Consider the following 128,880-nt stretch of genomic DNA (forward strand, 5'->3'; position numbering starts at 1 on the left):
CCTGCATAACAGGAAACATCTATTTCTATGGAAACAACTATTTCTATGGAAACATCTATATGTATGGAAACATCTATTTCTAATTCCACATACTTTTTGAACACACGAAAGGCACCCGTCAACATGGTTGAGATAGGTCTGTCTAGCAATAGAGACAGGCCTATCATGTGTTCTTCTCACAGGATCAAACATAGGTCTGCGTCACAAATTACACCCTATTCCCAATCAAGTGTACTACTTTCGACCAGGACCTATTGGCTACCATTTAGGACAATGGGCCTCGGTCAAAAGTAGTCTACTATATAGGGAATAGGGTAGAATGTATGTCTTGTCCATAGGCTATGGCTACAGTAGATAATGAGTTATTGATCTGTCACTTCTGATGTAGAACTGTCTGCTCTTCTGTTAGTCTGGATAACCTGGCTAAATGACTACCGCCTCGTAGCACTCACGACGGTGGCCATGAAGGAACAACTATGAGCTATTGATCTGTCGCTCGTGATGTAGAACAGTCTGCTATTCTGTTCACTGTCCTGTTCTGTTGGTCTGGATAACCTGGCTAAAGCCTGGCTCACATCAACAGCATCATGCCGGAAACCCTAGACCCACTCCAATTTGCATACCGCTCCAACAGATCCACAGATGACACAATCTCAACGGCACTCCACACGGCCCTTTCACACCGGGACAAAAGGAACACATATGTGACAATGCTGTTCATCAGCATTCAACACAATAGCGCCCACGAAGCTCATCACTAAGCTAAGGACCCTGGGACTAAACACCTCCATCTGCAACTGGATCCTGGACTTCCTGACGGGATGCCTCCAGGTGGTGAGGGTAGGTAACAACACATCTGCCACGCTGATCCTCAACACGGAGGCCCCTCAGGGGTGGGTGCTCAGTCCCCTCCTGTACTCCCTGTTCACCCACAACTGCGTGGCCAAGCAAGACTCCAACACCATCATTAAGTTTGCTGATGACACAAAAGCCTGATCACCGACAGCAATGAAACAGCCTGTAGGAAAGGAGGTCAGAGCCCTGGCAGTGTGGTGCCATGACAACAACCTCACGGCCTGGTATGGCAACTGTTTGGCATCTGGCCGTAAGGCACTACAGAGGGTTGTGCGCACAGCCCTGTACATCACTGGGGCCAAGCTCCTTGCCATCCAGAACCTCTATACCAGGTGGTGTCAGAGGAAGGCCAAAACAATTCCAGTCATAGACTGTTCTCTCTGCTACCACATGGCAAGCGGTACCGAAGCACCAAGTCTGGGTCCAAAAGGTTCCTTAACAGCTTCTACCCCCAATACATAAGACTGCTGAATAGCTTCTACCTCCAAGCCATCGGACTGCTGAACAGCTTCTACCCCCAAGCCATAAGACTGCTGAACAGCTTCTACCCCCAAGCCATAAGACTGCTGAACAGCTTCTACCCCCAAGCCATTAGACTGCTGAACAGTTTCTACCCCCAAGCTATAAGACTGCTGAACAGCTTCTACCCCCAAGCCATAAGACTGCTGAACAGCTTCTACCCCCAAGACATTAGACTGCTGAACAGCTTTTACCCCCAAGCCATAAGACTGCTGAACAGCTTCTACCCCCAAGCCATTAGACTGCTGAACAGCTTCTACCCCCAAGCTATAAGACTGCTGAACAGCTTCTACCCCCAAGCTATAAGACTGCTGAACAGCTTCTACCCCCAAGCTATAAGACTGCTGAACAGCTAATCAAATGGCTACCTGGGCTGTTTGTATTGACAGACCCCTCCCCCCCTTTGTTTTTACACTGCTGCTATTCACTGTTTATTATCTATGCATGGTCACTTTACCCCTACCTACATGTACCAATGACCTCGACTAACCTCTACCCCACACAATGACTCAGTTTTATTTGATTTCACCACTATTTAACCAGGTAGGCTAGTTGAGAACACCTTTATGTAAGCAGGTAGGCTAGTTGAGAACACCTTTATTTAACCAGGTAGGCTAGTTGAGAACACCTTTATTTAACCCAGGTAGGCTAGTTGAGAACACCTTTATTTAACCCAGGTAGGCTAGTTGAGAACAAGTTCTCATTTGCAACTGCGACCTGGCCAAGATAAAGCATAGCAGTGTGAACAGACAACACAGAGTTACACATGGAGTAAACAATTAACAAGTCAATAACACAGGAGAAATAAAGAGAGTCTATATACATTGTGTGCAAAAGGCATGAAGAGGTAGGCGAATAATTACAATTTAGCAGATTAACACTGGAGTGATAAATGATCAGATGGTCATGTGCAGGTAGAGATATTGGTGTGCAAAAGATCAGAAAAGTAAATAAATAAAAACAGTATGGGGATGAGGTAGGTCAAAAGGCTATTTACCGATGGACTATGTACAGTACCGGTACCCCCTGTATATAGCCTCATTATTGTTATTTTATTGTGTTCGTTTAAATATATATATATTTACTTTAGTTTATTTAGTAAATATATTTAAGCATTTCATTTTCATTTAATTTGATACTGGTACAGTTCAACTGAATGACCTCTAGAGTTGTTTAATGATCTAAGCCGCTATACTGTTTAACTGAATGACCTCTAGAGGAGTTTAATGATCTAAGCTGCTATACTGTTTAACTGAATGACCTCTAGATGAATGACCTCTAGAGGAGTTTAATGATCTAAGCTGCTCTACTGTATAAATATATTATGTACAGACTTCATAGAGCATTCATAAAGGCTTCATAGAGCATTCATAAAGGCTTCATAGAGCATTCATAAAGGCTTCATAGAGCATTCATAAAGGCTTCATAGAGCATTCATAAAGCCACTGTGCATCTGTATCTGCAATGCTTGCTCTTTGGGGGTTTAGGCTGGGTATCTGTAAAGGACTGTGTGACAACTGCTGATGGAAAAAGTGCTTTAAAAAATACATTTGATTAATTGATTGAGCACCACATAGATTTGTAAGCAAAATCATACTACGTAAAGGGTGATAATATCCTACTACTACTACATAAAGAGTAATAGAATCATACTACTACTACATACAGAGTAATAGAATCATACTACTACTACATACAGAGTAATAGAATCATACTACTACTACATAAAGAGTAATAGAATCATACTACTACTACATAAAGAGTAATAGAATCATACTACTACTACATAAAGAGTAATAGAATCATACTACTACTACATAAAGAGTAATAGAATCATACTACTACTACATAAAGAGTAATAGAATCATACTACTACTACATAAAGAGTAATAGAATCATACTACTACTACATAAAGAGTGATAGAATCATACTACTACTACATAAAGAGTAATAGAATCATACTACTACTACATAAAGAGTAATAGAATCATACTACTACTACATAAAGAGTAATAGAATCATACTACTACTACATAAAGAGTAATAGAATCATACTACTACTACATAAAGAGTGATACAATTATACTACTACTACATAAAGAGTAATATAATCATACTACTACTACATAAAGAGTGATACAATTATACTACTACTACATAAAGAGTGATACAATTATACTACTACTACGTAGAGTGATACAATTATACTACTACTACATAAAGAGTGATACAAATGTACTACTACTACATAAAGAGTAATATAATCATACTACTACTACATAACGAGTAATATAATCATACTACTACTACATAAAGAGTAATATAATCATACTACTACTACATAAAGAGTAATAGAATCATACTACTACTACATAAAGAGTAATATAATCATACTACTACTACATAAAGAGTAATATAATCATACTACTACTACATAGAGTGATACAAATGTACTACTACTATGTAAATGGTGATACAATTATACTACTACTACATAAAGAGTAATATAATCATACTACTACTACATAGAGTGATACAAATGTACTACTACTATGTAAATGGTGATACAATTATACTACTACTACATAAAGAGTGATAAAATTATACTACAAGTACATAAGAGTGATAAAAGCTTAAATCAGTTGTGCCGAATTAATGTTTGGTTACAGTAGGCCAATTACATATCACATTGCATGAGCCAGACATAATCAGGCCATCATTCTCCCTCACGCTACCATCGCTTTAGCCGTCCATATCGGATATGACAACATGCCTATGTGTCACAGGTGAATTCAGTCATGCAAACCAAACGCTCTCCGGACATAACATTGATCTCTGAGTGAACCACACTCTGGCTCCATGGAGGATTGCTCCACAGAAACACTACTTACTGTAGACTCAGTGGATGTGGATATGACAACAACAGGGGAATTCAGTCATGCAAACCAAACACTCTCCGGACATAACATTGATCTCTGAGTGAACCACACTCTGGCTCCATGGAGGATTGCTCCACAGAAACACTACTTACTGTAGACTCAGTGGCTTTGGGGATGACAACAACAGGTGAATTCAGTCATGCAAACCAAACACTCTCCGGACATAACATTGATCTCTGAGTGAACCACACTCTGGCTCCATGGAGGATTGCTCCACAGAAACACTACTTACTGTAGACTCAGTGGCTTTGGGGATGACAACAACAGGTGAATTCAGTCATGCAAACCAAACGCTCTCCGGACATAACATTGATCTCTGAGTGAACCACACTCTGGCTCCATGGAGGATTGCTCCACAGAAACACTACTTACTGTAGACTCAGTGGCTTTGGGGATGACAACAACAGGTGAATTCAGTCATGCAAACCAAACGCTCTCCGGACATAACATTGATCTCTGAGTGAACCACACTCTGGCTCCATGGAGGATTGCTCCACAGAAACACTACTTACTGTAGACTCAGTGGCTTTGGGGATGACAACAACAGGTGAATTCAGTCATGCAAACCAATCAAGCTGTTCCCAAAATGCTCCCCTCCCTTTCCCTAACTCTGACCCTTGCCCTCTGATGTCAGATCTGTAGGGTCTGGGGTGTTTCTATGGAACCACACATGCAGAGATCATCCGTTCACCTACTCTGCATCTCACAAAGACACGGCGGTTAGAACCAAATATCTCAAATTTGGACTCATCAGACCAAAGGAAACATTTCCACCGGTCCAATGTCCATTGTTCATGTTTCTTGGTCCAAGCAAGTCTCTTCTTTTTATTGGTGTTCTTTAGTAATGGTTTCTTTGCAGCAATTCGACCATGAAGGTCTGATTCACACAGTCTCCTCTGAACAGTTGATGTTGAAATGTGTCTGTTACTTGATCTCTGTGAAGCATTTATTTGGTCTGCAATTTGAGGTGCAGTTAACTCTAATGAACTGATCCTCTGCAGCAGAGGTAACCTTGGCTCTTCCTTTCCTGTGGCGGTCCTCATGAGAGACAGTTAACTCTAATGAACTGATCCTCTGCAGCAGAGGTAACCTTGGCTCTTCCTTTCCTGTGGCGGTCCTCATGAGAGACAGTTAACTCTAATGAACTGATCCTCTGCAGCAGAGGTAACCTTGGCTCTTCCTTTCCTGTGGCGGTCCTCATGAGAGACAGTTAACTTTAACGGTCCTCAGAACCAGTTTCATCATAGCGCTTAACGAAACTCGAAATGTTCTTGAAATGTTACGGATTGACTGACCTTCATGCCTTAAAGTAACGATGGACTGACCTTCATGCCTTAAAGTAACGATGGACTGACCTTCATGTCTTAAAGTAACGATGGACTGACCTTCATGCCTTAAAGTAACGATGGACTGACCTTCATGTCTTAAAGTAACGATGGACTGACCTTCATGTCTTAAAGTAACGATGGACTGACCTTCATGTCTTAAAGTAACGATGGACTGACCTTCATACCTTAAAGTAACGATGGACTGACCTTCATGCCTTAAAGTAACGATGGACTGACCTTCATGTCTTAAAGTAACGATGGACTGACCTTCATGTCTTAAAGTAACGATGGACTGACCTTCATGTCTTAAAGTAACGATGGACTGACCTTCATACCTTAAAGTAACGATGGACTGACCTTCATACCTTAAAGTAACGATGGACTGACCTTCATGTCTTAAAGTAACGATGGACTGACCTTCATGTCTTAAAGTAACGATGGACTGACCTTCATGCCTTAAAGTAACGATGGACTGACCTTCATGCCTTAAAGTAACGATGGACTGACCTTCATACCTTAAAGTAACGATGGACTGACCTTCATGTCTTAAAGTAACGATGGACTGACCTTCATGTCTTAAAGTAACGATGGACTGACCTTCATGCCTTAAAGTAACGATGGACTGACCTTCATGCCTTAAAGTAACGATGGACTGACCTTCATGTCTTAAAGTAACGATGGACTGACCTTCATGCCTTAAAGTAACGATGGACTGACCTTCATGTCTTAAAGTAACGGTGGACTGACCTTCATGTCTTAAAGTAACGATGGACTGACCTTCATGTCTTAAAGTAACGATGGACTGACCTTCATGTCTTAAAGTAACGATGGACTGACCTTCATGTCTTAAAGTAACGATGGACTGACCTTCATGTCTTAAAGTAACGATGGACTGACCTTCATGCCTTAAAGTAACGATGGACTGACCTTCATGCCTTAAAGTAACGATGGACTGACCTTCATGCCTTAAACAACGATGGACTGACCTTCATGCCTTAAAGTAACAATGGACTGACCTTCATGTCTTAAAGTAACAATGGACTGACCTTCATGTCTTAAAGTAACAATGGACTGACCTTCATGCCTTAAAGTAACGATGGACTGACCTTCATGCCTTAAAGTAACGATGGACTGACCTTCATGCCTTAAACAACGATGGACTGACCTTCATGCCTTAAAGTAACAATGGACTGACCTTCATGTCTTAAAGTAACAATGGACTGACCTTCATGCCTTAAAGTAACGATGGACTGACCTTCATGCCTTAAAGTAACAATGGACTGACCTTCATGTCTTAAAGTAACGATGGACTGACCTTCATGCCTTAAAGTAACGATGGACTGACCTTCATACCTTAAAGTAAAGATGGACTGACCTTCATGTCTTAAAGTAACGATGGACTGACCTTCATGCCTTAAAGTAATGATGGACTGACCTTCATACCTTAAAGTAAAGATGGACTGACCTTCATGTCTTAAAGTAACGATGGACTGACCTTCATGCCTTAAAGTAATGATGGACTGACCTTCATGCCTTAAAGTAACGATGGACTGACCTTCATGTCTTAAAGTAACGATGGACTGACCTTCATGCCTTAAAGTAATGATGGACTGTCATTTCTCTTTGCTTATTTGAGCTGTTCTTGCCATAATATGGACTTGGTCTGTTACTAAATAGGGCCATCTTCTGTATACCACAGAAGGGGGTGGCAGCGTAGCCTAGTGGTTAGAGTGTAGGGGCGGCAGGTAGCCTAGTGGTTAGAGTGTAGGGGTGGCAGGTAGCCTAGTGGTTAGAGTGTAGGGGCGGCAGGTAGCCTAGTGGTTAGAGTGTAGGGGTGGCAGCGAAGCCTAGTGGTTAGAGTGTAGGGGTGGCAGGTAGCCTAGTGGTTAGAGTGTAGGGGTGGCAGCGTAGCCTAGTGGTTAGAGTGTAGGGGTGGCAGGTAGCCTAGTGGTTAGAGTGTAGTGGTGGCAGGTAGCCTAGTGGTTATAGTGTAGGGGCGGCAGGTAGCCTAGTGGTTAGAGTGTAGGGGCGGCAGGTAGCCTAGTGGTTAGAGTGTAGGGGCGGCAGGTAGCCTAGTGGTTAGAGTGTAGGGGTGGCAGCATAGCCTAGTGGTTAGAGTGTAGGGGCGGCAGGTAGCCTAGTGGTTAGAGTGTAGGGGCGGCAGGTAGCCTAGTGGTTAGAGTGTAGGGGCGGCAGGTAGCCTAGTGGTTAGAGTGTAGGGGCGGCAGGTAGCCTAGTGGTTAGAGTGTAGGGGTGGCAGCGAAGCCTAGTGGTTAGAGTGTAGGGGCGGCAGGTAGCCTAGTGGTTAGAGTGTAGGGGTGGCAGCGTAGCCTAGTGGTTAGAGTGTAGGGGTGGCAGGTAGCCTAGTGGTTAGAGTGTAGGGGCGGCAGGTAGCCTAGTGGTTAGAGTGTAGGGGTGGCATGTAGCCTAGTGGTTAGAGTGTAGGGGCGGCAGGTAGCCTAGTGGTTAGAGTGTAGGGGTGGCATGTAGCCTAGTGGTTAGAGCGTTGGACTAGTAACCGAAAGGTTGCAAGATCGAATCCCCAAGCTGATAAGGTACAAATCTGTCGATCTTCCCCTGAACAAGGTAGGCCGTCATTGAAAATAAGAATTTGTTCTTAACTGACTTGCCTAGTTAAATATAGGTAAAATAAAATAAAAACACCTACCTTGTCACAACACAAATGATTGGCTCAAATGCATTAAGAAGGAAAGAAATTCCACAAATTAACAAGGCACACCTGTTAATTGAAATGTATACCTGAAGTTGGTTGAGAGAATGCCAAGAATGTGAAAAGCTGTCTTCAAGGCAAATGGTGGCTACGTTGAAGAATCTCAAATAGAAAATATATTTTGATTTGTTTAAGACTTTTTTTAGTTACTACATGATTCCCTGCTTGAGCAGGGGGACCTTGCGTGCGCTGCAGGATTTTAATCCATGACGGTGTAGTGTGTTACTAATGGTTTTCTTTGAGACTCTGGTACCAGCTCTCTTCAGGTCATTGACCAGGTCCTGCTGTGTAGTTCTGGGCTGATCCCTCACCTTCCTCATGATCATTGATGCCTCACGAGGTGAGATCTTGCATGGAGCCCCAGACCGATTGACCATCATCTTGAACTTCTTCCATTTCCTAATAATTGCGCCAACAGTTGTTGCCTTCTCACCAAGCTGCTTGCCTATTGTCCTGTAGCCCATCCCAGCCTTGTGCAGGTCTACAATTTTATCCCTAATGTCCTTACACAGCTTTCTGGTCTTGGCCATTGTGGAGAGGTTGGAGTCTGTTTGATTGAGTGTGTGGACAGGTGTCTTTTATACAGGTAACAAGTTCAAACAGGTGCAGTTAATACAGGTAATGAGTGGAGAAAAGGAGGGCTTCTTTAAGAAAAACTAACAGGTCTGTGAGAGCCGGAATTCTTACTGGTTGGTAGGTGATCAAATACTTATGTCATGCAATAAAATGCATATTAATTACTTAAAAATCATACAATGTGATGTTCTGGATTTTTGTTTTAGATTCCGTCTCTCACAGTTGAAGTGTAGCTATGATAAAAATTACAGACCTCTACATGCTTTGTAAGTAGGAAAACCTGCAAAATTGGCAGTGTCTCCCCACTGTATATCTACTGTAGACTCAGTGGCAGTATATATATATATAAATACATATGTGTGTGTATACTGTCTTAGAACAAATGAAGAAACATTCTGATTCAGAACAGTGTGTGTTGACTAATCTGAGTTAATTGGCTGAGTCATTATCCACCCACTGTCACATTGACAGGAAGAGAAACGTTTTCTACTGTTTTCTACTCACTGGGACCTCATGACGTAGCTTTTCATTTAAACTGAGACTCAGCGATATGACAAGTTCTCTTGTGTCTCCTGCAGCAACGTGACAGCTGATGCTGACTTATGCAGCAGCCTTTCTGTACATACGCCACGTGTTCCCAGCGGCACCCTATTCCCTATATAGTGCACTACTTTTGACTAGAGACCTATGGGCCCTGGGCAAAATAAGTGACCACTCTTTTCACACTACTTTTCACACACTCTTCTGAAGGCTCCTTAGTGCTGAGTCTACCTTTACATTGGACAGTAAGGTGAAGTAAAAAAGGGATTAGTTCATTTGTGCTGCAGTGTGTGTGTGTGTTTTTGGGTGTATGTGTGTGTGTGTATGTGTGTGTTTGCGTGTGTGTTTTTGTGTGTATGTGTGTGTGTGTGTGTTTGTGTGTTTGTGTGTGTGTGTGTGTTTGTGTGTGTGTTTGTGTGTTTGTGTGTTTGTGTGTTGTGTGTGTGTGTGTGTGTGTGTGTGTGTGTGTGTGTGTGTGTGTGTGTGTGTGTGTGTGTGTGTGTGTGTGTGTGTGTGTGTGTGTGTGTGTGTGTGTGTGTGTGTGTGTGTGTGTGTGTGTGTGTGTGTGTGTTTTTGTGTGTGTGTGTGTGTGTGTGTGTGACAGCACTGTTCCTATTTTAGCTGGCTCCTGACCTGAGGGCATTTTCCACCTAATATGAAATAAGCTGAGAGGACGATCAATGAGGACAGAGGAAGAGAAAGAGGGAGAGAAAGGGGGGTGTACAGTATCTATCCATATCCATGGAGCCAAGGGGGGAGAGATGTACAGTATCTATCCATATCCATGGAGCCAGGGGGTGAAAGAGAGAGAGAGAGAGAGAGAGAGAGAGAGAGAGAGAGAGAGAGAGAGAGAGAGAGAGAGAGAGAGAGAGAGAGAGAGAGAGAGAGACAGAGAGAGAGAGAAACAGAGAGGGAGAGAGAGATATGAGAGAGAGAGAGAGAGAGAGAGAGATATGAGAGAGAGAGAGAGAGAGAGAGAGAGAGAGAGAGAGAGAGAGAGAGAGAGAGAGAGAGAGAGAGAGAGAGAGAGAGAGAGAGAGAGAGAGAGAGAGAGAGAGAGAGAGAGAAAGAAACAGAGAGAGGGAGAGAGAGATATGAGAGAGAGAGAGAGATATGAGAGAGAGAGAGAGAGAGAGAGAGAGAGACAGAGAGAGAAACAGAGAGAGAGACAGAGAGAGAAACAGAGAGAGGGAGAGAGAGACAGAGAGAGAAACAGAGAGAGAGACAGAGAGAGAAACAGAGAGAGGGAGAGAGAGATATGAGAGAGATGAGAGAGAGAGAGAGAGAGAGAGAGAGAGAGAGAGAGAGAGAGAGAGAGAGAGAGAGAGAGAGAGAGAGGTACTGTGCAGTACAGTATCAGTGGGTTCTGCAGCCAGAGATCCAGTAGTCATCGCGGAAGGCTGGACACCAGAGCTCTGCTAGACTGGATTTGTGCAGCAGTGTAGGAGTTTAGCTGTGAAGGAGTTTAGCTGTGAAGGAGTTTAGCTGTGAAGGAGTTTAGCCGTGAAGGAGTTTAGCCGTGAAGGAGTTTAGCTGTGAAGGAGTTTAGCTGTGAAGGAGTTTAGCCGTGAAGGAGTTTAGCCGTGAAGGAGTTTAGCTGTGAAGGAGTTTTGCTGTGAAGGAGTTTAGCTGTGAAGGAGTTTAGCTGTGAAGGAGTTTTGCTGTGAAGGAGTGCTGGAGGGAGTGCATCTCTGCAGAGCTACAACCTGGCCTGTGGAAGAGCTGTCCTGGAGTGTTTCTCTGTCTGCACCATTAACAGCCTGGGAGAGATGGACAGTCACAACCACAGCCACCGGAGGCAGGAGGGTGAGTGTGAAACAGAATACTGTACATATCCTTTTGACTGTCATATAGCAGGCAGTTAATCCAAGGGTGACTTTTCAGTGGAATGTAGAGTATGTATGAACCCTTTTTACAGTGTCCTGTCCAGGGGGTGTCCAGGGGGTGTCCAGGGGTGTCCGGGGGTGTCCGGGGGTGTCCAGGGGTGTCCAGGGGTGTCCAGGGGTGTCCGGGGGTGTCCAGGGGGTGTCCAGGGGGTGTCCAGGGAGTGTCCAGGGTGTCCAGGGAGTGTCCAGCAGGTGTCCAGGGGGTGTCCAGCAGGTGTCCAGGGGGTGTCCAGGGAGTGTCCAGGGAGTGTCCAGGGTGTGTCCAGCAGGTGTCCAGGGGTGTCCAGGGGGGGGGTGTCCAGTGTCCAGGGAGTGTCCAGGGGGTGTCCAGCAGGTGTCCAGGGGTGTCCAGGGAGTGTCCAGGGGGTGTCCAGGGAGTGTCCAGGGTGTGTCCAGGGGTGTCCAGGGAGTGTCCAGGGAGTGTCCAGGGAGTGTCCAGAGTGTCCAGGGGGTGTCCAGGGAGTGTCCAGGGAGTGTCCAGGGAGTGTCCAGGGTGTCCAGGGGGTGTCCAGGGTGTCCAGGGGGTGTCCAGGGTGTCCAGGGAGTGTCCAGGGGGTGTCCAGGAGTCCCAGGGGGTGTCCAGGGGTCCCAGGGGGTGTCCAGGGGTCCCAGGGGTGTCCAGGGGTCCCAGGGGGTGTCCAGGGGTGTCCAGGGGGTGTCCAGGGGGTGTCCGGGGGGTGTCCAGGGGGTGTCCAGGGGGTGTCCAGGGGGTGTCCAGGGAGTGTCCAGGGTGTCCAGCAGGTGTCCAGGGGGTGTCCAGGGAGTGTCCAGGGAGTGTCCAGGGGGTGTCCAGGGGGTGTCCAGGGGTCCATCAAGCTGCCTCACGCTACAGAAACAGGGGAAACAGCCCTGTAGGCTGTTCTGTCTGGGACAGGGCCTCCTTACTCGACTGTAATGCTGCTGTGAGCCATAAGTGTGTTCAATGTCAGGGTATAAACGTGTATTAAAAGGTCCATGTTTGACCTAAACACGAACCTATACTTTTGTGTTGTTGGAAACCTATATGAATTGGTTTCTATGTTGATCTCTGGCTATGTCCCAAATGAAACAATATTCCCTATGCAGATGTAAAGGAGAGTGAATTATCACCTTAAGTGATAAATACACTATTTTGGGCATCTTTGTCTTTTGTAACTTTTTATTTATTTGTACTTATTCATTATAAGGTTGAATTATTGTACAGTATTGCGTTGATTCATGATCGTTCTTGTTTGTTGTTCCAGCAGCATCCCACTGATGTGTGGTCTGACTAGTCTGTTTAGCTGTTAAACAGGGTTGGGGTCAATTAGAATGGTCTGTTTAGCTGTTAAACAGGGCTGTGGTCAATTAGAATGGTCTGTTTAGCTGTTAAACAGGGCTGTGGTCAATTATAATGGTCTGTTTAGCTGTTAAACAGGGCTGTGGTCAATTAGAATGGTCTGTTTAGCTGTCAAACAGGGTTGGAGTCAATTAGAATGGTCTGTTTAGCTGTTAAACAGGGCTGTGGTCAATTAGAATGGTCTGTTTAGCTGTTAAACAGGGTTGGGGTCAATTAGAATGGTCTGTTTAGCTGTTAAACAGGGTTGGAGTCAATTAGAATGGTCTGTTTAGCTGTTAAACAGGGTTGGGGTCAATTAGAATGGTCTGTTTAGCTGTTAAACAGGGTTGGGGTCAATTAGAATGGTCTGTTTAGCTGTTAAACAGGGTTGTGGTCAATTAGAATGGTCTGTTTAGCTGTTAAACAGGGTTGGGGTCAATTAGAATGGTCTGTTTAACTGTTAAACAGGGTTGTGGTCAATTTGAATGGTCTGTTTAGCTGTTAAACAGGGTTGGGGTCAATTTGAATGGTCTGTTTAGCTGTTAAACAGGGTTGGGGTCAATTAGAATGGTCTGTTTAGCTGTTAAACAGGGTTGGAGTCAATTAGAATGGTCTGTTTAGCTGTTAAACAGGGTTGGGGTCAATTAGAATGGTCTGTTTAGCTGTTAAACAGGGTTGGGGTCAATTAGAATGGTCTGTTTAGCTGTTAAACAGGGTTGGGGTCAATTAGAATGGTCTGTTTAGCTGTTAAACAGGGTTGGGGTCAATTAGAATGGTCTGTTTAGCTGTTAAACAGGGTTGGGGTCAATTAGAATGGTCTGTTTAGCTGTTAAACAGGGTTGGGGTCAATTAGAATGGTCTGTTTAGCTGTTAAACAGGGTTGGGGTCAATTAGAATGGTCTGTTTAGCTGTTAAACAGGGTTGGAGTCAATTAGAATGGTATGTTTAGCTGTTAAACAGGGTTGGGGTCAATTAGAATGGTCTGTTTAGCTGTTAAACAGGGTTGGGGTCCATTAGAATGGTCTGTTTAGCTGTTAAACAGGGTTGGGGTCAATTAGAATGGTCTGTTTAGCTGTTAAACAGGGTTGGGGTCAATTAGAATGGTCTGTTTAGCTGTTAAACAGGGTTGGGGTCAATTAGAATGGTCTGTTTAGCTGTTAAACAGGGTTGGAGTCAATTAGAATGGTCTGTTTAGCTGTTAAACAGGGTTGGGGTCAATTAGAATGGTATGTTTAACTGTTGAATAGAATGAATGCAATTCAGGAGGTGATTTGAATTTAAAATAAATACATTTGAACTTTTTTAAATAAATAGCTTCTACTTGTTAGTTTATTGAAAATAGATGCCCTGTCTTTATTAGTGAATTGTAATTTCACTATGCAACCTGAATTCACTGCCTTCAAGTCGAATTGACCACAACCCTGTTTAACAGCTAAACAGACCATTCTAATTGACTCCAACCCTGTTTGACAGCTAAACAGACCATTCTAATTGACCACAGCCCTGTTTAACAGCTAAACAGACCATTCTAATTGACCACAGCCCTGTTTAACAGCTAAACAGACCATTCTAATTGACCCCAACCCTGTTTAACAGCTAAACAGACCATTATAATTGACCACAACCCTGTTTAACAGCTAAACAGACCATTCTAATTAACCCCAACCCTGTTTAACAGCTAAACAGACCATTCTAATTGACTCCAACCCTGTTTAACAGCTAAACAGACCATTCTAATTGACCCCAACCCTGTTTAACAGCTAAACAGACCATTCTAATTGACTCCAACCCTGTTTAACAGCTAAACAGACCATTCTAATTGACTCCAACCCTGTTTAACAGCTAAACAGACCATTCAAATTGACCACAAACCCTGTTGTTAAGAATCTAGTGGTCTTTTATCCAATGAAAAGTGAAAACATATTTTTAAATTTTTTTGTTTCTCAACAAAGAGACGTCAACATAGATGTGATAGTGATACTAGTTGATGAAAGGTAAAGGAATGTTTTGTTGGTCTTTGTTGTCCCGGCAACATGTGCTAATACGTGCTCTGACTTACCTTTCCATAGCTGTTGATGATCAAATGGTCTTTGTTGTCCCGGCAACATGAAAACATCATGATCTTCACCTGAAGATCACCATCAAACGTTAACCATCGAATGGTCTTAGCATGATGAAAACATCATGATCTTCTCCGGACACTGATACGTGGTTAGACTGATCTTTAACTGACCTTTAAGTTAACCTTTCCATAACTGTTAACCATCAAATGGTCTTTGTTGTCCCGGAAGCTCAGTCCACTGACATGGAGTTGAGGATCCTGGTGGTGGGGTCCAGTGGACCGTCTCAGTTCTCCCTGACCAACTCTATCCTGGGGAGGGAGGAGTTCTCCAAGGAAGTCACCAGCATCGTCCAGAGCAGGAAGAACCTGGGGGACCTGGCCGGGTCGCGTGTTGCTGTGGTCAACGGACCCAACCTCTACGGGAAGCACCTGTCCCGCACCAAGATGAAGACGGAGATGAAGAGGTGGCCGTAATGTTGTTCTGTGTCTGTGCTCTTCTGTGTCATGTATTCTGTAGTGTTAACGTCTGTACCCATAAGAACAGGTGACTTTAACGTTAACGTGAGTGAGTCTTGCTCACAGTCGACAGAAAGTGCAGAAATGCTAGATGTAATATGTTAATACCACAGGCCATTGAGCAGACACTTTTATCCAAAGCCACTTTACAGTCATGCATGCAGACATCTCACATACGGGTGGTCCTGGGAATCTTACAATTCTGGCGTTGCAAGAGCCATGCTCTACCAACTGAGTTACAGATACAACACTATACAACACTATACGATACAATACAACACAATACAACACTATACAACACAACAACACAATACAACACTATACAACACTATACAATACAACACAATACAACAATACAACACTATACAACACAACACAATACAACACAATACAACACTATACAATACAACACAATACAACAACACATACAACACTATACATACAACACTATACACAATACAACACTATACAACACAATACAACACTATACAACACTATACAACACAATACAACACTAAACAATACAACACTATACAACACTATACGATACAACACAATACAACACTATACAATACAACACAATACAATACAACACACAATACAACACTATACAACACTATACAATACAATACAACACATACAACACACTATACAACACTATACAACACTATACAACACTATACAACACTATACAATACAACACAATACAACACTATACGATACAACACTATACAACACTATACAATACAACACAACACAATACAACACTATACAACACTATACAACACTACAACACTATACAATACAACACAATACAACACTATATACAACACATACAATACAACACAATACAACACAATACAACACTATACGATACAACACAATACAACACAATAATACAACACACAATACAACACTATACAACACAATACAACACTATACAATACAACACTATACAACACACAACACAATACAACACAATACAACACAATACAACACTATACAACACTATACAACACTATACAACACAATACAACACTATACGATACAACACAATACAACACTATACAACACTATACAACACTATATAATACAACAACACTATACAACACTATACAACACAACACAATACAACACTATATGATACAACACAATACAACACTATACAACACTATACAACACAATACAACACTATACATACAACACAATACAACACTATACAATACAACACAATACAACACAATACAACACAATACAACACAATACAACACTATACGATACAACACAATACAACACAATACAACACTATACGATACAACACAATACAACACTATACAACACAATACAACACAATACAACACAATACAACACTATACAACACTATACAACACTATACAACACTATACAACACAATACAACACTATACAACACAATACAACACTATACAACACTATACAACACTATACAACACAATACAATACAACACAATACAACACTATACAACACAACACAATACAACACTATACAACACTATACAACACTATACAACACTATACAACACTATACGATACAACACTATACAACACTATACGATACAACACAATACAACACTATACGATACAACACAATACAACACTATACAACACTATACAACACTATACAACACAATACAACACTATACGATACAACACAATACAACACAATACAACACTATACGATACAACACAATACAACACAATACAACACTATACAACACTATACAACACTATACAACACAATACAACACTATACAACACTATACAACACAATACAACACAATACAACACAATACAACACTATACGATACAACACAATACAACACAATACAACACTATACAACACTATACAACACTATACAACACTATACAACACTATACAACACAATACAACACTATACAACACAATACAACACAATACAACACAATACAACACTATACAACACTATACAATACAACACTATACAACACAATACAACACTATACAACACTATACAACACAATACAACACTATACAACACAACAACACAATACAACACTATACGATACAACACAATACAACACTATACAACATACAACACAATACAACACTATACAATACAACACTATACAACACTATACAACACTATACAATACAACACAATACAACACTATACAACACTATACAACACACATACAAACACTATACAACACACAACACTATACAACATACAACACTATACAACACTATACACACTATACAACACAATACAACACTATACAACAACACAACAACACTATACAACACTATACAACACTATACAACACTATACACAACACAATACAACACTATACAACACACTATACAACACAACACAATACAACAATACAACACTATACAACACTATACAATACAACACTATACAACACTATACAATACAACACTATACAACACTATACAACACAATACAACACTATACAATACAACACAATACAACACTATACAATACAACACTATACAACACTACAACACTATACAACTACAAACACTATACAACACTATACAATACAACACAATACAACACTATACGATACAACACAATACAACACTATACGATACAACACTATACAACACTATACAATACAACACTATACAACACTATACAACACTATAAACACAATACAACACTATACAACACTATACGATACAACACTACAACACTACAACACAATACAACACTATACAATACAACACTATACAACACTATACAATACAACACTATACAATACAACACTATACAATACAACACAATACAACACTATACAATACAACACTATACAACACAATACAACACTATACAACACTATACATACAACACAATACAACACTATACAACACACAATACAACACTACAACACTATACAACACTATACAACACAACAACACAATACAACACTATACATACAACACAATACAACACTATACAACACTATACAACAACATACAACAACACAACACAATACAACACTATACAACACTATACAATACAACACAATACAACACTATACAACACTATACAACACTATACAATACAACACTATACAACACTATACAACACTATATACAACACTATACAACACTATACAACACTATACAACACTATACAACACAATACAACACTATACAACACTATACAACACTATACAACACAATACAACACTATACGACACTATACAACACTATACAACACAATACAACACAACACTATACACAACACTATACAACACAATACAACATACAACACTATACAACACTATACAACAACACAATACAACACAATACAACACTATACAACACTATACGACACTATACAACACGATACAACACTATACAACACTATACGATACAACACAATACAACACTATATGATACAACACTATACAACACTATACATACAACACTATACAACACTATACAACACTATACAACACAATACAACACTATACAACACAATACAATACAACACAACACGATACAACACTATACGATACAACACTATACGATACAACACTATACAACACAATACAACACAATACAACACTATACAACACTATACGACACTATACAACACTATACAACACTATACAACACTATACAACACAATACAATACAACACAATACAACACTATACGATACAACACAATACAACACAACAACACTATACGATACAACACTATACAACACTATATATACAACACTATACAACACACATACAACACATATATACAACACAATACAACACTACAACACAATACAACACTATACAATACAACACTATACAACACATACAACACTACAACACAATACAACACTATATACAACACTATACAACACTATACACACACAATACAACACTATACATATACAACACAATACAACACTATACAACAACACTATACAACACTATACAACACTATACAAACACACAACACAATACAACACTATACAACAACACATACAACACTATACATACAACACAATACAACACTATACAATACAACACTATACAACACTATACGATACAACACAATACAACACTATACGATACAACACAATACAACACAATACAACACTATACAATACAACACAATACAACACTATACAACACTATACAACACTATACAACACTATACAACACTATACAACACTATACAACACAATACAACACTATACAATACAACACAATACAACACAATACAACACTATACAACACTATACAACACTATATACAACACTATACAACACTATACAAACACTAATACAACACTATACAATACAACACAATACAACACTATACGATACAACACAATACAACACTATACAACACTATACAACACAATACAACACTATACAACACTATACGATACAACACTATACAACACTATACAACACAATACAACACTATACAATACAACACAATACAACACTATACGATACAACACAATACAACACAATACAATACAACACAATACAACACTATACAACACTATACAACAACACAATACAACACTACAACACTATACAACACTATACAACACAATACAACACTATACAACACTATACAACACAATACAACACTATACAACACAACAACACTATACAACACTATATACAACACTATACAACACAACACTATACAACACTATACGATACAACACAATACAACACTATATGATACAACACAATACAACACTAATACAACACTATACAACACTATACAACAACACACAACACTAACAACACTATACAACACAACAACACTATACAACACAATACAACACTATACAATACAACACTATACAACACTATACAATACAACACTATACAACACTATACAACACTATACAACACTATACAACACTATACAATACAACACAATACAACACTATACAATACAACACTATACAACACAATACAACACTATACAATACAACACTATACAACACTATACAATACAACACAATACAACACTATACAATACAACACTATACAACACTATACAACAACACAACACTATACAACACTATACAACACTATACAACACAATACAACACTATACGATACAACACAACACTATACAACACTATACAATACAACACTATACAACACAATACAACACTATACAACACTATACGATACAACACTATACAACACAATACAACACTATACAATACAACACTATACAACACTATACAACACTATACAACACTATACAACAACACTATACAACACAATACAACACTATACGATACAACACGATACAACACAATACAACACTATACGATACAACACAATACAACACAATACAACACAATACAACACTATACAATACAACACAATACAACACTATACAATACAACACTATACAACACTATACAACACAATACAACACTATACAACACTACAACACTACAACACAACAACACAATATACAACACACATACAACACTATACAACACTATACAATACAACACAATACAACACTATACAATACAACACAATACAATACAACACAATACAACACTATACAACACTATACAATACAACACTATACAACACTATACGATACAACACAACACTATACAACACAATACAATACAACACTATACAACACTATACGATACAACACTATACAACACTATACACACTATACAACACTATACAACACTATACAACACTATACAACACTATACAACACAATACAACACTATACGATACAACACAATACAACACTATACAACACTATACAACACATACGATACAACACAATACAACACTATACGATACAACACAATACAACACTATACAACACAATACAACACTATACAACACTATACAATACAACACAATACAACACTATACGATACAACACAATACAACACTACAAACACTATACAACACTATACAACACTATACAACACTATACAACACTATACAACACTATACGACACACATAACACTATAAACACTATACAACACTATACAACACTATACAACACTATACAACACTATACAACACAATACAACACTATACGATACAACACAATACAACACAACACAACACTATACAACACTATACGACACTATACAACACTATACAACACTATACAACACAATACAACACTATACAACACTATACAACACTATACAACACAAACAACACTATACGACACTATACAACACTATACAACACTATACAACACAATACAACACTATACAACACAATACAACACTATACAACACAATACAACACGATACAACACAATACAATACAACACTATACAACACAATACAACACTATACAACACAATACAACACTATACAACACAACACAATACAACACTATACAACACTATACAACACTATACAACACTATACAACACTATACAACAATACAATACAACACTATACAACACTATACAACACTATACAACACTATACGATACAACACTATACAACACTATACATACAACACTATACAACACTATAACAACACTATACAACACTATACAATACAACACAATACAACACAACACAATACAACACTATACAACACTATACAATACAACACTATACAACACTATACAACACTATACAACACTATACGATACAACACAATACAACACTATACAACACTATACTATACAACACTATACAACACTATACGATACAACACTATACAACACTATACGATACAACACTATACAACACTATACAACACTATACAACACTATACAACACTATACAACACAATACAACACAATATACAACACTATACAACACAATACAACACTATACATACAACACAATACAACACAATACAACTATACAACACTATACAATACAACACTATACAACACAATACAACACTATACAACACAATAACACTATACAACACAATACAACACTATACATACAACACAATACAACACAATACAACACTACAACACAATACAACACTATACAACACTATACAACACTATACAACACAATACAACACTATACATACAACACAATACAACACATATACAACACTATACAACACTATACAACAACACAATACAACACAATACAACACAACACAATACAACACTATACAACACATACAACACAATACAACACTATACAACACAACACAACAACACAATACAACACAATACAACACGATACAACACAATACAACACAATACAACACTATACAACACTATACAATACAACACAATACAACACTACAATACAACACAATACAACACTATACAATACAACACAATACAACACTATACAACACTATACAACACTATACAACACTATACAATACAACACAATACAACACTATACAATACAACACAATACAACACTATACAACACAACACAATACAACACACAACACAATACAATACAACACAACACAATACAACACAACACAATACAACACAACACAATACAACACAATACAACACTATACGATACAACACAATACAACACTATACAACACAACACAATACAACACAACACAATACAACACAATACAACACAACACAATACAACACGATACAACACAATACAATACAATACAACACAATACATTTACATTACATTTACATTTAATACAACAACACTCTTATCCAGATACTTACAAACAACACTTGATACATTACAACACTTATGACAACACAGTACAACACTATATACACAATAACAATAGTGCAACTAAACACTATAACAACATTACTTATCCTATCAACTAACAAACACTATGGGGTTTCAATACAACACTATACGATACAACACAATACAACAGTTTTGACAACACTGAGCAACACTGTACTTCCTCAGTGGTACAAGCAGGCCACAATACAACACTATACAGAGCCTGGAACACTATGCAACGTTCCCCTCACAGCTACAACACTACAACACCATGGTCTTACAACACTATACATACAACACTATACAACACTATACAATACAACACTATACAACACTATACGATACAACACAATACAACACTATACAATACAACACAATACAACACTATATACACGATACAACACTATACAACACTATACAACACTATACAACACTATACGATACAACACTATACAACACTATACAACACTATACAACACTATACAACACTATACAATACAACACTATACAACACTATACAATACAACACTATACAACACTATACGATACAACACAATACAACACAATATGATACAACACAATACAACACTATACAACACAACACAATACAACACAATACAACACTATACAATACAACACTATACACTATACAACACTATACAACACACTATACAACACTATACAACACTATATACAACACAATACAACACTACAACACAATACAACACAATACAACACTACAACAACAACACAATACAACACTATACAACACTACAACACTATACAACACTAATACAACACTATACAACACAATACAACACAATACAACACAATACAACACTATACAATACAACACTATACAACACTATACGATACAACACAATACAACACTATATGATACAACACAATACAACACTATACAATACAACACAATACAACACTATACAACACTATACAACACTATACAACACAATACAACACTATACGATACAACACAATACAACACAATACAACACTATACATACAACAACACTATACAACACAATACAACACAACACATACAACACTATACAACACTATACAATACAACACAATACAACACTATACAATACAACACAATACAACACTATATGATACAACACAATACAACACTATACGATACAACACAATACAACACTATATGTACAATACAACACAATACAACACTATATGATACAACACAATACAACACATACAACACTATACAACAACACAATACAACACTATACGATACAACACAATACAACACTATACGATACAACACAATACAACACTATACAACACTACAACACTATATGATACAACACAATACAACACTATACGATACAACACAATACAACACTATATGATACAACACAATACAACACTATACAACACTATACAATACAACACTATATGATACAACACAATACAACACTATATGATACAACACAATACAACACTATATGATACAACACAATACAACACTATACAACACTGATACAACACAATACAACACTATACATACAACACAATACAACACTATACAATACAACACAATACAACACAATACAACACAATACAACACAATACAACACTATACAACACTATACAACACTATACGATACAACACAATACAACACTATACAATACAACACTATACAACACTATACAACACAATACAACACAATACAACACTATACAACACTATACAACACTATACAACACAATACAACACTATACAACACAATACAACACAATACAACACATACAACACTATACAATACAACACTATACAACACTATACAACAACACAATACAACACTATACGATACAACACAATACAACACTATACAATACAACACAATACAACACTATACAATACAACACAATACAACACTATACAACACTATACAACACTATACAACACTACAACACAATACAACACAACACAATACAACACTATACAACACAATACAACACAATACAACACTATACAACACAATACAACACAATACGATACAACACAATACAACACTATATGATACAACACAATACAACACTATATGATACAACACAATACAACACTATACAATACAACACAATACAACACTATACAACACTATACAACACAATACAACACTATACAATACAACACAATACAACACTATACGATACAACACAATACAACACAATACAACACTATATGATACAACACAATACAACACAATACAACACTATACAACACTATATGATACAACACAATACAACACAATACAACACTATACGATACAACACTATACAACACTATACAACACAATACAACACTATATGATACAACACAATACAACACTATACGATACAACACAATACAACACTATACAACACTATACAACACTATACAACACTATACAACACAATACAACACTATACAACACTATACAACACTATACAATACAACACATACAACACTATACAACACTATACGATACAACACTATACAACACTAACAACACTATACAACACAATACAACACAATACAACACTATACAATACAACACAATACAACACTATACAACACAATACAACAACACTATACAACACAATACAACACTATATGATACAACACAATACAACACTATACAATACAACACAATACAACACTATACGATACAACACAATACAACACTATACATACAACACATACAACACTATATGATACAACACAATACAACACTATACAATACAACACTATACAACACTATACAACACTATACAACACTATACAACACTATACAACACTATACAACACTATACAACACAATACAACACTATACAACACTATACAACACTATACAACACAACACAATACAACACTATATGATACAACACAATACAACACTATACAATACAACACAATACAACACTATATGATACAACACAATACAACACTATACAATACAACACAATACAACACAATACAACACTATACAACACAATACAACACAATGGGTTCTGTAGCTCAGTTGGTAGAGCATGGCGCAACACTTACAATAACACAATACAACACTATAGTGGGTTCGATCCCTATACACAACACAATACAACACATGACTGTACATAAAAGCGTCTGCTAAATGGCATATATTATTACTATATATTACAATACAACACTATACGATACAACACAATACAACACTATATGATACAACACTATACAACACAATACAACACTATACGATACAACACTATACAACACAATACAACACTATACAACACTATACGATACAACACAATACAACACTATACGATACAACACAATACAACACTATACAATACAACACAATACAACACTATACAACACTATACAACACTATATGATACAACACAATACAACACTATACATACAACACTATATGATACAACACAATACAACACTATATACAACACTATACAACACTATACAACACTATACGATACAACACAATACAACACTATACAACACAATACAACACTATACGATACAACACAATACAACACTATATGATACAACACAATACAACACTATACAATACAACACAATACAACACTATACAATACAACACAATACAACACTATACAATACAACACTATACAACACACATACAACACAATACAACACTATACAATACAACACAATACAACACTATACAACACTATATGATACAACACAATACAACACTATATGATACAACACAATACAACACAATACAACACATACAACACTATACAACACAATACAACACTATACGATACAACACAATACAACACTATATGATACAACACAATACAACACTATACAACTAATACAACACTATACAACACTATACAACACTACAACACTATACAACACAATACAACACTATACGATACAACACTATACAACACAATACAACACAATGATACTATACAACACAATACAACACTATACAATACAACACTATACGATACAACACAACACAATACAACACAACACTATACAATACAACACAATACAACACTATACGATACAACACAATACAACACAATACAACACAATACAACACTATACGATACAACACAACACAATACAACACAACACTATACAATACAACACAATACAACACTATACGATACAACACAATACAACACTATATGATACAACACTATACAACACTATACAATACAACACAATACAACACAATACAACACTATACAACACAATACAACACAATACAACACTATACAACACTATACAACACTATACAACACTATACAACACTATACAACACAATACAACACTATACGATACAACACAATACAACACAATACAACACTATACAACATACAACACAATACAACACTATACGATACAACACAATACAACACTATACAACACAATACAACACTATACGATACAACACAATACAACACAATACAACACTATACAACACTATACAACACTATACAACACTATACAACAACACTATACAACACTATACAACACTATACAACACAATACAACACAATACAACACTATACAACACAATACAACACTATACGATACAACACTATACAACACAATACAACACTATACAACACAATACAACACAATACAACACTATACAACACTATACAACACAATACAACACAATACAACATTATACTATACAACACTATACAACACTATACGATACAACACTATACAACACAATACAACACTATACAACACAATACAACACTATACGATACAACACTATACAAGGTATAGGGTCCAGAAGTCCATCATAAATAGTGACATATTAGACAAAAATACAACAAAATACAATACAACACAACACAATACAACACAACACAGTACCTTTTCAGTAAGGTGTTTTGCAGCCTTTTCATGTGATACGACACTGTAAATAACATGTGATTTTATTTAGGTGCAAGTGTCTGTCAGCCCCTGGCCCTCACGCTCTGCTCATGGCCTTTGACCTGGAGCAGATCTGCCCCAACGACGTCAAGACGCCCAAGCTGATGGTGAAGCGTTTCGGTGAAGATGCACTTTCCCACACCATAGTCCTCCTGGCCTACGAGGGGGACGTAGACATTCTGGCCCTGGAGAACCGGGTCAGCACCGACTGGCACCTCCGGGAGCTCATCGAGCAGTGTGGCGGGCGCTACCACGTCTTCAACAAGAACTGGAGGGACCGTTCTCGAGACAAGGAGCTCCTCCAGAAGATTGAACGGATGCTGGCGACCCTGGGCGGGCAGCACTACACCAGCCGCTCTTACGGGCAGGCGGAGGAGAGCGTGAGGAAGGAAGAGAGGAAGCTGCTGAAGAAGAGGGCGGCGGAGACGGAGGAGGCGTGGAGGGAGCTGGAGCAGCAGTACCGCGGGGAGGCGCTGCGCTGGCAGATGGAAGCCTACAACAACAGCGTGGGAGCAGAGATCAGGGCTAAAGCCGAGATGGACAACGGATGGTTGAGGACGTCGCTTGCCGTAGGGGCGGGGTTGGGGCTTGCCGCGGGGGCCGCCATGGGGATGGCGATGGGGGCGGTGGCGGGGGCGATGGGGATGACGATAGGAGGGGCTTTCGGAGGGTTGATGGGCGGGTCGGCGGGTGGGACGGCCCAGGTAGCGATAGAACACCTGGAGGACAGAGTGGGACCCCACGCTACTAACTTCAACACTGTTTTCATCAACCGCTTCTTCAGACCACCACGTTCATGACATGGAGGAAGTGTTAACCTGGACAAATACACAGGTAGTAGTTACTGGAACCTGGACATAGGTAGTAGTTACTGGAACCTGGACAAATACATAGGTAGCAGTTACTGGAACCAGGACAAATACATAGGTAGTAGTTACTGGAACCTGGACAAATACATAGGTAGTAGTTACTGGAACCAGGACAAATACATAGGTAGTAGTTACTGGAACCTGGACAAATACATAGGTAGTAGTTACTGGAACCAGGACAAATACATAGGTAGTAGTTACTGGAACCTGGACAAATACATAGGTAGTAGTTACTGGAACCAGGACAAATACATAGGTAGTAGTTACTGGAACCAGGACATAGGTAGTAGTTACTGGAACCTGGACAAATACATAGGTAGTAGTTACTGGAACCTGGACAAATACATAGGTAGCAGTTACTGGAACCTGGACAAATACATAGGTAGTAGTTACTGGAACCTGGACAAATACATAGGTAGTAGTTACTGGAACCAGGACAAATACATAGGTAGTAGTTACTGGAACCTGGACAAATACATAGGTAGTAGTTACTGGAACCTGGACAAATACATAGGTAGTAGTTACTGGAACCTGGACAAATACATAGGTAGTAGTTACTGGAACCTGGACAAATACATAGGTAGTAGTTACTGGAACCTGGACAAATACATAGGTAGTAGTTACTGGAACCAGGACAAATACATAGGTAGTAGTTACTGGAACCTGGACAAATACATAGGTAGTAGTTACTGGAACCAGGACAAATACATAGGTAGTAGTTACTGGAACCTGGACAAATACATAGGTAGTAGTTACTGGAACCAGGACAAATACATAGGTAGTAGTTACTGGAACCTGGACAAATACATAGGTAGTAGTTACTGGAACCTGGACAAATACATAGGTAGTAGTTACTGGAACCAGGACATAGGTAGTAGTTACTGGAACCTGGACATATACATAGGTAGTAGTTACTGGAACCTGGACAAATACATAGGTAGCAGTTACTGGAACCTGGACAAATACATAGGTAGTAGTTACTGGAACCTGGACAAATACATAGGTAGTAGTTACTGGAACCAGGACAAATACATAGGTAGTAGTTACTGGAACCTGGACAAATACATAGGTAGTAGTTACTGGAACCTGGACAAATACATAGGTAGTAGTTACTGGAACCTTTACAAATGCATAGGTAGTAGTTACTGGAACCTGGACAAATACATAGGTAGTAGTTACTGGAACCTGGACATAGGTAGTAGTTACTGGAACCATGACAAATACATAGGTAGTAGTTACTGGAACCAGGACAAATACATAGGTAGTAGTTACTGGAACATGGACAAATACATAGGTAGTAGTTACTGGAACCTGGACACATACATAGGTAGTAGTTACTGGAACCAGGACACATACATAGGTAGTAGTTACTGGAACCAGGACATAGGTAGGAGTTACTGGAACCAGGACATAGGTAGTAGTTACTGGAACCAGGACAAATACATAGGTAGTAGTTACTGGAACCAGGACAAATACATAGGTAGTAGTTAATGGAACCTGGACAAATACATAGGTAGTAGTTACTGGAACCTGGACAAATACATAGGTAGTAGTTACTGGAACCTGGACAAATACATAGGTAGTAGTTACTGGAACCAGGACATAGGTAGTAGTTACTGGAACCTGGACAAATACATAGGTAGTAGTTACTGGAACCAGGACAAATACATAGGTAGTAGTTACTGGAACCAGGACAAATGTAGTAGTTACTGGAACTGGTAGTGATTGTGTGATAGATTGTCTCTCTATCTGACTCAACTCTAAACCACTGCTACAAATATGCTGCATTTCGTGACGGAAACTCGGGAACCTAGGAGTGAACATTAACCTAAGTTTAACAGCCTGGTTAATTCTGATACTTTCCAAGTGGGAAACTCAGGTGTCATCTCTCTACGAGTTTTCAAGTACTAGTTACCTAGCAACAGTATGTGTGTGTGCCTGTATAGAGAATATCCTCTTACCTCTTATCGCAAGTCGAGGTAGTATTTTAGGATTATACTGAGTAGATATAGGTTCACTTGAAATAGTTATACTTTACCATGAGGCTATTTATTCAGTAGACTGCTATATGGGCATATTCAGGCTATTTATTCAGTAGACTGCTATATGGACATATTCAGGCTATTTATTCAGTAGACTGCTATATGGGCATATTCAGGCTATTTATTCAGTAGACTGCTATATGGACATATTCAGGCTATTTATTCAGTAGACTGCTATATGGACATATTCAGGCTATTTATTCAGTAGACTGCTATATGGACATATTCAGGCTATTTATTCAGTAGACTGCTATATGGACATATTCAGGCTATTTATTCAGTAGACTGCTATATGGGCATATTCAGGCTATTTATTCAGTAGACTGCTATATGGACATATTCAGGCTATTTATTCAGTAGACTGCTATATGGACAGGTTGAGGCTATTTATTCAGTAGACTGCTATATGGACAGGTTGGGGCTATTTATTCAGTAGACTGCTATATGGGCATATTCAGGCTATTTATTCAGTAGACTGCTATATGGACAGGTTGAGGCTATTTATTCAGTAGACTGCTATATGGACAGGTTGAGGCTATTTATTCAGTAGACTGCTATATGGACATATTCAGGCTATTTATTCAGTAGACTGCTATATGGGCATATTCAGGCTATTTATTCAGTAGACTGCTATATGGACATATTCAGGCTATTTATTCAGTAGACTGCTATATGGACAGGTTGGGGCTATTTATTCAGTAGACTGCTATATGGGCATATTCAGGCTATTTATTCAGTAGACTGCTATATGGGCATATTCAGGCTATTTATTCAGTAGACTGCTATATGGACATATTCAGGCTATTTATTCAGTAGACTGCTATATGGACATATTCAGGCTATTTATTCAGTAGACTGCTATATGGACATATTCAGGCTATTTATTCAGTAGACTGCTATATGGACATATTCAGGCTATTTATTCAGTAGACTGCTATATGGACAGGTTGAGGCTATTTATTCAGTAGACTGCTATATGGACATATTCAGGCTATTTATTCAGTAGACTGCTATATGGACATATTCAGGCTATTTATTCAGTAGACTGCTATATGGACAGGTTGGGGCTATTTATTCAGTAGACTGCTATATGGGCATATTCAGGCTATTTATTCAGTAGACTGCTATATGGACATATTGAGGCTATTTATTCAGTAGACTGCTATATGGACATATTCAGGTTATTTATTCAGTAGACTGCTATATGGACATATTCAGGCTATTTATTCAGTAGACTGCTATATGGACAGGTTGAGGCTATTTATTCAGTAGACTGCTATATGGGCATATTCAGGCTATTTATTCAGTAGACTGCTATATGGGCATATTCAGGCTATTTATTCAGTAGACTGCTATATGGACATATTCAGGCTATTTATTCAGTAGACTGCTATACTGCCTTCATATTCACACCCCTTGATTTTTCACATTTTGTTGTGGACAAGGTTGAAATGGATTTATTCAGTAACTGCTATTGGGCATATTCAGGCAAAATTATTCTGTAATGTTAAAGTGGAAGAAAAAATCTATTTATTGTAAAGAAATGATGGAAAATGAAACATATTATATCTTATTTAGTGTTCAACTGCTATCATTACATATTCAGGCTCATTTATTCAGTTAGAGCTGCTATACTGCCTTCAGAAAGTGTTCACACCCCTTGACTTTTTCCACATTTTGTTGTGAAACAGCTGTGAGTATTTCTGGGTGAAACAAGTTAATTGTAACTTAAGATCTACACAAAATACTCTGTAATGTTAAAGTGGAAGAAAAAGTCTAACAATTGTAAAGTCTTGATGGAAAATGAAACACTAAGAGCTATATTTCTTATTTAAGTGTTCAACCTCCTGAGTCATTACATGTTAGAATCACCTTTGGGGGATTACAGCTGTGAGTATTTCTGGGTGAGTCTCTAAGAGCTGTGAGTCTTTCTGGGTGAGTCTCTAAGAGCTGTGAGTATTTCTGGGTGAGTCTCTAAGAGCTGTGAGTATTTCTGGGTGAGTCTCTAAGAACTGTGAGTCTTTCTGGGTGAGTCTCTAAGAGCTGTGAGTATTTCTGGGTGAGTCTCTAAGAGCTGTGAGTATTTCTGGGTGAGTCTCTAAGAGCTGTGAGTCTTTCTGGGTCTCTAAGAGCTTTGCACACCTGGATTGTACAATATTTGCACATTATTCTTCCTAAAATTCCTCAAGCCCCTTCAAGTTGGTTGTTGATCATTGCTAGACAGTCATTTTCTAGTCTTGTCATAGATTTTCAAGAAGATTTAAGTCAAAACTATAACTAGGCCATTCAGGGACATTCTATGTAATTTTGGTAAACAACTCCAGTGATTTCTTGGCCTTGTTTTTAAGACTATTGTCCTGCTGAAAGGTTTTTCTCTCTGTGTCTGTTGGAAAGCAAACTGAACAAGGTTTTCCTCTAAAATTGTACCTGTGCTTAGCTCTATTCCATTTATTTTTATCCTAAAAAAACTCCCTAGTCCTTGCTGATGACAAGCATACTCTTAACATGATGCAGCCACCACCATGCTTGAAAATATGAAGAGTGGTACTCAGTGTGGTGTTGGATTTGCCCCAAACATAACACTTTGTATTCAGGACATAAAGTACATTTCTTTGCAACGTTTTTTGCATTTTTACCTTAGTGCCTTATTGCAAACAGGAAGCATGTTTTGGAATATTTTTATTCTGTACAGACGTCCTTATTTCTACTCTGTCATTCAGGTTAATATGGTGGAGTAACGACAATGTTGTTTGTTTGTTTATTTATTTATTATACTTTAATATTACAGATAGAACCTACAATCTCTCAATGTAATTGTTTGCATCACTTCCAATCCCCCTTATTTAAATAATGCTCACATCGGCGGTACCTGTGGTTAAATAATTACACATATATTCCTCATTTCCTCTTTCCCACAGCGGCCAACCCACCATTCATTCTGATGTTAACTCCAACCCACCATTCATTCTGATGTTAACTCCAACCCACCATTCATTCTGATGTTAACTCCAACCCACCATTCATTCTGATGTTAACTCCAACCCACCATTCATTCTGATGTTAACTCCAACCCTCCATTCATTCTGATGTTTCCCAACCCACCATTTATTCTGATTTAACTTTAGCAACCCACCATTCATTCTGATGTTAACTCCTGAACCTTCCTATTCATTTCTGATGTTAGGGCAGCATATACCCACCATTCATTCTTATTCTGTATTTTACTGTATAAAATGGCTTCAATTGAAATTCATTCTGATGTTAATTCCAAAATGTCAGTTCATTCTGACGTTAAAACTCCAACCCAATTCATTCTTCGTTTGGTGAAAGAGATTCAACCCAGCATTCATTACTGATGTTAATGAAAAAATCCGATGTCCACAGATTAAAAACCATCTTTCCCAAATAACAGCCTTTATCTATTTCACAAAGACAATTACATCCCCCACATTTTACTGTGACGCACTCAGGCTCCTGAACCTTCCCAATTGTAAACATTTCAGCTGACTCCAATGGAATCGCCTCAGGCAGCCAAGCATTCTTATTGACACATTTTACTAATAAACACTCCCAATTAAACAAAACCCCATTGATGTGTCCATTTCATTTAAACCCATGTCAGTTCATGGCCTACCCAAACATATAACAAAAACACAAGATACAATGACCAAGGCGTTCTTCATTTGGTGAAAGAATAGTGATACATGAAATAACGTTAATTACTCATGTGTAATGATATTTGTCTGTTGAATATCATTACACATGACAGTAAACACCACGCTCCACAGTGAAAAACCCCGGCTCTGAATCGGTTCCCCATCAGAGACAACGAGAATCACCTGACTCTGATTGAGAACCGCCTCAGGCACAAGCCTTTAGACACACCCCTAATCAACCACAATTGCCTAAAAAAAAAATCAATACTGTTCAATACAATAAACCCATGTCACACCCTGGCCTGAACAAATAATTAAAGAAAACACAAAATACTGAGACCAAGGCGTGACACCAATGTACTTGAATTTCTTATGGTATTGCTGTCAAAGGCACATGGACTTGAGGGAGACCTCATCAAATCACATTTCACTGGTCACATACACCTGTCTAGCAGATGTTATTTCACATACACAGTTTCTAAGATGTTATTTCACATACACGTTTTCAATCAGATGTTAATAGTTGGTCACATACACCTGTCTAGGATCTTATTCAGGTCACATGGACTTGACGTGTCATCAAATCACATTTCACTGGTCACATACACGTGTCTAGCAGATGTTATTGGTCACATACACGTGTCTAGCAGATGTTATTGGTCACATACACGTGTCTAGCAGATGTTATTGGTCACATACACGTGTCTAGCAGATGTTATTGGTCACATACACGTGTCTACCAGATGTTATTGGTCACATACACATGTTTAACAGATGTTATTGGTCACATACACCTGTTTAGCAGATGTTATTGGTCACATACACGTGTCTAGCAGATGTTATTGGTCACATACACGTGTCTAGCAGATGTTATTGGTCACATACACGTGTTTAGCAGATGTTATTGTGGGTGGAGAAAAATGATTGTAATGACAATTTAAAGTTTGTATCTTTTAGAGACTGTATCCATAATATAGTGAAGTCATCAGAGTTGGGTTTTAGAGAAACTGGAGACATTATCCAGGTCCTCAATGAGGCCCTTCAAGGTTGAAGAGGAATCAAGAGAAATCTTCAATCACCGACATACATTGATACTTTTGCCTCTTAATTTTTGCCCCTTAATGTTGTCATTAGACCTTAATGTTATAATTAGACCTTGATGTTATCATTAGACCTTAGTGTTATCATTAGACCTTGATGTTATCATTAGACCTTGATGTTATCATTAGACCTTGATGTTATCATTAGACCTTAATGTTATCATTAGACCTTGATGTTATCATTAGACCTTGATGTTATCATTAGACCTTAATGTTATCATTAGACCTTAATGTTATCATTAGACCTTGATGTTATCATTAGACCTTGATGTTATCATTAGACCTTAATGTTATCATTAGACCTTGATGTTATCATTAGACCTTAATGTTATCATTAGACCTTGATGTTATCATTAGACCTTAATGTTATCATTAGACCTTAATGTTATCATTAGACCTTAATGTTATCATTAGACCTTGATGTTATCATTAGACAGTTCTACTACAATGTTGTTGATCCATCCTTAGTTTTCTCCTGTCACAGCCATTAAACTCTGTAACTGTTTTAAAGTCACCATTGCCCTCATGGTGAAATCCTTGATGTTTCCTTCCTTCCGAACTGAGTTAGGAAGGGCGCCTGTATCTTTGTAATGACTGGGTGTTATGATACACCATCCAAAGTGTAATTAATAACTTCACCGTGTCAAAGGGATATTCAATGTCTGTTTTTATTTATTTATCCATCTACCAATAGGTTCCCTTCTTTGATGAGTCTTTGGAAAATGTCCCTGGTGTTTGTGGTTGAATCTCTGAAATTCACTGCTCAACTTAAGGACCTTACAGATAATTGTATGTGTTGTACAGAGGTTGAGGTAGTCATACAAAACTCATGTTAACCACTATTACGGCACACAGTGACTTATACAACCCATTATGTGAATTGTTAAGCAATATTTACTCCTGAACTTATTTAGGTTTGCCATAACAAAGGGTTTGAATAATTATTGACTCAAGACATTTCAGATTTTCAATTTTGTTTTAATTTGTGAAAATGTGAAAAACATAATTCCACTCTGACATTATGGGGGATATTGTGTCTGGGCCAGTGACACAACATGTACATTTCATCCATTCTAAATTCAGACTGTAAACAACAACACCTACATTTCATCCATTCTAAATTCAGACTGTAACACAACAACACCTACAGTTCATCCATTCTAAATTCAGACTGTAACACAACAACACCTACATTCCATCCATTCTAAATTCAGACTGTAACACAACAACACCTACATTCCATCCATTCTAAATTTGACTGTTATTGACACAACAACACCTACATTTTCATCCATTCTAAATTCAGACTGTGACACAACAACACCTACATTATCCATTCTAAATTCAGACTGTAACACAACAACACCTACATTCCATCCATTCTAAATTCAGACTGTAACACAACAACACCTACATTTCATCCATTCTAAATTCAGACTGTAACACAACAACACCTACATTCCATCCATTCTAAATTCAGACTGTAACACAACAACACCTACATTCCATCCATTCTAAATTCAGACTGTAACACAACAACACCTACATTTCATCCATTTTAAATTCAGACTGTGACACAACAACACCTACATTTCATCCATTCTAAATTCAGACTGTAACACAACAACACCTACATTCCATCCATTCTAAATTCAGACTGTAACACAACAACACCTACATTTCATCCATTCTAAATTCAGACTGTAACACAACAACACCTACATTCCATCCATTCTAAATTCAGACTGTGACACAACAATACCTACATTTCATCCATTCTAAATTCAGACTGTAACACAACAACACCTACATTTCCATCCATTTTAAATTCAGACTGTAACACAACAATACCTACATTCCATCCATTCTAAATTCAGACTGTAACACAACAACACCTACATTCCATCCATTCTAAATTCAGACTGTAACACAACAACACCTACATTCCATCCATTCTAAATTCAGACTGTAACACAACAACACCTACATTTCATCCATTCTAAATTCAGACTGTAACACAACAACACCTACATTCCATCCATTCTAAATTCAGACTGTAACACAACAACACCTACATTCCATCCATTCTAAATTCAGACTGTGACACAACAACACCTACATTTCATCCATTCTAAATTCAGACTGTGACACAACAATACCTACATTCCATCCATTCTAAATTCAGACTGTAACACAACAATACCTACATTCCATCCATTCTAAATTCAGACTGTAACACAACAACACCTACATTTCATCCATTCTAAATTCAGACTGTAACACAACAACACCTACATTCCATCCATTCTAAATTCAGACTGTAACACAACAACACCTACATTTCATCCATTCTAAATTCAGACTGTAACACAACAACACCTACATTCCATCCATTCTAAATTCAGACTGTGACACAACAATACCTACATTTCATCCATTCTAAATTCAGACTGTAACACAACAATACCTACATTCCATCCATTCTAAATTCAGACTGTGACACAACAATACCTACATTCCATCCATTCTAAATTCAGACTGTAACACAACAACACCTACATTCCATCCATTCTAAATTCAGACTGTGACACAACAACACCTACATTCCATCCATTCTAAATTCAGACTGTGACACAACAACACCTACATTTCATCCATTCTAAATTCAGACTGTAACACAACAACACCTACATTCCATCCATTCTAAATTCAGACTGTAACACAACAACACCTACATTTCATCCATTCTAAATTCAGACTGTGACACAACAATACCTACATTCCATCCATTCTAAATTCAGACTGTAACACAACAATACCTACATTTCATCCATTCTAAATTCAGACTGTGACACAACAACACCTAAACATTTCATCCATTTTAAATACTTTCTGAAGACACTGTATAACATAATTGGCATTTCTAATTCAGACTGTAATGTCACAACCAGTAGATTCATCCATTCTAAATCAGAGGTAGCTACACAACAACCAGTAGATACCAATTCAAGTCGTGTAAACACTTTCATAAGTCTGTCATAAGGATAAGTAGCTACAACAATGTCATACCAGTAGATGTCACGCCAAGTCCTAGGTAGCTACAACAATGTCATACCAGTAGATGTCACGCCAAGTCGTATGTAGCTACAACAATGTCATACCAGTAGATGTCACGCCAAGTCGTAGGTAGCTACAACAATGTCATACCAGTAGATGTCACGCCAAGTCGTAGGTAGCTACAACAATGTCATACCAGTAGATGTCACGCCAAGTCGTAGGTAGCTACAACAATGTCATACCAGTAGATGTCACGCCAAGTCGTAGGTAGCTACAACAATGTCATACCAGTAGATATCATGCCAAGTCGTAGGTAGCTACAACAATGTCATACCAGTAGATATCACGCCAAGTCGTAGGTAGCTACAACAATGTCATACCAGTAGATATCACGCCAAGTCGTAGGTAGCTACAACAACGTCCTACCAGTAGATGTCACTCCAAGTCGTAGGTAGCTACAACAATGTCCTACCAGTAGATGTCACGCCAAGTTGTAGGTAGCTACAACAACGTCATACCAGTAGATGTCACGCCAAGTCGTAGGTAGCTACAACAACGTCATACCAGTAGATGTCACGCCAAGTCGTAGGTAGCTACAACAATGCCCTACCAGTAGATGTCACACGAAGTTGTAGGTAGCTACAACAATGTCATACCAAACATGCATACAATCCATCGAAAATGTACATATTTAGGAGTGTTTTTGAAAGATGTGAAACTGTAAGATCTCTATGGGGTTTCTGTTATGGATCTCCATTCAGTTCCTTATAAAATGTACATATTTAGGAGTGTTTTTGTAAGATGTGAAACTGTAACATCCCTATGGGGTTTCTGTTAAGGATCTCAATTCCTAATAAATGGCCTGACCATTTGCTGTACTATATTTATTGTGTTGAAGCACAGACCTGATCTTCCACATACTAAACATTACAGTCTCACAGACCGGTCAGCCAGGAGAGACAGACTCCAACGTTGAGAGACAGAAATCTCAAATCAAATTTATTTATATAGCGTTCAGCTGATATCTCAAAGTGCTGTAGACAGTCTCCCCAAACAGCAAACAATGCAGGTGTAAAAGCGATGAGCTCTGCAACATTCCAGAGAGTCAGAGACACAGGAGCGAGGCGTTCGAGAGGAAACTAGAAGTGGCCGCAGTCAATTTTCTCTGGCAAACTTCATTCTGGGGACAGATGTGTTCAGCGATGAGCTCTGCAACATTCCAGAGAGTCAGAGACACAGGAGCGAGGCGTTCGAGAGGAAACTAGCTGTGGTCAACACTCCAAACCTCTCTGAGTACCAGGCATCCCAGAAAGAGCTGAGAAGAGTGTTCAAGTTGTCTGTGCGTATGTCCTCTCCTGGTCCCTACGTCGTTCTCTTTTGCATTCGACCTGAACAACATCTCATCAAGTGCAGCAAGCATCCTGGAACTCGTCACAAGGCATTTTGGGGACAGCATCTTGAACCACATGATGGTCGTGGTGTGTCATGAAGAGGAGAAGGAGGATTCAGCTCTTGAGGAGAAAGTCAAGACTAACAGAGACTTCAGGGAGCTCATTGAGAAGTGTGGCCAAAGGCATCACCTCTTCAATGAGAGGAAGGACCGGAGAGATGAGAAGGTTTCCAGACAGCTCCTTGGCAAGATGGACGACATGGTGAGGGACAACGGATGCAGATTCTACTCCAATCACCAATACCAGGAAGCTGTGGAGAGAATCCAGAAAGAGGAGCGTTTCGTGATGAAAGGGAGAAAGAAAGAGATGCTGACAAAGAGGAAGGAGCTGGAGAGCAGTTACACAGGTGAAGGTCTTGAGAAGGAGCTGGAGAGCAGTTACACAGGTGAAGGTCTTGAGAAGGAGCTGGAGAGCAGTTACACAGGTGAAGGTCTTGAGAAGGAGATGGAGAGCAGTTACACAGGTGAAGGTCTTGAGAAGGAGCTGGAGAGCAGTTACACAGGTGAAGGTCTTGAGAAGGAGCTGGAGAGCAGTTACACAGGTGAAGGTCTTGAGAAGGAGCTGGAGAGCAGTTACACAGGTGAAGGTCTTGAGAAGGAGCTGGGGAGTAGTTACACAGGTGAAGGTCTTGAGAAGGAGCTGGAGAGCAGTTACACAGGTGAAGGTCTTGAGAAGGAGCTGGAGAGCAGTTACACAGGTGAAGGTCTTGAGAAGGAGCTGGAGAGCAGTTACACAGGTGAAGGTCTTGAGAAGGAGCTGGGGAGTAGTTACACAGGTGAAGGTCTTGAGAAGGAGCTGGAGAGCAGTTACACAGGTGAAGGTCTTGAGAAGGAGCTGGAGAGCAGTTACACAGGTGAAGGTCTTGAGAAGGAGCTGGAGAGCAGTTACACAGGTGAAGATCTTGAGAAGGAGCTGGGGAGTAGTTACACAGGTGAAGGTCTTGAGAAGGAGCTGGAGAGTAGTTACACAGGTGAAGGTCTTGAGAAGGAGCTGGAGAGCAGTTACACAGGTGAAGGTCTTGAGAAGGAGCTGAGGAGCAGTTACACAGGTGAAGGTCTTGAGAAGGAGCTGGAGAGCAGTTACACAGGTGAAGGTCTTGAGAAGGAGCTGGAGAGCAGGTACACAGGTGAAGGTCTTGAGAAGGAGCTGGACAGCAGTTACACAGGTGAAGGTCTTGAGAAGGAGCTGGAGAGCAGGTACACAGGTGAAGGTCTTGAGAAGGAGCTGGAGAGCAGTTACACAGGTGAAGGTCTTGAGAAGGAGCTGGAGAGCAGTTACACAGGTGAAGGTCTTGAGAAGGAGCTGGAGAGCAGTTACACAGGTGAAGGTCTTGAGAAGGGGCTGGAGAGCAGTTACACAGGTGAAGGTCTTGAGAAGGAGCTGGAGAGCAGTTACACAGGTGAAGGTCTTGAGAAGGAGCTGGGGAGCAGGTACACAGGTGAAGGTCTTGAGAAGGAGCTGGAGAGCAGGTACACAGGTGAAGGTCTTGAAAAGGAGCTGCTGCAGTTTGAGACAAGGATAAGAGTAGAGAACCGAGAGAAGGCTGAGAGGAAGATCTCAGAGGTACTGGGATTTACTCTCACAGCAGTTGACTATGCTGCTGCAGTAGGTAAAGGGGCAGCTCTAGGGGCTTTATGTGGAGCGGTCGTGGGGTTTGAGGGTATGGCGGTGGGAGCCGCTTTAGGTGCCGTTCGGGGGGGGGGGGGCATAGGAGGTGCTGCTGGTGCGGCATAGGGTTACCTCACAAACACTGCTGCACAAATGAATAGACGTTGAGACATTGCTGCTTACATCGATGATGCCTGCCCAGTTGAACAGATTGTGTCATTTTGATGCCTGCCCAGTTTATCAGATTGTGTCATTTTGATGCTGTTCCTGCCCAGTTTATCAGATTGTGTCATTTTGATGCTGTTCCTGCCCAGTTTATCAGATTGTGTCATTTTGATGCTGTTCCTGCCCAGTTTATCAGATTGTGTCATTTTGATGCCTGCCCAGTTTATCAATTGTGTCATTTTAATGCTGTTCCTAGTTGAACAAATATAAATGTCATTTAAATCCATTTAAAGTTGAACAGATAAATATGTCATTTTGATGCTGTTCCTGCCCAGTTTAACAGATTGTGTCATTTTGATGCTAAATCCTACATTTATCAATTGTGTCATTTTGAATTGTTCCTGCCCATTTAAATATAAATATCATTTTAATGCTGTTCCTGCCCAGTTGAACACCAGGAAGATTTGTACATATAAAATCACTTCAGTAAATACATTTTATAAATATAAATATAAATATACATTCTAAATCCATTTAAATAGGAAATAAATATAAATATTCATTCTAAATCCATTTAAATTGGAAATAAATAAAATATACATTCTAAAACCATTTAAATAGGAAATAAATATAAATATACATTCTAAATCCATTTAAATAGGAAATAAATATAAATATTCATTCTAAATCCATTTAAATAGGAAATAAATATAAATATTCATTCTAAAACCATTTAAATAGGAAATAAATATAAATATTCATTCTAAATCCATTTAAATAGGAAATAAATATAAATATCATTCTAAATCCATTTAAATAGGAAATAAATATAAATATACATTCTAAAACCATTTAAATAGGAAATAAATATACATTCTAAATCCATTTAAATAGGAAATAAATATAAATATTCATTCTAAAACCATTTAAATAGGAAAAATAAAATATACATTCTAAATCCATTTAAATAGGAAATAAATATACATTCTAAATCCATTTAAATAGGAAATAAATATAAATATACATTCTAAATCCATATAAATAGGAAATAAATATAAATATACATTCTAAATCCATTTAAATAGGAAATAAATATAAACATGCATTCTAAATCCATTTATGAAAGTTACATCGTTTTTTTTATTTTTTATAATAATGCTGTTGTACATGTCTCTATTTTGCCTAATAAATTCCTTCTTTTAAAAAATAAAATAAATCCCTGTTTTGCTTCCCTGTGGTATTTTTATTGTGCTAAAGCACATATCTGATCTTCCATTGTATACTTTACTGAAACAGTCTGACAGACAGTTCAATCAGGAGAGACCAGTCTGTCTCCCTGTCGGTTCTCTGCTCTTTCAGCTTCAACTCTTCCATCTCAAAGACAATCCACTTCATCTTTCCACCAGCCGTCCCTCCAGCACTCCTTCATGGCTAAACTCCTACACAGCTTAACTCCTACATGGCTAAACTCCTTCACAGCTAAACTCCTACACAGCTAAACTCCTACACGGCTAAACTCCTACACAGCTAAACTCCTACACGACTAAACTCCTTCACAGCTAAACTCCTACTCACAGCTAAACTCCTTCACGGCTAAACTCCTACTCACAGCTAAACTCCTTCACGGCTAAACTCCTTCACGGCTAAACTCCTACACGGCTAAACTACACGGCTAAACTCCTACACGGCTAAACTCCTTCACAGCTGCACAAATCCACTCTAGCAGGGCTCTGGTGTCCAGCCTTCCACGATGACTACTGGATCTCTGGCTGCAGAACCCACTGATACTGTACTGCACAGTACCTCTCTCTCATCTCTCTGTCTCCTCTGTCTCTGTGTGTGGCAGTTGAGGCTGGGGACGAGGCTAGCCACCACATAGTCTCATCCACAGGCTCAACTGATACAGTACAGAGAGACAGTGCAGGCTAGTGGACGAGACTAGCTACTACAGGGCTAGCTCTGGTCCAGGGTGTTAGTGAACCTTCAGGAAGGCTCAGCGTTAGCAAGCCACACGAACACACCCTGGACCAGAGCTACTGCAGAGCCCAGTGCTGCTGTTTGACAGCTCTAACACCCTGGACCAGAGCTACTGCAGGGCCCAGTGCTGCTGTTTGACAGCTCTAACACCCTGGACCAGAGCTACTGCAGAGCCCGGTGCTGCTGTTTGTCAGCTCTAACACCCTGGACCAGAGCTACTGCAGGGCCTGGTGCTGCTGTTTGACAGCTCTAACACCCTGGACCAGAGCTACTGCAGGGCCCGGTGCTGCTGTTTGACAGCTCTAACACCCTGGACCAGAGCTACTGCAGGGCCTGGTGCTGCTGTTTGACAGCTCTAACACCCTGGACCAGAGCTACTGCAGGGCCTGGTGCTGCTGTTTGTCTGCTCTAACACCCTGGACCAGAGCTACTGCAGAGCCTGGTGCTGCTGTTTGACTGCTCTAACACCCTGGACCAGAGCTACTGCAGGGCCTGGTGCTGCTGTTTGACAGCTCTAACACCCTGGACCAGAGCTACTGGACCAGGGGGCCTGGTGCTGCTGTTTGACAGCTCTAACACCCTGGACCAGAGCTACTGCAGGGCCTGGTGCTGCTGTTTGACAGCTCTAACACCCTGGACCAGAGCTACTGCAGGGCCCAGTGCTGCTGTTTGACAGCTCTAACACCCTGGACCAGAGCTACTGCAGGGCCCAGTGCTGCTGTTTGACAGCTCTAACACCCTGGACCAGAGCTACTGCAGGGCCTGGTGCTGCTGTTTGACAGCTCTAACACCCTGTTTACTTCACTTTTACTTATTTTAAATGAATATAGGAAATACAGAAATACGTCCTCTGGCCTACAGTCCGTGGCTCCACCAATCAAATGCTTTTACGTTTGTGGGGAGTGGTGAAGTGCACACTTCAGGAGGAAGGAGATATAATTGGGACGTAGCCAATGTCTAAGGTTACAGGCTCCTCCCAAAGCAAACACCTGATTGACTGACAACAGCTGAACACACCTGGATTAAACCCCACCCACAAGCACCTTTCTAGGAACTCACACCTGTCACCTGGTCTCTGAATACAGGAAGAGACTCAGACTGACTAGCGACCGAAGCTCTGAGCACCTGGAAAGGAATAAGTGGGACAGGTAGGTTTAACTTGTTAACATCGTACTGAACACAGGTTGGGAACAATAAAGCTTATTCTAATCAATCCTCCTGGTCAGGACGTCGGCTCTCTGTTCAGAACAGTATGCGAAACATCTTTTATATCATGGTTACGACTGAACAGGTCAGGACGTCACTCTTCTCAGTTCAGGAAGCCACAACTTTATAGGTACCACACTGTTTGTTTTTAACTGGTAAAAGAGAGAAAATACAACCGCGCTTTGAGGTAAAACAAACAGTTGTGATTGTAGTGAGAATAACAGCTGGAAGAGGTCATGCAGGTGTTGAGTGTTGTGTTGATTCCTTCATTACGGAACAGAATACTTGGTGTTACCTGTTCTACTGCATACCAGGGAATGTTACGCTCTCTGTCTCTCAAACACACACACACACACAGACAGACAGACACAGACAGACAGACAGACAGACAGACAGACAGACAGACAGACAGACAGACAGACAGACAGACAGACAGACAGACAGACAGACAGACAGACAGACAGACAGACAGACAGACAGACAGACAGACAGACAGACAGACAGACAGACAGACAGACAGACAGACAGACACTTTTCTTTGAATGACACACATGATCACATAACTGACTTGGCTATGAGACACACACAGAAACATTAGGCGAGCTCAGGTGAATCTGTGACCTGAAAGAGTTCCAGTCGTGAAATATCCAAAGACAAGCCTTCACTGCTTGACAAAGAAACATTCTTCCTTTGAGAATCTCCACATCCTGTCTTATGTCCAATCAGATTGGATTAGCTGGAATGTGACTTTGCTCGCTGCGGTGATGTCAAGGACATGAGGTCATAGCTTTTATGTTGGGAGTCTGTTGGCTGCACCATGTCTCAATGGCTTTCTCTCAATACTGCAAATGGCACCCTATTTCCTTGATAGTGCACTACTTTTGACCCAGGGCCCCATAGGGAATAGGGTGCCATTTAGGATGCAGACTATATTTTCTTTCAAATATTTTTGATTGAACACACACAAGAATGGTGTTTCGGTATAAAAGACAAGTGTACAATTCTTATCTAAAAATAAATGAGCAGACAGGAACAACAAGACCCAGAGTTCTGGGTACAAAACACGACATACACAACAAGGACAGGTAGAAAGAAAGAGGGTAGATGTCACCTCCCCCTTTACCCTCCCAAACTTATTCCCCCACTTACTCCCCCTTTATCCCCCCTCTATTCCTCCCTATTCCCCCCCCCCAACTGCTCGGGTGGCTGGGCCAGCACATGCTGCCCAAAGGTAGATTAAAATATTACAATTGAGAGTGAGTTAATAAGTACAAATTCACAGCGCCGACTCGTCCAAGTAGGAGAGGAAAGGCTGCCAGATTTGATCAAATGTTGATAATTTATTGTTCAGAATATATCTAATTCTTTCTAAGTGTACAGTGTTTGCTAATTCACTGAGCCATAATTTGGTAGAGGGCGCTTCCCTCCTTTTCCAAAACAACAAGATACATGTTTTTGCAGAAATTAGACTAAGAGATGAGTTGTTTTTGTGGGTTGTGTTAATCCGTTTAGGGAATCAGACACTCCCAGGATTATCAGAAGCGGGTCTGGGTCTATTGAAGTCTCCAGAACTTCAGAGAGGATCCTAGATGCACACTATATTTAAGACAAAATACTGTATGTTCCCTCTAGTCAGTGTCAACATCTTAACTTCAGTAGCCCTCCACTGTCCTTGGGTTGTTGTTGTTCTTGTTCTTGTTCTTGTTATTGTTATTGTTATTGTTCTTGTTCTTGTTCTTGTTCTTGTTCTTGTTCTTGTTATTGTTATTGTTCTTGTTATTGTTCTTGTTCTTGTTCTTGTTCTTGTTCTTGTTATTGTTCTTGTTCTTGTTCTTGTTCTTGTTCTTGTTCTTGTTATTGTTGTTATTGTTATTGTTGTTGTTGTTGTTGTTATTGTTATTGTTATTGTTATTGTTGTTGTTATTGTTATTGTTATTGTTATTGTTATTGTTATTTCACCTTGGAAAGTCGGATTGTATTATATTCCTTGCTGAGAGAAAACAGTGCCTTAGGAAAGTATTTTTTGTTACAGCCTTATTCTAAAATGAATTAAATAAATAAAAATCCTCAGCAATCTACACAATACCCCATAGTGACAAAGCAAAAACAGTTTTTTCGATTTTTTTTTTTTTTTTTTGGGGGGGGGCAAATGTATAAAAATCTATGAACAGAAATACCTCATTTACACAGACCCTTTTGCTGTCAGACTCAAAATTGAGCTCAGGTGCATCCTGTTTCCATTGACCATCCTTGAGACGTTTCTACCACTTGATTGGAGTCCACCTGTGGTAAATTCAATTGATTGGACATGATTAGGAAAGGCACACACCTCTCTATATAAGGTCCCACAGTTGGCAGTGTATGTCAGAGCAAAAACCAAGCCATGAGGTCGAAGGAATTGTCCGTAGAGCCCCGAGACAGGATTGTGTTGAGGCACAGATCTGGGGAAGGGTACCAAAACATGTCTGCAGGTCACCAAGAACACAGTGGCCTCCATCATTCTTAGATGGAAGAAGTTTGGAACCACCAAGACTTCCTTGAGCTGGCCATCAGGCCAAACTGAGCAATCAAGGGAGAAGGGCCTTGGTCAGGGAGGTGACCAAGAATCCAATGGTCACTCTAACAGAGCTCCAGAGTTCCTCTGTGGAGAAGGGAGAACCTTCCAGAAGGACAACCATCTCTGCAGCACTCCTTAAATCAGGCCTTTTTGGCCAGATGGAAGCCACTCCTCAGTAAAAGACACATGACAGCCCGCTTGGAGTTTGCCAAAAGGCACCTAAAGACTCACAGACCATGAGAAACAAGATTCTCTGGTCTGATGAAACCAAGATTGATCTCTTTGGCCTGCATGCCAAACGTCACGTCTGGAGGAAACCTGGCACCATCCCTACGGTGAAGCATGGTGGTGGCAGAATCCTGTTGTTGGGATGTTTTTCATCATCAGGGACTGGGAGACTAGTCAGCATCGAGGCAAAGATGAACAGAGCAAAGTACAGAGAGATCCTTGATGAAAACCTGCTAAGGGGCTCTCAGATCCTCAGACTGGGGTGACAGTTCACCTTCCAACAGGACAACGACCCAAAGCACACAGCCAAGGGAATGCATGAATGGCTTCGTGACAAATGTCTGCATGTCTTTGAGTGGCCCAGCCAGAGCCCGGACTTGAACCCGATTGAATATCTCCGGAGAGACCTGAAAATAGCTGTGCAGCAACGCTGCCCATCCGACCTGACAGAGTTTGGGAGGATCTGCAGAGCAGAATGGGAGAAACTCTCCAAAAAGCAGGTGTGCCAAACGTGTAGTGTCATTACTAAGACTCAATGCTGTAATCGCTGGGGTCTGAATACCAATATTTCCGTTTTAAAAATTTTAATAAATTTGCAAAAATGTCTAAACCTGTTTTTGCTTTGCTTTTCATTATGGGGTATTGTGATGTCATTATGGGGTATTGTGATGTCATTATGGGGTATTGTGATGTCATTATGGGGTATTGTGATGTCATTATGGGGTAATGTGATGTCATGATGGGGTATTGTGATGTCATTATGGGGTATTGTGTGTGTAGATTGAGGGAGGGGGGGGGACAATTTAATCAATTTTAGAATAAGGCTGTAACATAACAGAATGTGGAAAAAGTCAAGGGGTCTGAATACTTTCCGAAGGCACTGTAACCCAACTGACTAGTTGATTCAGTTGAACCTTGAAGCGAGTGAATACTGTGGCTTTTGATGCACGCTGTCCTTCCATTGGGAAAAAATGAATGGGGGAAACCTTCAACAACTGTACCAGTGACAAGTGACAACAACTGTATTACGTGACAAGAACATGAAGGTGTTCAGGGAGACCTGACATTACATTTCATCTCTATATTGATATGTAATGGGGTGCATCTTTGGTTTTTAGAAGTGAGGGGACGACAATGATAAAACTGGGGGGGGCATGATATATATTTTCCAAACAGTCTACGCGACCGCTCGGAGACATCCGCATGGTCCTAAAGCACACTGTTGCCTCATTTTTGCATCACATTACAATAGTAATGGGGGGAGATAAAAATGCAATTTCACAATGTGTGGTCAGGGGGGGGCATGCCCCCAGTGAAAGTTGCTTCCCTGTTAATGAGAGACGGTACACTACAGGTTTCTGTTACTGCAAAGTGTTTCATGCTCAATCTCGTGATACAGTGCCTTGCGAAAGTATTCGGCCCCCTTGAACTTTGCGACCTTTTGCCACATTTCAGGCTTCAAACATAAAGATAAAGAATCAACAACAAGTGGGACACAATCATGAAGTGGAACGACATTTATTGGATATTTCAAACTTTTTTAACAAATCAAAAACTGAAATATTGGGCGTGCAAAATTATTCAGCCCCTTTACTTTCAGTGCAGCAAACTCTCTCCAGAAGTTGAGTGAGGATCTCTGAATGATCCAATGTTGACCTAAATGACTAATGATGATAAATACAATCCACCTGTGTGTAATCAAGTCTCAGTATAAATGCACCTGCACTGTGATAGTTTCAGAGGTCTGTTAAAAGCGCAGAGAGCATCATGAAGAACAAGGAACACACCAGGCAGGTCCGGGATACTGTTGTGAAGAAGTTTAAAGCCGGATTTGGATACAAAAAGATTTCCCAAGCTTTAAACATCCCAAGGAGCACTGTGCAAGCGATAATATTGAAATGGAAGGAGTATCAGACCACTGCAAATCTACCAAGACCTGGCCGTCCCACTAAACTTTCAGCTCATACAAGGAGAAGACTGATCAGAGATGCAGCCAAGAGGCCCATGATCACTCTGGATGAACTGCATAGATCTACAGCTGAGATGGGAGACTCTGTCCATAGGACAACAATCAGTCGTATATTGCACAAATCTGGCCTTTATGGAAGAGTGGCAAGAAGAAAGCCATTTCTTAAAGATATCCATAAAAAGTGTCGATTAAAGTTTGCCACAAGCCACCTGGGAGACACACCAAACATGTGGAAGAAGGTGCTCTGGTCAGATTAAACCAAAATTGAACTTTTTGGCAACAATGCAAAACGTTATGTTTGGCATAAAAGCAACACAGCGCATCACCCTGAACACACCATCCCCACTGTCAAACATGGTGGTGGCAGCATCATGGTTTGGGCCTGCTTTTCTTCAGCAGGGACAGGGAAGATGGTTAAAATTGATGGGAAGATGGATGGAGCCAAATACAGGACCATTCTGGAAGAAAACCTGATGGAGTCTGCAAAAGACCTGAGACTGGGACGGAGATTTGTCTTCCAACAAGACAATGATCCAAAACATACAGCAAAATCTACAATGGAATGGTTCAAAAATAAACATATCCAGGTGTTAGAATGGCCAAGTCAAAGTCCAGACCTGAATCCAATCGAGAATCTGTGGAAAGAACTGAAAACTGCTGTTCACAAATGCTCTCCATCCAACCTTACTGACCTCGAGCTGATTTGCAAGGAGGAATGGGAAAAAATGTCAGTCTCTCGATGTGCAAAACTGATAGAGACATACCCCAAGCGACTTACAGCTGTAATCGCAGCAAAAGGTGACGCTACAAAGTATTAACTTAAGGGAGCTGAATAATTTTGTACGCCCAATTTTTCAGTTTTTGATTTGTTCAAAAAGTTTGAAATATCCAATAAATGTCATTCCACTTCATGATTGTGTCCCACTTGTTGTTGATTCTTCACAAAAAAATACAGTTTTATATCTTTATATTTGAAGCCTGAAATGTGGCAAAAGGTCGCAAAGTTCAAGGGGGCCGAATACTTTCGCAAGGCACTGTATATTGAACTTGGACCTTTTAGAAAAAGGGGAATTGGAAAGGGTGGAGAGATGGATTAGAGGGAAAAGAAGGGCATGGAAAGGATGAATTGATTGATTTCTATGGTGTTCTTCCAGGGCATGGCATCTACCATCTCTACCATCAGCCTCGTCTCCGAGAGGCACTTCCTGTGCCCGCTGTGTAAGGACATCTTCAGCAGTCCCGTGACTACTCCGTGTGGCCACAGTTTCTGTCAGGACTGCCTGTGTGGGTACGTCCCCTCTTTATCTTACGATTATAAAATATTGAGGTCGGGGTGTCTATCGTTTGTTGAACTTTATTGAAAGCATTGCAGAGGATCCATACATTGTTGTTCACTAGCTCTGAAGCTCAAATAGTGCATGAGTAAAACATGGACTGGAGTACTGAGCGTATCATCAGCATAATAAAAACATGGACTGGGCTCATTACAGGTACTGGACCCGGCACCGTTCAGACTACTGTCCCCTCTGCAAGAGGTTGTTCCATTCCAGGCCAGACCTTAGTGTCAACCGCATCCTGGCTGACGTCTGTGACAACTACAGGAAGACACGGCCTGAGAGCCCTGAGGAGAGCCACGACACGGTACTCTACTGACCTTAGTGCAACATATTGTGACATTAAGAGGTTCAAGAGGCTACGGTGTACGTGTAATATAGATACCTTGGTGTCATGATACCTTGGTGTAATCCTCTTGGTGTCATGATACCTTGGTGTAATCATCTTGGTGTTATGATACCTTGGTGGCATCCTCTTGGTGTCATGATACCTTGGTGTCATCCTCTTGGTGTCATGATACCTTGGTGTAATCCTCTTGGTGTCATGATACCTTGGTGTAATCCTCTTGGTGTCATGATACCTTGGTGTAATCCTCTTGGTGTCATGATACCTTGGTGTAAACCTCTTGGTGTCATGATACCTTGGTGTAATCCTCTTGGCGTCATGATACCTTGGTGTAATCCTCTTGGTGTCATGATACCTTGGTGTAATCCTCTTGGTGTCATGATACCTTGGTGTAATGATAACTTGGCGTAATACCTTGGTGTAATCCTCTTGGTGTCATGATACCTTGGTGTAATCCTCTTGGTGTCATGATACCTTGGTGTAATCCTCTTGGTGTCATGATACCTTGGTGTAATCCTCTTGGTGTAATCACCTTGGTGTCATGATACCTTGGTGTAATCCTCTTGGTGTCATGATAACTTGGTGTAATCCTCTTGGTGTCATGATACCTTGGTGTAATCCTCTTGGTGTCATGATAACTTGGTGTAATCCTCTTGGTGTTATGATACCTTGGTGTCATGATACCTTGGTGTAATGCTCTTGGTGTCATGATACCTTGGTGTAATCCTCTTGGTGTCATGATAACTTGGTGTAATCCTCTTGGTGTAATCCTCTTGGTGTCATGATACCTTGGTGTAATCCTCTTGGTGTCATGATAACTTGGTCTAATCCTCTTGGTGTAATCCTCTTGGTGTTATGATACCTTGGTGTCATCCTCTTGGTGTTATGATACCTTGGTGTCATGATACCTTGGTGTAATGCTCTTGGCGTCCTGTAATCCTCTTGGTGTTATGATACCTTGGTGTAATCCTCTTGGTGTCATGATAACTTGGTGTAATCCTCTTGGTGTTATGATACCTTGGTGTAATCCTCTTCTGCAGCTGCAGGTTGTAGACATTGACCAGATGATCCAGGAGCGATTGAAGAAAGTCGACAGACTCAGACACTCCCTGCAGCTCCTCAAAGTGAGTCCCGATCCCAAATGGGCCCCTAGCTCCCACACCAGGGCTCTCCAAGCCTGTTCCTGGAGAGCTACCTAACTCCAACTCCAGTTTTAACTAACCTGGTTCAGTTTATCAACCAGCTAATTATTAGAATCAGGTTCACTAGATCAGGGTTGTAGTGAAAACCTACAGGATGGTATCTCTCCAGGTACAGGGTTAGAGAGGTCCTACAGGATGGTATCTCTCCAGGTACAGGGTTAGAGGTCCTACAGGGTGGTATCTCTCCAGGTACAGGGTTAGAGAGGTCGTATAGGATGGTATCTCTCCAGATACAGGGTTAGAGAGACCCTACAGGATGGTAGATCTCCAGGTACAGGGTTAGAGAGGCCCTACAGGATGGTATCTCTCCAGGCACAGGGTTAGAGAGGTCCTACAGGATGGTATCTCTCCAGGTACAGGGTTAGAGAGGTCCTACAGGATGGTATCTCTCCAGGTACAGGGTTAGAGAGATCCTACAGGATGGTATCTCTCCAGGTACAGGGTTAGAGATGTCCTATAGGATGGTATCTCTCCAGGTACAGGGTTAGAGAGGCCCTACAGGATGGTATCTCTCCAGGTACAGGGTTAGAGAGGTCCTACAGGATGGTATCTCTCCAGGTACAGGGTTAGAGAGGTCCTACGGGATGGTATCTCTCCAGGTACAGGGTTAGAGAGGCCCTACAGGATGGTATCTCTCCAGGCACAGGGTTAGAGAGGTCCTACAGGATGGTATCTCTCCAGGCACAGGGTTAGAGAGGTCCTACAGGATGGTATCTCTCCAGGTACAGGGTTAGAGAGACCCTACAGGATGGTATCTCTCCAGGCACAGGGTTAGAGAGGTCCTACAGGATGGTATCTCTCCAGGTACAGGGTTAGAGAGGCCCTACAGGATGGTAGATCTCCAGGTACAGGGTTAGAGAGGCCCTACAGGATGTTATCTCTCCAGGTACAGGGTTAGAGAGGTCCTACAAGATGGTATCTCTCCAGGTACAGGGTTAGAGAGGCCCTACAGGATGGTAGATCTCCAGGTACAGGGTTAGAGAGGTCCTACAGGATGGTATCTCTCCAGGTACAGGGTTAGAGAGGTCCTACAAGATGGTATCTCTCCAGGTACAGGGTTAGAGAGGTCCTACAGGATGGTATCTCTCCAGGTACAGGGTTAGAGAGGTCCTACATGATGGTAGATCTCCAGGTACAGGGTTAGAGAGGTCCTACAGGATGTTATCTCTCCAGGTACAGGGTTAGAGAGGTCCTACAGGATGGTATCTCTCCAGGTACAGGGTTAGAGAGGCCCTACAGGATGGTAGATCTCCAGGTACAGGGTTAGAGAGGTCCTACACCCTACGCCCTAATGTAGATCTAGATGAGTTAGACAAATCCACCACCCTTACCACATACATGTCTTTTGTCCAATCACACCTTATCATCTTAAAGTGATGTGAGATACAGACATGTATTTTATCCAATCAGAACTGATGTCTGAGATATTGACAGTCTCTTGTCCAATTAGAACTCGTCTGAGATACAGACATGTCTTTTGTCCAATTAGAACTCGTCTGAGATACAGACATGTCTTTTGTCCAATCAGAACTCGTGTGTGAGGGAGGTGCGTGAGAGCCAGAAGGTGTTCTCTGCCCTTGTCAGTTCCATGGAGAAGAGCCACAAGGCCGTGGTGGCAGCCATTGAGGAGAGACAGGGGGAGCAGGAGGTCTGTAATGTACACTAATACTCTGATTTATTTATGAACGTATAAACTTAGAATAACAATAATAACGGATTGGATTTATTGAGCTCCTTTCTCGTGAATGAGTTACACAAAGGGCTTTGCATAGTAAGGGGAAAACTCACCTCATCCACCACCTATTGACAGAATACAATGTGATTGTCAATATACCAAATGTAACAATGTTTGTGTTTCTTTAGAGGATTGTTGAGAAGCTGGTGAAGGAGCTGGAACAGGAGATTCTACAGCTGAGGAATGGAGACACTGACCTGGGGCCTTGTCATTCTCAGCAGAGCCATGATGAGCTCTGTGGTGGTCAGAAGAGTGTTGCAGTGGTAAGCATGGCGTAGGGTGAAGTCGCCCCTAGACGCTATTTTTGGGCCAGTTTAGCATTTTCTCCACTAATGGTTAAGGTTCAGATTGAGGGAAAGGTAGCTGATCCTAGATCTGTACCTAGGGGAAACTTCACCCCAGAGCGGTAATCATATACTGAAGCAATGAGGCCCGGGGGGGGTGGCATATAATCAATATACCAGAGCCAAGGGCTGTTCTTATGCACGACGCAACGCAGAGTACGGACTGGATACACACCTTAAAACTGGTTACCAACGTCATTAGAACAGTAAAAATACATGTTCTTTCATACCCGTGGTATACCACGACATTCAGCCAATCAGCATTCAGGACTCGAACCACCCAGTTTATAATGTCTGATATACCTCGGATTTCAGCCAATCAGAATCGCAGGACCCAAACCACACGGTTTATAATGTAGATTAGGACACAGCAGGTCTACATGTTGATCTTTGCTTCATCATGTCTTCATTTCCATTAACAGAAACAGAGTTTCTTAATTATCATGACCACAGAAGAAAAGGCTTGAACCCTTAAATTAGTCCCCCAACCACTTATATTTCATAATAATAATATAATATATGCCATTTAACAGACGCTTTTATCCAAAGCGACTTACAGTCATGTGTGCATACATTCTACGTATGGGTGATCCCGGGGATCGAACCCACTACCCTGGCGTTACAAGCGCCATGCTCTACCAACTGAGCTACAGAAGGACCACATCTTAAAGTATAACCGTGTTTGTTTGTTTGTCCTCTATGAACGTCGCAGAGCACCACTTCCACCACGGGCTACTCTGAGAGGAGGGATTGGTCCAAGGTTTCCATGGAGATGGACCCCTGTATGGGCGTGACCAGGAGAGCAGTGTCAGACCTGATGGACATGCTTAAAGGAGAGCTCTGTAGACTCTCTAAAGCTGGTTAGTATTTACACTACAGATACGATCATATCATACTGGATCCATCTCTTACAGTTCTACATCCACCCTCAACACTTTAGTAGACCACATGTTTTGTGTTGATTAGACATCTGTCAGCATCTGATAAATGATTACTGTATTATTCTACTGCATATCTTTAGGGTGAGTGAAATGTCAGATCTGTTACTCTGGGAAGGATTCTTATGGAACTGTTATCTTTAGGGTGAGTGAAATGTCAGATCTGTTACTCTGGGAAGGATTCTTATGGAACTGTTATCTTTAGGGTGAGTGAAATGTCACATCTGTTACTCTGGGAAGGATTCTTATGGAGCTGTTATCTTTAGGGTGAGTGAAATGTCAGATCTGTTTGTCTGGGAAGGATTCTTATGGAACTGTTATCTTTAGGGTGAGTGAAATGTCACATCTGTTAGTCTGGGAAGGATTCTTATGGAGCTGTTATCTTTAGGGTGAGTGAAATGTCAGTTCTGTTTGTCTGGGAAGGATTCTTATGGAACTGTTATCTTTAGGGTGAGTGAAATGTCAGATATGTTTGTCTGGGAAGGTTTCTTATGGAACTGTTATCTTTAGGGTGAGTGAAATGTCACATCTGTTAGTCTGGGAAGGATTCTTATGGAGCTGTTATCTTTAGGGTGAGTGAAATGTCAGTTCTGTTTGTCTGGGAAGGATTCTTATGGAACTGTTATCTTTAGGGTGAGTGAAATGTCAGATATGTTTGTCTGGGAAGGTTTCTTATGGAACTGTTATCTTTAGGGTGAGTGAAATGTCACATCTGTTTGTCTGGGAAGGATTCTTATGGAGCTGTTATCTTTAGGGTGAGTGAAATGTCAGTTCTGTTTGTCTGGGAAGGATTCTTATGGAACTGTTATCTTTAGGGTGAGTGAAATGTCAGATCTGTTACTCTGGGAAGGATTCTTATGGAACTGTTATCTTTTGCAGAGCTGAAGAAAATACAGAAATACACAGGTATGTCTCCACCTGCCCAAAGAGTTAGATACGCCATAATATCTATTTTTTGTTGTTCTTAAAGGACCAGTGCAGTCAAAATTCAGTTTTTCTGTGTTTTATATCATATTGTACAACAGCTGATGAAACTAACACTGTAAAAGTGTGGGAAAGTGTTATTTCCTGATAGTATTTTCAACCAAAAACTATCTTAATCAGCAGGTGTGGGTGGGCGGAAGTTTAGGCTTTCCATTGTGACATCACAATGTGGTAAATTGGTTAATAGACGAATAACAAAGAGAGTTCCAAACCTTTCTGCCAATAAAGGCTAGTCTTCAGTTTTCCCCTCCCCCCTCAGACCACTCCCAGACAGTCCTAGCCAAAATCTTGCTTGAGAAATACTTTTCAAATTTTTGCCCATTTTAATGGAAATCTATGAGAGTAAGGTACTTAATTATTACTCAGAAAACAATTTGATATTGAATTAGGAATGGCGGTGTTGGGCCTTCCAAGTACTTATTTTACCAAGGTGAGTTTTCTGTTGCCATGGCACTTATATGTTTCTCTGTCCTTCCTCTACCCTAGTAGACATCTCCCTGAGTCCCAAGACGGCCCACGCCTTCCTCTCGGTCTCAGACGACCGGAAACAGGTGCGACACACAGACAAACGCCAGGAGGTCCCAGACAACCCCAAGAGGTTTGACCGCGTGGCCAACGTCCTGGGAAGAGAGTCCTTCAGCAGCGGCAGGTACTGTAATGTCCCTCTTTATACTGTTTGCCTATATAATAGAATTCTATATTTATATATCTATATTATCATAAAGATCTATGATCATATATCTATGGTTCTTAGAACAGATGTCAGACCGTCTGATATAGTTTGTTTGTTGAACTTTACTGAAACTATTCACTCATGGCTCTTTACCTTAACTAGTGCTGTAGTAAAACATGGACTGGATTTCAATACTAAGTTCATCAGTTATAATGATGAAAACCTGGACTGGATTTCAATACAAAGTTCATCAGTTATAATGATGAAAACCTGGACTGGATTTCAATACAAAGTTCATCAGTTAGAATGATGAAAATATGGACTGGACTAGAATACAAGGTTCATCAGTTATAATGATGAAAACCTGGACTGGACTTTAATACAAAGTTGATCAGTTATAATGATGAAAACATGGACTGGACTTTAATACTAAGTTCATCAGTTATAATGATGAAAACATTGATTCCATTCGAATACTACTGGACTAATGTTGACTCCAATGCAAAGTTCATCAGTTGTAATGATGAAAACATTGATTCCATTCGAGGTACTACTGGACTAATGTTGACTCCATTCCAGGTACTACTGGACTAATGTTGACTCCATTCTAGGTACTAATGTTGACTCCATTCCAGGTACTACTGGACTAATGTTGACTCCATTCCAGGTACTACTGGACTAATGTTGACTCCATTCCAGGTACTACTGGACTAATGTTGACTCCATTCCAGGTACTACTGGACTAATGTTGACTCCATTCCAGGTACTACTAGACTAATGTTGACTCCATTCCAGGTACTACTGGACTAATGTTGACTCCATTCCAGGTACTACTGGACTAATGTTGACTCCATTCCAGGTACTACTGGACTAATGTTGACTCCATTCTAGGTACTAATGTTGACTCCATTCCAGGTACTACTGGACTAATGTTGACTCCATTCCAGGTACTACTGGACTAATGTTGACTCCATTCCAGGTACTACTGGACTAATGTTGACTCCATTCCAGGTACTACTGGACTAATGTTGACTCCATTCCAGGTACTACTGGACTAATGTTGACTCCATTCCAGGTACTACTGGACTAATGTTGACTCCATTCCAGGTACTACTGGACTAATGTTGACTCCATTCCAGGTACAGGTACTATTCCAGGTGGACTAATGTTGACTCCATTCTCCAGGTACTAACTAATGTTGACTCCATTCTAATGTTGACTATTCTGGACTAATGTTGACTCCATTCCAGGTACTACTAGACTAATGTTGACTCCATTCCAGGTACTACTGGACTAATGTTGACTCCATTCTAGGTACTAATGTTGACTCCATTCCAGGTACTAATGTTGACTCCATTCCAGGTACTACTGGACTAAAGTTGACTCCATTCTAGGTACTAATGTTGACTCCATTCTAGGTACTAATGTTGACTCCATTCCAGGTACTAATGTTGACTCCATTCCAGGTACTACTGGACTAATGTTGACTCCATTCTAGGTACTAATGTTGACTCCATTCTAGGTACTACTGGACTAATGTTGACTCCATTCTAGGTACTACTGGACTAATGTTGACTCCATTCCAGGTACTAATGTTGACTCCATTCCAGGTACTACTGGACTAATGTTGACTCCATTCCAGGTACTAATGTTGACTCCATTCCAGGTACTACTGGACTAATGTTGACTCCATTCCAGGTACTAATGTTGACTCCATTCCAGGTACTACTGGACTAAAGTTGACTCCATTCTAGGTACTAATGTTGACTCCATTCTAGGTACTACTGGACTAATGTTGACTCCATTCCAGGTACTAATGTTGACTCCATTCCAGGTACTACTGGACTAATGTTGACTCCATTCCAGGTACTACTGGACTAATGTTGACTCCATTCCAGGTAGTACTGGATTAAAGTTGACTCCATTCTAGGTACTAATGTTGACTCCATTCCAGGTACTACTGGACTAATGTTGACTCCATTCCAGGTACTAATGTTGACTCCATTTCAGGTACTACTGGACTAATGTTGACTCCATTCCAGGTACTAATGTTGACTCCATTCCAGGTACTACTGGACTAATGTTGACTCCATTCCAGGTAATTCTGGACTAATGTTGACTCCATTCCAGGTACTACTGGACTAATGTTGACTCCATTCTAGGTACTACTGGACTAATGTTGACTCCATTCTAGGTACTAATGTTGACTCTATTCTAGGTACTAATGTTGACTCCATTCCAGGTACTACTAGACTAATGTTGACTCCATTCCAGGTAATTCTGGACTAATGTTGACTCCATTACAGGTACTACTGGACTAATGTTGACTCCATTCCAGGTACTAATGTTGACTCTATTCTAGGTACTAATGTTGACTCCATTCCAGGTACTAATGTTGACTCCATTCCAGGTACTAATGTTGACTCTATTCTAGGTACTAATGTTGACTCCATTCCAGGTACTACTGGACTAATGTTGACTCCATTCCAGGTAGTGCTGGACTAATGTTGACTCCATTCCAGGTACTAATGTTGACTCCATTCCAGGTACTAACTATTGTTGACTCCATTCCAGGTACTACTGGGAGGTGGAGGTGGGAGAGAAGATAGAGTGGAACCTGGGCGTGGCCAGACAGTCCATCAACAGAAAGGGGAAGTTTACAGTCAGCCCAGCCAATGGCTTCTGGACACTGAGCCTAAAGAGCGGGGGTCAATACGTAGCTAACACCTCCCCCACTGTCACCCCCGTGGGCCTGGAGCAGAAGCCCAGGAAGGTGGGGGTGTTTCTGGACTACGTGGAGGGCCGAGTGTCCTTCTACTGCGCGGAGACTGGGGTTCACATCCATACGTTTACAGATGGCTTCACTGATAGACTACATCCACTCTTTAGTCCTGGGAGGCAACATGGGGGCAGGAATATCGCTCCTCTGACTATTAGTACTAGCTTCTGTAGCATCTGAGCCCCCTGACTTAACCCCCACGCCTGGAATAGTAATTTAATCATGTCATTAGGTAGCCTAGTGTAGAATAAGGCTCACTCGGTCCTCTCTCACGTCTGCATTTTCAGTTGGATAAATCGACTTCTTTCCTAATATTGAGTTTATGCAGTGTCTGTGTTATCCGGCAATGAGCTGGGTAATCAATAGTAATGCTATCATTTATTTTAATTATAATTTATGACAGTATATATGAACCCTCAAATGTATATTTTTTAGTGTTGACTTAAAAAAAATTCTGTGCATCATTAAAAAATCTGTAAATTATTCACATACTTTCTAGTTCTAGAATGACTGAGTCATTTCATAAACCGTGCCGCAGGCCCTAACTATTTGTTTGATAACAAGAAACCTTGACCATTCATGTATCAACCTTGTCCAGTCATGCTACCTAGCTAACAGCTGGCCAACAGCTGGCTAACAGCGGGCCAACAGCAGGCTAACAGCGGGCTAACAGCTGGCTAACAGCTGGCTAACAGCGGGCTAACAGCGGGCTAACAGCGGGCTAACAGCTGGCTAACAGCGGGCTAACAGCGGGCTAACAGCGGGCCAACAGCTGGCTAACAGCTGGCTAATAGCGGGCTAACAGCTGGATAGATACTCCAGGTGATGTGTTGAAAGGTAGGATCGATCATCTCTTTTTCTGGTCCCCTGTGACTGTCTGGTGCCCCTAACTTCTTAAAGGTCCAATGCAGACATTTTGATTTAAATGTAAAATAATTTCTGGGTAACAACGAAGTGTCTAACTGTGATTGTTTTCAATTGAAATGGTCAAAGAGAAACAAAAAATTAGCTTCTAAAAAAAAGGGAGCAATTTCTCAAACAAGAATTTTGCTAGGACTGTCTGGGAGTGGTCTGAGTAGGGGAGGGGGAAACTGAAGACTAGCTGTTATTGGCAGAGAGGTTTGGAACTCTCTTTCTTATTGGTCTACTACCAATTTACGAGCTGGTGATGTCACCAGGCAGGCCAAAACTCCATCCCACCAGAACAGTCTTTTTAAACAGCTCGTACACTACAAGGGCATTATCATACATTTCACAAATTGCACAGATTTATTCCAATCTCATATAAAATATATATAAACACAGAAAGGTCTAGTTTTTGATTGAACTGGGCCTTTAAAGTTGTCAGCACCACACGTGCTCCCACCCACTACAAGACTATCCACTCACTATCCACCCACTACAAGACTATCCACTCACTATCCACCCACTACAAGACTATCCACTCACTACAAGACCATCCACTACAAGACTATCCACTACAAGACCATCTACAAAGACCATATCCACTACTATCAAGACCATCTATCCACTCCACTCTATCCACTACAAGACCATCTATCCACTCTACACCACCCACTACAAGACTCTATCCACTACAAGACCATCTATCCACTACAAGACCCACTACAAGACCATATCCATCAAGACCACTACATCCACTACAAGACCATCTATCCACAAGACGATCCATACTCCACTATCACTACAAGACCATCTATCCACTACAAGACCATCTATCCACTACAAGACCATCTATCCACTACAAGACCATCTATCCACTACAAGACCATCTATCCACTACAAGACCATCTATCCACTACAAGACCATCTATCCACTACAAGACTATCCACTACAAGACCATCTATCCACTACAAGACCCACTACAAGACCATATCCACTACCATCTATCCACTACAAGACCATCTATCCACTACAAGACCATCTATCCACTACAAGACCATCTATCCACTACAAGACCATCTATCCACTACAAGACCATCTATCCACTACAAGACCATCTATCCACTACAAGACCATCTATCCACTACAAGACCATCTATCCACTACAAGACCATCCACCACTACAAGACTATCCACTACAAGACTATCCACTACAAGACTATCCACTACAAGACCATCTATCTACAAGACCATCTATCCACTACAAGACCATCTATCCACTACAAGACCATCTATCCACTACAAGACCATCTATCACTACAAGACCATCTATCCACTACAAGACCATCTATCCACTACAAGACCATCCACTATCCACTACAAGACCATCTATCCACTACAAGACCATCTATCCAAAGCATCTATCTATCCACTACAAGACCATCTCCACTACAAGACCATCCACTACAAGACCATCTATCCACTACAAGACCATCTATCCACTACAAGACCATCTATCCACTACAAGACCATCTATCCATCTACAAGACCATCCACTACAAGACCATCTATCCACTACAAGACCATCTATCCACTACAAGACCATCCACTACAAGACCATCTATCCACTACAAGACCATCTATCCAAGACCATCTATCCACTACAAGACCATCTATCCACTACAAGACCATCTATCCACTACAAGACCATCTATCACTACAAGACCATCTATCACTACAAGACCATCCACTACAAGACCATCTATCCACTACAAGACCATCTATCCACTACAAGACCATCTATCCACTACAAGACCATCTATCCACTACAAGACCATCTATCCACTACAAGACCATCTATCCACTACAAGACCATCTATCCACTACAAGACTATCCACTACAAGACCATCTATCCACTACAAGACCATCTATCCACTACAAGACCATCTATCCACTACAAGACCATATCCACAAGACCATATCACTAGACCATCTATCCACTACAAGACCATCTATCCACTACAAGACCATCTATCCACTACAAGACCATCTATCCACTACAAGACCATCTATCCACTACAAGACCATCTATCAAGACCATCTATCCACAAGACCATCTATCCACTACAAGACCACTCAAGACCATATCCACTACAAGACCATCTATCCACTACAAGACCATCTATCCACTACAAGACCATCTATCCACTACAAGACCATCCACTACAAGACCATCTATCCACTACAAGACCATCTATCCACTACAAGACCATCTACCACTACAAGACTCTATCCACTACAAGACCATATCCACTACAAGACCATCTATCCACTACAAGACCATCTATCACTACAAGACCATCTATCCACTACAAGACCATCTATCCACTACAAGACCATCTATCCACTACAAGACCATCTATCCACAAGACCATCTACAAGACCACTACAAGACCATATCCACTACAAGACCATCTATCCACTACAAGACCATCTATCCACTACAAGACCACTATCCACTACAAGACCATCTATCCACTACAAGACCATCTATCCACTACAAGACCATATCCACTACAAGACCATCTATCCACTACAAGACCATCTATCCACTACAAGACCATCTATCCACTACAAGACCATCTATCCACTACAAGACCATCTATCCACTACAAGACCATATCCACTACAAGACTATCCACTACAAGACCATCCCACTACAAGACCATCTATCCACTACAAGACCATCTATCCACTACAAGACCATCTATCCACTACAAGACCACATCCACTACAAGACATCTATCCACTACAAGACCATCTATCCACTACAAGACCATCTATCCACTACAAGACCATCTACAAGACCATCTATCCACTACAAGACCATCTATCCACTACAAGACCATCTATCCACTACAAGACCATCTATCCACTACAAGACCATCTATCCACTACAAGACCATCTATCCACTACAAGACCATCTATCCACAAGACCATCTATCCACTAAAGACCCACTCAAGACCATATCCACTACAAGACCATCTATCCAAGACTATCAAAGACCATCTATCCACTCAAGACACTACAAGACCATCTATCCTACAAGACTATCAAGACTATCCACTACAAGACCATCTATCCACTACAAGACCATATCCACTACAAGACTATCCACTACAAGACCATATCCACAAGACCATCTATCCACTACAAGACCATCTATCCACTACAAGACCATCTATCCACTACAAGACCATCTATCCACTACAAGACTATCCACTACAAGACCATATCCACTACAAGACCATCTATCCACTACAAGACCATCCACTACAAGACCATCTATCCACTACAAGACCATCTATCCACTACAAGACCATCTATCCACTACAAGACCATCTATCCACTACAAGACCATCTATCCTACAAGACCATCTACAAGACCATCTATCCACTACAAGACCATCTATCCACTACAAGACCATCTATCCACTACAAGACCATCTATCCACTACAAGACCATCTATCCACTACAAGACCACTCAAGACTATCCACTACAAGACCATCTATCCACTACAAGACTATCCACTATCCACTACAAGACCATCAAGACTATCAAGACCATCTATCCACTACAAGACCACCACTCTATCCACTACAAGACCATCTATCCACTACAAGACCATCTATCCACTACAAGACTATCCACTACAAGACTATCCACTACAAGACTATCCACTACAAGACCATCCACTACAAGACCATCTATCCACTACAAGACCATCTATCCACTACAAGACCCACTCAAGACCATATCCACTACAAGACCATCTACAAGACCATCCACTACAAGACCATCTATCCACTACAAGACCCACTACAAGACCATATCCACTACAAGACCCACTACAAGACCATATCCACTACAAGACTATCACTACAAGACCATCCACTACAAGACCATCTATCCACTACAAGACCATCTATCCACTACAAGACCATCTATCCACTACAAGACCATCTATCCACTACAAGACCATCTATCCACTACAAGACCATCTATCCACTACAAGACCATCTATCCACTACAAGACTATCCACTACAAGACCATCCACTACAAGACCATCTATCCACTACAAGACCATCTACAAGACCATCCACTACAAGACCATCTATCCACTACAAGACTATCTATCCACTACAAGACCATCTATCCACTAGACCATCTATCCACTACAAGACCATCTATCCACTACAAGACCATCTACTCCATCCACTACAAGACCATCTATCCACTACAAGACCATCTATCCACTACAAGACCATCTATCTCCACTACAAGACCATCTATCCACTACAAGACCATCTATCCACTATCCACTATCAAGACCATCTATCCACTACAAGACCATCTATCCACTACAAGACCATCTATCCACTACAAGACCATCTATCCACTACAAGACCATCTATCCACTACAAGACCATCTATCCACTACAAGACCATCTATCCACTACAAGACCATCTATCCACTACTATCCACTACAAGACCATCTATCCACTACAAGACCATCTATCCACTACAAGACCATCTATCCACTACAAGACCATCTATCCACTACAAGACCCATCTACCATCTATCCACTACAAGACCATCTATCCACTACAAGACCATCTATCCACTACAAGACCATCTATCCACTATCTATCCACTACAAGACCATCTATCCACTACAAGACCATCTATCCACTACAAGACCATCTATCCACTACAAGACCATCTATCACTCAAGACTATCCACTACAAGACCATCTATCCACTACAAGACCATCTATCCACTACAAGACCATACAAGACCATCCACCACTACAAGACCATCCACTACAAGACCATCTATCCACTACAAGACCATCTATCCACTACAAGACCATCTATCCACTACAAGACCATCTATCCACTACAAGACCATCTATCAAGACCATCTATCCACTACAAGACCACTATCCACTACAAGACTATCCACTACAAGACTATCCACTACAAGACCATCTATCCACTACAAGACCATCTATCCACTACAAGACCATCTACCATCCATCTATCCACTACAAGACCATCTATCCACTACAAGACCATCTATCCACTACAAGACCATCTATCCACTACAAGACCATCTATCCACTACAAGACTATCCACTACAAGACCATCTATCCACTACAAGACTCTATCCACTACAAGACTATCCACTACAAGACCATCTACAAGACCATCCACTACAAGACCATCTACTACAAGACCATCCACTACAAGACCATATCCACTACAAGACCATCTATCCACTACAAGACCATCTATCCACTACAAGACCATCTATCCACTACAAGACCATCTATCCAAGACTATCCACTACAAGACCATCTATCCACTACAAGACCATCTATCCACTACAAGACCATCTATCCACTACAAGACTATCCACTACAAGACCATCTATCCACTACAAGACCATCTATCCACTACAAGACCATCTATCCACTACAAGACCATCTATCCACTACAAGACCATCTATCCACTACAAGACCATCTATCCACTACAAGACCATCTATCCACTATCCACTACAAGACCCACTACAAGACCATCTATCCACTACAAGACCATCTATCCACTACAAGACTATCCACTACAAGACCATCTATCCACTACAAGACCATCTATCCACTACAAGACCATCTATCCACTACAAGACCATCTATCCACTACAAGACCATCCACTATCCACTACAAGACCATCTATCAAGACCATCTATCACTACAAGACCATCTATCCACTACCATCCACTACAAGACCATCTATCCACTACAAGACCATCTATCCACTACAAGACCATCTATCCACTACAAGACCATCTATCCACTACAAGACCATCTATCCACTACAAGACCATCTATCCACTACAAGACCATCTATCAAGACACTACTAAAGACCATCTATCCACTACAAGACCATCCACTACAAGACCATCTATCCACTACAAGACCATCTATCCACTACAAGACCATCTATCCACTACAAGACCATCTATCCACTACAAGACCATCTATCCACTACAAGACCATCTATCCACTACAAGACCATCTATCCACTACAAGATCTATCCACTACAAGACCATCTATCCACTACAAGACCATCTATCCACTACAAGACCATCTATCCACTACAAGACCATCTATCCACTACAAGACCATCTATCCACTACAAGACCATCTATCCACTACAAGACCATCTATCCACTACAAGACCATCTATCCACTACAAGACCATCTATCCACTACAAGACCATCTATCCACTACAAGACCATCTATCCACTACAAGACCATCTATCCACTACAAGACCATCTATCCACTACAAGACTATCCACTACAAGACCATCCACCACTACAAGACCATCTATCCACTACAAGACCATCTATCCACTACAAGACCATCTATCCACTACAAGACCATACAAGACCACTATCCACTACAAGACCATCTATCCACTACAAGGCCATCTATCCACTACAAGACCATCAAGACCATCTATCCACTACAAGACTATCCACTACAAGACCATCTATCCACTACAAGACCATCTATCCACTACAAGACCATCTATCCACTACAAGACCATCTCTCCACTACAAGACCATCTATCCACTACAAGACCATCTATCCACTACAAGACTATCCACTACAAGACCAACTATCCACTACAAGACCATCTATCCACTAAAAGACCATCTATCCACTAAAAGACCATGGTGTTTACCTACGGAGCAGCAAGGTGAACTGACTCTCCTTGCCTTCAGGCTCAAACCCTACACCCCAACCTCTCGAGTGGCGCAGCGGTCTAAGGCACTGCATCTCAGTGCTAGAGGCATCACTACAGACCCTGGTTTGATTCCAGGCTGTTGGCTCACCGTCGTCCGGGTTAGGGTTTGGTTAAATAAAAAAATAAAAAACCCTGAGTACTCCATTCTGGTGTCTTGGTCCTCTCACCCCTAGGGGAGGGCAGCTCCCACTCAGCCCAGTCAAAGCTCTTCTCTGTCCCGGCACCCCAATGGTGGAACGAGCTTTGTCATGAAGCTAGGACAGCAGAGTCCCTGTCCATCTTCTGAAAACGTGTGTACCTCTTCAAAGAGTATCTTAAATAAGACATCCCAGTCTTATTTCCCCTCCAACTTAAATTATACTTGTCTTTTCCTACAAGCACTGCCCTTGCTGATAACTACTTCATTGAGTTAAAAAGGGACTTACTGTTTAATGTGGTTGTCCCACCTTGCTATTTTAAGATGAATGCACTGACTGTAAGTCACTCTGGATAAGAGCGTCTGGTAAATTACCTAAATGTAAATCGTTAAAAAAAGTTTTATTTCGATCCCTGTCTGTTCTCCCAGTACTTCCTGTTTCTTTCGTTGGTTAGTTGAATTCTCGTCGTTGATCAGCATGGTTAACGGGTTGATGGTTGGTTACCACAGCTACAACGGTCCTTTCGTAGCTCCCAAAGGTCAAGTTAAAGGTCGGGTCTTTAGGAGACATGTGAACAGGAGGTAGAATAAAGGGAGAGAACTGAACTAGAGCCCTCTGTGACCCGCCTCAGTCACCAACTTCAGTTAAACACATAAAACATTAGAAACGAGGAGATGAAAAGAATGGAGCACATCAAAGAACAAGAGAGGCGAAAAGATGAAAAAGAAGACAGAATGGGTTGTTGGCCTGGATGGATGGAGGAATGAATGGATGATGGTGTGGGGGTGTCGGAGAGAGAGACCAGCAGTGGAGAACAGAATGTCATTGTACTTGAACACCAGGCACTGGGAGACACACACACACACACAAACACGGCTACACACACTGTCACACACGCTTACACAGACACACTGACAGACACACAAGCGTATGCTTCTACCCACTGCCACACAGACTTGCGCTAGCTGGCATCTCAGAGGGCAGCCCTCTCGCCAGTCCTGTCCTGTCCTGGGTGTTGAAGCTAGCTGGATGTTGAAGCTCTTCGCCCCTCTTCAGAAGCCAGCCTGACCTCTCAGGTCCTCGTTCGTACCTGTGGACTGAGCTGAACCTTCTAAGGCCTCTGTCTCTGCCTCCCCCTGAACCAGCCAACCGGTTACCTACATGCACCTCTGACCTATACAACCACAGCTCCACGGGACTGCTGAAGAACACGCTGCTTGGAAGAGGAGAGGAGTTCCATCTCACTACATCTGAGGTGACTAATGTACTCTAATGTATTGTTGATGTTTGTATTGAAAATACTACGGCGTTAGTAGAGTCAACAAAAACATTGTGGTGTAGAAACCTTCCACATCAAGGTTAAGAAGGTGTTCCGTAGCTTGTTGTACCTGTCTGTGTCAGGATCTCACTGTCTTATACTAATGTGTTTATTCTCTTTTAGGACCTCACTGTCTATTATACTAATGTGTTTATTCTCTTTTAGGACCTCACTGTCTATTATACTAATGTGTTTATTCTCTTTTAGGACCTCACTGTCTATTATACTAATGTGTTTATTCTCTTTTAGGACCTCACTGTCTATTATACTAATGTGTTTATTCTCTTTTAGGATCTCACTGTCTATTATACTAATGTGTTTATTCTCTTTTAGGACCTCACTGTCTATTATACTAATGTGTTTATTCTTTTTTAGGATCTCACTGTCTATTATACTAATGTGTTTATTCTCTTTTAGGACCTCACTGTCTATTATACTAATGTGTTTATTCTCTTTTAGGACCTCACTGTCTATTATACTAATGTGTTTATTCTCTTTTAGGATCTCACTGTCTATTATACTAATGTGTTTATTCTCTTTTAGGACCTCACTGTCTATTATACTAATGTGTTTATTCTCTTTTATCATTAGTATGATACTGTCTATTATAAACTGTGTTTATTCTCTTTTAGGACCTCACTGTCTATTATACTAATGTGTTTATTCTCTTTTATCATTAGTATGATACTGACTAATTTATAAACTGGGTGGTTCAAGCCCTGAATGCTGATTGGCTGAGAGGTCTGATGCCTATTACTTTTTTAATCAATGTGGCATGAAACCCTGTTAGACAATATTTTACCGTCTTATTTCATCCACTGGGCACAGACAAATCATTTATTTTTACTGCTCTATTTCAACGTTGGTAACCAGTTGATAATAGCAATAAATGCACCATGTCATTGGATTTAGGTGAAAAAAAGGTGAAAAAAAAGACAAATGGTCAATATACTTTTTGACTAAGTTTTCTGTATTCAGGCACTCTGTTTTCCACGTTGATTCAACGTCGTGACTTTTGATCCAGAATTCAGCCCTTAGCTGTCCAATAAGTTTTCCATATTCAACGGCCATATTTTGATCCAATAAGTTTTCCCCTTCAGGCCTTTTGCTTAAGTTTTCTGATTCAACGCCTATTCTTTTTTAAACAATGTTTTCATGAAACTAGAGAGGGAAACTAAAGATAAAGGTCCCGTAGACTGTTAGACAATATTTTACTCATAGTCTTATTTCATCACCCCACTGGGCACAGACGTCAGTTCAATGTCAAGTTTGGATTTTTGACATTTGGATTGAGTTGTCAACTTTTTGACCAATAATTCAGCTGAAATGAACAACAAATGTCACCATGTCATTGGATTTAGGTGAAAAAAAGTTTTCCACGTTGAAAAAAAAGACAAACTTTTTGATCCTTTTTCACGTTGATTCAACGTCGTCACGTAGACTTTTTGATCCAATAAGTTTTCCACGTGACTTTTTGATCCAATAAGTTTTCCACGTTGATTCAACGTCGTCACGTAGACTTTTTGATCCAATAAGTTTTCCACGTTGATTCAACGTCGTCACGTAGATTTGTTGTTGTTGTTGAGATCCAGGGCAGAGTTAAACGTGGAACAGAGCCTGGGCCCATGATTCAATTTCTCCCATTTTTGGGCCCAGTGGGTTAACCTCTACCAATTTTGCCGATACAAGTAGTGATTGATCCATCTATTGTACCAGTCCAGCTGTTATTTCTCCCAGTGTCATTAAGACAGTCCAGGGCAGAGTTAAACCGAGCTGGGTCCTCAGTCAACAGAGCCTGGGCCCACTGTACCAGTCCAGCTGTTATTTCTCCCAGTGTCATTAAGACAGTCCAGGGAGTTAAACCGAGCTGGGTCCTCAGTCAACAGAGCCTGGGCCCACTGTACCAGTCCAGCTGTTATTTCTCCCAGTGTCATTAAGACAGTCCAGGGCAGAGTTAAACCGAGCTGGGGGGTCAGTCAACAGAGCCTGGGCCCACTGTACCAGTCCAGCTGTTATTTCTCCCAGTGTCATTAAGACAGTCCAGGGCAGAGTTAAACCGAGCTGGGTCCTCAGTCAACAGAGCCTGGGCCCACTGTACCAGTCCTGTATGAAAGCCCTGCTGTGTTCCGATCCTCCTCATGTTTTCCTGAGATAACCCAGTGTTCCGGCCAGGCAGGCGTAGCAGCTCGTAGCTCCAACACCCACAGCAGCACAGTCAATGGAAACCGTTCTCTCCCTGCTCCTTCGGGTCCACACTGGAATCCAGTCACTCTCAGGCCCTCCCCCCTGCCTGTTTACAAATAGTTATGATAAACATTAGTTACAGTAGCTAAACACGGGGATGATTTGGACTTTTAAATGTTTATGAATGCTATGCTAATCTGTGTAGGATTCAATAGACTGGGTGAATGGTACTTATGACTGACAACACAGCTCTTAGCTCCCTCAGTAGATGCCAACTGGAGGACTTTTATTTGTATTGCATTGAATCTTTTTAAGGAATTGATCTTATTAACACTTTGTTCTAGCTAGCTATTTGTGTAGGTAGCTATCAAGTAAAAACAATGATTCATGATATGATTTGCTATTATTCTGGTGGTTTCGAAGTTAATTTGCATAAGTGCAGTTCAGAAATGTCCTCAACTGGATCACTATACCAACCACTGCTTTTATTTCATCTGGTTGTTAGGACGTTCGGCCTCGTCTGTCCCCAGTTGGCCTCCACATCAACCAGAGAGAAGGAGAGGGGCAAGAAGAAGAAGAGGAAGAAGAAGACATCTGTTTTTCAAGATTTCGGGGGTGCATAGACTTTCCACGGCTTGGGACTATTTTAGTGAGACAAAGAGAAAGGACTTTAACATCCCAGTAACAACCAACGTGGTACAAATACTTACGAAAATCCAGCCAAATACCGGTAGACATCGTCAACCGTCACCACAACCGTTACTACTGCCACAACAACAACAACAACAGCCTGACACCTTAACCATGGCGACCACCGGCATGCAGCTCCTGGGCCTGATCTTGTCTCTGGTTGGCTGGGTGGGCGGCTTCCTGGTATGCTCTGTTCCGCTGTGGCGCGTCACCGCCTTCATCGGCAACAACATCGTGACGGCTCAGATCATCTGGGAGGGGCTGTGGATGACCTGCATCGTCCAATCAACGGGCCAGATCCAGTGCAAGGTGTACGACAGTCTCTTGGCCCTGCCCAGCGACATGCAGGCGGCCCGGGGCCTCACCGTGCTCTCCGTCCTCCTCTGTGGCCTGGCCCTGGCTCTAGGTGTGGTGGGGGTAAAGTGCACCAAGTGTATTGGTCAGAATAGTCTGAAGGCTCGTATTGCAAGGATCTCCGGCTTCCTGTTCGGCATCGCAGGGTTTCTCTACCTGGTTCCTATCTGCTGGACGGCCCACTCCATTATCAGGGACTTCTATGATCCCCACGTGGCCGCGCCGCACAAGAGAGAGCTAGGCCCCGCCCTATACCTGGGCTGGGGGGCGTCGGCCTTGCTCCTGATTGGTGGGTCGCTGCTGTATGCGGGGTCGAGTCCTCCCGGCATCCCCGGGTCTCCGACCTTCAGCAGCGACAGCAGCCCCCGTAGAGGACCTGCTGCTCAGGTCAAAGGTTACGTCTGATCGGAATGCCACAAAACCCCATGATTCTATGATTCCGAGATTCTATGATTCCATGATTCCGCCCTGACAACATGAAAAACCCTCCCCTCTTAGTATTTATACTTTTTAATACTTTGGAATGTTAATGTTATTATTATTCGGTGGTGCTTTTTCTCATTCTTTCAAAAGATGCACTAGGAGGTTATGAAGGGAATTGTGAAATCATTTTGTTATTTCATGTGTCCCTGTTGTCCTCCGATAACCCTACTGTCTGTCAGTCTGTCTGTCTGTCAGTCTGTCTGTCTGTCAGTGTAAAACCCAATAAAATCATCAGTCTTTCAATTCCTCTCTGGGAAACTCCTCTGTGTGAATTCATCTATTCTAGGATACAGTAGCCTATATTCGCCTCAAACCAGAGGATTAGGATGGTCACCAAGAGTAAATGTCTTGGCATTGTAGTGGGCCAGCAGAACATGTCGTCATGTCGTCACCATTGTGCACTGTGAGTGGTGGTGCAGATTGGAACGGAACAATGGAACAATGGGGAACTGTGTGTGTGTGTATGCGTCTGTGAGTGTGTGGTGTAGCGCTGATGGAGAGAGCACCAGCCAAGGGCCTTTTCCCCAACCAGCTACCACTCATCCTCCATCTCCCATCAGGTCATCACTACAGACTGTACAGTTATCTCCATGTTTCAATGTCTCCAGTCCAGTCTAGATATCAAAACCGGGCTCCTGTCCTCAGTTCTTAGAGGACACTGCCCGCGTCACAAATACCACCCTATTCCCTATACAGTTCCATGCTTTTGATGGAAGCATAGAGCTCTGGTTTAAAACTAGTGCACTACAATGAGCTCTGATCAAACAAACTATTCCCTATACAGTTCGATGCTTTTGATGGAAGCATAGAGCTCTGGTTTAAAACTAGTGCACTACAATGAGCTCTGATCAAACAAAGTGCACTATATAGGGAATAGGGTTCAATTTAACTTTAAGACTCAGACTCCAGTCCAGTCCAGTCCAGCAGAACCAGGCTCCTCACAAATGATTGGCTGACAATGACATCATCAGGTGATGATGTCATTGCATCGTTCCCATACACCGTAAGACAGGGTTCGTCAGCTAGGTTTTTGCCTCGGGGCCCAAAAGGTTTTCAGAGCTAATAGTTGGCGGGCCGGAACACAATTAGCATATAATAGGAGCAGTTAATAGAGGCATACAGTACAAATGGAACAACATTGTTTTTAAACACATGATTCATACGTAATACATTTAATGACAATAACATAATCATTTTGAATGGATTAAAACTCATAAAATCGCCAATGTCTTCTTTATTCAGTTATTATTGTTGTGTATGTCTCTGTGTGTTGATTGGTAGGGGGAAAAACAGCTCTAGAATAGTCTACTGGAGGCTACGCTAGTTTGATTTACGTCAACATTCCTTCAGAACAATTACCTTCCTTATACTGGAAGATCTGATGTCAAATCTCCAAACTGTTGATTGAGTACATTAGAAGAAATGACAAACATCTCTCCATTCAAACGGTAAGTGTGTGTGTGTTTTGTCAAAGCATGTCATGTGGGATGTGTTGAGCGCCAGTAATAACTATTGTATTCATGAGACATAGTTGACATCCTTCAGATTCTACAGTTGCAGCGCTGTTTATAGCTACTTTAATTTGATAAGCCATTTCATAAGATCCATCCATCTTATAAATATGACAACCCACATCACTAATAATGACTACCAATGTATCATATATAAATGCAGATTTCATGAACTGTACAGCAGTAGATACGGAACACAGTGCATGTAGCCTCTTAGTGTAGGTATATAAATAAATCAAGTCACATATTTTATACACACACATTCTACTTTTAATTCAAGTAGATTTTCTGCACACAAAATGGTATCCATCTCATTAAATTAAACACGTTGTCATCTGCTATAAGCATCTGCTATATACATCGTCTTGTTTCTTTGACTGGTGGGTGGTGAGGAAGCTCCTGGCAGCTCGTCTCGCTCTGTGTCCAGCCCTACCAGCTAACAGTAGAGACTAGTAGACAGTCTTCCTCTCTCTCTCTGTGTCCTGCCCTACCAGCTAACAGTAGAGACTAGTAGACAGTCTTCCTCTCTCTCTGTGTCCAGCCCTACCAGCTAACAGTAGAGACTAGTAGACAGTCTTCCTCTCTCTCTGTGTCCAGCCCTACCAGCTAACAGTAGAGACTAGCAGACAGTCTTCCTCTCTCTCTGTGTCCAGCCCTACCAGCTAACAGTAGAGACTAGCAGACAGTCTTCCTCTCTCCCTGTGTCCAGCCCTACCAGCTAACAGTAGAGACTAGTAGACAGTCTTCCTCTCTCCCTGTGTCCAGCCCTACCAGCTAACAGTAGAGACTAGTAGAGACAGAGACACAATGTCACTGTATGGAGCATCAGCAGCACAGCCACAACAATGGCCTCCAGTGTTGTGAGTGCCAGGTAGTGACTCATACATAGAAATATAATCCACAGAAAAGGGCTTGGAACCTCTAACCCTGGATATTTGACTGGTATATGGATGGGTACACTTCACATTGGCTGTCAGTCCACCCATAATGCCATCATTGACTTGAATGGCGTGGGTCGTTCTATGCATTCTGCTTCTATGTACTCATCTATGACCTATGTAGACCAGTGTAGGGAGGAGGAGAGTGTGATGAAATACAGCAAGGCAGTTCCTCTTATTCCTCATAACAATGTGATGGAATGGATAGATGGCTGGATAGGGCCTGATCAACACTTGATGACGTAGGCCAATACCACAGGAGGCTGTTGACGGAAGGATGGCTCATAATAATGGCCGTGATTGACCACATGGAAACCATGTGTTTTATGTCTGTGCTACCCGTCCACCCCAACTAAAGTGCCACCAACGTCCTGTGGCCTAGACACATAGAAGGTTGCAGCTCCACCACCCACCAACACTTAACGATCCCTCTCTTCTCTTGAACAATTTCATGTCGATTAAATTGGCTCACACAGGTAGACCGTGAATGGGCCTCCGATTGGTTCTCTAATTTAAATGTCTCCCTGTATTTCACTGTATCAAACTGAGTAGAATTTAGGCGAACCAACTGATCAGAAAAAAACGCCATTGGTGAGGATTTATTGAGTACCCAGTAAGGCTAGCTTGTTGCACCGTCATAAAAAATATTCCTCTGTCAAACGTAATGTTGTGGAACCCATGTCCACTTGAATGAACTGTACACAACCGAGTCCCCCTGTACAATCCCCTCTTCCGACGCTAGGGGGCAACGTCACAATACCTTTTGGAATAGACGGACTTCACCACCGAACCACAGAGATTCTAAACCCGAAACAGGAAGTAGGAAGTAGGAAGTAGCAAATAACTTTTACAGTTGGCTAGCGATCTATACAAGTGGATGTGTTCAAATAATTTTTGGATTGACCCCCCCAAAAAATAACGTTATCGTTAGCTAGCCTGCGTCATTGGATCAGCCATGGGAAAGGGTGGTGGTACATTTGAGAGGCTTCTTGGTAAGATATGAGTATCTAAACATTTTACACCGGTGATTGTTTTTTTTGCGTATTGTTTTGGCAGTCGTCTGGGGCTGTGACACAACCCTGCTAACAAGCTAACATTAGCTAACGTTACCTAGCTAAACATGGCATTGTCTGTGTTCAGTTCGACGATAGGCCTCTAATCGAGTATCGTCTTTTCTATCGAGTATTGCAGTGTAACTGCTTATCGATAACATGTCATTTAATCTACCAAAAACTATGTTTACATGCCAGGCATTTTGTCTAGCCTAGGTTAGCTTGGCTAGCTAGCATGCTAGCAATGCAATCAGAGGACGTTGTGTGGGGGCGCTGCGCCCCGATTTTCCCGACATAAAATAAAAAATATTAACATATTTGTTTAGTTGGATAAGCCCCGATCGATCGTCAGACATAAATAATTGTTTTTATAATTTGCATAACTTTCATTATTTGCCATCCAGCTAGCTAGTTGTTTTAGATATATTAGCTCGTTTGCTAGTAGTAGCTTAGTTGGCTATCTATCCAGCTCACTGCGCCAGACAACGTCCCCAGACATCTGTTCTTATCAGTCTCGTCGTAGACTAACTTCAACCCCTAAACAGTTTAGACAACTCGCTGACAACTGTAATCATCAGTAGATTGCTTCAAGTGCTCTGATGTTATTGAGGGTGCCAGTGCCTATTGTTGAGCCCTGTGTTGGCATAATAATTTAAGGCCAACACATCATAAACTGGCCAACAGAAAAGGCCGAAGGTTTGTGTCAATCATAATAACATACAGGTTCATTCCCGGTTACAGACGTTTCCTCTTAGTTTTGCAACAGCCGCAAGCTAGCTAGTTAGTTACTGTGTAGAAATGCATTCCATAACAACATACCTTGACCCACTCACTATTAATCACTAACTAGGCCTACCCCACCCCCATCATTTCCTGAATGGAGAAATCCTCTGTTTCATACCTACAGTGATCGTATACTATGATCAGTTATATTTGTATAGGCCCACACGTCATGCCTGGACATGTTCATGTTTTATTGTGATGTGGGAAAGGCTGCTTTCTGAGTCATTAATGGTTTTGAATAGGCGCTAGTCACAATCAATATCACCTGCTCACAAGCAAACACACAACTCCACTGTTTAGAGAAATAGCCTATGCTTTCAGGTGTAAGGTTTTGTCTTATCCACCCTGGTTAAAAGACCCTCACACTTCTCTTTTCTTACTAACCCTGACTTAGCTGATAGCTACTTTATTGAGGAAAAGTGTACTTGCTACGACTGTGATATGTGGTTGTCTCACCAAGCTATTTTAAGATGAATGCACTGACTTGACTGTAAGTCGCTCTGGATAACCGTTGTCCGCTGAATGATGTAAATGTTTATGATGATCTTGAATGAACGACATGTGAGACACTGAATCCTCTCCTCTCTGTCTGCAGATAAAGCAACCAGTCAGCTGCTGCTGGAGACAGACTGGGAGTCCATCCTGCAGATCTGTGATCTCATTCGTCAAGGAGACACACAGTGAGTAGTAGAGTGCCGACCACGGCCCTGATCAAATACTTAGCATCCTTCCTTCCTTCTGGTAATCACTAGCCTAATCTCTGTGATTGGATAATTGCAGTGGAGAGGTCCTTAAGTGTTTCCGTGACGAGGCCAAGGAAGGAAGGAAGGAAGGAACCATTTGAAAATAATTGGAACTGGCCCCATGTTTCTCCACACGATAGAAGTGTGTCTGGTCTGATCAGTCTTTCTCTTCCTGCAGGGCGAAGTATGCCATCGGAGCCATTAAGAAGAAGCTGATGGATAAGAACCCGCATGTGGCCCTTTATGGTCTTGAGGTGGGTTACGAGACTGACCAATGCTGCGTGGATCTACGCTGAACCACTCCCCACTTGTAATGACACGATCACAACCTTCTAGTGCTGCTTTACAGGATGGCTGATCAATTATTCACATTGGGCCATATTCAGATGTTTTGAATAATAAATGCGTTCAGGAAATGATATCCAGGTGTATTTCTACGCCTCCATCACACCGACAGCGTCAGTCCGTTTGGATACACCAGAGGTACGTTAGTTTCCAGTGGAAGGCTGCGTTGGCCTTGCAGCATTGCAGAGGCAGTGTGTTCTGTGTGATGTATAGGATGGATGTATGGAACGTAAGCATCAAACTGTCGACGGCTGGACACAAATGGTAGCGAAAAGGTGCATGTTGAACTTTTGTTGCCCACATATCCAGATGATGCCGCGTAACTTTTTGCGTAATGACGCTGTCGGTGTAACCACGGTGACAGGCTAGTTCCATAGTGAAAGGTCTGACGTGAGGCGTAATCAGAAGAATTATAGGCCTCTGTGTTGTGAAGTGTGATTGAGTGTTTCTTCCCCCTGTCAGGTGTTGGAGTCAGTAGTGAAGAACTGTGGTCAGACGGTCCATGATGAGGTGGCCTGTAAAACCACCATGGAGGAACTGAAGGATCTACTGAAGGTGACCCTGTCTTGATTCACCACCTCTACACCTCCTCCACCCCCTCTACACCACCCCTTCTACACCTCCTCCAGCCCCTCTACACCTTCCATTCACCCCCTCTACACCACCCCTTCTACACCTCCTCCAGCCCCTCTACACCTTCCATTCACCCCATCTACACCACCCCTTCTACACCTCCTCCACCCCCTCTACACCTTCCATTCACCCCCTCTACACCACCCCTTCTACACCTCCTCCACCCCCTCTACACCTTCCATTCACCCCCTCTACACCACCCCCTCTACACCTTCCTTCTACACCTCCTCCACCCCCTCTACACCTTCCATTCACCCCCTCTACACCACCCCTTCTACACCTCCTCCACCCCCTCTACACCTTCCATTCACCCCCTCTACAACACCCCTTCTACACCTCCTCCACCCCCTACTACACCTTCCATTCACCCCCTCTACACCACCCCTTCTACACCTCCTCCACCCCCTCTACACCTTCCATTCACCCCCTCTACACCACCCCTTCTACACCCCCTCTACACCTTCCATTCACCCCCTCTACAACACCCCTTCTACACCTCCTCCACCCCTGTCATGCACCATCGTTCTTAGCATCATAGCAGAGGTATACTCTTAATGATCGACTATGAAAAGCCAACTGATATTTACTCCTGAGGTGCTGACTTGCTGCACCCTCGACAACTACTGTGATTATTATTATTTGACCATGCTGGTCATTTATGAACATTTGAACATCTTGGCCATGTTCTGTTATAATCTCCACCCGGCACAGCCAGAAGAGGACTGGCCACCCCTCATAGCCTGGTTCTTCCTAGGTTTTGGCCTTTCTAGGGAGTTTTTCCTAGCCACCGTGCTTCTACACCTGCATTGTTTGCTGTTTGGGGTTTTAGACTGGGTTTCTGTACAGCACTTTGAGATATCAGCTGATGTACGAAGGGCTATATAAATTGATTTGATTTGATGATAGCAGTCTTTCACTTCGATGATTTCCCAGGTGGGGCACAAAGGCTCAAAGGTCAACATCAAGAGCCTCTTAAACCAAAAGTTTCAATTGAAACCAACTGAAGCCAAATCATTTTAAGCAGGTTACTCAGATGATTCTCTCTCTCACCCTCCCACTCTCCACTTGCTCAGTTCCACTCCAGGGAAGCTCCATTGAGACCTGGATGACCCCGTTCTGATGGGTCATTCCTTAAAACAAGGGATGGAGTCAGACCTAATGGTGTCACGTCCTAACCCTTACCTCCACTCCTTGTTGTATAGGAGTGTTACTCTAGAGTGGACTAGTCTGCTGTGGTCTTCTACAGGCTGACATCCCATCAATCTCCTCCTTGTTGTATAGGAGTGTTACTCTAGAGTGGACTGAGGCCTGTTGTATAGGAGTGTTACTCTAGAGTGGACTGGTCTGCTGTGGTCTTCTACAGGCCTACATCCCATCAATCTCCTCCTTGTTGTATAGGAGTGTTACTCTAGAGTGGACTGGTCTGCTGTGGTCTTCTACAGGCCTACATCCCATCAATCTCCTCCTTGTTGTATAGGAGTGTTACTCTAGAGTGGACTGGTCTGCTGTGGTCTTCTACAGGCCGACATCTCATCAATCTCCTCCTTGTTGTATAGGAGTGTTACTCTAGAGTGGACTGGTCTGCTGTGGTCTTCTACAGGCCGACATCTCATCAATCTCCTCCTTGTTGTATAGGAGTGTTACTCTAGAGTGGACTGGTCTGCTGTGGTCTTCTACAGGCCTACATCTCATCAATCATAGGAGTCTCTAGAGTGGACTCCTTGGTTGTACATCCCATCAATCTCCTCCTTGTTGTATAGGAGTGTTAGTGGACTGGTCTGCTGTGGTCTTTTACAGGCCTACATCCCACCAGAACAGTTATGTTTGTGGTGAGCCAAGAGATTGAAGGGACAGGAACATTAATGTTTGTGGTGAGCCAAGAGATTGAAGGGACAGGAACATTAATGTTTGTGGTGAGCCAAGAGAATGAAGGGACAGGACCATTAATGTTTGTGTTGAGCCAAGAGGATGAAGGGACAGGAACATTAATGTTAATGTTCGTGCTGAGCCAAGAGGATGAAAGGACAGGAACATTAATGTTTGTGCTGAGCCAAGAGGATGAAGGGACCAATGTTTGTGGTGAGCCAAGAGGATGAAGGGACAGGAACAGTTATGTTTGTGGTGAGCCAAGAGGATGAAGGGACAGGAACAGTTATGTTTGTGGTGAGCCAAGAGGATGAAGGGACAGGAACAGTTATGAAGGGACAGGAACAGTTTGTGGTGAGCCAAGAGGATGAAGGGACAGGAACATTAATGTTCGTGCTGAGCCAAGAGGATGAAGGGACAGGAACATTAATGTTCGTGCTGAGCCAAGAGGATGAAGGGACAGGAACAGTTGTGTTTGTGGTGAGCCAAGAGGATGAAGGGACAGGAATCAAACTACACATTAGAATAATAAAAACATGTTAGAATTTCAATTTAGGTCAGAAAAGGAATGTCTTGGTTTTTATGTCGACTGCCAGTTTTACAAGATGCAACTTATTGTGACCTCAGTGTAGAAACAGGGAGTGTTAGGCTGGAGCACTGAAGTACTAATCCAATCACGTGAGGGCTTCTTCTGGACGAGGGGGAAGTTCTCCCTCGACACTGATCTTGGGTCAGTTTTGCCTCCCCTGCCGCCCCACTAATGGTTAAGGTTTGGAGTGGGGGAGGGGAAGCTGACCCTAGATCTGAACCTAGAGGAAACTTCAGCCCAGAGTGCTCCTTGTGGAAGGAATGCCCTCTCTTTCTCTGGAGCTCTTGTGGTTGAGTTGGGTAAAGGAGGGAAGCTAAGACTAGGCTGTGACCCAGTCAGCTGACATGGGCTTGCCTCCCAAATTACACCCTGTTCCCTAGTGTGCTACTTTTGACCAGGGCCCACATAGGACTCTGGTATAAAGTAGTGCACTATGGGGGGAATAGTGTGTCGTCTGGGACGTAACCATGGCGATCACACCACACCAGAACGGCTGTAATAACACAGCAGACACCTCTCCCTCTGATTTCTCCACCGTGTCTAGATAGCAGACGTATTCATGGTCCCTCTACTACTGAAATCAGCTTCATGGCCAGCTACTAGTTGTACTAGTTTTTACACACACAGTGTAATCTGTCAGGGGATATGGCTGAGCCTTGTGCTGCTGACTCCAATCCTTATGACCTTTTCACCCTGCGTCTTAGCCTCATAATCACCCACTCGTGCTGTAGTGAACTGCAGACCTGGGTTCGAAGTCTTCCAAATATTTCTGGTGTTTTGCTTAAACCTGTCTGGAGTGCCAGAATCTGCAGGGTTTACCGTTTTCAGACTATTCTATTGGTTGCATTGCTCCCGGTGAGCGAAATAAAGCCTTGATCAAGTAATAATAATAATATATGCCATTTAGCAGACGCTTTTATCCAAAGCGACTTACAGTCATGTGTGCATACATTCTACGTATGGGTGGTCCCGGGGATCGAACCCACTACCCTGGCGTTACAAGCGCCATGCTCTACCAACTGAGCTACACAGGACCAAAAAAAAAAAAAAGGATTTTCAAATAGTATTTGAACCCTGTATTCTGACAACCTGGGAGCTGGCCAGAGGTCTTTCAGTTTTCCACATAGAAATGTAGCCTAATGAGTGGAGTTGACACGATTCCTTACAAGACTGTCAATTGTATGTTCTACACAATGCATTTCTATCTGCAATGTACAGAATAAGAGACTGATTTCAGTTTTATTGATAAAATATGTATTTTTAAATATTTATTTTTAACCTTTATTTAAGGCAAGTCAGTAAAGAACCAATTCTTATTTTAAATGATGGCCTAGAGGCAGAACGACAGATTTGCACCTTGTCAGCTCGGGGATTCGAACTCACAACCTTTCGGTTACTTGTCCAACGCTCTAACCACTAGGCTACGCTGCCGCCCCTATTCTACCTGACAGTTATATCTGTTCTACACAACGCATATCTATCTGATTGTGAATGGTATGTTAAGGGTGCACCCTCTTGAACAGTTCATTTGGATACACTATACAGCATGACATTGCAGTCTTTTGATTGGCTCCCCACCCTTGTCAGGTGACCTTCTGTTGACTTCCTGATGGTGATGTCATAGCTTGGTCACACGCTGATTCAGGTCAGACCGACTGAGGGACTTCCCAGCACAAGTCTCTACTCTCTGTGAGAGAACACAGCGAGACGACACTCTGAACATGTAGTCTCTGAAGTGACGTCTGGAATGGGATTATTTAGTGGGGGAAAGGACTGAAGGAAACCATTTAGTTTGAAGTATTTCTCTAGAGACTTGTTGGTCTGGTAAAACAAGTCTCTACCTAGGTTAGAACCTTGTTTCAGTCAAGGTGTAGAACCTTGTTTCAGTCTAGGTGTAGAACCTTGTTTCAGTCTAGGTGTAGAACCTTGTTTCAGTCTAGGTGTAGTCATCATATTATTATAGTATAGCCTAGTATTATCAGTCTAGGTATAGTCATATCATATTATTATAGTATAGCCTAGTATTATCAGTCTAGGTGTAGAACCTTGTTTCAGTCAAGGTGTAGAACCTTGTTTCAGTCAAGGTGTAGAACCTTGTTTCAGTCTAGGTGTAGAACCTTGTTTCAGTCTAGGTGTAGAACCTTGTTTCAGTCTAGGTGTAGAACCTTGTTTCAGTCTAGGTGTAGTCATATCATATTATTATAGTATAGCCTAGTATTATCAGTCTAGGTGTAGTACCTTGTTTCAGTCTAGGTGTAGTCATATCATATTATTATAGTATAGCCTAGTATTATCAGTCTAGGTGTAGTCATATCATATTATTATAGTATAGCCTAGTATTATCAGTCTAGGTGTAGTCATATCATATTATTATTATAGTATAGCCTAGTATTATCAGTCTAGGTATAGTCATATCATATTATTATAGTATAGCCTAGTGTTATCAGTCTAGGTGTAGTCATATCATATTATTATAGTATAGCCTAGTATTATCAGTCTAGGTGTAGTCATATCATATTATTATTATAGTATAGCCTAGTGTTATCAGTCTAGGTGTAGTCATATTATTATTATAGTATAGCCTAGTATTATCTTCTATTCTGGAAGAAGTAAGTGTTGTGTTTGTCAGGGGACTGAGCTGCCCAGTTTTGTGTGTGTTTTTAAATGCAGTTTATCTGTCTATAAAAGTTGTTCTTGTGAAGTTGTACATCACCACTCACTGACTGCTAGTGTATCTGTACTGTGAGTACTACAATGTATCTGTGACTGTAACTCAGTGAGTGGTGATGTACTACAGTGTATCTGTGACTCAGTGAGTGGTGATGTACTACAGTGTATCTGTGACTCAGTGAGTGGTGATGTACTACAGTGTATCTGTGACTGTAACTCAGTGAGTGGTGATGTACTACAGTGGTGATGTACTACAGTGTATCTGTGACTGTAACTCAGTGAGTGGTGATGTACTACAGTGTATCTGTGACTGTAACTCAGTGAGTGGTGATGTACTACAGTGTATCTGTGACTGTAACTCAGTGAGTGGTGATGTGTTACAGTGTATCTGTGACAGTAACTCAGTGAGTGGTGATGTATTACAGTGTATCTGTGACTGTAACTCAGTGAGTGGTGATGTACTACAGTGTATCTGTGACTCAGTGAGTGGTGATGTACTACAGTGTATCTGTGACTGTAACTCAGTGAGTGGTGATGTGTATCTGTGACTGTAACTCAGTGAGTGGTGATGTACTACAGTGTATCTGTGACTGTAACTCAGTGAGTGGTGATGTACTACAGTGTATCTGTGACTGTAACTCAGTGAGTGGTGATGTACTACAGTGTATCTGTGACTGTAACTCAGTGAGTGGTGATGTACTACAGTGTATCTGTGACTGTAACTCAGTGAGTGGTGATGTACTACAGTGTATCTGTGACTGTAACTCAGTGAGTGGTGATGTACTACAGTGTATCTGTGACTCAGTGAGTGGTGATGTACTACAGTGTATCTGTGACTGTAACTCAGTGAGTGGTGATGTACTACAGTGTATCTGTAACTCAGTGAGTGGTGATGTACTACAGTGTATCTGTGACTGTGACTCAGTGAGTGGTGATGTACTACAGTGTATCTGTGACAGTAACTCAGTGAGTGGTGATGTACTACAGTGTATCTGTGACTGTAACTCAGTGAGTGGTGATGTACTACAGTGGTGATGTACTACAGTGTATCTGTGACTCAGTGAGTGGTGATGTACTACAGTGTATCTGTGACTCAGTGAGTGGTGATGTGTTACAGTGTATCTGTGACTGTGACTCAGTGAGTGGTGATGTACTACAGTGTATCTGTGACTAACTTAGTGAGTGGTGATGTACTACAGTGGTGATGTACTACAGTGTATCTGTGACTGTGACTCAGTGAGTGGTGATGTACTACAGTGTATCTTACTCAGTGAGTGGTGATGTACTACAGTGTATCTGTGACTCAGTGAGTGGTGATGTACTACAGTGTATCTGTGACTGTAACTCAGTGAGTGGTGATGTACTACAGTGTATCTGTGACAGTAACTCAGTGAGTGGTGATGTACTACAGTGTATCTGTGACTGTGACTCAGTGAGTGGTGATGTACTACAGTGTATCTGTGACTGTAACTCAGTGAGTGGTGATGTACTACATTGTATCTGTGACTACGTGAGTGGTGATGTACTACAGTGGTGATGTACTACATTGTATCTGTGACTAACTTAGTGAGTGGTGATGTACTACAGTGGTGATGTACTACAGTGGTGATGTACTACAGTGGTGATGTACTACAGTGGTGATGTACTACAGTGGTGATGTACTACAGTGTATCTGTGACTGTGACTCAGTGAGTGGTGATGTACTACAGTGGTGATGTACTACAGTGTATCTGTGACTATAACTCAGTGAGTGGTGATGTACTACAGTGTATCTGTGACAGTAACTCAGTGAGTGGTGATGTACTACAGTGGTGACTGTAACTCAGTGAGTGGTGTATCTGTGACTATAACTCAGTGAGTGGTGATGTACTACAGTGTATCTGTGACTAGTGAGCAGTGGGTGATGTACTACTACAGTGGTGATGTACTACAGTGGTGATGTACTACAGTGGTGATGTACTACAGTGGTGATGTACTACAGTGTATCTGTGACTGTGACTCAGTGAGTGGTGATGTACTGCAGTGGTGATGTACTACAGTGTATCTGTGACTATAACTCAGTGAGTGGTGATGTACTACAGTGTATCTGTGACAGTAACTCAGTGAGTGGTGATGTACTACAGTGTATCTGTGACTGTAACTCAGTGAGTGGTGATGTACTACAGTGTATCTGTGACTAGTAACTCAGTGAGTGGTGATGTACTACAGTGTATCTGTGACTGTAACTCAGTGAGTGGTGATGTACTACAGTGTATCTGTGACAGTAACTCAGTGAGTGGTGATGTACTACAGTGTATCTGTGACTGTAACTCAGTGAGTGGTGATGTACTACAGTGTATCTGTGACTATAACTCAGTGAGTGGTGATGTACTACAGTGTATCTGTGACTCAGTGAGTGGTGATGTACTACAGTGTATCTGTGACTGTAACTCAGTGAGTGGTGATGTACTACAGTGTATCTGTGACTGGAACTCAGTGAGTGGTGATGTACTACAGTGTATCTGTGACTATAACTCAGTGAGTGGTGATGTACTACAGTGTATCTGTGACTGACAGTGAGTGGTGATGTACTACAGTGTATCTGTGACTAACTTAGTATGTACTACAGTGTATCTGTGGTGATGTACTCAGTGATGTGGTGATGTACTACAGTGTATCTGTGACTCAGTGAGTGGTGATGTACTACAGTGTATCTGTGACTGTAACTCAGTGAGTGGTGATGTACTACAGTGTATCTGTGACTCAGTGAGTGGTGATGTACTACAGTGTATCTGTGACTCAGTGAGTGGTGATGTTTTGCCCCTTGAAACAGACGGAGCCCAACGTGAGGAATAAGATCCTTTACCTGATCCAGGCCTGGGCCCACGCCTTCCGCAACGAGCCCAAATACAAGGTGGTTCAGGACACGTACCAGATCATGAAGGTGGAGGGTAAGTCAGATCCCAGATCAGCCCCTAGCCCCCTAGACACTCCTGAAGACCTGAGAAGATTGGCTCGGTGGAGGAAACACAGTGGCAGCTGTCATCCCTTCCTCAGGTGTCCTCAGGTTTTCCATCGGGTCTGGAGGTTGGCTATGATCTGGGATTCAGACACACAGTCACTAACACACAGCAAAACAGAATGGAGTAGTGTCACAGTAAATATTGATCTTGTATTAAAAAAAAGCTTTGTCCTGTATTGTTGGACATCTTGCATCTCCTGTTGTTCCAGGTCACGTGTTTCCAGAGTTCAAGGAGAGTGACGCCATGTTTGCTGCAGAGAGAGTAAGAGTCTTCCTCTCACTGGTGTTGTTCTGGTTCGATACATCCTTACTACTGAATGTTCTCAGCTTGTTAGGAGGACCTCTAATGTCTCCCTCTGTGTCCAGGCTCCAGATTGGGTGGATGCGGAGGAGTGTCATCGCTGCCGGGTTCAGTTTGGAGTGATGACTAGAAAGGTAAGGTAACATGGCAGACTGGCAGGAGGACGGACTGGCAGACTGGCAGGAGGACGGACTGGCAGACTGGCAGGAGGACGGACTGGCAGACTGGCAGGAGGACGGACTGGCAGACTGGCAGGAGGACGGACTGGCAGACTGGCAGGAGGACGGACTGGCAGACTGGCAGGAGGACGGACTGGCAGACTGGCAGGAGGACGGACTGGCAGACTGGCAGGAGGACAGACTGGCAGACTGGCAGGAGGGCAGACTGGCAGGAGGGCAGACTGGCAGGAGGACGGACTGGCAGACTGGCAGGAGGACGGACTGGCAGACTGGCAGGAGGACGGACTGGCAGACTGGCAGGAGGACGGACTGGCAGACTGGCAGGAGGACGGACTGGCAGACTGGCAGGAGGACGGACTGGCAGACTGGCAGGAGGACGGACTGGCAGACTGGCAGGAGGACGGACTGGCAGACTGGCAGGAGGACGGACTGGCAGACTGGCAGGAGGACGGACTGGCAGACTGGCAGGAGGACGGACTGGCAGACTGGCAGGAGGACGGACTGGCAGACTGGCAGGAGGACGGACTGGCAGACTGGCAGGAGGACGGACTGGCAGACTGGCAGGAGGACGGACTGGCAGACTGGCAGGAGGACGGACTGGCAGGAGGACGGACTGGCAGACTGGCAGGAGGACGGACTGGCAGACTGGCAGGAGGACGGACTGGCAGACTGGCAGGAGGACGGACTGGCAGACTGGCAGGAGGACGGACTGGCAGACTGGCAGGAGGACGGACTGGCAGACTGGCAGGAGGACGGACTGGCAGGAGGACGGACTGGCAGGAGGACGGACTGGCAGGAGGACGGACTGGCAGGAGGACGGACTGGCAGACTGGCAGGACGGACTGGCAGACTGGCAGGAGGACGGACTGGCAGACTGGCAGGAGGACGGACTGGCAGACTGGCAGGAGGCGGACTGGCAGACTGGCAGGAGGACGGACTGGCAGACTGGCAGGAGGACGGACTGGCAGACTGGCAGGAGGACGGACTGGCAGGGCAGGAGGACGGACTGGCAGACTGGCAGGGGAGGACTGGACTGGCAGGACTGGCAGGAGGAGGACGGACTGGCAGGAGGACAGACTGGCAGGAGGACGGACTGGCAGGACTGGACTGGCAGGAGGACGGACTGGCAGGACTGGCAGGAGGAGGACGGACTGGCAGACTGGCAGGAGGACGGACTGGCAGACTGGCAGGAGGACGGACTGGCAGACTGGCAGGAGGACGGACTGGCAGGAGGACGGACTGGCGGACTGGCAGGAGGACGGACTGGCGGACTGGCAGGAGGACGGACTGGCGGACTGGCAGGAGGACGGACTGGCGGACTGGCAGGAGGACGGACTGGCGGACTGGCAGGAGGACGGACTGGCGGACTGGCAGGAGGACGGACTGGCGGACTGGCAGGAGGACGGACTGGCGGACTGGCAGGAGGACGGACTGGCAGGAGGACGGACTGGCAGGAGGACGGACTGGCAGACTGGCAGGAGGACGGACTGGCAGACTGGCAGGAGGACGGACTGGCAGACTGGCAGGAGGACGGACTGGCAGACTGGCAGGAGGACGGACTGGCAGACTGGCAGGAGGACGGACTGGCAGACTGGCAGGAGGACGGACTGGCAGACTGGCAGGAGGACGGACTGGCAGACTGGCAGGAGGACGGACTGGCAGGAGGACGGACTGGCAGGAGGACGGACTGGCAGACTGGCAGGAGGACGGACTGGCAGGAGGACGGACTGGCGGACTGGCAGGAGGACGGACTGGCAGACTGGCAGGAGGACGGACTGGCAGACTGGCAGGAGGACGGACTGGCAGACTGGCAGGAGGACGGACTGGCAGACTGGCAGGAGGACGGACTGGCAGACTGGCAGGAGGACGGACTGGCAGACTGGCAGGAGGACGGACTGGCAGACTGGCAGGAGGACGGACTGGCAGGAGGACTGGCAGGAGGACGGACTGGCAGGAGGACGGACTGGCAGGAGGACGGACTGGCAGGAGGACGGACTGGCAGGAGGACGGACTGGCAGGAGGACGGACTGGCAGACTGGCAGGAGGACGGACTGGCAGACTGGCAGGAGGACGGACTGGCAGACTGGCAGGAGGACGGACTGGCAGACTGGCAGGAGGACGGACTGGCAGGAGGACGGACTGGCAGACTGGCAGGAGGACGGACTGGCAGACTGGCAGGAGGACGGACTGGCAGACTGGCAGGAGGACGGACTGGCAGGAGGACGGACTGGCAGACTGGCAGGAGGACAGACTGGCAGGAGGACGGACTGGCGGACTGGCAGGAGGACGGACTGGCAGACTGGCGGGAGGACGGACTGGCGGACTGGCGGGGGGGAGGACGGACTGGCGGACTGGCAGGAGGACGGACTGGCGGACTGGCAGGAGGACGGACTGGCAGACTGGCAGGAGGACGGACTGGCAGGAGGACGGACTGGCAGGAGGACGGACTGGCAGACTGGCAGGAGGACGGACTGGCAGACTGGCAGGAGGACGGACTGGCAGGAGGACGGACTGGCAGGAGGACGGACTGGCAGGAGGACGGACTGGCAGAGGACGGACTGGCAGGAGGACGGACTGGCAGACTGGCAGGAGGACGGACTGGCAGACTGGCAGGAGGACGGACTGGCAGACTGGCAGGAGGACGGACTGGCAGACTGGCAGGAGGACGGACTGGCAGACTGGCAGGAGGACGGACTGGCAGACTGGCAGGAGGACGGACTGGCAGGACTGGCAGGGCAGGAGGACGGACTGGCGGACTGGCAGGAGGACGGACTGGCGGACTGGCAGGAGGACGGACTGGCGGACTGGCAGGAGGACGGACTGGCGGACTGGCAGGAGGACGGACTGGCGGACTGGCAGGAGGACGGACTGGCAGACTGGCAGGAGGACGGACTGGCGGACTGGCAGGAGGACGGACTGGCGGACTGGCAGGAGGACGGACTGGCAGACTGGCAGGAGGACGGACTGGCAGACTGGCAGGAGGACGGACTGGCAGACTGGCAGGAGGACGGACTGGCAGGAGGACGGACTGGCGGACTGGCAGGAGGACGGACTGGCAGACTGGCGGGGGGGAGGACGGACTGGCGGGAGGGAGGGAGGGAGGGAGGACGGACTGGCGGGAGGGAGGGAGGGAGGACGGACTGTCGGGAGGGAGGGAGGGAGGACGGACTGTCGGGAGGGAGGGAGGGAGGACGGACTGGAGGGAGGGAGGGAGGACTGGCAGCACCACTGTAGAGCCTGTGGTCAGATCTTCTGTCTGTCTGACATCCTCTCCCTCCTGTTGCAGCACCACTGTAGAGCCTGTGGTCAGATCTTCTGTCTGTCTGACATCCTCTCCCTCCTGTTGCAGCACCACTGTAGAGCCTGTGGTCAGATCTTCTGTCTGTCTGACATCCTCTCCCTCCTGTTGCAGCACCACTGTAGAGCCTGTGGTCAGATCTTATGTCTGTCTGACATCCTCTCCCTCCTGTTACAGCACCACTGTAGAGCCTGTGGTCAGATCTTCTGTGGGAAATGTTCCTCCAAGTACTCCACCATCCCCAAGTTTGGCATCGAGAAGGAAGTGCGTGTGTGTGAGCCCTGCCACGAGCTGCTCAACAAGTGAGTTACCGAGAGTTAATGCGTTACCGAGAGTTAGTGCGTTACCGAGAGTTAGTGCGTTACCGAGAGTTAGTGCGTTACCGAGAGTTAGTGCGTTACCGAGAGTTAGTGCGTTACCGAGAGTTAGTGCGTTACCGAGAGAGTTAGTGAGTTACCGAGAGAGTTAGTGAGTTACCGAGAGAGTTAGTGAGTTACCGAGAGAGTTAGTGAGTTACCGAGAGAGTTAGTGAGTTACCGAGAGAGTTAGTGAGTTACCGAGAGAGTTAGTGAGTTACCGAGAGAGTTAGTGAGTTACCGAGAGAGTTAGTGAGTTACCGAGAGAGTTAGTGAGTTACCGAGAGAGTTAGTGAGTTACCGAGAGAGTTAGTGAGTTACCGAGAGAGTTAGTGAGTTACCGAGAGAGTTAGTGAGTTAACGAGAGAGTTAGTGAGTTAACGAGAGAGTTAGTGAGTTAACGAGAGAGTTAGTGAGTTAACGAGAGAGTTAGTGAGTTAACGAGAGAGTTAGTGAGTTAACGAGAGAGTTAGTGAGTTAACGAGAGAGTTAGTGAGTTACCGAGAGAGTTAGTGAGTTACCGAGAGAGTTAGTGAGTTACCGAGAGAGTTAGTGAGTTACCGAGAGAGTTAGTGAGTTACCGAGAGAGTTAGTGAGTTAACGAGAGAGTTAGTGAGTTAACGAGAGAGTTAGTGAGTTAACGAGAGAGTTAGTGAGTTACAGAGTGTTAGTGCGTCACCGAGAGTGTTAGTGCGTCACCGAGAGTGTTAGTGCGTCACCGAGAGTGTTAGTGCGTCACCGAGAGTGTTAGTGCGTCACCGAGAGTGTGAGAGAGTGTGAGAGTGTGAGAGAGAGAATATGTTACCTGGCTAGAGAGAGAGAGAGAGAGAGGCTCAGTCAAAACCACCCTCAATTCCATTTCATCAGCCTGTATATTTAAAATGTCCCACTTCAGCCTTCATAGAGCATTTCATCAGTCTGTAGAAGTTGTTGTTCTAGTGGTATAATGGGTACAGATAACGAATGATCTGTATGGATACCTGTGATCTTCTACTGTAAATACCATTCTGCTGCTCAGTTCCCAGTCGTTTTCCATCCATCCAGTTTATTGTCCATGTCCAACAACCTCTGACTCACCAAGTTGTGTGTCTGACCCCTGACCTCCCTTCTGACCCCTCTCCTCACCAGCCACCCTTCCCTCTCTCCCCCGCCTAGGAAAGCTGAAGGGGGTAAACCGGTCGGGACATCCACGTCCGTGACCCCAGGCCTGACAGAGCTGCCCCCAGAGTACCTGACCAGCCCCCTGTCCCAGCAGTCTCAGGTAGTGGTCCAGGAAACAGTAAGTGAATGTATGGCCTGAGAGACGACCCCCCCCCCCTCCCCCCGGTGGTGATAGCCAGGGTCAAGGTGTCTACGTCCCAAATGGCACCCCTATTCCCTACATAGTGCACTACTTTGGGCTGTGACCGCCAGAGCTCTATAGAACCCTATTCCCTACATAGTGCACTACTTTGGGCTGTGACCGCCAGAGCTCTATGGAACCCTATTCCCTACATAGTGCACTACTTTGGGCTGTGACCACCAGAGCTCTATGGAACCCTATTCCCTACATAGTGCACTACTTTGGGCTGTGACCACCAGAGCTCTATGGAACCCTATTCCCTACATAGTGCACTACTTTGGGCTGTGACCGCCAGAGCTCTATGGAACCCTATTCCCTACATAGTGCACTACTTTGGGCTGTGACCGCCAGAGCTCTATGGAACCCTATTCCCTACATAGTGCACTACTTTGGGCTGTGACCTCCAGAGCTCTATGGAACCCTATTCCCTACATAGTGCACTACTTTGGGCTGTGACCGCCAGAGCTCTATGGAACCCTATTCCCTACATAGTGCACTGCTTTGGGCTGTGAACACCAGAGCTCTATGGAACCCTATTCCCTACATAGTGCACTACTTTGGGCTGTGACCACCAGAGCTCTATGGTTGTGCACTACTTTGGGCTGTGACCACCAGAGCTCTATGGAACCCTATTCCCTACATAGTGCTCTACTTTGGGCTGTGACCGCCAGAGCTCTATGGAACCCTATTCCCTACATAGTGCACTACTTTGGGCTGTGACCGCCAGAGCTCTATGGAACCCTATTCCCTACATAGTGCACTACTTTGGGCTGTGAACACCAGAGCTCTATGGAACCCTATTCCCTACATAGTGCACTACTTTGGGCTGTGACCACCAGAGCTCTATGGTTGTGCACTACTTTGGGCTGTGACCACCAGAGCTCTATGGAACCCTATTCCCTACATAGTGCACTACTTTGGGCTGTGACCGCCAGAGCTCTATGGAACCCTATTCCCTACATAGTGCACTACTTTGGGCTGTGACCGCCAGAGCTCTATGGAACCCTATTCCCTACATAGTGCACTACTTTGGGCTGTGACCGCCAGAGCTCTATGGAACCCTATTCCCTACATAGTGCACTACTTTGGGCTGTGAACACCAGAGCTCTATGGAACCCTATTCCCTACATAGTGCACTACTTTGGGCTGTGACCGCCAGAGCTCTATGGAACCCTATTCCCTACATAGTGCACTACTTTGGGCTGTGACCGCCAGAGCTCTATGGTTGTGCACTAATTTGGTCTGTGACCTCCAGAGCTCTATGGTTGTGCACTAATTTGGGCTGTGACCACCAGAGCTCTACGGTAGTGCACTAATTTGGGCTGTGACCACCAGAGCTCCATGGTAGTGCACTACTTTGGGTGTGACCACCGGAGCTCTATGGTAGTGCACTACATAGGGAGTAGGGTTTCATTTCAAGTGCAGACCCAGACAGGCTCATCCTCCCCCAATAGAGACGATGTATGGGGATCAGTTTGACATGCCATAAACTACAACATGGGAGTTGTAGCTCGATGAGCCTTTTGGGGGGGGGGGGGTTGTAGTTTGACGTGGTAAAATTATTCCCAATGATCACCAATCATCTCCCTCCCCCGTTCGAACACACAGAAAACTAGTCTTTGTTATTAGATTCTTATCAGGCCCACCTGCTGTCTCCAGTTTCTCCTAACTCTCCCTGCCTCCTTGACCGCGGTGGGGTTCCAGGTTGTCTGGGGGTTCCAGGTTGTCTGGGGTTCCAGGTTGTCTGGGGTTTCCAGGTTGTCTGGGGGTTCCAGGTTGTCTGGGGGTTCCAGGTTGTCTGGGGGTTCCAGGTTGTCTGGGGGTTCCAGGTTGTCTGGGGTTGCAGTGAGGCTGCTCCTCCATACATGCCCCTTGGTTGGAGAGCGAGGCGGCAGCAGTGTTCCCTCTGATGATCAGATCTCACAACGTCTGTCGGACTGTTTTCAAGTTAACCATCAATCCTGGAACCGCAACAATATGATAAAAAGTCATATTCTGAGAAGTGAAACACAACTGCATTGAAGAACACCTGGAACGCAGGTTTATTACGCAATGCCCACCCTGCTTTACCTTCCCTGGTGTTTCTCCTCTAACCTTCCCCTCCCTGGTCCTCTCTCCTCCCTGGCCCTTTCCCCTGGGGGCCTCCCTGGTCCTCTCTGCTCCCCGGCCCTCTCCCCTCCGGGCCTCCCTCCCCTGTGGGTTTCATCTCTCTTCCCTGTCTCACCAGGTGCCTCCCAAACGGGACGAGGCGGCCCTGCAGGAGGAGGAGGAGCTTCAGCTGGCCATCGCCCTATCACAGAGCGAGGCTGAGGAGAAGGAGAGGATGGTGGGTAGTGCTGTATATAAATCATGGGACTGTAGCTCCACAGTGGGAATGGAAAGACACTGATACATGTTGTGTGTCTACAGAGACAGAAGAACTCGTACGGGGTCTACCCCAAAGCTGACCCCGCCCCAGTCACCTCCTCAGCCCCGCCCGTCAACTCACTCTACTCCTCTCCTGTGGTAAGACTTACTCTCATCCACTCCCTCCATCCTCTCTCTCTCTCTATAGATGTACTCTGTGTCACACCATCCTCTCTCTCTATAGATGTACTCTGTCACACCATCCTCTCTCTCTCTATAGATGTACTCTGTTCACACCATCCTCTCTCTCTATAGATGTACTCTGTGTCACACCATCCTCTCTTTCTCTATAGATGTACTCTGTGTCACACCATCCTCTCTCTCTATAGATGTACTCTGTGTCACACCATCCTCTCTCTCTATAGATGTACTCTGTGATATCACCATCCTCTCTCTCTCTATAGATGTACTCTGTGTTCACACCATCCTCTCTCTCTATAGGTGTACTCTGTGTCACACCATCCTCTCTCTCTCTATAGATGTACTCTGTGTCACACCATCCTCTCTCTCTATAGATGTACTCTGTGATATCACCATCCTCTCTCTCTATAGATGTACTCTGTGTCACACCATCCTCTCTCTCTATAGATGTACTCTGTGATATCACCATCCTCTCTCTCTATAGATGTACTCTGTGATGTCCTCCTCTCTATAGATGTACTCTGTGTATCACCATCCTCTCTCTCTATAGATGTACTCTGTGTATCACCATCCTCTCTTATAGATGTACTCACATCCTTATACTAGATGTACTGTGTCACACCATCCTCTTCTTGTACTCTGTGTCAAATATCGTTCTCTATAGATGTACTCTGTGTCACAATCCTCATCTTTAACAATAACCACCTAGTTGGTCAAGAGGTGAATGAGACATCCTCTCTCTCTCTATAGATGTCTGTGTCTGTATGTGTTGTTACGATGTACCGTCACACCATTCAAGATGTACTCTGTGATATCACATCCTGTAATGTACTCTGTGTCACACCATCCCATAGCACCTGTAATTACTATGATATCACCATCCTCCTGTAGATGTACTATGTGTCACACCATCCACCTGTAATTACTCTGCCGATATCCCATCCTCCTGTATAGATGTACTCTGTGTCCGGGGGCCCATGCACCTGTAATTACTGTGCACCATCCTCCTATAGATGTACCTGTAATTACTGTGCACCATCCTCCTGTAGATGTACTGTGTCAGGGGCCTCTCTCTCTATAGATGTACCTGTAATTACTGTCCTCTCTCTCTATAGATGTACCTGTAATTATCTCTGCTCTATAGATGGGTCACACCATCCTCCTGTAATTATAGATGTACTCTGTGTTCACACTATCCTCCTCTAAGATGTACTATGTTATCTTCACTAAACCATGTATGGACTCTGTCTGTGAAGTAGTACTCATGTAACGTGACATTATTCTCCATATTATACTGAACTGCTGCACATCCCTTTTATCTAAAGATTTCTTTAGACCCCTAAGTCATCTTTAACAATAACCACCTAGTTGGTCAAGAGGTGAATGAGACATGTACCTGTGTCTGTCTGTGTCTGTATGTGTTGTTACGGTCTACCGTGTATATTCAAGTACCACTGTCTTCGACTGTCTTAGCTGTCTCTGAGCTGTTACTAGCTGCTCTGAGCTGTCCCATGCACTGTCTCTGAGCTGTCTTCTGAGCTGTCTTCTGAGCTGTAATTACTGAGCTGGGCCCATGCACCTGTAATTACTGAGCTGTCTACATGCAGCTGTCTTACTGAGCTGTCTACTGCACCTGTAATTACTGTGCTGTCTCTGAGCCTCTGAATTACTGTCTCTGGGCCCATGCACCTGTAATTACTGTCTCTGAGCCGGTCTCTGAGCTGTCTCTGAGCTGTCCCTGCACCTGTAATTACTGTGCCTGAGCTGTCTCTGAGCTGTCTCTGAGCTGTCTACTGAGCTGTCCCATGAGCTGTAATTACTAGCTGTCTCTGACCTGTAATTCTGAGCTGTCTTCTGAATTGTCTATTCACGGGGTCCCTGAGCTGTCTTACTTGCTGTCTTCTGAGCTGTCTTCTGAGCTGTCTACTGAGCTGTCTACTGCACCTGTAATTACTGAGCTGGGGCCCATGCACTGTAATTACTGTCCTGGGCCCATACACCTGTAATTACTGTGCCTGGGGCTCTACACCTGTAATTACTGTGCCTGGGGCCTATACACCTGTAATTACTGTGCAGGGACTAAACCATGTATGGACTCTGTTGTGATGTATAATGTGCTGTTCTCCACAGAACTCCTCTGCTCCCTCAGCTGAAGATGTCGACCCTGAGGTAAGAAACATGTCAACTCTGTCTGTGCTGTCCCTGTGCTGTCTCTGTCTCTGAACTGTCTCTGAGCTGTCTCTGAGCTGTCTCTGAGCTGTCTCTGAGCTGTCTCTGAGCTGTCTCTGAGCTGTCTCTGAGCTGTCTCTGAGCTGTCTCTGAGCTGTCTCTGAGCTGTCTCTGAGCTGTCTCTGAGCTGTCTCTGAGCTGTCTACTGAGCTGTCTACTGAGCTGTCTTCTGAGCTGTCTACGCTGTCTCTGTGCTGTCTACTGAGCTGTCTACGCTGTCTCTGTGCTGTCTTCTGTGCTGTCTACTGTGCTGTCTCTGTACTGTCTACTGAGCTGTCTACTGAGCTGTCTACTGAGCTGTCTCTGTGCTGTCTACTGAGCTGTCTACTGAGCTGTCTACTGAGCTGTCTACTGAGCTGTCTACTGAGCTGTCTACTGAGCTGTCTACTGAGCTGTCTCCTGAGCTGTCTACTGAGCTGTCTTCTGAGCTGTCTCTGAGCTGTCTCTGAGCTGTCTCTGAGCTGTCTTCTGAGCTGTCTCTGAGCTGTCTCTGAGCTGTCTTCTGAGCTGTCTCTGAGCTGTCTCTGAGCTGTCTCTGAGCTGTCTCTGAGCTGTCTCTGAGCTGTCTCTGAGCTGTCTCTGAGCTGTCTCTGAGCTGTCTACTGAGCTGTCTACTGAGCTGTCTACTGAGCTGTCTACTGAGCTGTCTACTGAGCTGTCTAGAATTAAGTCTCATTTGATACAGTTACATTTACAGCTCAGACTGCACTATAGTGTAAATGAACTATATACTGGGGTGAGTTTCCCAGAAACATGAAGGTGATTACTAGATCACTGGTTGTCCATTGCTCACCTATGGATGTATGATCTTACTGCTAAAGACGATCTTTATGTGTTTGGGAAACTGGTCCCAGGTCAGTATGTCTAGTCATGTTTTGGTTGAGAGGACATTCCTGAACTATAATGGTCTTCTCTCCAGCTGGCTCGCTACCTGAACAGAACGTACTGGGAGAAGAAACAGGAAGAGGCACGCAAGAGTCCCACCCCGTCTGCCCCTGCCCCCGTACCATTGGCTACTGAGCCCCTGCCAATCAGCCAGCCCCAGCCAGTGGAAACGGTCGCACCACTCCCAGCACAAGTCGTCATGGCCCCGCCTCCAGTCAACATAGTGGAGGTTAGTTGTACACTGCAGTGTTATGAGAGATGGAAGACAAACAGATTTTCTTATTTGTTCAGGTGAAAATTCATGCATAGCAGCAGAGATTGAAGTAGATTTAGATTAGAAATGACTACATGCTCTGTCATTAGCTGTTTGTTCCTGCTGATTGACTTTCCATCCTTTCTCTTCCTCTTCCTCCCCGTCCTCCCTTTCTCCTCTCCTCTTCCTCCCTCTCGTCTCCTCCTCCCTTTCTCCCTTTCTCCTCTTCCTCCTTTCTCCTCTTCCTCCCTTTCTCCTTCCCTTCCTCCCTTTCTCCTCCTTTCGCCTTCCTCCCTCTCTCCTCTCCTCTTCCTCCCTCTCCTCTCTCTCCTCTCCTCCCTCCCTTTCTCCTCTCCCTTCCTCCCTTTCTCCTCTCCTCTTCCTCCCTTTCTCCTCTCCTCTTCCTCCCCCGTCCTCCCTTCTCCTCTCCTCTTCCTCCCTCCTCCCTCTTCCTCCCCCTCTCTCCTCTCCTCTTCCTCCCTCTCTCCTCTCCTCTTCCTCCCTCTCTCCTCTCCTCTTCCTCCCTCTCTCCTCTTTCTCCTCTCCTCTTCCTCCCTCTCTCCTCTCCTCTTCCTCCCCCGTCCCCCCTTTCTCCTCTCCTATTCCTCCCTTTCTCCTCTCTCCTCTTCCTCCCTCTCTCCTCTCCTCTTCCTCCCTTTCTCCTCTCCCCTCTCCTCTCCCCCACCCCAGCAGCAGTATCAGAACGGTGAGTCGGAGGAGAACCACGATGCGTTTCTGAAGGCTCTGCAGAACGCCGTCACCACCTTCCTGAACCGTATGAAGAGTAACCACATGCGCGGTCGCAGCATCACCAACGACAGCGCCGTGCTCTCCCTCTTCCAGTCCATCAACACCATGCACCCCCAGCTACTGGACATCCTCAATCAGCTGGACGAGAAGAGACGTGAGTTAGGGGGAGATTTGGTTCTGAGTGTGTGTGGGGAGATTTGGTTCTGAGTGTGTGTGTGGGGGGGTGGTTCTGAGTGTGTGTGGGGGGTGGTTCTGAGTGTGTGTGGGGGGGGTGGTTCTGAGTGTGTGTGGGGGGGGTGGTTCTGAGTGTGTGGGGGGGTGGTTCTGAGTGTGTGTGGGGGGTGGTTCTGAGTGTGTGGGGGGGGGGTGGTTCTGAGTGTGTGTGGGGGGTGGTTCTGAGTGTGTGTGTGGGGGGTGGTTCTGAGTGTGTGTGTGGGGGGTGGTTCTGAGTGTGTGTGTGGGGGGTGGTTCTGAGTGTGTGTGTGGGGGGTGGTTCTGAGTGTGTGTGGGGGGGTGGTTCTGAGTGTGTGTGGGGGGTGGTTCTGAGTGTGTGTGTGGGGGGTGGTTCTGAGTGTGTGTGGGGGGTGGTTCTGAGTGTGTGGGGGGGGGGTGGTTCTGAGTGTGTGGGGGGGGGTGGTTCTGAGTGTGTGTGGGGGGGTGGTTCTGAGTGTGTGTGTGTGGTTCTGTGTGTTCTGAGTGTGGTGGTGGTTCTGAGTGTGTGTGGGTGGTCTGAGTGTGTGTGGGGGGGTGGTTCTGAGTGTGTGTGTGGGGGGGTGGTTCTGAGTGTGTGTGTGTGTGGGGGTGGTTCTGAGTGTGTGTGTGTGTGGGGTGGTGGTTCCGAGTGTGTGTGTGTGGGGGGGTGGTTCTGTGTGTGTGGGGGGGTGGTTCTGCGTGTGTGTGTGGGGGTGGTTCTGCGTGTGTGGGGGGGGTGGGGGTTCTGTGTGTATGTGTGGGGGGGTGGTTCTGTGTGTGTGTGTGACTTTGTTTCAGTGTTTGTTTATGTAAAGCCGGGATTCAATCTGATCGCGCTTTGTCTGCAGTGCATGTTTTAAAAACGACGTTCCCATGTTTGTGGAGACACATTCACTGTAAACAATATGTCTCAATCAGGAATATCCTATAAATGGCATGTTGTCCAAATCTGTGATTGGATTCAATCCCGGCCTCACTCTTGCTCAAACCGTGAGCGTGTCTGTCTGCTTGTTGGTTTACCATGTTTGTTGTCTTGGTCCTGTACCATTTAACCACTAACTAAACATCTCTATGTCTGTCTGCCAGTGTATTACGAGGGTCTGCAGGACAAGCTGGCCCAGGTGCGTGATGCGAGAGCCGCTCTGAACGCCCTACGAGACGAGCACCGAGAGAAGCTGCGTCGTGCTGCCGAGGAGGCAGAGAGACAGAGACAGATCCAGCTGGCCCAGAAACTAGAGATCATGAGACAGAAGAAACAGGTGACAGAACTGGGGAACAACGGGGCTGGGAGTCTGTTTAGGAGGGGTGCTGTGTTATAGATGAATGACTGGGGAACAACGGGGCTGGGAGTCTGTTTAGGAGGGGTGCTGTGTTATAGATAATAACAGGTGACAGACTGGGGAACAACGGGGCTGGGAGTCTGTTTAGGAGGGGTGCTGTGTTATAGATAATAACAGGGCTGGGAGTCTGTTTAGGAGGGGTGCTGTGTTATAGATAATAACTGGGGAACAACGGGGCTGGGAGTCTGTTTAGGAGGGGTGCTGTGTTATAGATAATAACAGGTGACAGACTGGGGAACAACGGGGCTGGGAGTCTGTTTAGGAGGGGTGCTGTGTTATAGATAATAACAGGTGACAGACTGGGGAACAACGGGGCTGGGAGTCTGTTTAGGAGGGGTGCTGTGTTATAGATAATGGGGAACAACGGGCTGGGAGTCTGTTTAGGAGGGGTGCTGTGTTATAGATAATAACAGGTGACAGACTGGGGAACAACGGGGCTGGGAGTCTGTTTAGGAGGGGTGCTGTGTTATAGATAATGACAGGTGACAGACTGGGGAACAACGGGGCTGGGAGTCTGTTTAGGAGGGGTGCTGTGTTATAGATAATGACAGACTGGGGAACAACGGGGCTGGGAGTCTGTTTAGGAGGGGTGCTGTGTTATAGATAATAACAGGTGACAGACTGGGGAACAACGGGGCTGGGAGTCTGTTTAGGAGGGGTGCTGTGTTATAGATAATGACTGGGGAACAACGGGGCTGGGAGTCTGTTTAGGAGGGGTGCTGTGTTATAGATAATGACTGGGGAACAACGGGGCTGGGAGTCTGTTTAGGAGGGGTGCTGTGTTATAGATAACAACAGGTGACAGACTGGGGAACAACGGGGCTGGGAGTCTGTTTAGGAGGGGTGCTGTGTTATAGATAATGACTGGGGAACAACGGGGCTGGGAGTCTGTTTAGGAGGGGTGCTGTGTTATAGATAATGGTGACAGACTGGGAACAACGGGGCTGGGAGTCTGTTTAGGAGGGGTGCTGTGTTATAGATAATAACAGGTGACAGACTGGGGAACAACGGGGCTGGGAGTCTGTTTAGGAGGGGTGCTGTGTTATAGATAATGACTGACAGACTGGGGAACAACGGGGCTGGGAGTCTGTTTAGGAGGGGTGCTGTGTTATAGATAATGACTGGGGAACAACGGGGCTGGGAGTCTGTTTAGGAGGGGTGCTGTGTTATAGATAATACTGGGGAACAACGGGGCTGGGAGTCTGTTTAGACTGTGTTATAGATAATAACAGGTGACTGGGGAACAACGGGGCTGGGAGTCTGTTTAGGAGGGGTGCTGTGTTATAGATAATGACTGGGGAACAACGGGGCTGGGAGTCTGTTTAGAGGGGTGCTGTGTTATAGATAATGACAACAACGGGCTGGGAGTCTGTTTAGGAGGGGTGCTGTGTTATAGATAATAACAGGTGACAGACTGGGGAACAACGGGGCTGGGAGTCTGTTTAGGAGGGGTGCTGTGTTATAGATAATGACTGGGGAACAACGGGCTGGGAGTCTGTTTAGGAGGGGTGCTGTGTTATAGATAATAACAGGTGACAGACTGGGGAACAACGGGGCTGGGAGTCTGTTTAGGAGGGGTGCTGTGTTATAGATAATACTGGGGAACAACGGGCTGGGAGTCTGTTTAGGAGGGGTGCTGTGTTATAGATAATGACTGGGGAACAACGGGGCTGGGAGTCTGTTTAGGAGGGGTGCTGTGTTATAGATAATGACTGGGGAACAACGGGGCTGGGAGTCTGTTTAGGAGGGGTGCTGTGTTATAGATAATGACTGACTGGGAACAACGGGGCTGGGAGTCTGTTTAGGAGGGGTGCTGTGTTATAGATAATAACAGGTGACAGACTGGGGAACAACGGGGCTGGGAGTCTGTTTAGGAGGGGTGCTGTGTTATAGATAATAACAGGTGACAGACTGGGGAACAACGGGGCTGGGAGTCTGTTTAGGAGGGGTGCTGTGTTATAGATAATGACTGGGGAACAACGGGGCTGGGAGTCTGTTTAGGAGGGGTGCTGTGTTATAGATAATGTGACAGACTGGGGAACAACGGGGCTGGGAGTCTGTTTAGGAGGGGTGCTGTGTTATAGATAATGACTGGGGAACAACGGGGCTGGGAGTCTGTTTAGGAGGGGTGCTGTGTTATAGATAATGACTGGGGAACAACGGGGCTGGGAGTCTGTTTAGGAGGGGTGCTGTGTTATAGATAATGACTGGGGAACAACGGGGCTGGGAGTCTGTTTAGGAGGGGTGCTGTGTTATAGATAATGACTGGGGAACAACGGGGCTGGGAGTCTGTTTAGGAGGGGTGCTGTGTTATAGATAATGACTGGGGAACAACGGGGCTGGGAGTCTGTTTAGGAGGGGTGCTGTGTTATAGATAATAACAGGGCTGGGAGTCTGTTTAGGAGGGGTGCTGTGTTATAGATAATGACTGGGGAACAACGGGGCTGGGAGTCTGTTTAGGAGGGGTGCTGTGTTATAGATAATAACAGGGCTGGGAGTCTGTTTAGGAGGGGTGCTGTGTTATAGATAATAACAGGTGACAGACTGGGGAACAACGGGGCTGGGAGTCTGTTTAGGAGGGGTGCTGTTTTATAGATAATAACAGGGCTGGGAGTCTGTTTAGGAGGGGTGCTGTGTTATAGATAATAACAGGTGACAGACTGGGGAACAACGGGGCTGGGAGTCTGTTTAGGAGGGGTGCTGTGTTATAGATAATAACAGGGCTGGGAGTCTGTTTAGGAGGGGTGCTGTGTTATAGATAATAACAGGGCTGGGAGTCTGTTTAGGAGGGGTGCTGTGTTATAGATAATAACAGGGCTGGGGAACAACGGGGCTGGGAGTCTGTTTAGGAGGGGTGCTGTGTTATAGATAATAACAGGGCTGGGAGTCTGTTTAGGAGGGGTGCTGTGTTATAGATAATAACAGGACTGGGAGTCTGTTTAGGAGGGGTGCTGTGTTATAGATAACAACAGGACTGGGAGTCTGTTTAGGAGGGGTGCTGTGTTATAGATAAAACAGGGCTGGGAGTGGGAGTCTGTTTAGGAGGGGTGCTGTGTTATAGATAAGATAACAGGTGACTGTTTAGGAGGGGTGCTGTGTTATAGAACAACAGGGCTGGGAGTCTGTTTAGGAGGGGTGCTGTGTTATAGATAATAACAGGGCTGGGAGTCTGTTTAGGTGGGGTGCTGTGTTATAGATAATAACAGGTGACAGACTGGGGAACAACAGGGCTGGGAGTCTGTTTAGGAGGGGTGCTGTGTTATAGATAATAACAGGGCTGGGAGTCTGTTTAGGAGGGGTGCTGTGTTATAGATAATAACGGGGCTGGGAGTCTGTTTAGGAGGGGTGCTGTGTTATAGATAATAACAACTGGGAGTCTGGGAGTCTGTTTAGGAGGGGGGGTGCTGTGTTATAGATAATAACAGGTGAGTCTGTTTAGACTGGGGAACAACAGGGGGGAACTGGGAGTCTGTTTAGGAGGGGTGCTGTGTTATAGATAATAACAGGTGACAGACTGGGGAACAACAGGGCTGGGAGTCTGTTTAGGAGTGCTGTTTATAGATAATAACAGGACTGGGGTGTTTAGGAGAGGTGCTGTGTTATAGATAATAACAGGTGACAGACTGGGGAACAACGGGGCTGGGAGTCTGTTTAGGAGGGGTGCTGTGTTATAGATAATAACAGGGCTGGGAGTCTGTTTAGGAGAGGTGCTGTGTTATAGATAATAACAGGTGACAGACTGGGGAACAACGGGGCTGGGAGTCTGTTTAGGAGGGGTGCTGTGTTATAGATAATAACAGGGCTGGGAGTCTGTTTAGGAGGGGTGCTGTCTTATAGATAATAACAAGGTTGTTTTGTAGGGGGTTAGTCACATGATGAGGTATGGGTTGTTCTGTAGTAGGAGGTTAGTCACATGATGAGGTATGGGTTGTTCTGTAGTAGGGGGTTAGTCACATGATGAGGTATGGGTTGTTCTGTAGTAGGGGGTTAGTCACATGATGAGGTATGGGTTGTTCTGTAGTAGGGGTTAGTCACATGAGGTATGGGTTGTTCTGTAGTAGGGGTTAGTCACATGATGAGGTATGGGTTGTTCTGTAGTAGGGGGTTAGTCACATGATGAGGTATGGGTTGTTCTGTAGTAGGGGTTAGTCACATGATGAGGTATGGGTTGTTCTGTAGTAGGGGGTTAGTCACATGAGGTATGGGTTGTTCTGTAGTAGGGGTTAGTCACATGATGAGGTATGGGTTGTTCTGTAGTAGGGGGTTAGTCACATGATGAGGTATGGGTTGTTCTGTAGTAGGGGGTTAGTCACATGAGGTATGGGTTGTTCTGCAGTAGGGGGTTAGTCACATGATGAGGTATGGGTTGTTCTGTAGTAGGGGTTAGTCACATGATGAGGTATGGGTTGTTCTGTAGTAGGGGGTTAGTCACATGATGAGGTATGGGTTGTTCTGCAGTAGGGGGTTAGTCACATGATGAGGTATGGGTTGTTCTGCAGTAGGGGTTAGTCACATGATGAGGTATGGGTTGTTCTGCAGTAGGGGTTAGTCACATGATGAGGTATGGGTTGTTTTGTAGAGATGCAGCGTCAGCCTGTTAGGTGGTATATGGTGTCTGATGTGGTGTCTGATGTGGTGTCTGATGTGGTGTCTGATGTGGTGACTGTGTTTCAGGAGTACCTAGAGATGCAGCGTCAGCTGGCCATCCAGCGGCTCCAGGAGCAGGAGAAGGAGAGACAGATGAGGCTGGAGCAACAGAAACACACCATCCAGATGAGAGCCCAGATGCCTGCCTTCCCCATGCCCTACCCACAGGTAGACACTATACTATACCCTACCCACAGGTAGACACTACACTACCCTACCCACAGGTAGACATTATACCCTACCCACAGGTAGACACTATACTATACCCTACCCACAGGTAGACACTACACTACCCTACCCACAGGTAGACACTATAATATACCCTACCCACAGGTAGACACTATACTATACCCTACCCACAGGTAGACACTATACTATACCCTACCCACAGGTAGACACTATACTATACCCTACCCACAGGTAGACACTATACTATACCCTACCCACAGGCAGACACTATACTACCCTACCCACAGGTAGAAACTATACTATACCCTACCCACTGGTAGACACTACACTACCCTACCCACAGGGAGACACTATACTATACCCTACCCACAGGGAGACACTATACTATACCCTACCCACAGGTAGACACTATACTATACCCTACCCACAGGTAGACACTATACTATACCCTACCCACAGGTAGACACTATACTATACCCTACCCACAGGTAGACACTATACTATACCCTACCCACAGGTAGACACTATACTATACCCTACCCACAGGTAGACACTATACTATACCCTACCCACAGGTAGACACTATACTATACCCTACCCACAGGTAGACACTATACTATACCGTACCCACAGGTAGACACTACTATACCCTACCCACAGGTAGACACTATACCCTATCCACAGGTAGACACTATACCCTACCCACAGGTAGACACTATACTATACCCTACCCACAGGTAGACACTATATTATACCCTACCCACAGGTAGACACTATACTATACCCACAGGTAGACACTATACCCACAGGTAGACACTATACTATACCCTACCCACAGGTAGACACTACACTACCCTACCCACAGGTAGACACTATACTATACCCACAGGTAGACACTATACTATACCCTACCCACAGGTAGACACTATACTATACCCTACCCACAGGTAGACACTACACTACCCTACCCACAGGTAGACACTACACTAACCTACCCACAGGTAGACACTATACTATACCCTACCCACAGGTAGACACTACCCTACCCACAGGTAGACACTACCCTACCCACAGGTAGACACTACACTACCCTACCCACAGGTAGACACTATACTATACCCTACCCACAGGTAGACACTATACTATACCCTACCCACAGGTAGACACTATACTATACCCTACCCACAGGTAGACACTATACTATACCCTACCCACAGGTAGACACTATACTATACCCTACCCACAGGTAGACACTATACTATACCCTACCCACAGGTAGACATTAGACACCCACAGGTAGACACTACTATACCCTACCCACAGGTAGACACTATACTATACCCTACCCACAGGTAGACACTACTATACCCTACCCACAGGTAGACACTATACCCTACCCACAGGTAGACACTATACCCTATCCACAGGTAGACACTATACCCTACCCACAGGTAGACACTATATTATACCCTACCCACAGGTAGACACTATACCCCACAGGTAGACACTATACCCACAGGTAGACACTATACTATACCCTACCCACAGGTAGACACTACACTACCCTACCCACAGGTAGACACTATACTATACCCACAGGTAGACACTATACTATACCCTACCCACAGGTAGACACTATACTATACCCTACCCACAGGTAGACACTACACTACCCTACCCACAGGTAGACACTACACTAACCTACCCACAGGTAGACACTATACTATACCCTACCCACAGGTAGACACTACCCTACCCACAGGTAGACACTACCCTACCCACAGGTAGACACTACACTACCCTACCCACAGGTAGACACTATACTATACCCTACCCACAGGTAGACACTATACTATACCCTACCCACAGGTAGACACTACACTACCCTACCCACAGGTAGACACTACACTACCCTACCCACAGGTAGACACTATACCCTACCCACAGGTAGACACTATACTACCCACCCACAGGTAGACACTATACCCTACCCACAGGTAGACCTATACTATACCCACAGGTAGACACTATACTATACCCTACCCACAGGTAGACACTATACCCACAGGTACTACCCTACCCACAGGTAGACACTACACTACCCTACCCACAGGTAGACACTATACTATACCCTACCCACAGGTAGACACTATACTACCCTACCCACAGGTAGACACTATACTATACCCTACCCACAGGTAGACACTATACTATACCCTACCCACAGGTAGACACTATACTACCCTACCCACAGGTAGACACTATACTATACCCTACCCACAGGTAGACACTATACTATACCCTACCCACAGGTAGACACTATACTATACCCTACCCACAGGTAGACACTATACTATACCCTACCCACAGGTAGACACTATACTATACCCTACCCACAGGTAGACACTATACTACCCTACCCACAGGTAGACACTATACTATACCCTACCCACAGGTAGACACTATACTATACCCTACCCACAGGTAGACACTATACTATACCCTACCCACAGGTAGACACTATACTATACCCTACCCACAGGTAGACACTATACTATACCCTACCCACAGGTAGACACTATACTATACCCTACCCACAGGTAGACACTATACTATACCCTACCCACAGGTAGACACTATACTATACCCTACCCACAGGTAGACACTATACTATACCCTACCCACAGGTAGACACTATACTATACCCTACCCACAGGTAGACACTATACCCTACCCACAGGTAGATATACTATACCATGCTATACTACCCTAGGGTAGAGGCCTTCTCTGGCCGGCACACGGGGAGGCCCTCTGGCCGGCACACGGGGGAGGCCTTCTCTCTGGCCGGCACACGGGGGAGGCCTTCTCTCTGGCCGGCACACGGGGGAGGCCTTCTCTCTGGCCGGCACACGGGGGAGGCCTTCTCTCTGGCCGGCACACGGGGGAGGCCTTCTCTCTGGCCGGCACACGGGCCTTGGGGATGACGTGTCACGACACTGTTAGTCTACAGAGGTTCTGTGTAAATGGTTGCTGCAGGAGTTTCACCTGGCATTTACCTTAGTGGCTGTTCTTTTTGTCCAGCTCTTGTGTAAATTCCTCTCCTTTTCACCCTAGATGCAGTCTTTGCCCCCCAACGTGGCAGGAGGGGTGGTGTACGGGCAGCCGGGGGAACCCCCCAGTTACCCAGGCACCTTTAGCCCCTCAGGGTCAGTGGAGGGGTCGCCCATGCACAACGTCTACATGAACCAGCCTGGACCAGGACAGTACCAGGCCATGCCTCCAGGTTAGTTAGTCAGACCCCAATGAGTCAAATGTTCATGTCATGGTAGTTAGTCTGGGGGCCAGCATGGTAGTTAGTCTAGGGGCCAGCATGGTAGTTAGTCTGGGGCCAGCATGGTAGTTAGTCTAGGGGCCAGCATGGTAGTTAGTCTAGGGGCCAGCATGGTAGTTAGTCTAGGGGCCAGCATGGTAGTTAGTCTAGGGGCCAGCATGGTAGTTAGTCTAGGGGCCAGCATGGTAGTTAGTCTAGGGGCCAGCATGGTAGTTAGTCTAGGGGCCAGCATGGTAGTTAGTCTAGGGGCCAGCATGGTAGTTAGTCTAGGGGCCAGCATGGTAGTTAGTCTGGGGGCCAGCATGTCTAGTTGAATAGCATGGTAGTTAGTCTAGGGGCCAGCATGGTAGTTAGTCTGGGGGCCAGCATGGTAGTTAGTCTAGGGGCCAGCATGTCTTGTTGAATAGCATGGTAGTTAGTCTAGGGGCCAGCATGGTAGTTAGTCTGGGGGCCAGCATGGTAGTTAGTCCCAGCATGGTAGTTAGTCTGGGGGCCAGCATGGTGGTTAGTCTGGGGGCCAGCATGGTAGTTAGTCTGGGGGCCAGCATGGTAGTTAGTCTGGGGGCCAGCATGGTAGTTAGTCTGGGGGCCAGCATGGTAGTTGTCTAGTGGTTTAGTCTAGGGGGCATGGTAGTTAGTCTGGGGCCTGCATGGTAGTTAGTCTGGGGCCAGCATGGTAGTTAGTCTAGGGGCCAGCATGGTAGTTAGTCTAGGGGCCAGCATGGTAGTTAGTCTAGGGGCCAGCATGGTAGTTAGTCTAGGGGCCAGCATGGTAGTTAGTCTAGGGGCCAGCATCTGGGGTCTAGCCAGCATGGTAGTTAGTCTAGGGGCCAGCATGGTAGTTAGTCTAGGGGCCAGCATGGTAGTTAGTCTGGGGGCCAGCATGTCTAGTTGAATAGCATGGTAGTTAGTCTAGGGGCCAGCATGGTAGTTAGTCTGGGGGCCAGCATGGTAGTTAGTCTAGGGGCCAGCATGTCTTGTTGAATAGCATGGTAGTTAGTCTAGGGGCCAGCATGGTAGTTGGTCTGGGGGCCAGCATGGTAGTTAGTCTGGGGGCCAGCATGGTAGTTAGTCTGGGGGCCAGCATGGTGGTTAGTCTGGGGGCCAGCATGGTAGTTAGTCTGGGGGCCAGCATGGTAGTTAGTCTAGGGGCCAGCATGGTAGTTAGTCTGGGGGCCAGCATGGTAGTTAGTCTAGGGGCCAGCATGGTAGTTAGTCTGGGGGCCTGCATGGTAGTTAGTCTGGGGGCCAGCATGGTAGTTAGTCTAGGGGCCAGCATGGTAGTTAGTCTAGGGGCCAGCATGGTAGTTAGTCTAGGGGCCAGCATGGTAGTTAGTCTAGGGGCCAGCATGGTAGTTAGTCTAGGGGCTAGCATGTCTAGTTGAATAGCATGGTAGTTAGTCTAGGGGCCAGCATGGTAGTTAGTCTAGGGGCCAGCATGGTAGTTAGTCTAGGGGCCAGCATGTCTTGTTGAATAGCATGGTAGTTAGTCTAGGGGCCAGCATGGTAGTTAGTCTGGGGGCCAGCATGGTAGTTAGTCTGGGGGCCAGCATGGTAGTTAGTCTGGGGGCCAGCATGGTGGTTAGTCTGGGGGCCAGCATGGTAGTTAGTCTGGGGGCCAGCATGGTAGTTAGTCTAGGGGCCAGCATGGTAGTTAGTCTAGGGGCCAGCATGGTAGTTAGTCTGGGGGCCAGCATGGTAGTTAGTCTAGGGGCCAGCATGGTAGTTAGTCTGGGGGCCTGCATGGTAGTTAGTCTGGGGGCCAGCATGGTAGTTAGTCTAGGGGCCAGCATGGTAGTTAGTCTAGGGGCCAGCATGGTAGTTAGTCTAGGGGCCAGCATGGTAGTTAGTCTAGGGGCCAGCATGGTAGTTAGTCTAGGGGCTAGCATGTCTAGTTGAATAGCATGGTAGTTAGTCTAGGGGCCAGCATGGTAGTTAGTCTAGGGGCCAGCATGGTAGTTAGTCTAGGGGCTAGCATGTCTAGTTGAATAGCATGGTAGTTAGTCTGGGGGCCAGCATGTCTAGTTGAATAGCATGGTAGTTAGTCTAGGGGCCAGCATGTCTAGTTGAATAGCATGGTAGTTAGTCTGGGGGCCAGCATGTCTAGTTGAATAGCATGGTAGTTAGTCTAGGGGCCAGCATGGTAGTTAGTCTGTTAGCATGGTAGTTTAGTCTAGGGGCCAGCATGGTAGTTAGTCTAGGGGCCAGCATGGTAGTTAGTCTAGGGGCTAGCATGTCTAGTTGAATAGCATGGTAGTTAGTCTGGGGGCCAGCATGTCTAGTTGAATAGCATGGTAGTTAGTCTAGGGGCCAGCATGTCTAGTTGTATAGCATGGTAGTTAGTCTAGGGGCCAGCATGGTAGTTAGTCTAGGGGCCAGCATGGTAGTTAGTCTAGGGGCCAGCATGTCTAGTTGAATAGCATGGTAGTTAGTCTGGGGGCCAGCATGTCTAGTTGAATAGCATGGTAGTTAGTCTAGGGGCCAGCATGTCTTGTTGAATAGCATGGTAGTTAGTCTAGGGGCCAGCATGGTAGTTAGTCTAGGGGCCAGCATGTCTAGTTGAATAGCATGGTAGTTAGTCTAGGGGCCAGCATGTCTTGTTGAATAGCATGGTAGTTAGTCTAGGGGACAGCATGGTAGTTAGTCTAGGGGACAGCATGGTAGTTAGTCTAGGGGCCAGCATGTCTAGTTGAATAGCATGGTAGTTAGTCTAGGGGCCAGCATGGTAGTTAGTCTAGGGGCCAGCATGGTAGTTTCTGTATGGACCTGGCTTTGTGCTCTTGTCATGCTGAAACAGGAAAGGGCCTTCCCCAAACTGTTGCCACCATTATTCCTCCTTCACTAAACTTGAGCTTGATGCTCCTAGACGTTTCCACTTCACAATAACAGCACTTACAGTTGACTGGGGCAGCTGTAGCAGGGCAGAAATGTGACAAACTGACTTGTTGGAAAGGTGGCATCCTATGACGGTGCCACGTTGAAAGTCACTGAGCTCTTCAGTATGGGCCATTCTACTGCCAATGTTTGTCTATGGAGATTGCATGGCTGTGTGCTTGATTTTATACACCTGCCAGCAGCAGGAGTGGCTGAAATAGCAGAATCCACTAATTTGAAGGGGTGTCCACATACTTCTGTATATGTTGTGTACATTGACCTTCTGTAACGTGACTCTCCTGTGTTTGCCTCCCTGCTCCAGACCCCAACATGTACATGTACCAGCCTGCAGGAACCAATGGGCAGCCTGCACCCCCTGGCCAGGCCCCGCCCACTACTAGCCCCGCCTACTCTAACTACCAGCCCACACCCACACAGGGATACCAGGTGAGAACAGAGGGGGGAGTGTCATGCCTGTTACAAAACGTACATGTAGGTCGAGTTAAAGTGACTATACATAGATCATAAACAGAGAGTAGCAGCAGTGTTAGAGGGTCTGGGTTGCCCTTTGAATAGCTGCTCAGGAGTCTTATGGCTTGGGGGTAGAAGCTGTTAAGAAGCCTCTTGGTAGACCGACCCCGACAAACCATTTCTGTATAGACCTGGCTTTGTGCTCGGGTGCAACGTCACGCTGAAACAGGAAAGGGCCTTCCTCAAGCTGTTGCCACCATTATTCCTCCTTCACTAAACTTCCTCCTTCATGACCGTTGGCACTCTCCATTGGGACCTGGTGCTCCGGTACCACTGACCTGGAGTCCTTTTAAAATGGGCTTCAGGTTTCATGTCCCTCTTACATTTTGTGTCCCGGTCCACACTGACTTTCCAAAGCTCCTCCTCCTCCTCCTCTTCCTCCTTATTTAGCATCATAATGTGATGATGTTTATAAAGGGAGTCTAAGCTCAATGTGGCTCCTCCTCCTCTTCCTCCTCCTCCTCCTTATTTAGCATCATAATGTGATGATGTTTATAAAGGGAGTCAAAGCTCAATGTGGCTCCTCCTCCTCCTCTTCCTCCTCCTCCTCCTTATTTAGCATCATAATGTGATGATGTTTATAAAGGAGTCAAAGCTCAATGTGGCTCCTCCTCTTCCTCCTCCTCCTTATTTAGCATCATAATGTGATGTTTATAAAGGCTCAAAGCTCAATGTGGCTCCTCTTCCTCCTCCTCCTCCTCCTTATTTAGCATCATAATGTGATGATGTTTATAAAGGGAGTCAAAGCTCAATGTGGCTCCTCTTCCTCCTCCTTATTTAGCATCATAATGTGATGATGTTTATAAAGGGAGTCAAAGCTCAACGTGGCTCCTCGTCCTCCTCCTCTTCCTCCTCCTCCTTATTTAGCATCATAATGTGATGTTTATAAAGGGAGTCGAAGCTCAACGAGGCTCCTCTTCCTCCTCCTCCTCCTCCTTATTTAGCATCATAATGTGATGTTTATGAAGGGGAGTCGAAGCTCAACGTGGCTCCTCCTCCTCCTTCTCCTCCTCCTTATTTAGCATCATTAAGTGATGTTTATAAAGGGAGTCAAAGCTCAACGTGGCTCCTCCTCTTCCTCTTCCTCCTCCTCCTTATTTAGCATCATAATGTGATGTTTATAAAGGGAGTCAAAGCTCAACGTGGCTCCTCCTCCTCCTTATTTAGCATCATAATGTGATGTTTATAAAGGGAGTCAAAGCTCAATGTGGCTCCTCTTCCTCCTCCTCCTCCTTATTTAGCATCATAATGTGATGATGTTTATAAAGGAGTCAAGCTCAATGTGGCTCCTCTTCCTCCTCCTTATTTAGCATCATAATGTGATGATGTTTATAAAGGAGTCAAAGCTCAACGTGGCTCTCGTCCTCCTCCTCTTCCTCCTCCTCCTTATTTAGCATCATAATGTGATGTTTATAAAGGGAGTCGAAGCTCAACGAGGCTCCTCTTCCTCCTCCTCCTCCTCCTCCTTATTTAGCATCATAATGTGATGTTTATGAAGGGGAGTCGAAGCTCAACGTGGCTCCTCCTCCTCCTTCTCCTCCTCCTTATTTAGCATCATTAAGTGATGTTTATAAAGGGAGTCAAAGCTCAACGTGGCTCCTCCTCTTCCTCTTCCTCCTCCTTATTTAGCATCATAATGTGATGTTTATAAAGGGAGTCAAAGCTCAACGTGGCTCCTCCTCCTCCTTATTTAGCATCATAATGTGATAATGTTTATAAAGGGAGTCAAGGGAGTCAAAGGGAGTCATCTGTTAGCGACGTCTGTAATGTTTATGTTTTCTTGTCATCTGTCTCAGCAGAACGTGGTGTCCCAGGCCCAGTCTCTGCCCCCCATGTCCCAGCCTCCCCCCACTAACGGTATGTCCTACGTGGCCTACCCTCCACCCTACGCCATGCAGAGTATGATGGCAGCCCTACCTGGGCAGGACCCCAACATGCCCCCACAACAACCCTACATGCAGGGCCCAGGACAACAGCCCATGTACCAACAGGTAGGAGTTCTTGGTTTCTCTCTTCCCCCTCTCTTCCTCTCTCTCCCTCTGCTCTTCTTCTCTCTCTTCTTCCTCTCTCTCTCTCTCTTTCTTCCCCTCTCTCTCCTCTCCTCTCTCCCTTCTCTCTCTCCCTCTCCCTTCCTCTCTCTATCTCTCTTCCCTTCCTCGCTCTATCTCCCTTCTCCCTCTCCCTCTCCCTCTCCCTCTCCCTCTCTCTCCCTCTCCCTCTCCCTCTCCCTCTCCCTCTCCCTCTCCCTCTCCCTCTCTCTCCTCTCTCTCTCTCTCTCTCTCTCTCTCTCTCTCTCTCTCTCTCTCTCTCTCTCTCTCCCTCTCTCTCTCTCTCTCTCTCCATAGTGTTGCCTGTCTATGGGGGACTTCTGATTCTGTATGTCATGTCAGGGGCTTGTTTGTTCTATGTGTTATGAAGTGGGAGTTGCAGTGAGGGATTGATGGTAATCTCATCTCTCTCACACTACTTCTGTCTCTCTCTGTGTAGATGGCTCCCCCTGGTGGCCCCCAGCAGCAGGTTCAGCAGCAGCAGCCTCCGCAGGTCCATCCAGGCAGCGAGGCACAGCTCATCTCCTTCGACTGATCCATCCACCTGGCTAGCTCAGCTTAACATTACCACCTGCTGCTGGCAGGGTTCAACGCACTACACCCTCTCTTCTCCTCTTCTGTCCTCACCTCTCATCTTCTGTCCTCACCTCTCCTCTTCTGTCCTCACCTCTCTCATCTTCTGTCCTCACCTCTCTCCTCACCTCTCTCATCTTCTGTCCTCACCTCTCCTCTTCTCTCCTCACCTCTCTCATCTTCTGTCCTCACCTCTCTCCTCACCTCTCTCATCTTCTGTCCTCACCTCTCTCCTCACCTCTCTCATCTTCTGTCCTCACCTCTCTCCTCACCTCTCTCATCTTCTGTCCTCACCTCTCTCATCTTCTGTCCTCACCTCTCTCATCTTCTGTCCTCACCTCTCTCATCTTCTGTCCTCACCTCTCTCATCTTCTGTCCTCACCTCTCCTCTTCTGTCCTCACCTCTCTCATCTTCTGTCCTCACCTCTCTCCTCACCTCTCTCATCTTCTGTCCTCACCTCTCTCCTCTCCTCTTCTGTCCTCACCTCTCTCATCTTCTGTCCTCACCTCTCTCATCTTCTGTCCTCACCTCTCTCATCTTCTGTCCTCACCTCTCTCATCTTCTGTCCTCACCTCTCTTCTCCTCTTCTGTCCTCATCTCTCTCCTCTTCTATCCTCACCTCACCTCTCTCCTCTTCTGTCCTCACCTCTCTCCTCACCTCTCTTCTCCTCTTCTGTCCTCACCTCTCTCCTCTTCTGTCCTCACCTCTCTCCTCTTCTGTCCTCACCTCACCTCTCTCCTCTTCTGTCCTCACCTCACCTCTCTCTCTTCTGTCCTCACCTCTCTCCTCTTCTGTCCTCATCTCTCTCCTCTTCTATCCTCACCTCACCTCTCTCATCTTCTGTCCTCACCTCTCTCCTCTTCTGTCCTCACCTCTCTCTCCACCTCACCTCTCTTCTCCTCTTCTGTCCTCATCTCTCTCCTCTTCTATCCTCACCTCACCTCTCTCCTCTTCTGTCCTCACCTCTCTTCTCCTCTTCTGTCCTCACTTCTCTTCTATCCTCACCTCACCTCTCCTCTTCTGTCCTCATCTCTCTTCTCCTCTTCTATCCTCACCTCACCTCTCTCCTCTTCTGTCCTCACCTCTCTTCTCCTCTTCTGTCCTCACCTCTCTTCTCCTCTTCTGTCCTCACCTCACCTCTCTCCTCTTCTGTCCTCACCTCACCTCTCTCCTCTTCTGTCCTCACCTCTCTCTCTTCTGTCCTCACCTCTCTCCTCTTCTGTCCTCACCTCTCTTCTCCTCTTCTGTCCTCACCTCTCTCTGTCCTCACCTCTCTCTGTCCTCACCTCTCTCTGTCCTCACCTCTCTCTGTCCTCACCTCTCTCTGTCCTCACCTCTCTCTGTCCTCACCTCTCTCTGTCTCTCACCTCTCTGTATCTCTCTGTATCTCTCTCTCTCTCTCTCTCTCTCTCTCTCTGTATCTCTCTCTGTCCTCACCTCTCTCTGTATCTCTCTCTGTCCTCATCTCTCTCTGTATCTCTCTCTCTCTCTCTCTCTCTCTCCTCTCTCTCTCTGTATCTCTCTGTCCTCACCTCTCTCTGTATCTCTCTGTCCTCACCTCTCTCTGTATCTCTCTCTCTCCTCTCTCTGTATCTCTCTCTGTCCTCACCTCTCTCTGTCCTCTCTCTCTCTGTATCTCTCTCTGTATCTCTCTCTGTCCTCCTCTCTGTCCTCACCTCTCTCTGTATCTCTCTCTGTCCTCACCTCTCTCTGTATCTCTCTCTCTCTCTCTGTATCTCTCTGTATCTCTCTCTCTCTCTCTCTCTGTATCTCTCTCTGTCCTCACCTCTCTCTGTATCTCTCTCTCTCTCTCTCTGTATCTCTCTCTGTCCTCACCTCTCTCTGTATCTCTCTCTGTCCTCACCTCTCTCTGTCCTCGCCTCTCTCTGTATCTCTCTCTGTATCTCTCTCTGTATCTCTCTCTGTATCTCTCTCTCTGATAATGTATGTAGTCTTTCTCTTCTGAAACTAATATCTGAATCTCATCTAGTCAGTGGTAAGGAACAAATCAAAAATGACAGGAATCAATGGAATCTAAGACAAGACCGTAACCATCCTTTCTCATATTTGTATAAGCTAGTTTGCATGTTAAAGTTGTTATTTCCATGGACATGTCAAGTGTTACAGCAGTAACTGTTCTGGAGTCATATTGTGGTGATTGGACATGTCAGGTGTTACAGCAGTAACTGTTCTGGAGTCATATTGTGGTGATTGGACATGTTTCATACTGCCTGCTTGGTTGACAGGGGCTGTGAGAGTTAATGGAGAGATGAGTGAAGGAAAGCTGTAGGACGGAGCACAGAAAAGCACCTCTAACAGGTTCCAGGGTTCTAGTGAGAGTGTCAGAGACACACAGAGATCATTTTAAAGTATAGATGGGTCGTCTTATTTTGCTACGGCTTGGTAGTGTTTTTCACTAAAGCTTTTTGATTTGATGATTGAGAACATGGGAGAAAGGAAGTACCTTTTTTATTAGGTTTTACACTTCTGATATGAAGATATCTTCTCACCAATCAGACTGGCTGAGGGGAAGAAGTATGGGACTACAATAGAACACTTACATCCAGTGTGGAACTACAATTCCCAATATTCACAGCTCCAGAGACCGATTACCACCATCACTCTCTCAAGGTGTCCCGTGTCACAACTGTTGACATGGGTCTCTCCCAACAACTCCATTAACCACAATGCCTTGCATCACACTCCAGGAGGAACTAGTGTGAATATAACTTAAGATTACAAATGTAGTTCTATTGCCAAATATTAACTAGCAGTTATCCAGAGGGTTGCAGTCAGGTCTATATGGCTGTTTACACAGGCAGTCCCATTCTGATCTTTTGACCAATTAGTGGCAAAAGATCTGACCTAATTGGTCAAAAGATCAATTAGTGGCAACACCCCCAGAATGGGTCTGCCTGTATAAACACAGCCTATGAGCGAGTAGAGAGACCCTCTGACGGGGTGTGTCCTAAACAGCACTCTTTTTCCTATATAGTGCACTACTTTTGACAAAAGCCCTATAGGTGTGTATCTGTGGGTGCTGAGGTGTAGACAGGGCTGAGGTGGAGTTATCTGTAGAGGGGGACTCTACATTAGATGGGCATCCATTTTGTTTCTGGTGCTAGTTTCAGTAAAGTTCGGTTTAATCACAAAATTATTTCCTCAATTCCCTCGTTTCCTTTCCTTGGTTCTTCTCTAATTCTTTGCTCGCTTCCGTCAGATGTTTTGAGGAGGAGAGAGAGAGAGAGAGAGAGGACGTAGGGGAGGGAATCAGGAAAATACCTTTTGAGATCCACCCTTTCAGAGTGTCTTTCAGAACCCTGTGGGCCGGGAGTGGAGAGGTGGTGGTAGTCAGTTTTGAGGAGGAGATAGAGAGAGGACGTAGGGGAGGGAATCAGGAAAATACCTTTTGAGATCCACCCTTTCAGAGTGTCTTTCAGAACCCAGTGGGCCGGGAGTGGAGAGGTGGTGGTAGTCAGTTCTTCAGGGTATGTGCATGTGATGTACCATCCACCCAATCAGTGACTTCCTATGTAACGCCCTTTGACGCCATCTTTGAACTGCTTTACTTCCATCATTAATGATCTTCTTTCTGTCTGACTTCTTTAAAGTCATTTTAAGATTATATTTAATAAATATCTTGTTCTTCTCTTGTCCACCTGCTTTGTGTGTTTTCTGTCATATTATCTTTGGAATCTGAAGTAGGCGGAGTGCCAGTCTGTTGTCATGCCAACTCATTGTCACTCATTGCCATGCAGTTGGCAGGTGTGGGACCAGGCTTGTAGAGCCAACTCATGTCATGGAGTTGGCAATATAGAACAAACAGACCTGGGCCATGCAGTTGGCAGGTGCACAAACAGATCTGGGACCAGGCTAGATGCATTGCCATGCAGTTGGCAGGTGCACAAACAGATCTGGGACCAGGCTAGATGCACTGTCATTTAGGAGCAGAAAATGAAAGGGCACACATACATTTTATTTTGGATAACAGACTTTATTTACATAAATACATGTTTAAAACACGGGTCATTAGGATGCAGAAGAAGCACTGTTTCCATGGCAATGTTTCCTGAAGTCCAGGCATGTATTATACTGTTCCATCTCTATCTGGGAAAACAAATGAAGACTTGGGCCTAAACATCCTGAAAGGACTGAGCTAGTAGCAGATATACCTTCTGTGTTACATGTTCTGTGTGTACAGTATAGTCCATCCTTATAGAAGGACTGAGCTAGTAGCAGACACCCATGTTACATGTTCTGTGTGTACAGTATAGTCCATCCTTATAGAAGGACTGAGCTAGTAGCAGACACCCATGTTACATGTTCTGTGTGTACAGTATAGTCCATCCTTATAGAAGGACTGAGCTAGTAGCAGACACCCATGTTACATGTTCTGTGTGTACAGTATAGTCCATCCTTATAGAAGGACTGAGCTAGTAGCAGATATACCTTCTGTGTTACATGTTCTGTGTGTACAGTATAGTCCATCCTTATAGAAGGACTGAGCTAGTAGCAGACACCCATGTTACATGTTCTGTGTGTACAGTATAGTCCATCCTTATAGAAGGACTGAGCTAGTAGCAGACACCCATGTTACATGTTCTGTGTGTACAGTATAGTCCATCCTTATAGAAGGACTGAGCTAGTAGCAGATATACCTTCTGTGTTACATGTTCTGTGTGTACAGTATAGTCCATCCTTATAGAAGGACTGAGCTAGTAGCAGACACCCATGTTACATGTTCTGTGTGTACAGTATAGTCCATCCTTATAGAAGGACTGAGCTAGTAGCAGACACCCATGTTACATGTTCTGTGTGTACAGTATAGTCCATCCTTATAGAAGGACTGAGCTAGTAGCAGACACCCATGTTACATGTTCTGTGTGTACAGTATAGTCCATCCTTATAGAAGGACTGAGCTAGTAGCAGACACCCATGTTACATGTTCTGTGTGTACAGTATAGTCCATCCTTATAGAAGGACTGAGCTAGTAGCAGATATACCTTCTGTGTTACATGTTCTGTGTGTACAGTATAGTCCATCCTTATAGAAGGACTGAGCTAGTAGCAGACACCCATGTTACATGTTCTGTGTGTACAGTATAGTCCATCCTTATAGAAGGACTGAGCTAGTAGCAGACACTCATGTTACATGTTCTGTGTGTACAGTATAGTCCATCCTTATAGAAGGACTGAGCTAGTAGCAGACACCCATGTTACATGTTCTGTGTGTACAGTATAGTCCATCCTTATAGAAGGACTGAGCTAGTAGCAGACACCCATGTTACATGTTCTGTGTGTACAGTATAGTCCATCCTTATAGAAGGACTGAGCTAGTAGCAGACACCCATGTTACATGTTCTGTGTGTACAGTATAGTCCATCCTTATAGAAGGACTGAGCTAGTAGCAGACACCCATGTTACATGTTCTGTGTGTACAGTATAGTCCATCCTTATAGAAGGACTGAGCTAGTAGCAGACACCCATGTTACATGTTCTGTGTGTACAGTATAGTCCATCCTTATAGAAGGACTGAGCTAGTAGCAGACACCCATGTTACATGTTCTGTGTGTACAGTATAGTCCATCCTTATAGAAGGACTGAGCTAGTAGCAGACACCCATGTTACATGTTCTGTGTGTACAGTATAGTCCATCCTTATAGAAGGACTGAGCTAGTAGCAGACACCCATGTTACATGTTCTGTGTGTACAGTATAGTCCATCCTTATAGAAGGACTGAGCTGTTGTTACATGTTCTGTGTGTACAGTATAGTCCATCCTTATAGAAGGACTGAGCTAGTAGCAGACACCCATGTTACATGTTCTGTGTGTACAGTATAGTCCATCCTTATAGAAGGACTGAGCTAGTAGCAGACACCCATGTTACATGTTCTGTGTGTACAGTATAGTCCATCCTTATAGAAGGACTGAGCTAGTAGCAGACACCCATGTTACATGTTCTGTGTGTACAGTATAGTCCATCCTTATAGAAGGACTGAGCTAGTAGCAGACACCCATGTTACATGTTCTGTGTGTACAGTATAGTCCATCCTTATAGAAGGACTGAGCTAGTAGCAGACACCCATGTTACATGTTCTGTGTGTACAGTATAGTCCATCCTTATAGGACTGAGCTAGTAGCAGACACCCATGTTACATGTTCTGTGTGTACAGTATAGTCCATCCTTATAGAAGGACTGAGCTAGTAGCAGACACCCATGTTACATGTTCTGTGTGTACAGTATAGTCCATCCTTATAGAAGGACTGAGCTAGTAGCAGACACCCATGTTACATGTTCTGTGTGTACAGTATAGTCCATCCTTATAGAAGGACTGAGCTAGTAGCAGACACCCATGTTACATGTTCTGTGTGTACAGTATAGTCCATCCTTATAGAAGGACTGAGCTAGTAGCAGACACCCATGTTACATGTTCTGTGTGTACAGTATAGTCCATCCTTATAGAAGGACTGAGCTAGTAGCAGACACCCATGTTACATGTTCTGTGTGTACAGTATAGTCCATCCTTATAGAAGGACTGAGCTAGTAGCAGACACCCATGTTACATGTTCTGTGTGTACAGTATAGTCCATCCTTATAGAAGGACTGAGCTAGTAGCAGACACCCATGTTACATGTTCTGTGTGTACAGTATAGTCCATCCTTATAGAAGGACTGAGCTAGTAGCAGACACCCATGTTACATGTTCTGTGTGTACAGTATAGTCCATCCTTATAGAAGGACTGAGCTAGTAGCAGACACCCATGTTACATGTTCTGTGTGTACAGTATAGTCCATCCTTATAGAAGGACTGAGCTAGTAGCAGACACTCATGTTACATGTTCTGTGTGTATAGTATAGTCCATCCTTATAGAAGGACTGAGCTAGTAGCAGACACCCATGTTACATGTTCTGTGTGTACAGTATAGTCCATCCTTATAGAAGGACTGAGCTAGTAGCAGACACCCATGTTACATGTTCTGTGTGTACAGTATAGTCCATCCTTATAGAAGGACTGAGCTAGTAGCAGACACCCATGTTACATGTTCTGTGTGTACAGTATAGTCCATCCTTATAGAAGGACTGAGCTAGTAGCAGACACTCATGTTACATGTTCTGTGTGTACAGTATAGTCCATCCTTATAGAAGGACTGAGCTAGTAGCAGACACCCATGTTACATGTTCTGTGTGTACAGTATAGTCCATCCTTATAGAAGGACTGAGCTAGTAGCAGACACTCATGTTACATGTTCTGTGTGTACAGTATAGTCCATCCTTATAGAAGGACTGAGCTAGTAGCAGACACCCATGTTACATGGTCCTGTAGCTCAGTTGGTAGAGCATGGCGCTTGTAACGCCAGGGTAGTGGGTTCAGTACCCATACTTAGAATGTATGCACACATGACTGTAAGTCCATCCTTATAAAAGGACTGGCATAGTATATTATTATATATTACATGTTCTGTGTGTACAGTATAGTCCATCCTTATAGAAGGACTGAGCTAGTAGCAGACACCCATGTTACATGTTCTGTGTGTACAGTATAGTCCATCCTTATAGAAGGACTGAGCTAGTAGCAGACACTCATGTTACATGTTCTGTGTGTACAGTATAGTCCATCCTTATAGAAGACTGAGCTAGTAGCAGACACCCATGTTACATGTTCTGTGTGTACAGTATAGTCCATCCTTATAGAAGGACTGAGCTAGTAGCAGACACCCATGTTACATGTTCTGTGTGTACAGTATAGTCCATCATTTATAGATCCACTAGTTTATACAGACACCAGCATGTTAAATGTTCTGTGTGTACAGTATAGTCCATCCTTACTAGACTGAGCTATAGTCTAACACCCATGTTATATGTTCTGTGTCTACAGTATCTTGTCTTCTCAGTTGAAGTTTACATACACCTTAGTCAAATACATTTAAACCAGTTTTCACATGTTCTGTGTGAAAGTATTCCATCCTTATAGAAGGTCAGTTAGGATCACCCTGTTGACATGTCAGAATAATAATATAGTCCATCATTTATAGATCCAGGTTTATACATACATACCAGCTTCTTAGTATACCATGATATAGAGGTAGATACTGAACTTTATAGTCTAATATATATATTAGACTTTATATGGTTCTCTATACCAGGTCATGTGTCTTCTCAGTCATGTTGACACTGGTCTACTACCAGTCATTTCTTCTCAGTCATGTTGACATTCTAATACCAGGTCAAAATGTCTTCTCAGTCAGTTGACACTGGTCTCACCAGGTCATTGTCTTTCAGTCATGTGAAATGTCTGGTCTACTACCAGGTCATGTTCTTTTCATCATGTTGACACTGGTCTACTACCAGGTCACATGTCTTCAATCAGTCATGTTGACACTGGTCTACTACCAGGTCACGTTTCTTCTGTTTTGTCACTTCTACTACCAGTCATGTGTCTTCTCAGTCATGTTGACACTGGTCTACTACCAGGTCATGTGTCTTCTCAGTCATGATGACACTGGTCTACTACCAGGTCATGTGTCTTCTCAGTCATGTTGACACTGACACTGGTCTACTACCAGGTCATGTGTCTTCTCAGTCATGTTGACACTGGTCTACTACCAGGTCATGTGTCATACTACCTTTGCTTTAATGTTTTGTTATTCTGATTAATATTGTTGTTGTAGTTGTTGTTAATGGTAATCCCATGTCCACTACTACTATTATTATTGCTGTTGGTCCCACCATTTATTTATATATAAATATATATTTTATATATGTATAAATATATAAAATATAGATTTCTATTTTTTAGCATATGTATACTTTGACAATGTAAGTAATAATGAACTTGCCATGTCAATAAAGTCAATTGAATTGAGAGAGAGCCAGAGAGACAGAGACGGAGAGAGACACACTGAGATTGACAAAAGCTACTTTGTTAATAAAGTTATTTAGTCGAACTACAACTCGTGTGTGGCGCAATGCATTGTGGGTAGGTCAGTAACAGAGAGTGGAGGACGCCATGTGCTATTGAGGGAGAAGGACCAGGACTGACAAGCAACGCTGTGACTCTGTGAATTGGAAATATCTGGAGGAGATCCGGGGGCACAAATAATAAACATGTACTGCACAAGACATTGCATTCGGACCGCATTGCGAATCGCCGCAAAGACGCATCGGTAAGCGGGTGTCATAACCGGGGATCGTTGCCGCTTTGTGTTAATTCTAGAACAGTGGGACACAGGAGCTCGATGGTTTGCTAACGCTAAACGCGTCAAGGGCAGAGAATTGCCAGCTAATTTGCCATGCATTAACCATTTATGTGCCCCAAATAGTCGGAATCACATAGACTTATGAACATAATAACCCTGGGCTCATTCATTTGCTTTGTGAAGAACGGATTTTATGATCAGCCGGCTAGCTAGACAACCGCAATGCCACCTAATTCCTCGTTAGCTAGCTAGTGAGGAGCAATCTTGCAGCCAAATGGTTTAATCCATCACAATGTGTTGTAAAACCAGCTAACTAACTTGTAATCTAGAGCGAGTCGGCTCAGCGGTAAATAACGTTAGCCAGTTCCACGGACCTAATGCACCTCGTTCCTTCCTTATGAGACGTGCCAGTCAAGGTCATGTGTTTCTGGTATGGCATTTGTGTTTAACTTTGACAAATGGTTGTCATATCCTGTACCTTGCTAGAGCTTCTCTCCCGGTTCTGATTGGTGATTTGAATAGATTTTCACCATTGTGTATAATGATCCTGTCAACGTTACCGTGGCAGTTGTACAACTGATTCAGAGGGGTTGGGTTAAATGCGGATGACACATTTTGGTTGAATGCATTCAGTTGTGTAACTGACTAAGTATTCCCTTTCCCAATTGAACCAAGTGGAAAATTAGGATGAGAAATAGCTGCTAACTAGCTACTGCGATATTACAAACTGGTGGATTTGAAGAATCTTTGAGAGATCTGTGACAACAATGAATCAGTCATTCCCTTAGGCCTAGAGGGTTTTACAGATGGGACTCAAAAGGCCCCTAAAGTCACATCCAGGAGCCTAAATCTAATTCATTAGTGCATAGTTGGAAATTAATTTGCACCAAAACTGTCAATTTAAACCAAACTATTTTAGGTTGCACGCTCTACAGAGGAAACACTGGATTGAATGTAGAGGTCGACCGATTATGATTTTTCATTGGAGGACCAAAGGAAGCCGATGCCAATTAATCAGCTAATAGTGACAATTACAACAACATTGAATGAACACTTTTTTTAAATGTTAACTTAATTACATAAAAAAATCAATTTAGCCTCAAATAAATAATGAAACCTGTTCAATTTGGTTTTGTTTAAATAATGCAAAAACAAAGTGTTGGAGAAGAAAGTAAAAGTGCAATATGTGCCATGTAAGAAAGCTAACGTTTAAGTTCTTTGCTCAGAACATGAGAACATATGAAAGCTGGTGGTTCCTTTTAACATGAGTCTTCAATATTCCCAGGTAAGAAGTTTTAGGTTGTAGTTATTATAGGAATTATAGGACTATTTCTCTCTATACCATTTGTATTTCATATACCTTTGACTATTGTATATTCTTATAGGCACTATAGTATTGCCAGCCTCATCTCGGGAGTTGATAGACTTGAAGTCATAAACCGCTCAATGCTTGAAGCACAGCGAAGAGCTGCTGGCAAACGCAGGAAAGTTTGAATGAATGCTTACGAGCCTGCTGCTGCCTACCACCACTCAGTCAATCAGACTGCTGCTGCCTACCACCACTCAGTCAGACTGCTGCTGCCTACCACCACTCAGTCAGACTGCTCTATCAAATATCAAATCATAGACTTAATTATAATTAACACACAGAAATATGATCCTTAGGTCATTAATTTGGTCAAATCCGGAAACTCCTTTAGAAAACAGAACGTTTATTCTTTCAGTGAAATACGGACCCGTTCTGGCAACGGGGCATCCTTCAGTCTAAATATTGCTGTTACATTGAACAACCTTCAATGTCTTGTCATAATTATCTACAATTCTGGAAAACTTTGTTATGAAGAAATGGTCTTCACACAGTTTGCAACGAGCCAGGCGGCCCAAACTGCTGCATATACCCTGACTGTTGCACAGAACGCAAGAGAAGTGACACAATTTCCTTGAGTTTAAAAAAATTCATGTTAGCAGGCTATATTAACTAAATATGCAGGTTTAAAAATATATACTTGTGTATTGATTTTAAAGAAAGACATTGATGTTTATGGTTAGGTACATTGGTGCAACGACAGTGCTTTTTCGGCGAATGCGCTTGTTAAATCATCACCCGTTTGGCGAAGTAGGCTGTGATTCGATGAAACATTAACAGGCACCGCATCGATTATATGTAACGCAGGATAAGCTAGTTACTAGTAATATCATCAACCGTGTGGAGTTAACTATTGATCATGTTAAGATAGATGCTAGCTAGCAATGCCAGCTAGCAACTTACCTTGCATCTCAGTGCAAGAGGCGTCACTGCAGTCCCTGGTTCGACTCCAGGCTGCATCACATCCGACCGTGATTGGGGAGTCCCATAGGGCGGCGACACAATTGGCCCAGCGTTGTCTGAGTGAATAAGAATGTGTTCTTACCTGACCTGCCTAGTTAAATAAAATAATACAATAACTGTGTGATTTGTTTCCCCAGGCAGGAGCTCCAGACACCAACGTCATGTGCCCTCCGAACACTCTGGACCAGCCCAGCCAGCCTTTCTGCTGTCATCGCCGCCCCCCCTCTGGATGGAGCCCCCAAACAGTACCCCCCCAAAATCACCCAGCTGGTACACGACATCACCAGCCTCACCTTGTTAGAGGTGTCAGACCTCAATGAGCTCCTCAAGGTATGGAACTGGAACATGTAGACTGTGTAGATTAACATGAGAAGACGTGGGCATCTGAGTCATTTAGCAGACGCTCGTATCCAGTGCCACACAGTCAATGCCATAAATTATAGCACATTGTCCTATATACATAGTTCTAGTATCTACCTCTATACCATGGTATCTATATATACACTGCTTAACAAAAATAAAGGGAACAATTAAACAACACAATGTAACTCCAAGTGAATCACACTTCTGTGAAATCAAACTGTCCACTTAGGAAGCAACACTGATTGACAATAAATTTCACATGCTGTTGTGCAAATGGAATAGACAACAGGTGGAAATTATAAGCTACCTGCCGCCCCTACACTCTAACCACTAGTCTACCTGCCGCCCCTACACTCTAACCACTAGGCTACCTGCCGCCCCTACACTCTAACCACTCGGCTACCTGCCGCCCCTACACTCTAACCACTAGGCTACCTGCCGCCCCTACACTCTAACCACTAGGCTACCTGCCGCCCCTACACTCTAACCACTAGTCTACCTGCCGCCCCTACACTCTAACCACTAGGCTACCTGCCGCCCCTACACTCTAACCACTAGTCTACCTGCCGCCCCTACACTCTAACCACTAGGCTACCTGCCACCTCTACACTCTAACCACTAGGCTACCTGCCGCCCCTACACTCTAACCACTAGGCTACCTGCCGCCCTACACTCTAACCACTAGGCTACCTGCCGCCCCACACTCTAACCACTAGGCTACCTGCCGCCCCTACACTAACCAGGCTACCTGCCCCTACACTCTAACCACTAGACTACCTGCCGCCCTACACTCTAACCACTAGGCTACCTGCCACCCCTACACTCTAACCACTAGGCTACCTGCCACCCCTACACTCTAACCACTAGGCTACCTGCCACCTCTACACTCTAACCACTAGACTACCTGCCACCTCTACACTCTAACCACTAGACTACCTGCCACCTCTACACTCTAACCACTAGACTACCTGCCACCTCTACACTCTAACCACTAGGCTACCTGCCGCCCCTACACTCTAACCACTAGGCTACCTGCCGCCCCTACACTCTAACCACTAGGCTACCTGCCGCCCCTACACTCTAACCACTAGGCTACCTGCCACCCCTACACTCTAACCACTAGACTACCTGCCGCCCCTACACTCTAACCACTAGACTACATGCCGCCCCTACACTCTAACCACTAGGCTACCTGCCACCTACACTAACCACTAGGCTACCTGCCACCCCTACACTCTAACCACTAGACTACCTGCCGCCCCTACACTCTAACCACTAGACTACCTGCCGCCCCTACACTCTAACCACTAGACTACCTGCCACCTCTACACTCTAACCACTAGGCTACCTGCCGCCCCTACACTCTAACCACTAGGCTACCTGCCGCCTCTACACTCTAACCACTAGGCACTAACCACCAGGCTACCTGCCGCCCCTACACTCTAACCACTAGGCTACCTGCCGCCCCTACACTCTAACCACTAGGCTACCTGCCGCCTCTACACTCTAACCACTAGGCTACCTGCCGCCCCTACACTCTAACCACTAGTCTACCTGCCGCCCCTACACTCTAACCACTAGGCTACCTGCCGCCCCTACACTCTAACCACTAGTCTACCTGCCGCCCCTACACTCTAACCACTAGTCTACCTGCCGCCCTACACTCTAACCACTAGACTACCTGCCGCCTCTACACTCTAACCACTAGTCTACCTGCCGCCCCTACACTCTAACCACTAGACTACCTGCCACCTCTACACTCTAACCACTAGTCTACCTGCCACCTCTACACTCTAACCACTAGTCTACCTGCCGCCCCTACACTCTAACCACTAGTCTACCTGCCACCTCTACACTCTAACCACTAGACTACCTGCCGCC

At 44.0% G+C, this 128,880-nt stretch overlaps 4 protein-coding genes and 1 long non-coding RNA gene across 14 annotated transcripts; all 5 read left to right on the forward strand.

The window, feature by feature from the left end:
* The first annotated feature begins 44,907 nt into the window (after positions 1-44,907).
* Positions 44,908-61,588, forward strand: LOC124020283 (E3 ubiquitin-protein ligase TRIM39-like). 3 transcript variants are annotated; one of them, XM_046335638.1, is made up of 10 exons: positions 44,908-45,005; positions 50,972-51,105; positions 51,308-51,458; positions 52,538-52,621; positions 54,228-54,347; positions 54,563-54,697; positions 55,491-55,638; positions 56,596-56,622; positions 57,190-57,349; positions 59,948-61,588. In XM_046335638.1, exons 2-10 carry the CDS (start codon positions 50,975-50,977, stop codon positions 60,330-60,332), a joined length of 1,341 nt encoding a protein of 446 aa, XP_046191594.1. In that variant the 5' UTR covers positions 44,908-45,005; positions 50,972-50,974; the 3' UTR covers positions 60,333-61,588. The 3 variants fall into 3 exon arrangements, with proteins under 3 accessions (XP_046191594.1, XP_046191593.1, XP_046191595.1); XM_046335637.1 differs by having other exon boundaries at positions 57,187-57,349; positions 59,948-60,892; XM_046335639.1 differs by lacking the exon at positions 56,596-56,622 and having other exon boundaries at positions 57,187-57,349.
* A 6,196-nt stretch (positions 61,589-67,784) lies between these two features.
* Positions 67,785-74,336, forward strand: LOC124020284 (claudin-6-like). Its single transcript, XM_046335640.1, has 2 exons — positions 67,785-69,339; positions 72,092-74,336. The coding sequence occupies exon 2, from the start codon at positions 72,391-72,393 to the stop codon at positions 73,033-73,035; it is 645 nt and encodes a 214-aa protein (XP_046191596.1). The 5' UTR covers positions 67,785-69,339; positions 72,092-72,390; the 3' UTR covers positions 73,036-74,336.
* A 2,054-nt stretch (positions 74,337-76,390) lies between these two features.
* Positions 76,391-115,254, forward strand: LOC124020281 (hepatocyte growth factor-regulated tyrosine kinase substrate-like). Of its 8 annotated transcripts, none has more exons than XM_046335630.1 (20): positions 76,391-76,554; positions 77,993-78,077; positions 78,319-78,394; positions 78,948-79,040; positions 87,056-87,173; positions 87,454-87,506; positions 87,611-87,679; positions 91,200-91,324; positions 92,507-92,657; positions 94,948-95,046; positions 95,130-95,225; positions 97,398-97,436; positions 98,416-98,610; positions 99,328-99,538; positions 100,663-100,835; positions 105,591-105,731; positions 108,867-109,035; positions 112,280-112,404; positions 114,285-114,479; positions 114,976-115,254. In XM_046335630.1, the coding sequence occupies exons 1-20, from the start codon at positions 76,518-76,520 to the stop codon at positions 115,069-115,071; spliced, it is 2,346 nt and encodes a 781-aa protein (XP_046191586.1). In that variant the 5' UTR covers positions 76,391-76,517; the 3' UTR covers positions 115,072-115,254. The 8 variants fall into 8 exon arrangements, with proteins under 8 accessions (XP_046191586.1, XP_046191591.1, XP_046191584.1 ...); XM_046335635.1 differs by having other exon boundaries at positions 92,534-92,639; positions 114,288-114,479; XM_046335628.1 differs by having other exon boundaries at positions 76,392-76,554; positions 99,325-99,538.
* Positions 115,255-116,935: 1,681 nt separating this feature from the next.
* LOC124020286 lies at positions 116,936-118,767 on the forward strand. Its single transcript, XR_006835943.1, has 2 exons — positions 116,936-118,452; positions 118,577-118,767. It is a non-coding gene; the product is annotated as an uncharacterized LOC124020286 (long non-coding RNA).
* A 5,300-nt stretch (positions 118,768-124,067) lies between these two features.
* Positions 124,068-127,002, forward strand: LOC124020285 (39S ribosomal protein L12, mitochondrial-like). The gene is made up of 2 exons (XM_046335641.1): positions 124,068-124,274; positions 126,774-127,002. The coding sequence occupies exons 1-2, from the start codon at positions 124,216-124,218 to the stop codon at positions 126,985-126,987; spliced, it is 273 nt and encodes a 90-aa protein (XP_046191597.1). The 5' UTR covers positions 124,068-124,215; the 3' UTR covers positions 126,988-127,002.
* The last annotated feature ends 1,878 nt before the right edge of the window (positions 127,003-128,880 follow it).

This window comes from Oncorhynchus gorbuscha, unplaced genomic scaffold, assembly GCF_021184085.1.
Source record: "Oncorhynchus gorbuscha isolate QuinsamMale2020 ecotype Even-year unplaced genomic scaffold, OgorEven_v1.0 Un_scaffold_800, whole genome shotgun sequence".
NCBI lineage: Eukaryota > Metazoa > Chordata > Actinopteri > Salmoniformes > Salmonidae > Oncorhynchus > Oncorhynchus gorbuscha.

Excerpts from the sequence above, each read along its gene's own strand:
- LOC124020281 (XM_046335628.1), top strand. The coding sequence starts at position 76,518 with ATGGGAAAGGGTGGTGGTACATTTGAGAGGCTTCTTG. Across the intron at positions 91,325-92,506 it reads TGCCACGAGCTGCTCAACAA|CCACCCTTCCCTCTCTCCCC; the intron begins GTGAGTTACCGA and ends TCTCCTCACCAG. Across the intron at positions 97,437-98,415 it reads CTGAAGATGTCGACCCTGAG|CTGGCTCGCTACCTGAACAG; the intron begins GTAAGAAACATG and ends TCTTCTCTCCAG.
- LOC124020285 (XM_046335641.1), top strand. The coding sequence starts at position 124,216 with ATGTACTGCACAAGACATTGCATTCGGACCGCATTGCGAATCGCCGCA. Across the intron at positions 124,275-126,773 it reads ATCGCCGCAAAGACGCATCG|GCAGGAGCTCCAGACACCAA; the intron begins GTAAGCGGGTGT and ends TTGTTTCCCCAG.
- LOC124020283 (XM_046335637.1), top strand. The coding sequence starts at position 50,975 with ATGGCATCTACCATCTCTACCATCAGCCTCGTCTCCGAGAGGCACTTC. Across the intron at positions 51,459-52,537 it reads CTGAGGAGAGCCACGACACG|CTGCAGGTTGTAGACATTGA; the intron begins GTACTCTACTGA and ends CCTCTTCTGCAG. Across the intron at positions 56,623-57,186 it reads GAAAATACAGAAATACACAG|TAGACATCTCCCTGAGTCCC; the intron begins GTATGTCTCCAC and ends CCTCTACCCTAG.
- LOC124020284 (XM_046335640.1), top strand. The coding sequence starts at position 72,391 with ATGGCGACCACCGGCATGCAGCTCCTGGGCCTGATCTTGTCTCTGGTT.